Consider the following 144,179-nt stretch of genomic DNA (forward strand, 5'->3'; position numbering starts at 1 on the left):
GACGCGAAATTCGGAGCCCGTCGGTCGGTATCCCACCGGCGGCTCTTCTACTTTCCAGTCAATTATCTCCACGTTTAATTAAACTTTACATTAATAATATATATAAACATCTCCTATGCTTTCCTTTAAGTGAATGGTTGTTGGCTCCCTTACATACATACATACATACATACATACATACATACATACATACATACATACATACACACACACACACACACACACACACACACACACACACACACACACACACACACACACACACACACACACACACACATACATACATACATACATACATACATACATACATACATACATACATACATACATACATAGCTGCAGCTAGCCGACGAAAATGCCGATTCAATGCCTTCTGAAGAATAAGGTCATGGTTGAAGCGCCTCAATGTCAAGTCTTGCCCATAGCTACTACCACTGCATTGCAGGGACAAACCGCTGCGCGACGCTAAACAATGCCCCTTTCGGCATGAACCAGGCGAAGGGACGCTGCAATAATGAAGCATAGAGTTTTTTGGGGGTGCAAGAGGTATGAATTCCTAAAGAATGTTTACAACATTCTTAGCCAGTGCAAAATCACAGTTTTTGTTGACATGTATTTGATGGTTATGTTTTGATGACGCCATATCACAGTCGCATCTACATCGCTTTGCAAGTGATGACTTAATCACGTCGTTTCTAGTTACAGCATACTACACCCCTTTTGAATGTCATGTTGATCACGTGAGTTTGATGACATCATTAATTTCCGTTTACGACATACTACTACACTTTGCAAGTAATCTTATGTTACTTGACGTCATCAGTCTAGTTAACGACGTACTACATACACCACTTTGGAAGTCATACTTTGTCGTACGGCGTAAAATGATGTCATTAATTTCTAGTTGCGACACACTACGAAACTTTGAATATAATCATGATCACGTTACTTGATGACGTGACCCTGAGAAAGAGACGCCATTTCGACCACCTGGGGATCTTTAAAGTGCACTGACATCGCACAGCACACGGGCGCCTGGCGAACACAATCTCTACGGCGGGCAGCTCAGCGATTGGCTAGCCTGACGCTATGCCAGAGCTCTTTAATGTCAGCAATTGCGAAATTTCCCATAGAGCGGACGTATGTAAAGAAACGGCGGTCCAGGTTGGTCAAAATTCTGGTGGCTATGGATAGCGGCGGCGCCTGCGGTACAATAAAGAAAAAATACTTGTTGAATATTAGCGCTCGTTATGATTCCTTTCTACGCCCGTCTACCTTTTTTGCGCTTCTGTCTCTTCACGAAAGAAAGCTTTTCACTTTATTTCATATTTATTTCACAATACGGCAGGCGTTGGGAAACTCCGCTTCGAAAAGTGACCACATCCAACATGCACTTTTCGGGCATTTGTAGGGAATTTGTGGCGCCATCTAGGTGGGCCAATAAAAGCTACTGCCGTTGTCATTGCTCTGAAAAGCGCTTCGTTTCCTCTTCCTTTTACCTTTTAATTATTTCTACGTTGTCACGTCTTAAAGTTATCTAACAATATTTAAGTATGCAATTTGGAGTTTCCTTTAATGACCATGGGCGCCACCACTAAATTTTGACGGACATCTGGTCCTTATGGAAGGTTTCTCAACTGGTGTTAATAAGGGGCTCTTTTATGATGTATTGAGTACAAAAATCGCGCAGGGTTTAAATAAAGTATTCTAGTTCACTATAGTTTAAATAGTAGAGCCGAAAATGCCACCTGCGCAGTTCCGCATTTTGACACACCATCCTGCAGAGATTATCATTATTTATATATAATTTTTATTATTATTATTATTATTATTATTATTATTATTATTATTATTATTATTATTATTATTATTATTTATCTTTATTCATTTATTATTTTATTATTTTTTTTTTCGCAAAGAACACAAACATATGGGGGATCGAAAGAGGCGGCAATTTTCAGAGCCGCAAGGTAGTCAATGCATGGATTCAACCCACCTTCAAACAGCTTAGCACGGGAAAATTAAAAAAGTAGTTTCCAATGTTCGCCCACTTTTTGCCGGCTTTGCGAGTGCGAGTATGGGCGCTGCCATATTTGATCATGTGACCCTTCCGCCATCGCTGGCCTTTTCTAGGGACTCTACTTTCTGGTTTGACGGCTTTCGGCGCGCTAGTACTCGGCTGCACGGTGCGGCGTACCCGCTATCGCTGGGGACAACGAGCTTGTAGACAGCCGAAAAACTTCCTGTGAATGCTCATAGTGTGTGTGTACGTGCTCAAAAATGTTTAATTTAACCACGTATTTCATTTATTGCATCCTCCTAACTATCTGCATTGGCTAGAACGTTTCGACAAACCGGCAGCCGTCGACTCATTTTTTTTTTAATTTTTTTTTTACCAATTCCCCTCTCTTGCGCTCTCAGTGGAAAACAGTTTCTGTAAAACTGAATAGATTACAAACTGATTGTCCCCTCAAACTTTTTTCTTATTCTCTTGCGCAGAGGGCGAACGCATGTTCGGACCGTGCTGAGACGCATTATTAATGTTCACCATTTAACACTGTGCACAATATTTACTGCTCAATATGGACGCGCGTGTAATCCCCGACAATTGATAAGGTATAATTTTACCTCCTGTAAACGTCCTGGCTTCAAAAGACTATTAAGCTGCTTGATGGCCGCATCAGGCGCTCAGCGGCAATCACCTGCGCTCGGGCGAAAGTGACTGGAAACTGCATCGGAATTCAGAACCCACTGTATAGGCAGCCCAAGCAAGTGGGGATATAAAAACTCTTATTATGGTAAATTTTATCATTGGTCCGTGCATTAGTTTCATAAAAACAGCAGTTATTACAATTGCAGCAGTGCTTGTCTAATTAAAGTGGTTTGGTTTGTGGGGTTTAACATCCCAAAGCGACTGAAGCTGTGAGTGGAGGATGCGGAAATTCGAAATTCCCACCCCCTGAGGTTCTTTAACGTGTACTGATATAGCACAGCACACGGGCGCCTGGGTTTTCGGCTCCATCGAAAAGCAGCCGCCGAGACCGGGATTCGATACCGCATATATCTTGGGAACAGTACCTAATTAAAGTAAGCAAATTCACTGACATGCCCACACTGACTTTCCTTCTCTGCACAATCAATTCTTATAAATGCATATACATTAATAGCCACGTAAAGGTACTCCTTAACGCCATGCGAAAATAACGCGGCATCAATGGCGCAATATACAACTCCTCAGAAAACGTCAGGGTCGTTCTCACATTCCCATGGCTACTGCCGGTACTAAAATGAGCTGGTGCGTGAGGTATAGCCTTTCTTCACAATGCCCAAGCGCTTTATTTTTCCACAACGGAACATGAACTCGTGATACACCTCCGAGAAAAACGGCGGCCTAGCTAGGCCATGATGTGCACCTTATGTAGAAAGCATCGTCTGTTCTTCCGCCAATAAACAACAGGTTCATTAGCTCTACTTCCTTGCAGAATACTTCGACAATACAGATGACACCTGCATCCAAGCAGCGGTGTTTAAAAGTCAGCCGGCATTCTTACACAAGATGCACAGCAGCTGTCCGCAGTTCGCGCCGATGCGTTCCGAAGGCCAGCAATGACGGCCGTACTAGTGGTGCCATCTGTTGGGGAGAGTGGAACTACTCTTTGTAAACGGTCTATAGACCAAGACCGACTGAAATACAGACCTGCACAAAAAGCAGGGTCCTATGGGACCTCGTGCGCCAACTTTCGTTACCTTTCTCGTCGTTGAGGGCGCTCGGTTGACCTGTTCGTCTGTCATTTTCATCATCATCAAATCACAAATTAATATAAACAAACTGTACCCAAATTTAAAAAAAAAGATCTTTGCCCAAGTTATACTTCTAAAATTTTGCCTTTTTGTATTTTAGCGGAGAGTGTTTATTTTTATGTTTTTCTCTCGCCAGAAGACATACCGCGATTCCGCTTTGTGCGACGGCACTGCAGTTACTCGCTGCACATGCGCAGAACAGGTGCTTGTGCATTACAGCATGGACAGATAAATAAACTATAACGACGAAGAAAAATGACAGAACTAATAGACCCTTCTTATTAACAGGTTTACAGTAGCGCCAGGTTACCCGTAGTGTTCGTTCCCTAGCGGCGAAGGCTATGAACTAGAAGGTGCGGGCTGGAGCAGTGCTATCTGTGCAGGTCTGTATTTCAGTCGGTCTTGCTATAGACCAACACCGTGTTTACAAACAAAGGGGGCGCTCGCGGCGTCGCAGCCGACTGGGGTTGAAAGATAGGGTTAGCACCCATAGGAATACATGGAACCGAAATATTTCTAAGCAGTTTTCTCATTTCACAGGGCACCTGTGATGTCGTTATTCAGTACAAAGCAACTATGAACATCCTAGAACACATCACGAAAGTATGAAATCTTATTAACGAGGCGAAGTATTTTTAAAATACCGCGAAACGTATGGGGGTGCAAGTTGGGAGGGCGACCCGTAGAAATACATGTAAACACAACTTACCGGAGCATTTTTCTCATTTCACAGAGCATCAGAAGTGGTGGCCGGTCGTTAAATGTTGACCAGCGCTTTGAAGAAGTGTGTGATAAAGTAGGGTGCGTCATTGCGGAGGCAGTCTACTTTTAAAACTACCCGAATAACCTGTGTTATGAATCCAGACACCGCCAAAAGGCAAGCTGGGTGTAGCGAATCGCGCAGTTTTGCTTACAGTCTGATATGCTGCCGCTTAGGGTAAATAAGCTTGATAATACTGTTGCTCCAGTGATACGTGCTAGACAGAATTACATTTAAAAAGCAGTTGTCAAACGCCATACGACAATATGAACCGAACGAGATTCGCGCATTGCAGCAGACGACAGCGTATCTGGCGATACCCACCGCGGCCCCCTCCAGCTCCGGAGCGTCTGCTAGAGACAGCGCCGGTGACGCATTGCCGTCTGCAACTGTGCGCGGTCAGTTTATCGTGCTGCGAACTGTCCCGCAATTCGTCAGACTTGCAGTACTTGCAAGGGAATGTAGTGTGCCATGCAACATGATGTCAGGGCGTGACACAAGACGTTCACCAAAAAATGAGAAGGGTTCAACGCTGCTGAACCGAGTAAATTGTTGCGGTAAGTTGTGTTTACATGTGTTTCTATGGATCGCCCTCCCAACTCGCACCCGCATACGTTTCGCGGTGTTTTAAAAATACTTCGCCTCGTTAATGAGATTTGATACTTTCGTATTCTGTTCTAGGACGTCCATGGTTGCTCTGTACCGAATAACGAGATCGCAGATGACCCGCGAAATTAGAAAACTGCTTTGGAATATTTCGCTTCCATGTATTCCTATGGGCGCTAAGCCTATTTTTCACCCCTAGTCGGACCACGCTGGCGATAGAAGCGCCACCGCATCGTGCTTACGTCACAGATCGGTGTTGGTCTATAGCTGTGCATGCAGCTGCGACTCGCACTCGGTGGTCCCGCGTTGACTGGCGTTGAGTTGGCTGCTCTTTAGTAGCTCCTAGAGTGTCTTGATTCAGCATTTTTGAAGTGGACTTTACAGTCATGCACACTAATGGATCTCCGACCTGAAAGTGACTATGACTCATGACTAAACTGACTCACATGGCATGACATTTATATACCACTTGTCATTGTTAACGTGACGCCATATCACGCGTTACATTTTCTTCCACTTTTGCAGACACGTTTTCGCAAACATAGCCAAGTAAGGATTTCGCCTTAATAATCACGCATGTGTTGTTGTGGCTGTAGGAAGAAGGAAAAGAAAATGCATGGGCCTGCTACTGGCTCTGTAGCTGAGCCACCTCCGCTGCCTCGTGCGGACAGAAGAGAAAATAAAGAAAGAAAAAAGAAGAGAGAGAGAGAGAGGAAGACGCATGCCGCAACAGCCGTCATCCACCACCGAAGCGGTGGCGGGTGCAATGACGGCCTACAACAGATAAAAATTCGGTGGTAGGCTAGCACCCGCCGCAAGCGGCGGTGACCTACCTATCCCAGCCCCATCAGGGCCAGGACCAGCCGCCCTCTTCCTCCCACACAGGTGTTCTACAACGGCCTCCGAGATCGCCTACTAGCTTTTTTTTTTTTTTTTTGCTGTTGTTTTTATACATAGGCCAAGACATGAATATCCGTTAGCTAAAAGCTGACTTCTTCATTTTCCATTGCCGTTTCGTCGTTTCTGCAGTTTTTACGAGCACATGTAGCAGACCCAGTTCATTTGTAGAAAGAAAGATTTTTACCACTTGACCTATTGTGAAACGGCAGCAACGCGCAGGCGCGACTGTTTTCTGCGGTCCTTGCCTTCCCGTGTGAACCTTTCTGCGGTCCTTGCCTTCCCGTGCGATCGCGTGATCTCGTGACCGCGTTTACAGAAAGTTAAATTTTTAAGTTTTTAATCTTTCGGCGCAAAATTGCCAAGTTCTCTCCAGCCGGAGGTTTCCACGAATTCCTGGACATTGCTACATCTGAGCCGCCGATGGAGGTTGACCGTGTGCCCAGCCATCGGACTAGAAAAAGTAGGTATACATGCATAATCTCCACTGATCACAACGGAGGCGAGCCGCGTACAGCCCCGACCATGATGTTAACAGATAAGGCGGCGCGCGCTTCGGCGATCAAACTCTTATCACGCGTTGCCTAGCGAAAGTTAGTATGTTCTTTACATGCCATCCCGCGCAGCTGAAGCGTTTTCTGTTATATTCTCTGTGTTGTTTTCATGTTGTGTTCGAAAAATCCTTGCTGGCTCGCTTTCGCATCTTGAATGCGCGCTGCGTTCAGAGCTTTACCCAGCAAGAAGGCAATATTGGCAGCTATGTGGGGTTTAACGTCCAACTCAGCCTATCAGGGACGCCTCATGGTTCGAACTCGTGTATTCCAGCTCACTAGCCGAGCATTCATTGGGCCACCACGGCGGATCTCAATATCCACACGTAGCGTGCAATAGCCGTTAGAAAACAATTTAGCACATGCCCGGCACAGATTTGCCTCGACCTCCATATAATGTGTAAATAATTATTCGGAGCTCTCTGGAGGCTCCGTAATCTGAATCGCTTCGGAACTTTAAACCTTATAAACCAAACCAACAATAGCACATCCCGATTGCTATAACAGAATGATCAGTCATTTCCAACCTGCACACTATTTGCTGATATAGCATAGAGTGTGCCCACTGAAATAACTCCACCTTGAAGAATGCTAGCAGAGCTCTAAAATACCCTGCAGCGGACGGAAGAGGTGTGACAGTGCATGACATGGGAACAAAAGTCCACCGCATCAGCAATTTGGACAATCATAGGAGCAGTACTGAAAATTTCAAGCCTGAAACAATATTTGAATCAAGACAGGTGCTCAAGGCAAAAAAGCATTTGTTGGTCGCATTCCTTAACTGGATCAAATCGAACAGCATGTAATTTATTTAATAGTTTGGGTACAGTGTAGAATAATGATCAAGTGCATGATTATGTGCATAGTACTGGAACAAGATATTTTTCCTTATGTCACATTTCCCCTTCTTAGACATTTTTTTTTAACTTTTGCTTGTCCAACAACTGACACAACTTTAGACTGGCTATAATCTATGTGGTCATTCCATGTAAGGTGCCTTGAAAATACTACTCTGAATACTTTGACAAAGCAAACAATTTCAACTGCTTCTGTTCCTAAGCGCATGTTCCTAAGCAAGGCTGGTTTCGCCAGGCCACGCCATGCCAGGTGGACGTGAGTCAGTTCTGAATACACCTTCAGCGCTGCACTTCATCTGTTATTCTTGACCAAAAGATGCTGGTGGATTTGACCATGTGATGCACTGCTTTCTTTCATGATTCTGAGTATATTGTTACCATGTTGGAAGAAACCAGGTCAAAAAGAAGGCTTCGTTCAAGTTAGCAATTTGCTGCCAGCAGTGCTGCCGCCAGCATTTCTTGTCAGGTTGCATGTTGCAGAGAATGTTCTCGCATTTATTTTACCCTTCTCAAGGAAGGTGCAAACATTACTGCTACTGTACATTAAGTCTATGTAGTTCAGGATTACATCCAGAATGACCACACTTATTGTGAAGAATCTTTTTTAAAGATTTTGATAATGCTACGGAGATGGTCACAACACTGGATGTAGAGCAAAAGCATAGACTGATGGGTGAGTTGGTACGACATTCTAGGAAAAAAGCAGCGCACCTGCACAAACACGAGGGAGGAAGAGACGTGACACAGTGCTGACTAACAACTAATAATTTTATTCACAGTGCCTTAGTTTAAGTACAATTAGCCACTTGTGAACACCAGAGAGGAAAAAGAATTATGGCCTATTCGCATAGTTAATCAAATGCGAAGTAGGTGCGTAGCACTGCTTATCCCTGCTATACCTTTCCATCACTTTCAGTCGCGCAGCCTGTTGTCCTGGAGTTTCTACCGCACGTTTGTTCCTCTTTGCTTCGGCATCCGTTTCATGACGACGCTCACTGTCTTGAGCAGTTTCCTGAGCATGCTCGGCACGTTTCCTCCTTCTGTGTGCTTCTAGATTCTTTCACCGTATAGTGCAATATCAGAATCAGCAGACTCCTGATCCCACTGCCTTCGTAACCGTTGTACTTCAACACGTCGAGCACGGCGAACCTCCTTCGCAGTGCCAGACGGCTCGGCTTTATCCACTTCGGCGCGAAGAAAACGCACGGCGCAGCCGCGTCTTCAGCTTTCCTCACACCATCTTCAGAAATGAGCGAAAACAGGCACAATGTACCCCTTTACAATGCACTGCTCTGCGGCCGAAAGGTCTGAGGTGGGATCACAGGGGGAGAAAAGAGAGGGAAACACACTTGAAGGCGAGCGCCAGTTAAGGCGCGGAGGTGAGCACAAGCTGCTTCACGACGTGGCGAGCAGCTCGAAGCCGAGATCCAGAAAGCACTGCGCGTGAACGTCTGCTGTTCGGGAAGGCTGAGGAGCGACTGCACTGATGCGAAGGGAGAGATGCCGAAGTTAAGGATGCGCGAGCGACCCACGACTGCTCACTCTGAAGTAACACACAATTATGCAACACTGCCCAGTGACGGCCGGCATGGCCACGCCCGCAACAGACACGCCCCTCTCTCACTGGGTGCATCTATGTGGCTGCTCCGCATCCTCACTGTTAAGTCGCGTGATGCGGGCGTCGCCACTTTCCCTTCCTCCACTTCAAGTTCACTGAGAGATGGATGGACAAAAAGAGAGAGAGCATGGCTTTTGCTGCTGCTGTGCGGCCGCTCCACCTCCTCAATGCTGAGCCGCGCGACGTACGCGCCGCCACCTTCTCTTTCTCTACTTGATGTTCACGAAGAGAGAGAGTGAGTGGCTTTGGACAGACATCGGCGAAATCCGTGTTTGCGGCTAGTAGTGCTACGCACTAAAACACAGGAGAAAACAAGACAATAAAATCTACGATGATACAAGAAACTCTTGTTCTTTTCTTGATATGGCAATGGATAATGTGCTAACGCATGCCAGACCTAGCTTCGCAATTTCTGAAGCCTCAATGAGCTCCTTGTGACCGTATCTTTGTGATTGGCTACAACTTTATACTTTTCGATCTGCGGCTGACAAGCACAATCACGGCAATGAATCCCAATATTGCAATCAGCATTTTTTACATTATTGCAGTGTTCCCTCAGCCTGTCGTTAAGAAGACTAGCTTGGCCAGCATAGTAGTTGCCACAGAACAGACGGACAGAGTGGACAATGTTGCCTTTGCAGGATACAAACTTGTTACGGTGCTTCTTCATGGAGACAGTGACAGTTTTTACATGCTTTTCTGGTCCATTTACACGTGCGCACATGCTACTCAAATGCAACGGAGCCGAAAATGCAATGTCCACTCCCGATGTTTTGTGAGACACGGCGTGAAGGTACGGAATAACTGCCACATTTGTTTTACTCCTAAGAGAGGAAGTACCACATTTCAACTTTTTTAACATCCCCTCAGCTACAGAGGCGAGAAGATTGATGGGATAACCAGAAGCACTGAGCCTGTCAGCTTGGTTTTGAAAAACTATGACCAATCGTATGCAAACTCGATTTCTTGAGGGCATTGTTGAAGCAGGATGCCACAATGCTTCATTTTACAGGTTTAGGGTGGCTGGAACAGTACTGAAGTAATGGCTTTCCTCCCCTAGGTTCGAAATACCAGCACACATGTTAAGCAGTGAAATAAAGAATCAAATCATGTAAATGTAACTTGATGCAATCATTAACAGGTACCTTATGAGTAATGACAAATGGCTAAAGGACTTAAGAGAAAACAGAACTGAATTAACTACTATGTCAAAAACTGTACGGTCACATTCAATTAAGTTTAAGTAATCAACAAAACGAAAAGCTTTTGTGACGTGAGAACTCTGGAAACAATCTTCAAGTTTTCTATCATGCATCACTAAAAACAAGTCATTGAGCAATGGTGCGATGCACGCTCCTATGCAGATGTCTTCTTTTTGTATGAAAATGCGGTCATCCCATTCTGCATAGGTGGATTCAAAATAGGTATGCAGTAAGTTTAAAAATTTATTCACTGAAGGATAATCAAGACAAGCGGTTGCGTGCTTTTTCCATTGATGTAAAATATTTGTATTACTCAATTCCTCATGACAAACTTATGACTTGCATCAGTGACACAATTGACAGTCACGAAGCTGTAGTTTTCCAGAATGCTTCCAGGCCTCTCCGTGAATAACTTTTTAAACTTACTGCATATCTATCTTGAATCCACCTATGCAGAATCGGATAACCGCATTTTCATACAAAAAGAATACATCTGCATAGGAGCGTGCATCGCACCATTGCTCAGTGACTTATTTTTAGCGATGCATGATAGAAAACTTAGATTGTTTCCAGAGTTCCGTCACTAAAGTTTTCCGTTTTGTTGATGATTACTTGATTTTAATTGAATGTGACCTTACAGTTTTTGACACAGAAGTTAATTCAATCTGTTCTGTTTTCTGTGAAGTCCTTCAGACATTTGTTATTACTCATGAGGCACCTGTTAATGATTGCACCAAGTTCCTTGACTTGACTCTTTATTTCACTGCTTACATGTGTGCTGGTCCTTCAAACCTAGGGGAGAAAAGCCATTACTTCCGTACTGTTCCAGCCACTCTAAACTTGTAAAACGAGGCCTTACGGCGTCCTGCTTCAACAATGCCCTCAAGAAATCGTGTTTGCATATGATTGGTCATAGTTTTTCAAACCAGGCTGACAGGCTCAGTGTTTCTGGTTATCCCATCAATCTTCTTGCCTCTGTAGCTGAGAGGATGTTAAAAAAAGTTGAAATGTGGTACTTCCTCTCCTAGGAGTAAAACAAATGTTGCAGTTATTCTGTACCTTCACGCCGTGTCTCACAATTTAATGAAGATTGCAAAACATTAGGAGTGGACGTATTTTCGGCTCCGCTGCGTTTGGGTAGCATGTGCGCACATGTAAACAGGACTGGAAAAGCATGTAAAAACTGTCGCTGTCTGCATGAAGAAGCACCATAACAAGTTCGTACCCTGCAAAGGCAACATTGTCCACTCTATCCCTCTGTCTTGTGGCAACTACAATGTTAGCCAAACTAGTCGTTGTCTTAACGACAGGCTGAGGGGAACACTGCAATAATGTAAAAAATGCTGATTGCAATATTGGGATTCATTGCTGTGATTGTGCTTGTCATCCGCAGGTCGAAAAGTGTAATGTTGTAGCCTATCACAAAGATACGGTCACAAGAGAGCTCATTGAGGCTTCAGAGATTGCGAAGCTAGGACTGGCATGCGTTAGCACACCGTCCATCGCCATATCAAGAAAAGAATAAGAGTTTCTTGTATCATCGTAGATTTTATTGCCTTGTTTTCCCCTGTGTTTTTTCCTTTCTGGTGTTCACAAGTGGCTAGTTGTACTTAAGCTGAGGCACTGTGAATAAAATTATCAGTTGTTAGTCAGCACTGTGTCTCGTCTCTTCCTCCCTCGTGTTTGTGCAGGTGCGCTGCTTTTTTTCCTAGAATGGATGTAGAGGTTACCACCTGATGGACTGCTGCCTGCCAAAATCACCCCAGTAACGTCCCGGCACAAATGACCGAAGAAATGTGTACATAGCCATTACTGGTTTCCCTTTAGAGCAGCAACGGTTTGGAACTCACAAATCACAACTGAAAAATTTCATGCAACCATTCCTGCTACTGCACCACATGCGTATGGTGACTACATGAGTGAAGCAAAAGAGCTTGGTACTCATGTCTAGATGTACTTTTCCTTTGGTAGACTGAGTAGGGTGCAGTGCAGTTGAGTCTCTGCCCCTGCACAGCACCTGATGCCCTCACTCACTGCGACTCAAAATTGCACCCAAACTTACACAAGGTCTTCCTCATGGAACTGCCTATTACCACTTTTGCTGACAAGAGGTCTTCTACATCTACTGGAGATAATAATTATCTAAATTTTACAATGGACAATGACCACTTTGTCGGCTCAGCACTACTTTACACTCACTGAGAGATTACTGTAACAGCTTCAAATGCAATCAATCTTTTTTTTTGCAAAAATGCCGCAGTGAGTAGACTGTGTACTGCAATAAATATTTATCTCATTGTTATATGCAAAATTTCACCTGCAAATATATGACCACCTCAAACAAGAAGCCAGCAGCTTCACATGCATTTCGTAATATGTAAATGTGTATCACACGCAGGTAATGTGCAGAATGTCCTTTTTTTTTTCTTTTGTAACTACTGAGCTCAGTAGCGCACTCTCCTTTCTTCAGACAAATTTTTTAGCTGTAGAAAATACTGGTGGGAAAGTGGGAAACAGCCTGTGCACATCTGTTTCATTGATGCTGGCCAAGATTTTTCATAAAGCTCAATTAATAGAAGCTAATTTTTTTCATGCAGTCCACAGGGCCTTTGGTGGATACGCTACATTATAAATGTAGCATTGGAAGTATTCTTATTGATCGCTTAGTGGATAACCTCCACATAAATGAACACAGAACCCACATGCTGCTTTGGGCTGTTCTTAACAGGAATCCTGGTCTCTGTGAAACTCGTCAAGAGATGGCTGCCCACTTCACAAAAAACTCTTGTCGGACATGTGGTTCATATGAGTTTTTGCATGGTGGAGGCATACTAGCAGAGGCATATATATAGGATTACTGGATGCCTGCTGCACACACGGAGCGGAAGGTACACACCCCACCTGATCACACACCTTAAGTATGCACGCACAGCAGGCACCAAGTAATGGCTGCACTACTGTTGGATACAACTAAAGAATGAAACAGAAAGGCAAATACAGCCAATATTATCTGATGGTCTCATGATGTCTTGGTTAATTGCCTTTAAGACATCAGGCTAACATCTCATGGTACTGGCAGAAGCAAGGGATTAACCACAGGTTAATAGATTAACTGTGATATCACGAAAGTAGTCACACCACTGGCTGAAGGACCTCTTTGAGAAGCACCTGTCACGTCATTCTTCAGCTGTGCTCAACTATAATTATTCCCGTTATGCTAAAATCTCCATCACCAGCATCATGTATGAGCATAATTCGACATATGTTTCATAAAACATTTTTTGACTTCAGCAAAATCCTGGATACTATGAGACTCTTTAAGGGATGATTTTCACTTAGCACGAAAATTGAAGAAAACAAGCTTTGTCGTTTAAAATTCCAAAGCATATTTACCGTACACAGGAGCATGAATTGGAGGTATTCACTGAGGCTGTACTACCAGATGGCGCGAGCATCGTCACACCTCGTTCGCCATGTTGGAGGTCGCCAATGGCATCGGCGAGCGTCGGCTCGCGCAGTATCAGGTTCCCTGTCAGGTGCCTGCCGTACATTGGAAGGGATCCGTAAAGTTTTATCATGTTGTTAATTACTTCCACATCCACTTTTCGTTGTGGAGCCCTTTGTGCGCATGGAGTCTGCAGCTGTATTTCGTGCTCCGGGACATGACACTGTCTGTCCGGTATTGGAGCTAGGCATTCACCCGTGCAACAGCTCGACAGCAAAAGTAGCCAGCTGCATAGGGACTGGGCGCCCGTTGTATGGCGCCACCGTCGCCTCGGTGGAACAGCGCCGCCCGCGGCGGAGTGCCGAAGCAGCGGAGTGCCGAGGCAGCTGAACGGCGCAGTCGCTTCCGTTCTGCGAGGCGTTTTTGAGCATGTCCCTACTCATCGTTTTGCGGTGTGGCTTTGAGAGCTTTGAGCTGCTTTGAGTAATCGCAAGGAGTATTTTTCGACCGGGAAATCTTGAAAAAGGAAAGGGCCGTCCTCGGCAGGGCGTGCGTGTTTTTTTGTTTTGTTTTTTTAAACCGCCCGGCGCATACTCGAAAATGCTGCGCGCGTGATTTCACCATGCGCTAGGAATACCTTCGTTAGGCACTTGTTAAGACGACTTCGAAGACGGGAATTGCGCCTGCACTGCGCGTTCATCTTATATTAGGTCTATTCGAAACCTGTCTGAAGATCAAACACCGCCGAGCCGTGTAGCCGTGGCGCCGTAGTAGTGGTAGTTGTAATGGTAAGCGTTCATGTAAAATGAAAAAGATGCTGCACCTGTCTTTTCTGGTAATATCTAGGCTCAAGCAATTCAGAGTAGAATAATGGCAAATTACATTACAGTTTCAACCTTGCAACGAGAGCTGTAAAAGGCAAAAAATAAACAAGCAAGGCAAAACTAGGATCCTATTTATGGTTGGAAACGCAAACACACATATACTTCGAGGACGTCCTGCACAATTACGCTACAATAGCTCACTGAACCCGGACTTGAGACTATCAGACTTAATCATAATATAAGCCAAATGAGTAATATCACCTCAGCATCATTTTTACATATATGAATGCTCTTGTTGAACACGTTGGAGCTACTACATATAATTGACTTAGAAAATATTATACTCTAAATACCTTTTTATCGACATGCTGCGGAGGTTGTGAAAAGTAAAAGATTAAACTTCCTGCTATCAGTGGCCCTATTTTTTCGAACGCCTGCTATGATAGAGAGATCTTGGTAGTATTTGGCTTTTGCTTATTTAGGCGTTCTCTCAGCGCAGGAAGTTCAGTGCGATTGACCGCAGCTGCCTTGAAAATTTGAAGGCAATTGTCCAATACTGTCAAACTGTTAAATACAATCGAAAAAAAAAAAAACACACACACAATGTGGTGTGTTGTAAAATAAGCCACCGACAACTAAGGGAGCGTTCTATTGTCAAGTGAATTCCTCTGATGGCTCGTTCACTAAGGTGTTCTACTTTCTCAGCGTACCACGAACTTGCGGGGCTGATACCTGACCTCGATACCTAATGAGTTGAGGGGATACGACCATGTAGATAGTTTTCTATTTGCACGTAAAGGAATCCGGATAACTGAAAGCCATTCCTTTGACTATGTCAGCGAAAGCAGCTGCACAAACATTGTCTCTGCCCGTCACTGAAGATCGTAACGCAGCTAGAACGATGATGGTGGAGCTGCCTTTTCTTTTTCCGTGCTGGGGTTTTCTTGTACACAGGCGGGGAAATGCTAGCATTGCAACTTACGCTGTTGGGTTTCTTCGATTTCCAATTGTCAATAAAGTGACTACAGATGGAGTGCGGCTTCGACTCCGAGCCTCTCGTGTCATCACTCCTGGGGAACAGAAGGCACAAATCATCCGGTAGCAAGCGGAATTTTAAAAATTCGGCACTTTCCATGACCACACACAAATACATAGATTCGTGCCTCTGCCTTTCAAAGAACTATGCTTAGGTCACCCACCACTCATGCTTGTGTGGAAACCCGTAGAAATGAATCGACTTAAAGCGTGTCCGACGAGTTTGCGTAGCTGCCAGTGCAGCAAACAACGATCCACGTTTCGCCAGCCTTACTTGGCCGGACTTCGTTTCACTAGACATATTCACACAACAAGCCCAACTTTCTGCTCTCTTGAGGATATATTCATGCACAACATCATCTAAACCTTAGGATTTCCAATTTCTATACAAACCAACGACAAACAGCACGCTCCAATGCGCCGGCTGGGGCCCGCGCATTCCAGCGATTGAGCGATGCGCCGAGAGGTGGCGCCACCCGTTCAGCTGTCCGGTCCCTATACTGCACGCAACACAACTTGCAACTTATCAGAAGAGACAACACATTATTAATTGCCCCAATTTCAAAGCTGTCATGACCACGAAACGCACATTTCTAGTTGCGGTAGTCGGCAAACTGCCGATCAAAACTTTCACGGGCGCTGTTCCAGCAGTAAAACAAAGCAATGAAGTTGCTTGATTTGGGTGACAGAAGGTTGAGCAAATATTGTCACATGCTGGCAGCATAAACAGCACACCCAGCGAGCATTTTTTACAAATTTAGTGTCGAGAACGTAGCTCTGCTTGAAATGCGCATAACCCATGGAACCTAGGTTCAAAACAACACGATGTGCAACGCTAACTATTGATACAGTTGTAGTACGTAACTTGCAAGTCGCAGAGATGGCAGCGCTAGCTAAAAGAACAGACATGTTGCAATTTACTCACCTCGAAAAACGGCACGCGGACCATCGACGCCCTTGTCAAAAAATTAAAACGCTTTCATGAATTTGTTCACTTTAATTTTTTTCACCTGTCGCAAAACTTGAGAACGCACTTTTTCATAAGCAGGCCCCGATTTCGGGGAATTCAACGCGAAGCAGTGGTCTTGTAGTACGCCGCACACCACTACGAAGTTACCGCAGTCGTACGAGCCGATGTTCTCACTGTCAAACATTTTATCGAGACGATCTTGTTCCACGAAGTCCACGGGTGTAAGTACGTATCCTCTCACTCACACGGTTTTCGCTGGCGCACGCAGAAATTCCCACAAGATGCGAAAAGCGCACCACGAGTTGAGTACTGCGGCTGGTTGCGGCGCCCGCACATACAATCACGCATATGGTGAATGCCGTGCAGGCCGCTAGCGCCCATTGCGGATGACGTCACATGCATACCTCCTATAGATTGAATCACACTGCTTTCTAAATGGGGCTATACACTAGCATCAGAGTGTACGCCACCTTGCTGTCCAAGTGGAGTGCATGGCCTCTTGTTGCAAAGATGAGATGAGGCCTACATGTATGGTCTACAGAGTCATCCTGTACCATGCTGTCATTGGTTGTAGTAACAGCTTGAAGATAAAGAACCTGAAGATTGAGAGCAATCTGCCGAGCCACTGCTTCTTTAAAATCCCTCAAGTATGCTTGAATGTGGGCCAGAATACTGTGAGGCACACCCATGGCCAGACAGGCCCTCCACAAAAGTTACTGTGCCTGTGGTACACTATTTCTCTCCCTGGATAACAAATGTGAATGGTGGCTTAATGTGAATAACCCCAATTAGGGACGTAGCCTGGGCAGGGGGAGGAGGGGGGAGTCAGACCCCCCCCCCCTTTCCTTTCTGTAATTTTCTGAGCACTGCATTACCCCCTTTTTCCTCATTTCGGCCTTTTTCTTGCCCACTGTTTTTCTTACTGGCATTGTATAACACCCCCTGAATTTATTTCCTGGCATTCTGGCTACGTCATTTTTCGCAATAATACTGCAGCACAGTATTCTTCGTCTAATAAATATGCTTCTTAATGCTGCTTCATCAACAATAAACCAGAGCACATATGATGTGTTCATGGGGCAAAAAAAAAATACAAAACAGCTTAGTACTAACGGTCTTCATGCCTGTTTGCTGCCTAGCATAACCTAGGGCTACGTTGTAACGTGTGAGGATTGCTCTTGCCAGTGCATTACGTAATACACAAGAAGATTATTCAATAACTGCAATTAATTTTAAACACAAGGGGTGATTTTTCACTCACGTTATCATTAAAAAAACTTTATTTTGAGTCAACCCTACCTTTCAGCTTCCAGCATCTTAATTAAACTGAAGCTTGGCATTTGACTTGTTAATTCACGTGGTTAAAAGACGCATGCTACAGGCTGCTGAGCTTAGCCCCATCGTATCTCACCTTAACTAGCCCACAGATTGTGACGCTTCCCCACGTAATATGCAATACGAGTTTGACCATTTTCATTATTCGGGCGTTCTTTTTTTAACGCTTCATTTTTATTACGCTCTGAAGGAGACGCGTGAAACACAATATTGCATCTTGTTCATGTGACATGTTTACAACGGTAGAGCAAGGCGCAGACCAACCGCGCGCGCGTTTGCAAGTAGATTTCAAACACGTGTAAACGTGCGCACAGACAAGAGAGGAAAGTCTGTTTCCCGGACAACATATTCGGACGCACAACCAAGCTTAGCAAGTCGAGATGCTCGAGACAACACCGCGGTCGCGATGCGCCGTCGGCACGATTACACAACGATTACAAAACGGCACCGGTTTTGGCGTTAAAGGCTATTGGATTGTTCAGGATTCTTTATTGTGACGTCCGCGAGTAGATGGGTCGCGCGATGTTTTTTCACTGCAACGTCATAAGCAGGCTTTATCACGCCTGCAAGATTTGGACCTATCATTAAAAATACTAACTGCACATGCACATGTCAGATGACGCTAGTACGCAATTACTGGTACATCGAAACGGCGAACACAGAGTACACGTTACTTGAAAGAAGGGCTCACCGCCAACAAGTAGGCATGCCTCGTCGGTGTTCCCTCGTCGGTGATCCCTCGTCACAGGAATTCCAATCCAGGCACAACTGTTGTCACTACATGTCACCGGATGTCCACATCACACGCACACTATGAACACTGCAAAGACAAGAAACTTGACAACACAGCCTGTGGTGGCGTGCCGACTCTGGACGCGCAAAGTCTGTCTATGCAGCATCGCTTTCAATTCCATGCCGGCGTTTTCGTGGTAGACGACCTTCTGGTGCGAATGTAGCCAGTGTCGATAATTACATGGCTTTCCAGGCTGTGTCAGGACTAACACCACAGTGCATCAACAACGAGAACCGGGCGCGCGAAAAAACAACTAGGGACGCAGGGCTGCTTGTACGCGCTGAATCCCTAGCACATTGCCTCCCTAGATGAAGCCTCCCTAGTTGTTTCCCTTTAGGTAGATTTCAGCAATACTAGGGGCATTAAAGCATCTGTTAGCGACATTTCTTCGCTATTTTTCCATCCTGCAAAGCGTCCAAGAGTAGTTGCCGATCGCAAGGTAGTACCTGACCTTGTGCAGCATATGCAGCTAGGCCAATGCCAGGAAAAGATAAAGCACTGTATACGCTGCGGAAATAGCAGTATTGACTCCGTAAAGTTGAATACGCATACTCTAAAAGAGCCCATTGCAAGGCTTGTAGCATACTGCGAAAGCGGTGCGAAGGTCAATCGTGCTGCGGCTATAATTAATTGTCCCGCGCGTAGCTACCGTTCATTGTATCGCAAGCCGTCTTGCTCACTCTGCCTCACGTCTCCGTCGCCCTAGTCCATTCTGTGAACAGGTTGCCTCAGGAGCATCTTGGGTGTACAGATGATTTATCCACAGGAACGTGAATAACGGCTTTACAGCGTGGGATTTGTCCATGTCTAGGGAAAACAAAATACTGGTGGCTGGGCTGACGCGAAATTGCCTTGCCACTTTGACCCAGCTATGGCCTGGCTTCCCGCAGACGGCACCCTCACTGATTTCATGCTGGTCTCTTTGTCGCGTTCAATTCTACCGGCAAATCTAAATGTGCTTCGTCCGCCTCGAGGCAGGACTGGCAGGACACGTACCACCTGCCCGTTATGCGCATTTGCATCAAGCACCTTTGAAACATTTGTGCCGTGACCAAAGCAGGCGAAAACATTTATGAAAATTTTTCAAGCGTCGTTCTCAGCGAGTCGGGGGCGCCGCAGTGGACGGCTCCTGACCAATTTCGACTACCTGGAGCTCTACGTTCGGTGACATCGCGCAGCACTCGATCATTTTTGTATTCCGCCTCCGTATAAATACGACCGTATAAATAGATCGCTCCCGCGACCATGGGATGGAAAGGCAGCGGAACTCTATGGCGTACCTGGTACTGATATGCGCTACACTTCATAAGAAAGCCTTATTAGACGGTCAGAATGTCAGATCAATGTGCTATTTATCCACCTGTGTTCTACTCCGTCCTGTCTTGCGTTGTCCCTTTTAACTGTGTGCACCAACTTGCCCGCAACAACTGCCTCATGCTATTTAACTCTGGAGCTGGTGAGGCAGGCTTAGGCGACGTTACCGAACGGAAAATCCCGCGCCAAAAGTTTACTAAGACTAACGTAAGCACTATACCTCCCATGTATTTTAGAAGATATTTGTGACCCTTTTTCTCCCGATCTGCTAAATGTAAAGCTGTCGCTTGCAGTGGACCATTGTAAGCAACTCTCCTTGTTCTACTAAAAAGGACCTAGCTTTCAAGGCAAATGTCCAGTGCGCACCCTGCAAAGTTCGCAGCATCTATTTCAATAATTCTAGTTCAGTAGACTCTCCCTTGCATTTTTAGGTACTGGGTTAAAATAATTCTTGCAATTCTGGTTCCTGAGGAAAAGGGTCATTTGTTGCAAATACTTGTTTTGAGAAAATTGGGTTTGAAGTAAAGAAAAAAAAAACACTTAATTGCAAAGTTGCATTCAACAAATGCACGTTGAAGGTCTTCGTAGACCTCCATAATCATTGTTTAGTTACTTGCTTCCTTGATTTTCGGGCCTATTTTTTGATGATTACCTAATTGTGTAGCCTTTTCCATAAATCAAGATCATCACCGGTCTGCCTCAGGCAACCATTGCGCCCAAAAGCAAATGCCATGAGAATATCCGCGTATCTCCGCCATCCAAAGGCGAACACGCCATTTTCAGCACGCTCTAAAAAAAAAAAAAATTGAATACCAGTTCGCGTGCGTTTTCTCATGGCGATATTTCTTCTATCTCAACGAATTCATAACCACGGTCAGGAAGTCACCTTAGCTTGCATGTTTGCGCTGCTTGTAGTGCGAGTTTTGACGAATAAGTAACTTGTTCAAAACGACAGCTAGCTGCCATATTGAAACGCCAACCTCTGTCGGGCGGCGTTGCCAAAACTGAACAGCATGATCGTCAGCATAGGCCTATTAAAGCAGAATCAGTGCTTCTAGAACCAACTCCTCGGCGTTAGTCATTCCGAGGAGCACTGCAGAGATTGCATTGGAGAAATGCGAAAACCTGATCAGCGTTGCTGCTGCACACGGTACATCGCGCGCCCCTTGTATAGCTTATGCTAGCAAGTGCAAACTTCCTTCCCTTGGCACGCGTTCGTTGCAGTGCTCCTGCGAGTGTGGGATTGGCCGTACGGTGTCGCTCGTCGTCGAGGCCCCTACATTGCCTTGAAGATGGCAGGAACGCTCGACAAGAACACATCTCGCAGAATCTCGCGAACAGATCTCGCGTACGCGAGATTTTCACCATGAGCCAAGAGAGGCTTTCGCCTTAAAACTATCCCACGCCAGAATCAGAGCTGGTGTTGCGCTGCAGTAATGCAACAGTGAGTAAACAGCGTGTTTCAGGCAAATGACATATAATATAAAGTAAAAGCTAGGAAGTGTTTTTGTTACAAGGGGAAGACTGTCAATCCCTTCAAACGTGGAAATGTTCCGCAGTGTTTGCTGTAATAAGAGATGCAACGTTGCACGTGAATGTAAAATGGCGCATGGCTGGTCATCACCTCGTTTTGAAAACGTAATTATTTTTTTTTCGCACGCAAGTGAGACATTGAGTCTTCAGGAAAAGTGAACATTTCATGCCGCGAAAAAAATAAAAAAAAAAATAGTCGATTTTTGTTTCAATTTAGCCTTCAAGGTGTCATTGCATGGGATACGTGCGTGAGGAGAAATGGTCGGCAGGTTGTTGCTGCGGCTTTTGGAGTCTAACCCTTTAAATGAGAGGGGTGTGCAGTCGATGGTGGCTGTTTTGACGAAACTGCGGGATGTATGCCACGTAGCCCTTTTCCAGTAGCGTCCTGCGCATGCTCATTGCCTGCTCGTGTCGTTTTTCCTAGAACATATGGCCTTTAAAGAAGAGCGTGTGCGCATCTTCTTCCACGAAAGGCGATCTCGATTAATGACACGACGGACTGCGAAACAATAGAAGGATATATAGCATCTGCGATCCGCGATACCGTGATCAGCTTCTGCGGGGACCCAGTTATGCCTACGCATTGGCATTCAGGGACACGCCCCTCGGCGGCCATCTGCTCATGGCAGCTGACGCCTGCGGCGTTAGCAGATCGAGCTACCACAATCCACATTGCCCCTCAAAAAAAAAAAAAGAAAAAAAAAAAAGTGCCTCTTAAATTGGTCCTCCAGCCTTCCCCTTCAGTCGGAACGAGTACTTCCGACTGAGCTCCGCATATTTTCCGGCTGTCACCTCACCTGTGACAAAATGGTGGGTTTTTGATGAAGCTAAGCCGAGTAGGACGCGCGAAAGCTTTCACGCGCAGCTGGAAGTTGGGAGACGATCACGTGCAATGAAGAGAGTGTGTCGCAATATGCACGCGGGGCGACCAGCTGCGGCGACAGCCCCTACGACGTTCTGTACTCGAACGTTCTCTGCTCGTACGTTCTCAGCTCGAAATCGCCCCGAACCAACGTTTTAATTTTTTTTTTTCACCCGAACTCGGCCGATGTAAGTCACATCTTTGGTTGGATTTTACAGTGTGAAGTTGTACTTTCACAGTAAAAAAGGGGAAGTCAAAGACCAAGGTCTACTACGTCTACTGCGATGTCACGATCTGGCGCGCCAGTCAGAAGTCAGGCACGAGATCCAAGTTCGTTGCTAGGCTCTGGAGTCCGTGTGAGTGCTGTCGTACTAAAAACGGCCGTGCAACAGTGGGTCTGGCTTAATTGCCCAGTCGAGATGCGAGCGTCCCAAACCAGATCCACCAACACATACGACCACCCACTCGGACCGAACCCAGGATTCCTCCGCCGCACAACACCCACATACCCTCGCAGCGCCGCAATCTCAGGCTCGGCAGCCATCACACTCATGCCCCCCAGAGGTCAATAAACTGGGTGGGGTACATGTAAAGGGTGATCCACTTCTAGCTATAACACGGCCGCAGCTTTTAAAGCATCATTGCGACCGACCCGGCCATTCGATAAAGCTAGGCGGCAGGTGATGCGAAGCATCACCTCGGCGTCCCACTGGGCATATATCGCTTTGCTTCGATAAGCGCCTAGATCCGACGCAATGCTGCTTTGAAAGCAGTGACCGTGTTATGACTAGAAGTGGATCACCCTGTACATCTACCCCCACCCTACCTGCACGAAAAGGATCAGACAAACCACTGGCCATCTCTCCCCTCCTTTAGTATGATGTGTTCACAAATGACGACTGACTACTTGCAGCACTTTATTGATGGCTCGTACACGGTCACGCCCGACATGGTTATCCATATCTTCCGCGACAACGGGACTGACGTCTTTCGCGATTGGGCATGGATGGTACCGCCGAATTTGCTGCCGGAAGTCGCTTTCGAGAAGCAGCTCCTACCCTCAGGATGAAACAAACTGGCCCATATCGTGCTCAGAAGTCTATCTCGTTATCATCTCACAAGCAAACACTGGCTGTGATGCATTACTAACCCGTCTGCCCCTACACCATGAGACACAGCGGTACCAGGACGGACAACACCAAGCCACGGGCCTACACCGCACTGATTCCATAACTCTCAGCTCCTTATCACATGCGTCTTTAACAACCTCCACCCAGGGGTCCAGCGGCACCATGATGAACTCCACCGAGGTACGGGACCCATCAAGAGGCAACAACTCCTCAGGTGAGCAAAACGCACGAGCGGCGTCGAACACCTCCGCCAATCTCTCCTGCTACCTACCAACCTACAGGCCCTTCTCCTTCTTCACTTACCTACCACATCTCTCACCAAGCAATCCAACAATACATACAATCGCAGCTCACTCCCATAATTGCAATTATCGCCACCGAATAGCTCGGCACATCGTCACCCATCATGATCCTCTTCTCCCCTTCCCCAGTGAAGTAGCAGGCCAGATTTTAATCATTCCGGCCAACCTCTCTGCCTTTCCTCCCATCTATCTGTCGGCATATGAAACTTCCCCAAGAACTATCCCAACTTATGGAAACCATTTTGGGCAGGCCATTGTGAACAAAAACGAAAACTACAAAGCCGCATTCACCAGCTATTTGACCTGACTTCCCACGACCTCTTAGGCAAGCGCATGGCCAAATTAAGCCTCTATCTCCACCACAAACACACGCAATGAGGCCTTCAACTCAATCGACCTCACAATATGAACCCGACAACTACACCTCGAAAGCACAGGCGGCGCCGCCAAAGGTCACCCTCTTAACATGGGGTGCAGCGGTGCTGCCGCAATAATTTGGCAGTAGCACGGCCGTACCGTTCGTTGAAAACTAGCACAACTCAACCTCTATTTTGGCCACTCTCCACAACCTCCTCATGTGATTTCTCTACAAGAAAGGGGAACCACCAATATAAAGTAAACACTACAGGTTAACAGCTAGCTTCCGCATCTTGTAGAGCCATCGTCTCTCTCTAAAAACCCTACCGTTACCGACCGTACACATACACAAGCATCGGCGACTAGCACGAGACGCCGTTCCAACACACAGTCCCATGATGTCACGATTCTCAACTTTTAGTCTCCCCAAAAATAGCGGCAAGTTTATTCCGGGTATTCTGCGCAAATTTCGCAGCTTAGAACTCCTCGTCACATGACACTTTAATGCCCAACCTTTAGTGGGAGGCTAGCCTGCCAACACTCCAAAAAGGCAACCCCCTGTCTGCCACAATGGACTGTCCAACCACGGTCTGGCGCTGTTAACCGACCCACCACACCCACCAGAATCGGGACAAATGTTACCAGGAGTAGCAAACGTGGGGAAGCCCACATCGTTTGGTGAAGTCCCGTGCGGTCCTAGCAGATAACCTCGATAGCGACCAGTTTATCATTAACACTAACTCATAACACACGAAACCAAAATATTTGGTCCCGCGCACAACTTCTCATGGACTGGGACAAACTTCGCGTATCGCTGCAGACTCAGCCATAAGCGCGCTCGCAGTGGCTACAGTGGCCGCGCGCGGTAGCAGGCAACGGTGACGTATCGCGGATCGCGTTGCGCCAAAACTCCGCAGCATGCAGACGGGTGCCGTGTGAGATGGGTGGTCCTGCTCTCTCCTCTAGCGTCAGCGGGCTTGCTCGACGCTTGGCGTTGTGGAAATCTCGGTCATCTCTGATGACGTCTCAGCAGTCCGGCCGACGATAAAGCGACGGTGGTAGCCGAAGCCGAACGGAAAAAGAGGTTCGAGGCAAGGCAATCGCGCGTCTGTTATACGTGCCAGAAGCCTGGTCATTTTTCGGCGCAGTGTCCACAGACAAAACCAAAGATCCTGTTTTTGACCCGACTAAAGCAGGCCCTGTTAAAGCATCTTGAAAGTGGAGGGACTCAAGACCCAACAGAAACTGGTCGCTTCCCGACATCTGGCGCTCCCCGACTGCACCCACTAGCGTCGAACTCATGACTATACATGGATGACGGAATGAATCACGCTAGTCTTGATTTTCGCAGGAGCGACTCGCCACTCGTTTTGCTCCTCCGCGATACAAGCCGATCGAGTCTGCTAATAAGGGGAGCAAGGATAGCAAGTTGCCAAAGAGAATCTCTCTCTCTCCCTCCCCCCCCCCCTCATTTTTTTTTTTTTCAAATAGCTTCTGGCCTATAGGTTATGAAAGGGGTACATGACCAAGTGGGTGTCTAATTACCGCTAGTAAGCATTGCCTGCGAAATGAAAGACGTCTGCCACGAAAGGTAGCCACAAGTGCTGCTTTCCCTGCATACTAGACGTCGCTGTACTAATCGTTGTACAGTAGTGCTGAAAATTTATTAACCTTTATGCTGCATCGCCGTGCTTGCAATGTGTGTGGAGCAGGGGGAGGGGGGGGATACTCCTATTTTTGTGCTGGTCGTTCATACATCAGGATCTGATGAGTTTATGTGGCACTCCTGGTTCGTTGATTTGTACTGCTAATACTAATACTTAATTTAGCATTCATGGCGGGCCGGCATGGGTAGCAGAAGGCTGTACTGCCCATACCAAGACGGCTTGCTGACCCGGGACCCAGGGTGTCCTTCAAGATGTGAGATGGGAAAGGGGAAGGGATGAAATTGTGAGATGGGAGTGAATGAGATGAGGGATGAGGAAGAAAGAGGATGAAACTAATAGACCCATTGCGCCGCCTTCGCAATGGTTGAGACATCAGAAGCTTGAGGTGGGAAAGGCCCGGCGATGGTGGCAGGCAACCGTCGCCCGGCAGGCAACGGAGGAGCCAGGATTGTTCGTAGCGTACAGTGCGGACGAGAAGCGGTTGGAGGGTACCAGTGCGGCGGTTAGGGCGTGGGCCATCAATCAGTGTTTGCTGGCCTGGTAAGGCAAGTCGGCCAAAGAGGCGCATCGTAGAAGCTTGTACGCGTGAGGAGAGGGGCTGCCAGGATGCGTGTCGGGAAGAGTCGCAGATGAGATTTTTGCGTAAGGTAGGTGTTGATTTCGTGGAGTAGTCTGACGATAATAGACATATGCTGCGCGTCGCTGGACACTGGGCAAGGCGGATACATCTGACCGATGAACGCAGTGTTTGCGTAGAGTGGGCAAAATGAAATCTGCGCGGAGCATACGTTCCCATAAAATAGGAATCTTTTGCAGCGCGGGAAGCATGAGATCCTACCTTGTTTAGACTCCTCATGTTTCTATTCTGCACAAAACCCTTTGGTGGAAGACCAGCCTTGTCGCACTTAGCAAGCCTTCACTGGCTGCTGTGTGTGTGTGTGTGTGTGTGTGTGTGTGTGTGTGTGTGTGTGTGTGTGTGTGTGTGTGTGTGTGTGTGTGTGTGTGTGTGTGTTGTGTGTGTGTGTGCGTGCGTGCGTGCGTGCGTGCGTGCGTGTGTGCGCGCGCGCGCGTGTGTGTGTGTGTGTGTGTGTGTGTGTGTGTGTGTGTGTGTGTGTGTGTGTGTGTGTGTGTGTGTGTGTGTGTGTGTGTGTGTGTGTGTGTGTGTGTGTGTGCATACAGACGTCATCAACGTCGTTAACCAGTACATCTAGAAGGGATGCGCTACGTATTTTAAAGCACAAATTGATGGAAAGCATTTCAAAATGTCTAAAGTCGCGATAAAAAATTTAGTTGCTAACAGCTCATTTCTAAAACTGGCCTTTTCTGGTATCTGCCACTTTGTATTTCCCCGTAATATTTTCAGCAATACCTGCTGAAGGAAGAGGACAAAACATCTTTATTTATTTAGTCAGCGGGGGGGGGGGGGGGGGGGGGACCCTAAGTCCAAAGTCCCGTGGGCCGTGGCTGCTGGCTGTTGAACGGTCGCTGGCTGTTCTTATACTTATACTTACTTACCAACTTATAATTTGATGTAGTTTCGGATTCCGTGTGGGCTATTCGGCATTGCTGAAATCTAACGTCGCTTTCAAATCGTACGATGATCGCCGCTTTCGGATTCTTTCAAAATAATTTGTACTTGTTAGATGTTTCAGCGAAGGTGAACCAGAATTTTTAAAAATCGGCTGTTTGAGATATGCACACAGCTTCTGTTGCGCGAACGCACCAATGATTGGCAGACATCAGAAAAATTGATAATGTTAATTAGTTACTAGGAAAAGTTTATTCCACGTACGCGAGATATGGAGCAAGATGGTGAAGAGAAGGGGGCAAAAAAAAAAAAAACAATACAGGGGCGCTGAATGCGTTAGCACTAGGTTTCCTCTTTGCATTTACTTGCTTCTTTTATGCTCCTGGTCTTCTTTTCATATTGTCACGACACAAGGAGCCGCAGACGTGCCGCATTTAACTTAGCGCTACCGCTCACCGCTACTTTCTACCGCTATCACCGCTATGGTGGCTACTACCGATACCGTGCGTCGTCAGCCGTGCGTCATCAGCAGGGGGAGCATGAGTGTCATGGCCGGGCACGCACTATTGGCCCCTGCGTCCCTGCGTGCCGAATCTGCCGGCATTTGACGGGAACGTGGCGTCATCTGTCGTCACCCAGGCGATCTGCGCATGCGCAGGGTCTACGTCACTCTTGCGTGTCCTGTTTGATTTAAAAAAAATTCTACTGGAGGTAGTGAGAGGGTGGTTGCAAGATGCGCTTGGCTGTCGGAGTGCGGTTTCAAGCTGGAGGAGGGGGAGCGTCTAGCCGTCGTGCGAGCGAAGCACTCAGTAGCACGCACGCACGCTTTCTTTTTTTCTTTTTTTTTTTCCCCCTATCAGTGCGCGGAAAGGTTGAAAGTAGGAGCGCGCAGGCTATCAACATAGACAGCGTGGTTTCAAACGAGTGACTGCTTGGAGCTGCCCTTTCGGAGGGAGCGCTAAAGATTTGACTGCTTCTGTGCGCGTGTACTTGGCTCAATCGGACACTTTTACACATAAAGTTGAAACAACTATAGTGACGCAAAATTGTCTGTCCATGCGCTAAGCAACATCTTATATAATTTCACAGCTTAATTCCATACATCAACGTTTACGCGCCCTTAGAAGATGCTCTCAAGCAGTCTTCATTTCATTTCATTTTATTTCCTTAAAGGCCCCAGGAAGGGGTGTTACATAAGGGGTGGGAAACATTATAAAAACATAGTTATTGTACATATTTTTTGACATTTTCAAGAAACTTGGATGAGCAGGTGATAACAGCGATGTCACCTGGAAGGCCGTTCCAGTCTGCAGCTGCGCGGGGAAAAAAGGAATTCGAAAAGGTAACGGTGCGTGACAATGGACGGGCGACGTGCAGGCGATGACTGGTGCGGGGTGATATGCGTGCTGGGGGAAGAATATAAGGAGCTGCCCGCATGGGACTGTTGAATATTTTATGGAATAAAGAAAGGCTTGAAGTGCGACGACGGAGAGATAGTGATGATAAACCTGAGGCTGTTTTTAGGGCAGAGACACTAACATCATAAGAATACAGGGCATGGATGAACCTGGCAGCGCGATTTTGAACGGACTCGAGAGAATTAATGAGGTAAGCTTGATGGGGGTTCCAAATGGGTGACGCGAATTCCAGTTTAGACCTGACGAGTGAATTATAGGCTAAGAGTTTAACATCCTCTCAGAGGGGCACCAAGTCTACCCCATACCTTTACTATACCGGACCTGTGCCGTCAGTTGTAAACGTATAAGGGCATGCGTTTTTTTTTTTTTTTTTTTTTTTGCGATACTGCGGCTGAGGACTCGTGATGTTGCATTACAAGAACTGCTCACTTGCCACCTTTACCTGCAGAAAACCGATCGAGGACTCAAGGAACCGTTGTGTCGCGTACTTTTCAATTCTGGGTTCATGGCGAAGCTTATTTTAATTTTAAGTGCGCACTATTCTTTCTATGTTTCAGTTACATCACGTCAAAATAAACGTTTGATAACAAATCTTCATCTTTGCGCTGCGTTTTGGCCGTAGGGACTTTGATGGGAGGAATGGGGGGGAGCTGCGTTGAAACGTCGCTCCCCCTAATGTAGAACCCTGCGCACGCCTATGAGTGGGGGAAGAGGCTGTATTGGAAGAGCCATGGCGGGGACAGAACAAACTGCCGCGATCGCTTGGTCCAGTGGATAATCAGAAATCACACCTCTTACAAAGAAAAAAAAAAGAAAAAAACCTCCTCGAGATACGAGTTCGTAACGTATGGGATACGTCACCTATGTGTCACGTGATTGCACACCGAGGATCTGCAAAAATATTCTCCCGCCGTAGACGGTGGCGGTCAGTGGTAGCGCCAAATTAAAGGTCTCTACTCAGTCACGCGAAAAGTAAGGCTTCAGTCTCCCTAAGTGCACGACTTCGGGCCGCTAGCTGACGCCGATGACCCATGGTGTCACAGTTCCATCAGGAATAACTTCGTAGTTGACGTTGCCAACGCGACGGAGGACTTTGTAAGACCCAAAATACCGGTCCAGCAGCTTTTCACACAGGCCCTTGCGGCGCATGGGGGTCCACACCCAATATACCTGGTTACCCGGTTCATAGTGCACATCCCTGTGGTTATAATATCGAGCATCGGCAGCTTGTACTGTACTGTGCAGTCTGTCCATGTGCCCGTCTCAGTTGCGTTTTATGTCACTTAAAATATTCAATTTTATTTTTAAGTAAAGAACTGTCTTGTTGCTACTATTGTTGATATGTGCATGGATGTGATTGAACACGATTTCGTGCAATGGTGCGGCTACTTCACACGTTACCCCTAGGCCATACCGACACATTTACACGGCTTAGTTGAAGGGGTGCTTTATATATGAAATCTTCTCCCTTCCCTGTTTCAGACTGATATGAAAACCCATGGCTGCATATGTCTTTGTCAAAAAGATGGCAGAAATGCTGAATTTACAGGTGTGCAGTGAAATTTGTAAAGAAGAAAAAAAAACACGAAAAACTCCTTATTTAAAGGCCGGTTTTTTGTAAAGGTTTAAATCAATCAGACACTCAATATTTGCGCTTTGTTCGTGCGCGCAACCTTCTTGAGCAATAACTGAAGTTGTCTGGAAATGCAACTAAACTTATTTTTCATTGATAAGACTCTTTGCGTACGTGTTTTTAGACCGTATCAGCCGCTTGTCATGTTAGCGGTATGTGACCAGCTGGGACGTAAAAATAACCTAAGGCGGAGTCATATGGTGACGACTTCTGGCTGGCGCTATAGATTCGCGGTCCCCCTTTAGGCGGCAGACATATAAATACACAAGTCACGTTAATGAACTGTCAGAACAATTTTGTTTTAATATCTGAAGTCCCCCAGAAAAAAAGAAAAAAAATGAACCGAGAAAGGTAAATATAAAGAAAATATGAGTTTGACGGCCGAGAGGAGGGAGGGAGGGGGTGGGGGTCATCTTGGCAGCAGTTGGCACAGGGCGCCGAATTAGGTGAAGCCAGCCCTGGTGGTGGCAACCTTACGGCTTCTCTGTCTTCTCCGTTACCTGGCCTTGACTTTTCGCTCCGATATGCGAAATCCTATAAATAATCATATTCTAATCCGTTACACCTTTGTTTATATTCGTCAGTTTCGAATTCCATTAGAATTCACATTGAAGTATACAAATGGCGAGGCGTGCAGCCCGTGGAGAAGGGCAATCACTAACGCGACTTTTCACTGATAGAACTGCTTGGCTTAACTGCACGTCCACAATTATGACGCACGTTTTATCCAAGGGCACTTTGACCCCTGCAGTACGCCGAATCCATTTTTCACTTCGAGCTCCTTTTCCTAGCATCATTTGCATGCGTGGCATCCTCAGCATGCAAGACGGTACATCGCCTCTTCCAAGCTTCTCTGACTGATCGCTTCCTTTGCGTAGGTGCGCCGCTCTCCATTTGGAGGGAGCTGATTTTCCCTCTGGGTCTTATAGAGGGAAATATTTCGATGATGGTGGTTGTAGGATGCTTGACGTCTTGCAGGTTCGATGTTGCTCAATCACATTACTCGAGGACACTTCCGGAAAGGTTAACTATTTATTAACAATTAATAAATCAAACAGAAAGATACAAGCAAGGGGAAAGCATATTTGCAATTGACTGACTCGTAGTTCAACCTGACGAAACCAGCCCTTGGTTCCACCAAAACATCTTCTTTTAAGCCCTATGTCCCCGCCCTCGGTGGGAACAACAACCAATAGTTAAAATTCACAGTCACCCAATAAATCCTTAGGGAAAGAAAAACATAACCAATCACGAATTGGGGAAAGTAGAACACTGCCAATGAAGGACAGGGTAAAGAAGGCAATACATCTCAAATAACACTGTACAAGTGTATACCTTTCCACTAGTAGAGGATTCTGCCCTTCTCCCAGAAACTTGGCAACCACTCGCTTCCCCACGGGTGCATCTTTTCCCAGCCTCAGAGTTAATCCGTAAACACCGTTTTGCGCAAAGGCAACGTCCGAGGCCCATCTACTGTCGCTCGCAAACAGACATCTTTACACGGACGAACATGAGGGGCCATTCCTCACGCCCGCTGCCACCCTCTCATTGAGAGCGCTTTCTGAAGCTAGGCTGCAGATACTGGGAAATACCGACGCGACAGGGGTTAAAATGCCCCGTCACCGCTCTCACGGATCAGCTTATCCGGGAAGAAAGGGGTTCTGCGCGTCGTCTACGCTACGTTGACTCCTTGACCCCTCCCGTATTCTCGGTATCCCGCCCGCTCTCAAGCTGCGCGGACGCTTCTCGGTAGAGATTCTGACTCTGTCCCCCTTCTCCGCTACTTATTCGGAGGGCAAGAAAAACACTGAATAGTTATTTTTCTTTATCCGGGAGCACAGGCGCGGCAAACAAGCCCAACGTCGGAACTTCACTGAGGGGTTCCTCGGCAACAGATATTCCTCTTGCTCTTAAAACATTTGTTTGTTTATGTATCCTTTATATCACAAACGCCGCCAAGGGGAGACGGGGGTTGGCAAACATTTGCAGAGCGCTTATTTCAGCTCTAGTAGGAGAATCGGCCGTTTTCTATTAAAACACCCCGTATCTTAATCGTCCCCTTGCTGGTAATTGCTAGCATGTGCAGCTCTCGCCTCCGTCTGTCTTATTTCATCTTGACAGGAAGGAGTGCCACAGCTAGAGGCATTACCTGAAATTCGGCTCTCCCTTTCCTCCTCCCCCGCGCCACCTTACTTCGAATACCCTGTAGCGTTCTTTCTATATATATGTTCAGTCTTTTTTCACATCGCCACCTTCCTGCCACTTGTTACTAAGTGCACTTGTCTTCTGTTCATCCGCAACCTTACGCTGTTTTATAGTTTGCAGATATTACTGGTCAGTCAGCTCGAACACGTGGCGCTCATTTTCCTTTCACGGAGAATGGCCGGGAGACTGTCGTCTGGGAACGAGATGAATTGGTTGATTTTTATTTGTTTTATTGTTCTTATTTTATACTGTTTATAATTAATTACTGTGTCTCTTGTTATTTTTCAATACCCGCGAGGCACGAAATTTTCTCATTGCGGCCCGTATAGTGATACGAGTTTGAGAGCTCTAATCTACATGTTCAGGACATCTCAGTATGAAAGGGAATGAAATTCTAGCATTTGCAAATGATTGCTCTATCATTATAGGGGTTATTCACTGACGCGCTGTGCGTGGTGCATTGTGGGTAATTAAATTGAAAAAAAAAATTTTATTTCCACTAATATACAGGAAATGGGCCTCGGGCGAAAAGCTACAGCGATAGCTTGAGAGATGCCCGAGGCCCAGTAATGGCAGAGCAACAGGACGTGTGACGTTAAGGCAAAGATATACATATATAACATAAATTATGAAGCACAGAAAGGGCACACATATACAAATGAAACAGCAAGTTAAAAAACAGCACAGTAAATTAACGACCCACAATAGTGTAACAGTAGTATGCACGAAATATGGCAAAACGTAATGAAAATGAAGTGACTATTCTTGATATAATGTTTAAGGCAAGGAACGGAAAGTACAGAGAGACAGTGCGGAATTGATAAAATGTAGCTTAAAGTCCTTAATTGACGCGGTAAAGATGTTTGGGTTGTGTATGAGGCGCAGTCGGTCATTTTTGTGTCCACGGAACGAACAGGGCGAATGTGTACGTATCAAGTGCTGTTGTGCGGTTCTATAAGCTGTGGCATCCGCAGCTATATGTTTATTGAGCTATCATAGACTGTAATAGACGCGTGCACAGTGTAAACAACGGAAGCTGAAGAGCTGCGCGAACGACTTCGGCATTTTAAGGTTCCGGAAGCACACACGAACAACTCCACTCGAACGAGACACCTCACCGAGATGCGACGTCACGTATGGCTGGCACGGCTCAACCGCACAAGTATCATGGAATATGAGAAATGTATGTTAAAATGGGCTGGACTAGAATCTTCCGGATGTGCCCTAGCAGCCAGCTCTTGTCACTATCCGTGCCCGACTGTTCTTCACGCACTCGGAAGAAAGACACATTCCCGGTAAAAGAGCAGCGCGGCAATGTATCGCTTCCAGTCATGCACATGCATGCAGCGCGCCGCCAACACCTCCTCGTCGTGTTTGCTGCAATAAAATTCTTCAAAGAGGGCTCGCTAAACTTTGTGTTTGCCTTACTCAGAAGTCGGATTTTCGCATCGTCTGTGCCGGCTGCTAATCAAAGCAGACCGCATGCAGATTAGGCGAAGGAACGTAGGCGAGCAGAGTTGTTTTGCAGAAGCTTTGAAGAATTTTATAAACTTCATCATCATCATCATCATCAGCCTGATTATACCCACTGCAGGGCGAAGGCCTCTCCCATATTTCTCCACTTAACCCGGTTCTGTGCTAGCTGCATCCACTTGACCCCTGCGAACTTCTTAATCTCATCCGCCCACCTAACTTTCTGCCTCCCCCTGCTACGCTTTCCTTCCCTTGGAATCCAGTTTGTTACCCTCAGCGACCATCGGTTATCCTCTCTTCGCACTACATGTCCTGCCCATGTCCATTTCTTCTTCTTAATTTCCACTAGAATGTCATTAACTTGAGTTATTTCTCTGACCCACTCTGCACGCTTTCTATCTCTTAATGTTACCCCTACCATTTTTCGTTCCATAGCCCTCTGGGTTGTCCTCAACTTAAGTAGAACTCTCTTGGTTAGCCTCCACGTTTCAGCCCCATAGGTGAGTACAGGCAAGATGCAACTGTTGTACACTTTCCTCTTGAGCGATACCGGTAAGCTGCTAGTCATAATCTGCGAGTGCTTGCCAAATGCGCTCCATCCCAATCTTATTCTTCTTGATATTTCCTTTTCATGGTCTGGATCTGCGGTTACTACCTGTCCTAAGTAGACATATTCGCCTACTATTTCCAGTATTTCGCTACCTAATGTAAACTGCTGTTCCTTCCCGAGGCTGTTGAACATTACCTTAGTCTTCTGCATATTGATTTTCAAGCCTACCATTCTACTTTTTCTGTCTAGGTCATCAATCATTATTTGCAGTTCATCCCCCGAGTTGCTTAGCAAGGCAATGTCATCAGCAAATCGCAGATTACTGAGGTATTCTCCATCTACCCTTATCCCTAACTGCTCCCATTCCAAGTCTCTAAATACTTCCTCTAAACAAGCTGTGAATAGTACTGGGGAGATTGTGTCTCCTTGCCTAACACCTTTCTTTATGGGAATTTTATTGCTTTCTTTATGTAGAACTATGGTTGCTGTGCAGCCACTATATATATCTTCCAGCACTTTCACGTACGGCTCGTCTACCCCCTGATTTCGCAATGCCTGCATCACCGCCGAGGTTTCAACTGAGTCAAATGCTTTTTCGTAATCAATGAATGCTATGTATAAGGGCTGGTTATATTCCGAGCATTTTTCTATCACCTGATTGATGGTATGGATATGATCGATAGTAGAGTACCGTTTCCGAAACCCTGCTTGATCCTTTGCTTGATTGCAGTCTAAGGTTGTCCTGATTCTATTGGCGATTACCTTAGTAAATACCTTATACGTAACAGACAGTAAGCTGAGTGGTCTGTAATTTTTAAGGTCCTTAGAGTCCCCTTTCTTGTGAATGAGGATAATGTTTGCATTCTTCCATGCTTCCGGTACCGTCGATGACACCAGGCACTGCGTATACAGGGTGGCCAGTTTTTCTAGCACGATATCCCCCCCGTCCTTCAGCAAATCTGTAGTTATCTGATCCTCTCCAGCTGATTTCCCCCTTTTCATAGTTTCTAGTGCTTTCTTGACCTCGTCCTTCGTCACTGGTGGAATGTCTGACTGTTTTTCCCTACCGCCAATCTCACTACGGTCCTGCCTACTTTGGCTACTGTAGAGATCTGTATAGAACTCCTCGGCTACTTTGACTATCTTGTCCATATTAGTGATGACGTTGCCCGCCTTGTCCCTTATCGCATACATCTGGTTTTTGCCTATGCCCAATTTCTTCTTTACCGCTTTAAGGCTTCCCCCGTTCTTTACAGCATGCTCAATTTTCTCCATGTTATACTTCCTTATATCGGCCACCTTGCGCTTATTGATTAGCTTTGATATCTCGGCCAATTCGATCTGGTCTGTTGGATTGGAAGCTTTCATACTCTGCCGTTTCTTAATCAAATCTTTCGTCTCCTTAGACAGCTTACTGGTATCCTCTTTAACTATCCTACCGCCTACTTCTACTGCGCACTCAGTAATGATATCTCTGAAATTATTGTTCATTGCCTCTAGGGTAATGTCGCCATCCTCAGTTAGAGCTGAAAACCTATTCTGTAGCGAGATTCTGAACTCTTCTGCCCTCCCCCTCACCGCTAATTCGTTGATGGGTTTCTTTCTTACTAATCTATTGCGTTCCTTCTTCAGATTTAGGCTAATTCGGGACCTCACCATCCTATGGTCACTACATCGAACTTTCCCGATTACCTCTACATCCTGCACAATGGCGGGGGTTGAACACATTATGAAGTCGATTTCATTTTTAGTCTCTCCGTTAGGACTTTTCCATGTCCATTTCCGGTTCTTCCGTTTGCTGAAGAAGGTATTCATGATTCGTAAGTTATTGCGCTCTGCAAACTCAACTAGTAACTCCCCCCTGCTATTCCTAGAACCAATGCCATAGTCACCTACTGCCTTGTCTCCTGCCTGTTTTTTCCCTACCTTGGCATTGAAGTCGCCCATTAGTACAGTATACTGCGTCTTTGCTTTTCGCATTGCCGATTCTACATCTTCATAGAAGCTTTCAACTGCCTGGTCATCATAACTACATGTAGGTGCATAGGCCTGTACAACCTTCAGTTTATACCGCTTATTAAGCCTAATTACGATGCCTGCAACCCTCTCATTAATGCTATAGAATTCATCTATATTACCCGCTATATACTTATTGAGAAGAAAACCTACCCCTAGTTGTCGCCTATCTGGTAAACCTCGATAACACAGTACATGCCCATCCTTCAATACAGTATATGCCTCATTCGGCCTCCTAACCTCACTAAGCCCTATGACATCCCATTTCATGCCCTCTAGTTCCTCTAACAGCACTGCTAAACTAGCTTCACTAGCAAGGGTTCTAGCATTAAACGTTGCCAGGGTCAGTTTCCAATGGCGGCCTGTCCAGCGGAGCCAGGCTTTCTTAGCACCCCCTGCTGCGTCACAGGTCTGACCGCCGCCGTGGTCAGTTGTTCCGCAGCCGCTGGTGACTGAGGGCCGGGGTTTTATGGAGCTTATCATAGGAGGTTGTGGCCAATTACTGCACCAGGGTGGCCAACTCCTGTTCTGGTGAGGGAGTGCGTTACCGGAGGTGTTCACCGGCATCAGGTCGCACCCCACCCAAACCTGTATATGCAATTCCATCGACACGCGGATTTTTTTTTTTTTTTTGTCATCCGGTGGAGAATTGCGCGGCACCGGGATTTGAACCCCGGTCCTCTTGCATGCGAGGCGGATGTTCTACCGCTACGCCACCGCTGCACCGCTTTATAAACTTATTTATCTCTAATAACAAATTAAGTTTAGCTTGGCCAAGACTGCGCTGTATTTCAAGAGTTTTGTTGCAAAAAGTTATTTCGAGCCCGCAAGGCAACAAGGTTGCGCCACCGGTGTCATCGCGGTGGCCTATGGCAGCGGCTTCTTTTGCTTCCTTACTGCCACAGCCGATGCAAACATCCGACTTCTTCTGATCGATTGAGGCAAGTGCACCAAACGAGTTTCGTATAAAAGATACTGACTACCAAACGCCATTTCTATGCGGAATATCAGCTACAAAAAACTCAGTGGTTTAGTTGGTATAAACGTTGAACGGCACGCACGTAATTGCACAAGGGGTGAGTTCATCTGCTTCAACCGCGGCTCTTAACCCAGCCGCTTGTGACGTAGTTGCGTTCTTCGAGTGGTCAGTAGGCTTGCGATTGGTTTCTTGTCACGAAGCTCGTCCGTATGACAAGGAATTCATGAATGTCGCACATATTTATGCGTGAGCACAGGCCGACGCTTACCGTGCATTTGCGCATATCGACTGCACACGGGTCGGTACCAAAGTTTTGTTTCGTACAGGTCTCTGTCCGCATCGCGCACACTTTGCCAATAAATCGAACTGTCACTTATGCATGATACCGATTGAGTTTTCATAACAGCGGTGCTGGCATGAGGCAGAGTGACAGAGCAAACGGACGCGCACGAACAGCTAAGCTAAACGCCGCCCCGAAGTAGTACTAGTCAGAACAGGACGCAAAGATGGCGTCGGCTGCATACTGACGTCAGCTGTGACGTCACGTGAATACCCTCTATATGTATCAATAATACTTTTTACTGTTTCCTCTCTAGAATTCATCTCAGCATATAATGTCCAAAACGGATCACTATATGCCTCGAGAGCAGCGGAAGCAAGCGCGTGCAGTGAGCGCACCTCGAAGAGGCGCCACTCTTACACGCTTTCTTGAGTTATGCAATATTCCTCGCTTTTCAGTTACAGTATCATTGTTCAGGTTATCAAACCGAAGTTCTGAAACAAAGTGGTACTCAGCGGAGGTTTCGTAGGGGACAGGGAGGTGAAGAGGGAGCGCGAGTCTCTTGTCGCCGGTCGCGTTATCCGCCACAGCGAAAGAGAAAAGAAAAAGTAAAGAAAAACAAAAGCGCAAGGCGCCAATCTATACGAAGTTACTTTGCGCCACTCCCATAAAAAAAAAAAAAAAAAACCAGAAAAAAGAAAAGAAAAAGCAACATCATGAAAAGCGGCCGAAGCAGCCTCGCCACTGCCAGATCGCTTGAACTTAATAGGCACCAACATCTGAGGGCCGATAAATATGCTTCGCAAAAACCAAAACCGGCAGATATTGCTTGAGGCGCCGAACAGAAATCGACCGAAATGGTCGCGTCTTCGGTTGAAAGTAACAGGCACCAACATGTGAGCACCGATAAATGCTTCGCGAAGAGCTCAGCGCAAGAAGCTTTCAAACGCGGCGGTTGCTCGGCAAAGCAAAGCAACGCGAGCGGCGGCTGCTCGCTTCAGCCCTTTCTTTCTTTTTAGTTCCGCTTGTTATCACGCACTTGCACAAAACGTGCATTAATTAGTCAGTTGTCATGCGTTTGTCTCCCACTGTACTTTTTCTTCGCACCGATGTTACGGCACACGATGCGCTCGAAGCGTCGTCTGCTAGACCACCGTACCAAGATAGATGCCTACCGCCGTTCAGATATGGTCCCTGAAAAGACTTGCTAGTCTTCCGTCTCCGCACTCCTTCCTATGGAGAAGGGTGTCGTTCCCGTAATGCATGCGGCAGTGGCGCTGCATGCAGTCGGGATGCGGTCGCCAGGTCGCTTCTTCCCCGCCGCCGGCGTTGCTCCTTCCAGCAATGCTGTGGGCGGTCGTACGCCGTTGCCGGTTTCGTACGTGTTTTATTTTGTTTGTCGCGACGGGAGCGCTTGAAACTATGCTCCCGGTGCGTATATTTCTCAAGCTTATTACCATCTACAATAAGGCGAATATTGAATACATAGTCCTTTCCGCAGGCCGCCCAGCAGAAAAAAAAATCATGTTCAACTGCGGCGCGTCGTCTGCTGTAAACTGCCTTGGAAAATTTAAACCACACCTAACGACATGAACGGTAAGCGCATCCGCTTTAGAGAATGAAAAACTGTCCGCGCGTGTATGTGGTGACGAAAACAGGGAGGTTGAAGAACTGGGAAGGGAGTGGGGTAGAAAACTGTCGCCAGGTAGAAAGGAAACAAATTCAGAGGTCAGGGATGCACATATATGTGGGCCTTTTTCTAAACTTGATAACTATGGCCTTTAGAAAAACTAAGGCCTTTAGAAAAACTGCTATAACTATGGAAAACCAACAGCCCGACAGCTTGTCCTCTTTAGAAAAACTGCCGCAAAGGTGAACAAAAGGTACACAGATAAGAATGAGAAGAAAGGAAAAAGATAAGCAAAAAGGAGGGCCAAAGAAGCGTAATTCAGAAAAGAGGAAATTGAAGAACTAACGCAGAGCTATGAGCACATATACTGTATTAAAAAACAAACAAACGCTGCAGTCAGCTAGGGGGAAGTGGGGTTTCGAAATTCTAGATATTGGGGCTTTGGTGGCGGAGGGGGTCAATTTGCAAATAGCACACCAACATAAGAACTTTCTTTCCTTAGTTTTAAAGCTTGGAGGATATGTTTGGCCAAACGATCTTTGTAATTTTGACTGGGCCAAAAGGCGCCTCTGCCTTCCGCAGTGTTGCAAACAGCTTGTGAGATGAAGCATATAGGTGATTGTTCGGGATAGGGGTGCGGAAGAGGAAATTGAAAAGAGGGGGTTAGTGCCTCTCACCCCTGCGCACTATAATAGATAATTGTGCTCCTACTGTTGGCATCGCCAATTTGGGGACGAAAAGGGGGGTAGAAGCACAATTGCCTATAGTAGTGCGCGTGATCCTGATTTGAATGGGGGGCCTCTGCCTTTCGCAGTGCTGCAAATATCTTGTGCGTGCGGACAAAAGCTATACTTTACTTCTTTCTTCGCCTAGTCCGCTTGATTCTACTTGAGTCTACTCTTCTTTCTTAGGTACATATATATGTTACATATAACTGATGTATAATGTGCTGAATAAAAATGTGCAGACTCCGCCTTTGTACTGCTGTGTAATCATTTCGTTTGGTGCACTGCAGAGGTGTGCTGATTACTAAAAAAAAAGAAGTAAAATATATTGTTAAGGTTTATGTAGTTGCGGCCTGCGGTGTAACTGCCATGTTTATTCCTTGGCTATCTGATGTGCTGCGCAAGTAATAAAATCGATAGGGTAGATAACATAACATGAAAGGTGCATAGTAAATTTAGGAAACGTAACAGCGCAAAATCATGCGACCAGAAGACACAAGAGAACACAACGTGACACAAGCGTTGTGCCAAGTTGTGCTCTCTTGTGCCCTGTGGTTGCATGCCTTTGCGCTGTTACGTTTCTCAAATTCAAGATGCACCAACATCGCGTAATGATGCATAGTAAAAATAGCGAAGAGAAATGTGTTCGCAAATATACGCTGTAATCACGCGTATACTGCATCTACACTATGAAGATAACGTGAAAATAAAACCTGCTCCTGTGCATGCCTTTCAGAGTCTCGTGCAGTATACAAAAGAAAAAAAAAAAAAAGAAACTGAAGTGAATGCTGCATTCACATTTAGAACGTTTGGGTGGTAAATTTAGTAATTAACAGCAATGTCCAAATGCAACCTTTTCAGGTAATCTAACACACTATTCATGTGCACAAATTATTACGAAAAACAGAGGCCGACGAAAGCGCATAGTTGAAAGCGACCATGAGCCGTGCTAGCTGAGCCGTGCGCGGCCGGCAGCTCGCCCGCGCTTTACCCGCGCGCTCACCCGCCGGCCGGCCGCATCCCGACCGATCCCGACTGCGTACAACGCCACCGCTGCATGCATTACGGAAGCGACCCCTCCGCGGGCGCGAGACAGAAGACTAGCTAAAATTTTTCTAAAGTGGCTTCTTTAGAGGCTATCTAGCTCCTGCCGCACGGACTGGCGCGTGCATATGGTGGCTAGAGCGTGCATGTTGATCATGGACCAGTTTTTTTTTTTTTTTTTCTCCATGGTGTCGACCGTGGTGTCGACTTTGGAGACTTTTCTTCTGCATAACCACAGAAAGTAACTCTCCTCGCCGCACCTAGGGATGCTGCACACGCACCATATCCCCTATTCCGATAGTCCGGGCAGAAGTCTTGTGAGCGTACGGGCAGAAACCCAGAAACCTTGTCTACGTTTTTGTCGGTTTTCCCTCGTCTTATAGCGTTAACGCTAATTATATTAAATATATTTATACTTATGATGACGAGCCTGCGATAAAATTTTGTGAGATGCGGCATTGGACTTTGAAAAACACAGATTGGACTCTCCAACGTACCCAGCGAAAAATATGTACTGGGTCCGTCCGATACAACCACGGAAGTTGAATTGATCCGTAAGCTAGGGTCTTGTGCTTTGCCTTGAGTCTGTCACATCATATCATGATTATCATGATCGTCACTCTCGCATTATCCGCAACGGTCGAATTCGTCCGCGCCGTCCGTCCGTCCATCCCTCCGTCTGTCTGTCTGTCAGACGTAGCCGGAAAGACGCACTTTTGGCCACAGCCAATTTTTTTCCTGTCAGATACTTTTTGCTTCTTTGTGAGAGTTCTTTTATTAGAATGTGTTTCAGTACAATGTTCTTTGTTTGATGTACGGTCATTTGGTGCTACTGCAACTATATGCTGGCTACATTGTGTCGCACCGGAAAATCCGGCTTGTTTCTCGATGGTGAACCGTGCGAGTAGGTCTGCTCTTTCTCGTCAGGCCGCTTTTATGAAGAAGGTTATGTGCTAAATTCTCGATGAGCGCTCATAATTTTGGGTTCTAGCAGTGCCCAACCTTGTTTTCGGCATCCAATGCTTTCAATGTGCGCTTGGGCGAAGCGCGACAAGGAAGTATGTGAGGGCGTTCACCTTACCGCTCTGCCAATGCTGCTTATATCTCGGCTATTACTGTCTATAAAACAAAGTTTCTTTGTAATACAGTGCCAGATACGTTAATAACTAATCCTAGAACGTTCTGGAGAGTTGTTAGTGCGGAGGATGCGTCGCGTATTGTGTGAACAAACTAATATGAACCGATTCCGGACAGCAAGTGCTCAACACTGAGCTTCTACAAAATTATTGGTTTTTCGTAGCTTGAATATGTGCGGTCAATTTGGGATTCTGGTACCAACAATCTGATTAACCAAATAGAAATGATTCGATACAATTCAACTTGTTTTATCCTTTCCAATTATCGCCATGCATCCAGTATATCTATGATGAAATCACACTTGAACATGCTCACTTGCATCACGTCGGAGGCTTGCATGATTGTGTTTATTTTATAAGATCATTCACTGCACTGCTCCGAGACGAATTTAGTACACCTTCATCAGTGTCATCATGCTTAGACCACATACACAAACTTGGTTTAATTCCACGTCAAACTAAAGCATTGACTCCTCCTTTCTCCGCACACCTAAAGAATGGAACTGTCTTCCCTCTACAAACAACTGATGGCTAAACTGTCATCATTCCAGTCCGCTGTGTGCGGTGTACACTAACACAATATACCCTTAGAAACCCTAGTATTTTATGCTATTAGATGAACGCTACTTTTTTCATCTGTTCACATTTATGTAATTGAATTTTTTTCACTGTGTACCATGAAGTGTCAGTGCAAAATCGCAAGTTCATTACTACTATTGTTTTTCATAACATTGTATAATGTACACAGATTATTGTATGATACAACTGCTACCGGGATTTTTTACTTGATATGAAAGTTTTACTGCTGCATGAGCAAATGACTGTTCCTAACCCACTTTGCTGTAATGTTCTTTCCTGAGGGCAACAATAAATAAATAGACAAAATATCCTGACAAATGTTATTAAGCTATTGAACTGTCAGCAGCGAGATATTTAGACGGACGTTAAGTAATGGGAAATAAAGCTGCGCCAAAATTTCATGACATTGAAAGATCTAAACAATATATAGATTACTTCTGTAGCAGTGAGAGATATTTCCAGAACCACAAGTGGCTGTGCTTGATAACACAATTGTGAGCCACGCAGTTATTTTACAGTTGCTGCGCAATGCACTAAATACTTGTTTTAATGCCTGTACAATACATGATAGGCTTTTCTTGCATACATGCACAGTTTAGTAAAGGCTGTTTCACAGGTTCTAATATCCTGTCGACTGCACCAGTAATTTTAAGAATTCTGCACAACACCCACAGGCGTCGCACCAAACCCTTAAATTTACTTCAAAGGAATCGGGTTGGAAAGTCGTCAATCGCAAGTTGGCAGCCTATTTGCTCGGCTGACTAAACAGTGGCCACAACTGGCCAACTACCATGTTAGCCTGGCATTAGTTGGCCTCCAATTCGCACAAAAAAAGGGCCAGCAGTGGGCTACGGCTGGCCAGGGGTTAGTTTAAGGGATAGTGTGGGAACGGCAGGGCTGTGGTAGCCCATTCTCTGTGAAACGGGGACAAAAGCCCATCACCTTCCTTCACTGTAGTGGCATAAAAAGTTATCTGCGACTGTGGGTCATAGTTCCTGGTTTAAATGGTATGTTATATTGATCGCATACAGATGGCATGTTTTTTAAAGTGGGCAAATATGACCTTGACATGTGCGTGCCACATGGTCGTGTGCTGAGGAATTCATGTCTTATTGCAGGTGCATTGCTTACGACAAACACGGCAGAGTTTCTTAGTTATCTGCAACATGGTCTGCTCATTTATATTATTTATGTGATCACAGATCTATATCTTCGTGAAACAAATTCCAGGTGTTACTTAATTTGCTTAGGTGCAGTAATGCAAAAGCATTTGCGAGTTCTGTCACGCAGCCTGGTGGATTTTTCCAACACTATGCTAGCAGACCTTGGCTATAATTGACTACACTTGGCCACGTGGCACATGTGCATGGCATATTTACCTAGGTTAAATGAAGGAGTGGCGCAGGTAGAACTTCATATAGACAGCGATGTTTACTGCACATCGCGAGTGTTTTGCAGTTGGAAATTGATGAAGGCAACAACACTGCACAGCATGAGAGTGTGCTGCAGTTTTACATGAGGCACGATTGGCTGCAGCGAAAGTGTAGTGCTCTCATGCCTGGCCAAGGAAGCTGATCTGTTCAGATGGTGGTCCAATTCTTGGCGGAGACACGATTTTCTTGTGTCGATTCGTGCGCATACGCTGTGATGACAAACTCTGTCCACGCCACTCGTGACCCAAGAACTTTTCGCATTAAAATATTGCTTAATGTGCAAGAGCCACTGGTTCCAACAGGAGGATTTTAAGTTTGGAGTATATTAACTTGTTTAAGTGATGAGTAAAGTTTTAAATAGGTGAAGTTTTACCCATAAAATCTCGGCACTGCACCAAGCAACAACTCCCTTTTAACTGGCTTTTTTAAAAAATTCGTCTGGATTACAGAAGCAAATATTTTTTAATCATTACACTGCACAGCTGACGTTCTAATGTAAGGTACCTACTAGGACAAAAGGTAATTTGTCACTGGGTCACATGACCCATGACATGATTTGTCACATGACCAGGCCAGCCCTCGGGCTCTGCCCGGTGTGAACTCTGAATCACTGCCCGAGCTTACACTTACACTATGCATCCCACTGCACTTGAGACTGGAGTGTAGCATTAGCCCACGACAATCAACTGTGTGCCAAATCACTGCCCTACGAACTGCACCAGATGCAGTGAGCCTACTCTTACTGTCAGGCGGTGTAGAATCAGTGGCATTTTTCTTTTAAGCATGCTTCGATAGATACTTGCATATATGTAATACGTACATAATACATATTATCTACTGAAATCTAACACTGACTGGGCTGAAATTCTGAGCTCAGCTGACTTGTGATGCCTGCGAGGAATGAAGTAAACTGTGTGCCAGGTACAACTCCTAGATAACTGCACTGTTTCTGGCAGTGTCTGTGAAACACGCAGTAACAAATGCTTATATATACCATTCCAAGAGATAATTCTATACTGAATTGAATTACAATAAATGGGGATGGTTTCTTTTTGCTGCTGCTAGCTGGCACCTTCTGCTAACCTCTGTAAGGTGGGCACAGCAGCAAATGGCCAGGTTTCAACACAGTGTTTAGCATTTAGTACAAGCTCTGATCACATCCTGGCTGCAAAGGAAGCTAGAATATAACATCCGTGACCATTTGTTATTACTAAACTTTCCCATGAACGAAATAAGCACATAGAGCAAGCTCTGCAAAGGCAAGATATATTTCTTGAAGTCACAATTGCACCACAATAAAGCATATTCAATCCTTAAACAGCCTAGGCAGACATATGGAATTTTTATATCACCCTCAAGTAGACTATAGAGGTCGGTGGGCAAAAACAGATGCGCACACTGAATAAACAAGCATGGCAACAGCTTAGACAAAATAGTCTTTCATTGACTGGCTTCACAAGCAGACATTATTCTCACCAACTTTGTATGTAGGTCCATAACAACTGGGCAGTGAAACTTCATTTGTGCTGCGATACATTGGGAAGACACCATCAGGCAAAAAGAGCTCGCCATGTTTGTACTATGTATAATGTATCACAGGGAAATGACAGACAAGTGAATAACTAGCAGCTAAGGCTTTGGAAAGACCATACAAAACTAGCTTGTAACCATCTCCAAGGAAGAAAAAAATGAAAACAGACAAACAATATGACCAACAGAAAAGTAAACAGACAAACAATATGACCAAAAGTAGTCAATATAAAAAAGTGAATGCAACAAGAATTGTATGCCATGAAGAAAATAACAGGTAAAGCCTTTGGAAGGACCTAACAAAATTAGCTTGTAACCATCTCCAAGGAAGAAAAAGAGAAAGGACAAACTAATACGACCAACAGAATAAGGAGCACATACAGAAAAAAAATGCAAGTGCTACAAAAACTGCACAGTATGGAGAAAATCACAGAGGCAGGTGAAGGCAAAACATGTAGAAATAAACTGACTGGCCTTAAAAGTGAGCAACATAGACAGACAGCACTGAAATGTTCTCAAACAAGTAAATGCAATGTGTAAATACACAAAAAAAATTATGTAGAAAATAAACGAGACAAATGGCAATGCCCTAAGCACCGGAGGCTAACAAATGGCTCACTAACGAATGCTTTATGTACCTGTAAAAAAAAAAAATAATAATAACAAAATGTAAATATTTTATTCTCTTTGCGAAAGGTACAAAAACTTTTAGAAAACTAATTACTAATGACCCCCCCCCCCCCCCCTAAAAAAAAAGTTCTTTTACATAAATGCCCCAGCAACATTAGCAACACACACTTCAGACAGCAACAGAGGAATACTTCACACAAATCTCACCAGTTCTTGCAAAACCTGGCAATGCAAGAAAGCTGCATGTCTCTCACAGAGCTTACTGCAGTAATGAAGTGGAAGGTTCCCTTCACCTGAGCATTCCACCCAATCTGGCTACGTTTCATGCACCTAAGAAACTGCAAAACCCACTGAACACCGGCTTGTCAAAAAAAACAAAAAACAAAAAATCTCAAGAAACACTTTTCAAAGCACAAAAGTCAGAATCTGACTTTGTGTAGCATAACACCGTGCACCAGTTCATCCACGTTTGGCTTGACAGAATTCCTCTGGACGTTCAGGACATCTTGATTCCGTAGTCTACACTGAAGGGCGTGGCTGGCAGCTCTGCGAGATGTCTTCGAGACTAGCTTCACTACCGCTGCTGATGCCCGATGTGTCAGTTGAGTCGCAACCACCGACTGCGCGCCGAGCAGCAGCCTTCTTCTTGTTGGCTGCTTTTTTCTGGTTCCGCCGCCGCCGAACTAACACACTTGAATTGGCCCTGCACGAGAGACAAGGCAGGGGCATAGTGACTTAAGTACATGTTTGCTCAGTTGAAGCAATTTATACTGCTGGATAGTACAAAACCATGCATACCCCTTATGTAACACCCCAAAAAGAGGTCTTCAAGGAAAATAAAATGACGTGATGTGATGTGACCTCATAGGCAACAAACATGCATAGTAAGGACAATTTACAAAGCCTTTCACACTATGGATTTTGTTTCACGGGAGTATGTTTTGAATAGAATTGAAGTTGAATTACAAAAGGTGCACATCAGAAGTCACAGCTGAATCATCGATTGCCAAACATTTCAATGAAACGTGCATCACAACAGTGTTTCCCAATCATGTATAAACTATATACATGGGAGAGGAAGAAAGCAGCTGCAGCTCATGCACACCCCCTGCCCACCCTTCCCCCTTCTACCTGGGGGGAAGGGCACCAAGTGACCTTACCCCTTTTGCTGGCTTGCGCGCTGCACTGGGCTTGGATATCAGTTATTCTTTTCATAATTTAAGTGCATTTTAAAACCACACATCACCAAATCGGCAAGAATACATTCACATATTCAGAGATGTTGAGGAAAAAAAAAGCAATAAGGAAAGGTGCTCCACGCTGTCCAGTGCAGTTTTACTGCTTTGCTTTTGACTTCCATATGTGACACAATGGTGTCATGGCTTGATACAATTGGCCTCGAGATCGAGCAGAGTCGCCACCTTGCGGCTCAGCGGCGAAACCTACTCAGTGTGGATGCGTTTTCGCGTCGCGTGCCAGCCCGCAGTGATTTACGCGCGCGCATGCGGCGTGTACAGGAGTGTTTTTGTTTGTTTCGCAGTTCCTGTGAGCTTTTGCTTACTTATATGCCTCTTGCAAAATAAATATGAACAGTCTATAACCCCACGCTTCATTAAAAAAAATATACTTGTCTGTATCGAGCATGTCATGCTTGGATAAGGACATCATCCATTGCGGTCTTCGGCGCTTGAGATCCTTTGACATGCAATGTCTCAAACGAGGTGGTACTGTCGTTACCGCCGTGTCAAAGCAAAAAAGGTCTTTGCCGTCAATAAAAGTTAATGCAAACGCTCAGAAATCGCATATTCCTGTTTCTGTTTGGAATACCGCAGCTACTAAAACATATGCCACCGCAGACTGCTTTATAGAGCAGAATGCAGTTTGAACAGACCACTCTATGCCTACTATGCCGTCTGTATGCATGATAGAGTCGTGTGAGTACCTTTTTTTTTTTTTTTTTTTGCTTTTAAACCTCTGTCGCGATGTCTCAGTGGTAAGTGCGCTCGACTGCTGATTTCGAGAACGGGGGATTCAATCACAACCGTTTCGAAAGGCGTTCCCGTGCTGTGGGATTTGACTGCACAATAAACAATCCCACGTGGTAAATGTGATGTTAATAATGAAAAAAAAAAAACGACACCAAAACCAGCCTCTGCAATCATCCGTCATAGCCGATGCCGCTTTCATTCGTTAAACCCGGGCCAATATGCATTTCTTTTCTACTCTTTTTTTTTTGTTGTTGAAAATTAATCGCTGATTATTGTAAATTCTGTCAAGTGTGTAAAAGTTCTCCCACACGGTGAAATTTATTTGCATTGCAAAACAAAATAATTACATTACTAATTTACCATTATATATTAACATCACACACATCAGAAATCCCTTATACTTTCCTCGGTTTCAGGAAATCATTTACAGTTAGTGGCGCACACATTAATACACTATCACGTTCTATGACAGTGGCCGCAAAAAGCATCTCGGTAAATTCAATCCACTCAGCGCTGCACATGTGAACAATAAGCTTTCCAGTGAGGCGAGGTTTCCTGTATAGTGTCGGCGTGATCTCATTTTTGGGGAATACTTGTGCCTGCTTGTCTGGGCCAGAGTTGATGTGCACTCAGTCTAAAGCAAATCGCCATGCAGTGTGCTGCCAATGCTACATTTAACCTGCTTAATCCTCGAGTCAAGTACGATGTAATGAACCAGGCTTTCTTGATTCAATCTAAAGTACTGCAGGTATCTGCGTGGGCTTGACACTAAATTCGCCGGTCTCACTCGCATGAGACACGCGCAAACTGTTTAAAAGTTGATAAGAAAAACAAAGCTGTCATTAGGCAGGCCCAAGCATTAGGCGCGTGAGCGCGGTACCGCTCAAGAAACGTGCAAAGTCGATCTAAGAGACTGGTGGTTGCGTGCTTTGTTTTCCTAAAATCCGCTCTTCTTCTGCTGCATTGGCGAAATCCTTGGATTTCTTTCTGCAATATTGCAGAAATATTGCAGAAGACACATTTTCATCACCAACAAACCCGCCGTAAACTCGGAAGCAGACCTATGCAGCGTGCGTTTCTGCGAGCGCCGCCGGCTGCCGATCCACACTACCGGAGTGACGGTGGCGCCACCTCTAGGTCGATCTCGCGGCGAATACCTCTAAATGTTCAAGGTGTCTTGATTCCATAGTTTACTCTGAAGGGCATGAGTAGCAAAAATTTAAAAAAAAAGTGATTAAGAAATTTTCATGCCACCTTTGTAGAGAAATGTATTTTTTATTTTTTTCTGATGAAGCACCAACGTAAGTACAAGCATGTGCACATATCAAATTCAACCTATCGCATATGCTTCAAAGCACAGAACAAATAAAGTGATGTACAAGTATCAATCCTGCAAAGGAGTAGATGTCACTGCTTCTCCAATATGGCGGCGTCAATGAAAAACTGACGTATAGACGCATTTTACATATATGGAACGCAACTATCCATAATGCCATAATTATGGACTGTTGCATAATGTACAGTTGTGCCTGTGTACATCCCTTTCTGATGCAGCATCCACACTTGAAGATGTGATCTGACATTACCAAATCTTGCTTACACAAGGTGTAACTTCCACAAATGCGGATGCAAAATGCGGATGTGACACTTCTTGCTTCCAGCCAGACATGCAAAGTGGACAAGCGAGTTCGTTGCGTTTAATGGATAGCTCCATGTTTTCTGTTATTCTGGCATATGGCTTTGCAGAGTGCGAATTTTCATTTGAATATTTTTGCAAGCACAAATACTTTAAAGTGCCTAAACAGCATTTGTTTTTTTTTTTTTGCATAATGAGAGAAGAGTTGTGTTGGGTTTTACAGCGCATAACCGACCGAGGTTATCAAGCGGTACATGCCAGGTGTACTGCGTTTTTGCGAATAATTAATTTAAATGTTAAACTATTATATAGCTTGTTTATTAGCATTGCTCCATTTCAATAATTGAAAACACATGAAATATCAACAATTGCATTCTCTCCTAGAAGTGATGGATGAAATGGTATCTTCTGTGTAAAAATATGTTTGACCATGACTTTATCACCGCACGCTTCACATATCTTCTTTAGCGAGGATGAAGTTGAGTGTCAGATGTGTGTGCTCAATGCGAAGACAACATAATGGTACCTCGATGAAACGTTTTTGGTGATTGCATGATTTCCATTCCTCAAAAACAGGTTTAATACAGTGTAGTTTGTAGTTTATTTCAGTGCTTCACGAAGCCTGCCATTTTGCCTTTAACTTTTTCTGCACACTTTTTGTAATATCTCCGTGTGGTATACTATTTTAGCCTTGTGGGCGGCTGAGGCACATGCTGATCAGCTGGTTCATTATCTCTGATGCCTACATGGCTAGACACAAGCAAAACTTGATTACATGCCCCTGTGTTTCAGCTACTATTACTATGCTATGTATTATATCTACTACTAATGGTTCAGTTGCATTTCTGGAGTGTATGGCTATGACTGAAATGAGGGAGCCTGTTTAGGTTATACTGTTTCTAATGTTGTTCCTTGCTATTTGTTCCATGGCCAAGGAAATTGCATAGCATTCAGCAGTGAAGACTGATGCACACTGAGGCAACCTGGCTATTTTTTCCTCTTTTTCATCTACTGTGGCGCTACCAACATGAAGTGCTGTTTTAGAACCATCTGTATAAAATGCTCTGTAGTTTCTGTATTTTTCTTCCAGGGCTATAGGAAGTCCTGTAACATATGTTCACGTGGCGTTTGCCTTTTGTGAAACTGCACTAATGAAAACTCGCACACAGATGGGAAGCTGTACCATAGTGGCAAAGGGATGGGTCTTCGGGCTATCTCAGGAAGTGCATCCAGTATGCTTAATTCTTTGCATTTCTCTTCATAACAGAGGAGGAGCAGTCTGACTGCTGGAGGTCTGTTGTTAAACAGTGTTCTGGGTGTGCATTTTGTAACTATAGAATGTATGAGCATGTCAGCACGGTTCTGTTATCAAGGGACGGTTGGTTTGTTTCCACATAAAAACTATTTATAGGTGATGTTCTGTACGCGCCGGTTGAAAGACACAAGCCTGAATTATGTACTGGGTCCAATCGTTTAAGATATGAAGGTATTGCAGATCCAATACCTATGTAGCCATGGTCAAGGCACGAGCGTGTAATGGAGTGGTAAATCTGTATCAAGCAGGACCTATCAGATCCCCAATGTTTTTGTGAAAGCACTTTCAATATGTTCAGGGATTGGGAGGCCTTCATTTTTTAGGCTGTTTATATGAGGAAGAAATGTGAGTTTTCTATCGAAAGTAATACCTAAAAATTTGTGTTTATGTTTTACTGGTATTGCGATGTCACTGAGAAAGACGGTGGGATTGGTATGTATGCCTCGTTTAAGCTAAAAGAGAACCGCCACCGATTTTTGCGTAGGGAATCTGAATCCGTTTGTCTGCTCAGGTTGCTAGTTCATTTATTGTCAGCTGCATTTGTCTCTCACATGTAACTATGGACCCTATTCACTATCAGGTTTAGCTGGTGGCAGTTGTGGCAATCTTGTGCTGCGGAGACGCCGTAACGTTGGGTGGTTTGAAACTAAAAGCAAACGACGCGCCGCCACTGCTCCCTGCTGCGCGCCACTCGCTTGAGACGCCATTTCGAACGCCGTCCAACCAGAACTCAGATTTCACCGATGCCGTGTCATGATTTGCCATGGGCCCTTTCTCTCTCTTTCTTTCCTCCTCTCCGATGTTGCGTTGTGCGCGCCATGATTGCCAGTAATGCTGAAATGACGTCCCATGAATAAGCTCTATACTGGAGGATGTACATGCAGTTTAGAGATAGTCAACATAGACTGAATGCATAATGGACTTCGCGATTACATTTGCTATGGAGTTCATTTTTACTATGAAGAGTGTAGCAGCTGAGATGCATCTCTGAAGTACAAAGTTTTCTTGTATGAAGTTCCTTGAAAGGGTGGCACCAAGACGTACTTGAAATGAACGGAAAGAAAGTTCTATGCATTTCAACATTCTGCCACGAATGCTAAGGTCTCCGAGGTCACGTAAAATTCCGAACCTCAATGTAGTGTCATAGGCTTTCTTGCGATTTAAAAAAAAAAAAGAACACCTTTAAGACAGTGTTGTCTGTGTATAAAGGCCTCTCTCACTGTATTTTCAAACCGGACCAGGTGGTCAGTTGAGCAGGCCTTTTTGAAACCGCATTTATTTATGTCAAGAAGTTTGCAAGGTTCGAGAACAAACGCTAATCTGATATTCAAAACAGCTTTGAAGCATTTAGCCAGACAACTTGTCAGGGCTATGGGCCAGTAGCTGCTAGGTATTGGCGGTTTTCCAGGTTTTAAAAGCGGTATAATTACAGCTTCCTTCCAAGCTTCTGGTATTTAGCCTGATACCCGTATCTTGTTAAAGAATTTCAAGAGAGACCGTTCAGATAAGAGGGCGAGCATTTCATAACGTATTCATTGCAGTCTGTTTGCTGTTGATATTATTTTATTAATTTCCTGAAGTGTGATTAAATTGTTGCAAGGTTCCTTATCGTTACCACTTCTTGGAAGTCTGTTTCTTGGCTGCGGTTTTATGTTTTAAAGTTGACTATGCGTAATGTGAAGAACTAGAAATGGCAATATGCTCACCTTGTATGTTTGTTTGTTTGTATGCCTGGGCTTGTTAAAAGTGGGATTGTGAAGGGAGAGCATCTGTCATTAAATTTATGTACTTGCTCTCACATGTTTTTTTTGATGTGATGGAGGTGTTTATTAATGACATATAATTTTGTCAAGATGCTTTTCAGCATTGCAGCGGATATATCGTGCATGGGTGCTTGCTTTTCTTCAAATTTATAAGGTTCTCATAAGTATGGTACCTGCAAAAAGCTCCCCATGCTTTATTTTGATTCTTTTTAACTTTTCTGCTTTCTTGTGAATACCATATTTTATGATTTTCTCTCACTATACTTGAGGACTAGAGAAAAGCTAAGTGTGCGGCAACAATGATGCATGTCGTAACCATTTCATTCAGTTCATTTACATTGAGGCTGTCTGAGAATATTATTTTCTAGTGTTGCTTTTTCCTCAAATAGCATCGAATTGGCCAGATGCATTTTCTAATGGCGTGGTTTGTGTAAGGTGATGGAAAGTGAAGATGCAAAAGTGATGATGACAGGAAAATGATCACTACCATATGGGTCATCCAGAACATCTCAATCAAAATGTGTGAAAATGGATGGTGATCTGAGAGCCAATCATTTTTCCATTGATAGGTGAACAGTGTGTGTGTTTGCCTGAATTTAGCAAACTGTGACGATTCCTCAAAGCGTCTGTTTTTCATTACCATGAGCACCTTATCTACGGCATCTGAACCGGTCTGTGTGTGGAAGAAGTGGGAAGGGAAAGGAGCGGAATAAATGCTCTCTCCTCATACAGCGAGGAGGGCCAGCCTGTCTCCTGCTAGCGATGTGTGCAGTATGCTTTCCGGGCACCTGTCCCGCACCCTTCTCAGGACACGTTGGTGACCCGCGCATAGGCGTCTTGAAGCTTGCCCCTTACAAACCCTATACAATTCTGGCGACGAGGTGAAAATGTTTTTCCAGCATTGCGCTAAATTCTCTGCAACTATGGTGACATATGGAGTATTGGAGCCATTCCATGGGGAAGGAGCAGCCTGGACCAAGTACCTGAAGCGAGTGAAGCTATTTTTTGATGCTAGCAGCATTACCGGGGAAAAGCAAAGGTCTACTGTGTTCCTGACGTGCTGTGGACCTAACACATACTCCTTGCTGCAGAGCTTAGCGATGCATAAGATGGCCGACCAAGTCTCATTCGACAAGATATTTAGTGTACTCTCCAGCCACTTCATTCTGAAGCCTTACGTGGCAGTGTGCCGCTTCAAGTTCAACAGTGATCATCACCAGCCAAATGAATCTGTCAACAATTACATAGAATCACTGAAAAAGCTGTCGGCGAACGGTGAGTATGTAATCTTTCTTACTGACATGCTGCGGGACAGACTCGTTTGCGGCATTAACAACGCGCCAATGCAGCGGCGCAAGAGCCGAACCTGACGTTAGAGTCAGCAGTCAAAATCCTTTTTGCGATGGAGACAGCCAGAACAGACTCAAGTATGTTGTTGCAGATGCAGGGCATGGGCAAAGCTCAGACGCTTTACTCTGCGAAGCAAATGCAGATGAGACAGACAAGTTGTTATCGCTGTGAAAAGCAGCACTAAGCAACAACATGCCAGCAAGCCAAATCATTGTGCAACGCTTGCAACAAGATAGGGCATTTAGTGAGAGTATGCCGTTCTATGAGAACTAAAGACACAACGCAGAAGAACGTGTCGAATAAGTACAGCAAGCAAAGGCAACAAAAGTAGCCCGTGCATAGCCTTGAAAGCAGTAAGAATGTTTCTGCAACGAAGCCGCAGGTCTACGAGATGTGGCAGATGAACAGTGAGCAAACATTTCCACCTTTTATAGCAGTCTTACAAATTGCAAGCAGATGTCTCCGAATAGAGCTGGACATGTGCACACGGGCCAGCGTCTCTGTAATGGGTGAAACCGCATTCTAATAGCAATCTCTCGAGCCTTCAGATGTAATACTGAAAAGTTACTGCATTAGACTTACACCCATTAGGAACAAGGTCACCGTGCCAGTCCAGATCGGACGAAGAGAGGCTACACTGCCATTACTTATAGCTCCTGACTACTGTCCGGCCCTTCTCAGGAGAAACTGGATCAGTGCGCTGCTACTTGACGTCAGAGCTGTCGGATCCTTTACGAGCATTGATGAGCTCCTCACTTGATACAAAGATGTATTTTCAGAGGGACTTGGAGCAATGAAAGTCGTGAAAGCAAAAATTATCGTTGAAGCAGATACAGTCCCTAAGTTTTTCAAGCTGCCAACAATTCCTTTCGCGCTTCAAGATAAAGTTGCAGAACAGTTGCAAAGAATGCAACGAGAGGGAGTCATTGCGCCCGTCAGGACGTCAGATTGCGCAGCCCCTATTGTTTCTGTACTCAAGCAAGATGGCTACATGTGCATATGTGGCGATTTCAGTCACAATTATTTCTGAAACAGTACTCGAAAAGTACCCCGTGCCGAGAGTCGAAGACCTGTGGGCAAAGCTTTCAGGAGGCCAAAAGTTCACAAGGCTAGATTCGAAAGAAGCTTACCAGCAAGGTAGAGCTTGACATCGATTCACAGAGGCTTGTGACAATCAACACACCTCAAGGCCCTTTTCATGAAGTACACTAGACTTCCTTTTGGAGTAGCTTCGGCGCCAGTCATTTTCGAGAGAGAAATGGAAGATTTGCTACAAGGCATGCGGCACGTCACTGTGTACTTCGACAATATCAATTAGTAAGGAGACTAGACAACGCAGATCACTTCAAGAACATAGCCAGTGTGCTACAGCGCCTCCAAGAAGCAGGTCTCAAGCTCAAGCTAGAGAAATGTTCATTTTTAGCTAAAGAAGTTGAGTATCTTGGCCATGTCATAGATGCAAATGGACTGAGGCCAACACCAAAAAAGGTAGAAGCTGTCGTAAATGCTCCGAGCCCGAAGGACATCAATAACAAGCGTCTTTTGTAAACTAAGGGAACATACTTTATATTCTCAGATTGCCAAATTTTTAATGTCCGTAAATTTCTTTAATCCTAATCAGCACGGTTTCCGCAAAAATCATTCTTGTGACACTCGGCTTGCTCTTTTCCTGCATGACCTGCATTTAAACCTGGACAGCAACATCCCAACTGACGCAGTATTTTTAGAGTTTGAAAAAGCGTTTGATAAGGTTCTCCATTGTCGTCTTTTGTTAAAGTTATCACGTCTTAACATTCATCCGTGCGTTCTGAGCTCGATTCGAGGATTTTTGGCTAACTGTCAATAGTTCGTGTATGCTAACTCACATTCTTCCTCCTTAACACCACTTTCAGGCGTACCGCAAGGTACGGTGCTTGGGCCTCTTCTTTTTTTTATATACATTAATGACCTGACTAATAATATTTCTTTTCATATTCGCCTCTTCGCTGATGACTGCGTCGTTTACCGAGCAATAACAAGTTCCGCTGACTCTCGCACAAAGGGATCTTTCTTGCATACAGGACTGGTGTAACACTTGGCTTATGTCTTTAATGTCTCTAAAACTGTCCACTTGCCCATTCACCGCTGTCGTAACTACATTGCTCCCGATTACAGCATCAATAACATCCGGATTGCAAAAACTGAATCAGTGAAATACCTCAGTGTACATATTTCATGTGACCTAACATGGATACAGCATGCTAACCAAATTATAAATTCTGCTAACCGCACTCTAGGTTATATACTACGTAACCTTTCCATTGCTTCTCCCCCTATTAAACAACTTGCTTTCCAAATGTTTGTGCGTCCTAAACTAGAGTATGCTAATGCTATTTTTGACTCTCTTCTTGGGCTCCAAGATTACCCCGGAAGGAGACTGCAGCCATGAAATTAGGAGACGCCTGCTTCTGGGAAAGAGAGCCATAGCTAGCCTTGACCGCCTAGTAAAGAGCAAAGACATTAGTCTGCCAACCAAGATCCGTATAACTCGTGCTATGGTCTTTCCAGTTGTGATGTATAGATGCGAGAGATGGACTGTGAAGAAGGCTGATTGCCGAAGAATTGACGCGTTTGAATTGTGGTGCTGGCAGAGACTCTTGAGAGTTCCTTGGACTGCCAGAAGATCAAATCGGTCGATATTGTCGACCATAAACCCTGACTGCTCATTGGAGGGTCAAATTCTAAAGTTAAAGCTCAGCTACTTTGGTCATCTGATGAGAAGAGAGGAGTTGCTGGAGAAAGATTTGATGTTGGGAAAGGTTGAGGGTCACCGGAGAAAGGGTAGGCAGTGAACGCTATGGTTAGATGGCATCCTCGTGGCGCTGCAGATGAAGTTATGTGATGTTAGGAAGATAGTGAGAGACCAGAAAGCGTGGCGTGATATGGTCCATAGGGTCACGAAGAATCTGACACGACTGAATGACTGAACTGAACTGAACTGAATGCCCTCGAATCAGTTCAGAACAGAGCAACACGATTCATTTTGTCAAATTATTCCTATTATTCGAGTATCTCAGCACTAAAAGCACAATTAAACTTACCCTCTCTAGCCTCACGGCGTAGAATTGCGCGTCCTAACCTTTTTCATAAATTTTTTCATTCTTTGCCATCTGATAACCCGTACATAAAAAGAGCCCACCGAATCTCTCGCTCCAGCCACATTAACGCAGTGTACCCCCCTCAGGTGCACACTACTACTTTTCAGCAGTCATTTTTCCTGCGCACAGCACAGGACTGGAATGGCCTGCCCATCAAAGTCGCTACAATCATCGACCCCAAATTATTCAAGCGGCTCATCGAAAACATCTCATTATGATTTTTGCTATACTTATTTGCCCTGTAAAGCCCATTCCCTCATGTAATGTCTCATCAGAGAGCTTTGAGGAATGAATGAATGAATGAATGAATGAATGAATAAATAAATAAAAAGCAACTTCAAAACTACCTGGGACTTAATTTTCATAGGCGCTTTTAGTACTTCACCCTTTGAATCTCCTGCTTACAAAAAAAAACGGCATGGAAATGGACGAGCGTTGAGGAACAAGCGTCTAGAAAAAGTAAGGATCTATTAACCTCTGTGCCTGTACTAGAACACTTCAATCTTCCAAACAAATTGTTCTTAGTTGCGACACCTCATCGTACAGAATTGGAGCAGTCCTTGTACATCGAGATGAAACGGAGTTCCTGGCACCTGCATCAGCAATGACAACGCGCTGAGCCGTCTACCACTCCCTACGGAGCCCGGCACAGCACCAAAACCTGCCGATATTTTCATGCTTGAAAGTGCATATCCATAACTTCTTTCACCATCAGCAATTGTCAAAGCCACAGATCGTGATCCGATGTTATTACATCTACGTCATGTGCTACTTAGTGGCGATGAGCTGCCAAAAGGAAGTGATTGGGCGATATTTTAGAAGAACAGCTCAGAGTTTAGCATTAATGAAAACTGCATTCTGTGAGGAACACACGTCGTCGTTCCCAAGCAACCAGAAGAAGTTCTCAACCTACTTCATAAAACTCACCCAGGGGTGGATAAAATGAAAGCAGTTGCAAGAAGCCATGTTTGGTGGGATGAACTCGACAGCAGCATCACAAAGGAAGTGCAGCTCTGCAAAAACTGTCAAGAACATCAGAGAATGGGATGAAAAGCACAGTCGCATCCGTGGCCATTTCCAAAGAAACCATGGTCGAGACTGCATGTGAATTTCGGTGGACCATTTCAAGGCCACTATTTCTTTGTCTTAGTCGATGCTTACTCCAAATGAGTAGAGGTAGTTCCCATTCGTGCGCCTTCAGCGGACGCCATGATCCAATGTCTGAGGAGCATATTTGAGACTCATGGAATTCCACGCATCATTGTCTCTGACAACGGCACCGCATTCACCAGTGGGAAATACGCTGACTTCTTAAGCAAGAATGGTATTCGGCGTAGCCTGATCCCACTACACCACCCAGCGTCCAACAAAGCAGTGGCACGCGTCGTGCAAACAATGAAAAGGAAATTGAAAAAAGCGGTGCCTGGAGACTTCCAGAAAAACAAGACAGGATCCTACTTGCTTACAGAACAACGCCACATGTGTTTACAGGGTCCCCCCCTGCAGAGCTTCTTATGGGCAGCCAGCTGCAAACTCCCATTCAACGAGTGCATCCCGACATGAAAGCTCGCATGGAGTTCAAGCAATTAATGCAAACGGTGCACTTCGACAGCAACGCACGCATAAGCACTTTGCCTTCAGCAGGAAAGCACATCTTTGTTCGAAACTTCCGACCGGGCCCATTCCGGTACCGCCCATTGTCCTACAGTTCTTTGTCTCTTCAGGTAGAGCTTGAAGACGAAACACTATGAAACAGACACGCGGACCGCGACTGCAAGGGACGCCTTCCGTTATCTCCGACGACGAGGAGCCCCTTCCAATACCAGCCGAGACAGCAGACAATGAGCCGCCGCCCCCCTCTTCCTGCTCATCGAGTACCGAGCCGTCGACAAAAGCGTCGGCGCGCTTTGAAAAGACAAGTGGCGCTCTCTCGTACCTTAGCTTTGAATATCATTGCGGGTCCTGAAGCCTGTGAACTACTACGGACTTTAGAAACACAAACAAGACATTGTTGTACCCTTGTGCCGTGCTGCAGGCTTCATAAGAGAGGGAGGAGTGTGACGATTTCTCAAAGCGTGTTTCCCGTTACTATGAGCGCCTTCTCTACGGCACCCGAACCGGTCTGCGTGGGGAAGAAGCGAGAAGGGAAAGAGCGGAATAAACGCTCTCCCCGCGTGCAGTGAGGAGGGCCAGTCTGTCTCCTGCTAGCTATGTGTGCGGTCTGCTTTCTGGGCGCCTCTACCCGCGCCCTTCTCAGGGCACGTTGGTGACCTAAACATAGGTGTCTTGAGGCTCGGCACTTACAAAAGCCTATAACGTAGACATTATTAAAAATGATAAAATCCTCTAAAATCTGCCCTCTGGTGTTAGTTTTTCACTTTCCCAACAATCATAATGTGCAAGGTATCGTTCTGGCAATTGATTTAAGAAGTCTTCCAACCCATGCAAGGTCAGCTTTAGATTTAGATGCGGTTCCAGGTATACTGAGCACAACGTAATTGTCTTGTATGTTAGAAATGGGACTGCTACGGCTTCAAATTTTGTTTTTAATTTTAGCTCACGTGCTGATATACTGCTTTTTACTATGATTGCTATTCCTCCCGAGAGTCTATTTGTTTGCTCTCGGTCGCAGCGGAAAATGTTATACTTTTTTAAAACATTTGTATGTTTAGGTACTAGATTTGTTTCCTGTAATTAGAAAGCTACAGGGGTAAATGTGTGTAAGATGTCTTTTATGTCGCTTAACGTGATTAAAAGTCCCTTGCAGTTCCAACCGCTTGTGAAGGCCATCTTATTTTATGTTAGAAAGAAAAAAAACTAAGTAGATTTTAGACTGGCGACTGGGGCCTTGTCTTTTCTGGGCCGATCCAACGAGCTCCACCATCTCTCCGCCGATGACGGCAGAGAGCTGTCTCGGCTTGTGTCCATCACCTCTTTGCAGGTGATGCATATTTGGAGGTGATGCGTGCCAGAGGCAAGTGTTCTTTTGGACCTCGCCTCGTAGGCACTGGTCCCGTTGACCCTAAGGGACATGTAGCCTGTTTTGGCAGCAATGGAGTAGTGTGAGCCACTTCCACTGAGGGCAGGGATGGCACCATCTCAGGCTCACTTTGTGTGGCCTGGGCAGGTGCTGAAGGTTGGTGTGGTGCCCCGCCCTTTCACACCACATCAGCGAGATTTGGTTTAGCGTGGAACAGTTCTTTTTGCGATTGTATCTGTTCCATGCCTCTTTGTATGTTATGGTGTCTCGTTTTCAGTGAAATGATCTTTCTCCCTCGTCTTTCCATACTTGACAGGATCTAGAGTGTGTGGGATGAGCACCCTCACAGTTGTCGCAGTGTGGCGTTGCGGTGCAGTTGTCAGACTGATGTTCATTCGATGCGCATTCAGCACAGGTTGTGCGGCTGCGACAGCTCTGCAATCTGTGGCCAGACCTCTGGCACTTAAAACACCTTCTTGGGTTTGGGATGTATGGTCGGACATTTATTTTAACATATCCCACTTAAATTTATTCCGGGAGTGTGCTGCTATTGCAGGTCAAAACTAGATGTTTGGCTGTGGTCTCAAATTTGTCGTCCTTTTGGATTTTCATCCTGTAGATACCTATGAGAATTTGGTCCAGACCTTCTGCCATTTCTTCTTCGGTTAGGGCTATGAAGTCAGTTTCCAATATTACACATTTGTTCAGGAACCAGTGAGGAGTGATGGAAACGGGGATATGCCAGAGAGAGACAATGCTTTTCAGGTTGAGGAACTGCTGTTTAGTTTGAACTTCAAGAATTTACTGTTTGCTAGTTTGGTTACTTAATATCCGGGCCTAAATGTTTTGTGAGATACTTTGATACTGTGAATGGTGAGATTTTTATGGCCAGTTTTTTTGGTTCCTCAGGTATTTCGGAAATTTTGGTGTTACATCGGTCTGCCCTCTTTTGTTGGGCGATCACTTGAAGATTGAGAAGCCATGAAGGGTTTTTTTTTTTTTTTGAAAGTTGTGCCAGCCACCCACCACAGAGCCCAACTAAGGGACGAAACAGGAACTTGCGAGAAGTCCTGCCCATGCCAGCTGTACACGTCTGCTATACTAACCGAATACGGGGCAACTCAGGGTAGCTAGAGCACACAAGGTTAACCCTAGCCGCCAGAAAAAAAAGAGAAACCGAGAAGGGAGAAGACGACAGGAAGGTTGTAGGAAAGTGGACAGGAAAGTGAAAGATGGTGGGGAGAACAGAAAAAGGCGACTGCCGATTTCCCCTGGTCGGGTCAGGCTGGAGGTGCCGTCTAAATAAGACAAGAGGAGGATAATTTTCAGTGGGGAAAGTTGGATATTGTTGTATGCAATCATGGCATGCTCTTTACAAAATTTAGTTTAAGAACTTTTCTGTCACTAGATCTAAATTTGCACTGAAGGGAATGTATGAAGTACACACAAGTAAATTAGTCAATTTGGCTTCCATTACAGAAAGCAGGCAAGCGGCCAAACAATAGACAAGCCTTAGAAAAATGCGGTGCCTGTATACCGACAAGTTCGCACTGGAAAGAGCGGCTGCAAAACTAGGAATGAGTAAGGCAATTGTTTCTTAATGTCAAGTATGCAGGCACAAAGTGTGTTCAATTATTAACTCAATCCAATAAAAAGGTTGAAAACCGCAATCTCAAGTGCAAGTCTTGAGGAGTGCTGCCAGTAAAGATGAGAATTTTACCTAGTTGGACACTGCAATTCTGGCACATAAAAATAGACAAAATAAATACTGCTAGGACAGTGTGGTAGCTATGACAGTGAATTCTACAAAGTGCCCCCCGATTTAATGCAAATGATATACCACTGACAGTCATCTGGATGTTGGTCTCCACATGATAAGCAGTACTGATAGAGAGCGCAGTTTAAAATGTGCATAGCTGAACAGCTATTGAATTAACACACTCACAAAATAAAATTAGCAATCTTTTGAGACTTGCAGACCTATTATCAGTAAACAAATGTAGGGAAAATGAAGTGCTCATTATGAGATGCATACGAAGGGAGCCAACCGCCACTGACACCAAGAAAAGCATAGGGATTTATTTTTATGTTTACGAATGTGAAATAATGTAATCACGAGAATGAACGAATAGAAAGTAGAAGAAAAAACAATCACATGAGATACAAGTCCACAACTTCTAAATTTCGTGTCCAGTGCTCTACCGAGTGGGCTATGGCTGTTTGCTCTACTTTCTTGGGTATTTGTAACCTGTTCTTGAAAATCTTTGACAGCACCACCCCGCCCATAGCAAAGAACCTGGAATATCCTGTGTTACTGCAAGTGTCACATATAATGTGACCTAACGGGGATGATGAGAGCTTCTGATAAACCTTTTAAGTTACCTACGGTATCAGGGCTGCAGATTCGAGCTCCTCATTCAGCAAACAAACATGGCGGAAATGAGCTGCTCGTTACAAGGTACACGCAAAGGTATACCTGCTAACCTGACGAGATAAAAAAAAAAGGAAGATATTTTATTCACTATGTGAGACGCTATGTGAGATGAAGCTAGTATGCGACACATTCCAGGACAATGAAGACCTGTTTGTAAGACACTACCTACATCAACTATTGCACTATACATTTGTAGGCCAGAAGCGTGATAAGCTGCTTAAATGTCACGAGTGCCTCCCAAACAGGGTGGATGGCCCTTAGGTTGCTCTGCTGGCTTGCCATGACATCCATAGACTAGCAGGTTTAATCAAGCTGAAAACATTGTTGGACGTTTGTGAGTTCTAGTATTTTTCATGTCTCTGCATCAAGAGAACTTAACCTCAACTCAAGCAGGATTTAGAGTTCAGTCACCAAGGTCTTCCAGGTATAAATGCAAGTGCCCCAAGAAGCCTTCAAAGGTGCTGCTGCCCACAAGCACACGCAATTGCAAGTTCACCCAATGAATAGCAAGGGCAATAATCTCCTCTTTACTCCTCTGGTTGGAAGCTAGGACATAACCTGCATGCAATCTTGGTGAAGCAGTATCCAAACATGCCAACCCTGTCGTCAGCAAAAATATAACAGGAAAACCACTCAACACTGAACTCGAGCTTTGGCTTCAAAAGTTTGGGCTACCACTACTACTGCAAGGCGTTCACTATCTGCTTGTACTCCAGCAGGGCATTGCTCAAATGCACAGGGTGTTAAGCTAACTTGTGCCAAGCTTTAAAGAACAACGATGTGCTCCACAAACATTTGGTCAATTTTAAGTCTATGCACAGTCGTCCTGGCCAGGTAAGCATACCTTTAAATGCTCCTCATCTACTAATTAACAAATTTAGCCAGCTTTTTAACTGCCAGCTTTACCACAAAATTTTAAATGTAAAAGTTGTAGAGCTGGTTTTGATTTGGTTTGTGGGGTTTAACGTCCCAGAGCAACTCAGGCTATGAGAGACGCCGCAGTGGATGGTTTCGGAAATTTCGACCGCCTGGGGTTCTTTAACGTAAGTTGTAGAGCTATTTGAGAAATGTTCATTTTGGCTGTTTTCTTCTCATGAGGACAAACTTCTCATGTGGCTGTGCACCTTCATATCGTCACAATGTCAGCACCTTAAAATGTCCAGATTTCAAAATCTTTTTCTATAAAGCTAGGCCATTGGTCAGCATGATGGCTTTGCGACAAAAGCATAAGTGCCGCACGAATTGTACAGTTATCACCCTGATTGGTGGCCTTTTTATCCATAGTGGTTTTCAACAAACATTTGCCTTTAAAGTGGACCACATAGATCATGTAATAATTTTTAATTCTTAATCCTTGGGGACTAGTGTTAAGAAGCCACGCCTACGTTATATTAAGGAAAACTAAAAAAGGAAGAAAAAAAAAAGTTAATAGCAGTATTTGGCGCAGAACTGAAGATAGCACGGTCCACCATCTGCACTCCATAACCACCTTATCATCACTAGTGGCCAGTTCCTTGCTTTGCAGCAACGCTAGCAAGGCAGGAGTGCCAATAGTTAGTGGAACCACGACACCCTTTCCACTTAGTTTCCGACAGTGACTGCAGAATATCGCCCCACGTGTGTTCCGAAACTATTTTTCATGTGCTCACATGCTCCTGCTCATATTGCTATGACAGTACAACATTGGGCATTTGGCACAATAAAAAAATTTGCTAACCTAAATATCTCATGGGCCTTATGGTGATTCTTGCAGCTACTATGATCAAAGAGTTCTGAAGACATGCAAATGGTTTGCCCAGTCTTTCCATGCAGCTCATCAGGCCTTTGCACATGTTTCAGAGTTCAACAACCTTTTAAGCTTCACACTGCCTGCGTGTGCTTTGCGGCAAATGCACACGTGTAGGCATCCCAAAGGCATGTAGGCATGTAGTTTCTGCCCACTGTAGCGACATGCAAATGCCAGAGAACAACTAAAGCCTTTGTCAAAAGTAAAGAGGCCAAAGCATTTGCTTAGCTATATATAGTGAGGATCTTGCAGCATCCTTTGAAGTCTTAACTTCGGAAAGTGTGAGGATGCGAGTTTCTCTAACCTTCGAGAGGTTTGTAACACTGAGAGTGCACAATGAGCCCCAGAGCATGGTCCAAAGCAAACCTTATGAGCTGTACATATGTGGTGGTTGTCGCACTCAAAAACATGCAGTGCTGTTGTACAGTAATGTTTGCCGTCACCAATAGAAAACCGCAGCTGCTCAGACAGCTTTGAAAAATGGCAAAGCTTGGAAGATCATACATTGAGATGTGCTTGGAGACTGGCGTTGTGCATGCGCAAAGCATCTTGCCTTGCTTACCCTGCTGTGTTATGGCTCAACAAGCGGTGCAGAAAGCTGCCGTGCACGTTGGCTAATATTGGGGGTTGAGCAGGCAAGGATGCAACGAAGCCTGGAATTGTCCTTCAGTGGTTCTATTATGGTAAGGTGCCACATACCAGCATCAGCGAAAAAAAATAAAAACCTGGAGCTTGTTGTGTCTAGTCCTTAAAGAATAAAATGTTAGGAAATTTACCTTAGTTAATTAGCAAGCCAGATCACTTCAAAAATACCTGACCTAAAAAAATAACTGCCCCATAACCCTCTGCTAGCTGAATTTCTGCAGAGTATGTTGCCACTTTGTAGAGCTTGATACAAGCTAGTTCAGGCACCCTGTATACATTATCTTAAGCATTCCACTGTATCTGTGCACCTCACTTGTAAATAACATGTTTCCAGAGTAGTACTATATGTCCTTGATGATAATTTGTATGTATATATGGGAACCAAACTTAGGAGCGGAAGCACGCTCAAGCATTTTGGAGCCGCTCAGGAGCAGTAATAAAGCCTACTTGGTGCAGCTTTGGAGCAATAAAACGAGAATTTGGAGCATTCAAATTATATTTTGGAGCATGCTCCTAAGGTCAAATGCCTTTAATAATTGCAAGTTTTTATTCCTGACATACCAAAATACCCGATTTGGTTCCTTTCTATTCAAAATTCAATGCTTTGCTGACTAAACCCGCATCTCTAACAAGACAAGACAAACAGCCAAAACATGTACGCATATTTAAAAGAACAAAACTGACCTGAGTAAACATTTGGAAAAGACTAGGAGTAAACCGAATGTTTGCTCCTATATTTCATAATTGAACTAAGTCTGACTGTTTTGACATGATAGATTCAAACGTAGAGTCTGCCACTTTGATGTGATCAAGCACCACCACTTGTTTGGAATTGACATCAGTGAAAAGCATATTTCCACCCTCTGTCTTGTGCATGTCTGTTTTGAACATATGCCTGTGCTGAAAAATTCCAGGGCACTGGTCAGTAGTGTCTTCAGGAAGAATAGACGTCACTCAAGGGCATATTTTCCTCCTCCAGATTCTTTTGCTTATAGCCCTTTTCCAGTGGCTTATCATGTTTTCACCTGAGAGAATATGGCGGTTCCTTAATTCAAACACGTTGGCGATAGGCTCGAATGCTTCCGAACACCCTTGAGAACATGTCTAGTGAACGGCACCTTTGTGGCATCATTGCAACACTTGAATTCATGCAACGCCTAACAGATACTGTAACACATGATGTCCATTACCGCGTCACTCCAACTACAATTCTGTCCTGTTCACCCTTTATGCTTTAAGTATGCTTTTATCTGATATAGGCTTGGCACACCTGTTACTAACAAAGAGGCGCAGTGGTGAAGTACCAGCTTGTTTTCACAGCTGAACCCGTAGAACAACTCGAGTTGTCCTGTGTTGTCGGACAACTTTCCTAATGGCTCGAGATCAACCCCGCCACGACTGCTTTGCCCATTCTTTCACCCCTGACAATTCAAAAGGCTTGGAGAAGGTAACTGTGCCATCATTGTTCTGCCTTTGTTTTAACTAGAGTGGCCCCTAGAGTGTGTACACGGAACTCACAGCATGCCACTGCTTCGATACGCTTCTCACTGGCACTTAATCGAATTACATCGAATCACATTTTTGGAGGAACTATCATAAATAGCCTCCTGTGCAGCAAAATCCATGTTCTGCTAAACTTGATGGCAGAACATCGAGGCAGCTGGTTTGGAGCAGTTTTGGAGCAATATCGCATTTTGGAGCAGGATAGAGCAGGAAAAGCAGTTCGGAGCAGAATGGAGCAAATGGAGCAGCACTTCCACCCCTGCACACCATCTGCACTCTCCAACATTTCTCTCCCACTTCACAAGAAGGCAGCAAACAATTGGAGTTAGTTAGTTATACGTGGTTTTATGGCACATAAACAACAGTGGCTATCATGCGCATAACACAAGGTTAGATGATCTATCAGATGTCTAGGGTTATGATACTTATATTTGATTTAAAACATTGGCTTTCTTCAGAAATGCACAAACAATAGAAAAATTGACGAGTGCCTGTTCTCCTAAAAGCTATGCAGGGTGAAATGGAATGTGTTCCTTGTAAAATACAGTAAAATATTTTTTCCTGTGTTCTTAAAGTTGTGAGCATGAGATTAAAATATGACTGTGAGCTCCTGCCCACACATTTCACACACAGGTTTGTCTTTTTTTGTTAGTAGGAAGTTATGGGTGATGTGTGTGACCTATGCCTAGGCGACATAAAATTATCTCGATGAATCGTTTCTGAGGCTGAAAGGATTGCCATTTTCCTAAAATGAACTTTACGGAGTGAAGCTTGTTTTCTGCTTCATTTTCCCAAGCAGCCTGTCATTTACCTCTTAATTTTTTGCGTGCTAACTTCATACAATCTCTGTGTGGCAAGTCTATTCATTCTATTTGCTCATTTTTCACTCGCGCAGCACATATATCTGCTTGTTCATTACCCCTAATCCCAACATGACTAGGTATCCAGTAGAATTGTACAGTATGTTTTCGTGCTGTGATCTTTACTATGTTGTGTATGATGTTTCCTATCAGTGGGTCAACAGCATTTTTGTACTTAATGAATCTGTGTAAATGATACTGTTTTTGATGTTTTTATCCAATATTTTCTCCACGGCAACGCAAACAGCGTAGCATTCGGCCATAAAAATTGATGCACACTGGGGCAGTCGTATTATTTTCTCTGTTTTATCTCGTACTACTGCACTACCAACATAGCCTTTAGTTTTTGAGCCGTCTAATGCCAGGTATTCTTGTAATATACGCTCATGTGGTGTACCATGGTGGGAGTGCTTTATTTCTTGGGGCAATACTTGGCAATTCGCCAAGGTTTGTCTTTTTTTGTTAGTAGGAAGTTATGGGTGATGTGTGTGACCTATGCCTAGGCGACATAAAATTATCTCGATGAATCGTTTCTGAGGCTGAAAGGATTGCCATTTTCCTAAAATGAACTTTACGGAGTGAAGCTTGTTTTCTGCTTCATTTTCCCAAGCAGCCTGTCATTTACCTCTTAATTTTTTGCGTGCTAACTTCATACAATCTCTGTGTGGCAAGTCTATTCATTCTATTTGCTCATTTTTCGCTCGCGCAGCACATATATCTGCTTGTTCATTACCCCTAATCCCAACATGACTAGGTATCCAGTAGAATTGTACAGTATGTTTTCGTGCTGTGATCTTTACTATGTTGTGTATGATGTTTCCTATCAGTGGGTCAACAGCATTTTTGTACTTAATGAATCTGTGTAAATGATACTGTTTTTGATGTTTTTATCCAATATTTTCTCCACGGCAACGCAAACAGCGTAGCATTCGGCCATAAAAATTGATGCACACTGGGGCAGTCGTATTATTTTCTCTGTTTTATCTCGTACTACTGCACTACCAACATAGCCTTTAGTTTTTGAGCCGTCTAATGCCAGGTATTCTTGTAATATACGCTCATGTGGTGTACCATGGTGGGAGTGCTTTATTTCTTGGGGCAATACTTGGCAATTCGCCAATGTCTAAATTCTGGCACATTTGCTCGAAGTGCATGAGAGGCGGCTTAATCAACCGGGGCTTGTTGAAGACTGTCCTAGAGGGACATTTCGTGACTACTGAATGACATAGATGTTTTGGTTGAGAACGAATTTTCAGGATGTACGCACACGTTGGGGCGCATTGTCTATCTTTTAATGTAGGTTTATCTGTTTCTACATAGAGGCTGGTTATCGGGGATGTTCTGTACATGCCAGCTGCTAACCGTAACCCAAGACTTGGAGCGCACCACGGAGTGGTAGATTTGCAGAAGGAATGTTCGGTCGGAACCCCACCATTTCCGTGAGAGTACCTTTAGGACATTAAGTGCTTGGACATCTTTCTTTTTCAGATTGTTTATATGGGAAGAAATGAAAGTTTCTTGTCAAATGTGATGCCCAAAAATTTATGTTCTTGTTTCACTGGTAGTATAGTCTGGTTGAGGTATAGCATGGGATCGGTCTGTAAGCCTCGTCTCAATGAGAACACAATGGCCACTGTTTTTTGAGGAGAAAACTTGAATCTATTGCTATCTTCCTGGTAGCTAGATTATTTTTTACAATTGTAGTTGTCTCTCACAGGCGAATAGGTCGGAGGAAGTGCATGCTATTTGCAGATCATCTACGTAGACTGAGTACATTATGGACTTTGGGATTACTGCAGCTAACGAGTTTATTTTCACTATAAAGAGAGTTGTGCTTAGAATGCACCCCTGCGGCACGCCGTTTTATTGTGTGAAAGTCGTGGAGAATACTGTGCCTAAATGAACTTGAAATGTACGGTTCTTCAGGAAGTCATTCAGGCAGCTCAGCATCCTGCAACAGATACCTAGATCTGCTAGGTCGCAAAGGATACCGAACCTCCACGGGGTGTCGTAGGCCTTCTCCAGGTCGAAGAAGACCCTGACACAGTGCTGCCTGTGGCTGATTGCCTCCCGGATTATGTTTTCGAGGCAGACAAGGTGATCGGTTGTTGATGATGCCTTTTTGAAGCCGCATTAATGTATATCGAGAAATGGCCGGGATTCAAGAAAAAAGGTTAGTCTTATGTTTACGATGCTTTCAAAGGATTTTGAAATGCAACTGGTTAGGGCTGTTGGCCTGTAACTGCTAGGACATGTGGGGGGTTTACCCGATTTCAAAATGGGTACTATTATGGCTTTTTTCCAAGCTTCTGGTATATTGTCAGTCGTCCATACATTATTAAAAAATTTCAGCAATGCTTCTATGGTGGCTTGTGAGAGGTGGGCGAGCATTTGACAGTGTACATTGTCAGGTCCCGGTGCTATTTTTTTTCCAGAAGACTCTGTTTAATTCATGTATTGCTATAAGTTCATTGTAGTCAACATTCATCCCTGTCGAAAGGAGAAGCTTTTGTTTTTCTGCTATTGTTCTATCCTTTTCAAATGTGCGAGTAAAGTTGGATGAGCTTAAAACGTTGGCAAAGTGCTCGCCTAAAATGTTGTTTGTGTTCCGGGTGGTATCAGCATAGGATATGTATAAGGGGTAAAATCTCCAGTGAATTTTCGTACCTGTTCCCACATTTTCTTGGAGGGCAAAGAGCTGTTTATAGAGGACACATATTTCTGCCACAAAGTTTTCTCCGTGTTTCTCCGCACATAACGCGCTCTGGCTCTAGCTTTCTTGAAGTTAATCAGGTTCTGAGATCTTATTGCAGTATGGCAGCAACATATGGCCACTGCAAGTACTAACGTTATGCACCTCTATAATCAGTGATTTGCTGGAGAGCAGCATGAACCAGAGCAACATTTAAGGATGACAGACTCTCTCTCATCAAGCGAAAAATTTTACACTAGACTACCACGCTGACGCTCATTTCTTTTTTCAACCAAAAGAGACCAAAAGAGTTCAAGAAAGACATGGCTCAAATAGCGCCACTAACCCTGCCCCCCTCCCTTTCCCAAGAGTAGCCTATAGTACATCTGCCCTTGTGGTAATTCCCAGCCAAAGTTAAAAGGATGAAGGAAATGAAAATGTAGCCAAGGATGGAAGATGTTGGGAAGTTGTTAGGGAATTTGCTGAGATAGAGTGTGAGAGCGGGCACAGCCAGCAGGTAAAGGACAGGATCAACTGCAAATCAATGGCACAAATTTTTGCCCTACAGTGGACGTAACATGGTTGATGATGACGGCGACATACGGTTGTTACATAGAAAAAAAATGCAGTCACTGTTCTCAGCAAAACGAAAAATAAAAAGCACCATACCTGTAAACAAAGTGACTGACATTGTCATTGAAGCTAACAGTCTTCTTGGGCTGGATGCTTTCAAGAGAACTGGTTGGACATGACAGGTCCGAATCGAGAGACATGGTCGAGAGACAGTCATCACTTGACTCAGATATGGTACGCCTCCAGTAGATACCATATTTTAGAATGCCTCGTCGGGCACACTCTGGTATCTATAAGAAACATAAGAAGGTTCTTATTAGCAATGAGAAATGAATGGCCTGTAATGCAAAGCAGAGCATCCAATAGCTCTGCATGCGACTCGAAAAATGCAGCAGGTTTTAAATTCATCAAAACAATCTGAAGTATGCATATAGTTGGAACTGCATTATAAACAACCCTAGATGCAGCTGATGTAGTTGCAGTGTATTTAGCAGTACAAAGAGCCAAAAGATTAATGGGGCCAATTGCAATATTCTCTTTTGTTTGAAATTGGATGACCACTCAGTGGCACCCTTCCTTGCCCTGCTTATTAAGTTGTCATCATAACTGATGCACTGTCTCATTAATTAAGGACTATCAGGCATGCTGTAATGGAAGGCCAAAAATGATTCAACTGCTTATAGGAACCCTTAACGTGCATAAAAACCTCAGCTCACAGCACCTGTGCATTTTCAAAAGGTGGCCACTGTGGTTGACAATCAAGTCTGCAAACTAGCACTCTGTAGCACAATGCCACAGCCACTTTTAAGAGCTCTGGAGAATTGTGCAGGCATTGAGTATATGTAACATTAGTTTAACGAAATCAAGTACAGTATATGAGGAGCGCACTAGAACCTCATAACGATCCTCAGGAATCTATAGGCACAAAGTAGCTCAGAGTATATGGCATCCACTTTGAACAGCAGATCAGGTACATGGTGTGCAGCATTCCATTTGACCAAATATCCATGGGGGCAAGAGCATATTTACAATCTCTGTACTGTTAGTGTTAAGTATGGATGTTACTTCAGTCTGACATCACTAAAGGGTAACTCTGGGGTCTTTTGAGATCCATATACTGCACTGAAACATTTTTTTTTTTTGCCTGTGTAGCTGACAGTTGAGTAGCTAGCTTACTTAGAATCCACAACATCACTGCAAGTAGCCACGGTTATATGTCCTTGTCATCAGTACATGCCCTGACCATGCACATCTGTGCACTTGTGTAATAAAAGATCTCAAACTCTTTTCAGTAAATTTTGGTGACACTGTTGCGCTTCTAGGACATTTTTTCAATGATCTAGTAACAGCAGATTTATATAGTTGCCACAATTCGGCACTTATAACATAGTTTTTGCAGCTTTACAAAGTTATAAGTATCTATGTTGCCACATAACTTCAACCATCATTTGCGTTAATTCTCTCATGAAATTGCTGGAAATAGCAAATTTATTCTACTTTAAGCAATCATCAACATGCCAACAAGCAGAAAACGGCTTTACTAGCATTGAGAAGGCTCTGGATATTGCATAAGTTAAAATGTAACTAAGTTCAGCAAATACTAAATCTACTTCTGACACCTACTCCTTAAAGGGAAGACATAAGCACTTCTGTAGAATGACAATATGCGTTGTTTTATATTTATTTTTATATCTTTAGTTTACACAGTGCAATACATTTTAATACCCGATGTTTATAAAGTACTTAGGATTGTTTTTAGGAAAATTCCATAAATACCGAAGATGCGGTAGCTTTTTAAATTTGAGTCAAAGATGTATGTTTTTTGACAATTTTGAATTTTGGCCAATTTTAAAATAATATGGAGAAGGAACAAACAATTCTAGAGCTTCCAATTTTTGCAGAAATAGCAAACTAGTCCTGGATAATATGGAGAAAAAGTTTCAGCTGCAACATTTTATTAAGTCATACCAGAATGTAAAGCTGAATATTGACAATTTTCAAAACCAGCCCTCAGTTTTATACTTACTTTTATAATTTTATACAATATAATGCAACACTTTTTCAGGCCGTAACATTTCTGAGGTAATGAGAATTCTTGAGAGGGATTTTCATAAAAATCAATGTTTTTTTATAACTGAAATCAAAGTTGCGCCTTTTTTTACTGTTTTTGAACCTTAGGTGATTTTGATGCGTTGTGGAGAACACACCTAGCAGTCTAGAACTCCTAATTTTGCCTCAAATTAAGGAAATTATCCGAATAATAAACGGAAAAAGAAAATGCTAAAAACAACACATCATGCCCGTATTTAGGGTTGAAAATGAACTTTTTTGTAGTGTGTTGCTCCTGGAGCAATGTTTGCATTTTTTACTAAATCAAACTACACAAACAAAACACGTTTTTAACAACTGCATGCGCACATTATAAACAAGTATTTTTGATGCATTTTTTACAGGTATGTAAAATTATATATAATTGATTTACAGAAAGGGAAAGGCGCAGTATCTGTCACACTTGTTTCTGTGGACACCTGAACCGCGGCGTAAGGGAAGGGAGGAAGGAGAGAAATAGGAGCCGTAGTGGAGGGCTACAGAGTAATTTTGACCACCTGGGGATCTTTAATATGCGCTGACAAAGCACAGCACATGGACGCCTCTTCGTTTCGCCTCCATCGAAACGCAGCCGCCGCGATCGGGATCAAACCCAGGTACTCCAACACAGTAGTCAAGCGTCTTTCCACTGCACCATCGCGGCAGGGCATGTAAAATTGTGTGTTTGACAATTTGTGTGTTCCACAATTTTACATCACAGAATATTTGTACTCAGCAGGATGCAGTGGAGCAGCCATCGCATTAAATTTAAATACACCAGCCAACACATACCTGGTCTGCACAAGACTCCGAGAGAGATCGGTGGTGCCGAGCTGGAAGTAAACACAACAATTGAGGCAGATACATTACTACCAACACGTAGAACTTAGGCCTCTCTTGAGGAAACAAAAAAGCGTAAAATCAAAGTAGCGGTGCGAGTTCGACCTAAGCTCTCTTTAGGAAACCAATAAGTTGAAACTCACCGACATTTGGTGCTTTTAATTTATGGTTAGCTCCTTCAGGATCTTTCTTGTTCCTTTCCATCGATTCAACTGAGTTGAACTTGGAGCACTCAGCCTGCATAAAAAAAAAAAGTATTTCCAACACAGCAATTGAAAAAAAAAAAAAAAAAAAAAAAGTGCAAAGCACCGCATGCTAAAGCCCTCCAGCCAAGAATGATCACCACAATCGTCAGCAATAGCCAAGTTACGCCCATTGCTGGGCAAGAGTCTCTACTTGACACTATCCTCCTGTTCGCCTTATCCTCCTGCAGCCATGGTACCCTATTCCAGGAAACTTCCTAATCTAACCAATCACTGGTCGTCTTGTTTTTTGTATAACGTGTTTGACACAAGTTCATCTCTTCTTGGCTCCCACTAGAGCATCATTTACTTGAGTTGTCTAATCCATTCTGCTCCATTTCTATCTCTTAATGCTGTTTTAGGAAAATAAACAACATCTTAAGCCACAAACTTAGGAAAGGTGCACAGCGAGACAAAGGGATGGGCGCTAACTTTCAACACTGCTTTATTCACTCCTATTATATTATCATCTTTATGCACGTGCAGAGACTCTGATAAATGTACAAACTGACAATTGGCACCTGGCTATCAGAATAAAGCAAGAAAAAGCACCTCACACTCATATAAAACAATTACACATTACTAACGCAGTTTTATCACAATAATTTAGCAACACTTTACCCTCACACAGATGAGGCTGTTAAATTCAGGTTCCTCATTGAGGCAGTGGCTATCTTAGCAGACACATGCTTTGCCCCATACGAGCAAAATCTCATATGCAACACCTGCACATATGGAGCATCTATTGAGCCTCCATCAAAAAAGAGCTTTGGAGAAAGTTAGCACCTGTCTTACTTCCCCCATTTCCCTCTTTTAGTTGCGTTGATCTTAATGCTCTATTAGTTTCCTTTCCATAGCATGCTTTGCAGCCGTCAATTTAATTGAAAGCTTTTTTTCTTTGCCTCCAACCTGTGAATGGTGGGCATGACTAAAGATTTGGATTTTGAAGGTAGGAAGAGTGCACGAGAGAGGGGACAGGAGGACATGTTTTTATTGGTTTTTAGAGTTCCACAACAGACAACGATATGACTGATTGTGCTGCTCTGAGCATTTGCAAAAGGTTGTTGGGTCACATGACATTAGGGATAACTTTCTCCTTTCTCTAAAAAAAATCCCTGTGAGTCAGGGCTCGGCTTTTGACTTTTCTATTTATTGTTCGTTCTTGGTTTTTATTTAGATTAGAATATCAAATATCCTCTCCTAAAGTAAACTTTCATTACTAGTTTATAAAGAAATGTGCTATTATACTATGGAATGTACAGGCAACATGCAGAAGCCTCATTTATTTTTCTTTCACACAAATGCTTTATTTTGATATGAAAGACTATTTCCACATGAGGTCACAGTCCATTGCAATTCACCTCCAATGGTGAGCTACAGTTGACATGTGCCTCTGTTCTGAGAACCATTTATTTTAACAACGTAATAATGAAAGTAGCAGGTATCACATCTCTAAAACAGTATTCGAATAACAATAATCCTGGTGACCGACAAGTCTTAACATATTTTGTCTATTTTGCAACTGCAGTGACAAGAAGCTAATTGCAGGCACCATGAAAAAAACCGTAAACATGACATTTTCTACCAAAAACAACCATTGCGTTTCAGTTGCTGCAATAAAGGACATGAACTAACATGCGTTGACACATTTAAATATCTTGGAGTCACCTCTACATTTAACCTGAAGTGGCACCAACACGTTTAAATATGTGCTAAAGTGCTCAGAAAACTCCAGTACTTAAAATGCGTGCTAAAAAAGTCAACGCAAACATGCAAGTTAACTTCTTACAAAACCCTTGTTCGGCCCATCCTTGAAAATGCTTCGGTTTCCTGGTTCCCGCACTGCACTTGTGATACTGACAAGCTGCAAGCCATTCAAAAGAAAGCAATTAGACTTATTTATCATTGATATGAATGCACGTTTTCACGGTCTTCACATGCTAACAATTTATTGCTCCAATCAATCTGTAATGTGCATGTATGACCATATTCTCATGTTCTACAAGTGTGTCCAGCAGTCAACATCCGCTGCAGCTTTTATCGCATTCATTCATCATACGCTGTGCATATCACCTGATGTACTTAGCACCTGAATATTGTGCCTTTTGTTCTTTTTTAACCTGCTTCAAATTTTAATTTTTTCCAATAATCACCAAATTATGGAATGTCCTTGACGGTTCTTTACGTATTTTGCTTGTTGAGGAGTTTGCCTGCACATCACCTTTTCATGTTACTTGATGAAATGTTGTCCGCCGGTTTATTGCGCTGTCTTACAAGAGTCAGTAGTATTTGTAAACAGTAAGTAATATAGTAACAAACACTGGAGAAAGATTCACTGCTTCCCTTGTAGCCACACAGCTGAGCTTCTTGAAGGCTATGCATCACTAGACAGCAGCACAAGGTTCAAGACAAGAGCAATGCTAGTGCAATTTATTTAAGGTGTTAGTTAATGGCAAAATGCCATTATTTTTTTCTGCAGCCTTGCACTATTGTTCAGCCTCACCAAACAGTGTGCTAATCAGCCCAGATAGCTAATTTTTGGTAAGGCAGCAACCTATATCTGAAAATTGTTCACGGCTCACTTTCCAAAAGCTCCCCTCAGATGGGTGGCAACTGTAACTAAAATATTGAATGTCCCTGTCCAAGAACATGAAAGAAATTATGAGCAAAAATCGGGAACAAATATATGCATACATTCACTTTGCACATATGTTGCAAGCCATGCAGGTGCCTCAATATGATGCACTCTTAACTGCATTTACTATGACAGTTCTATGCAGCCTGAGAGTGGCCACAACAAACCACTTACAATGTTAAAAACATTCACTACACGAACACCAAATACCGACACAAACATGCAAACACAATTAGAATGGCTAAGCTGAACAAGCTGGCAGGCATGGTTTGGCAGTCTTCTGCATGTAGAGTGCTTTTCCTTCACAAACCACCTAACATGCCACTAAAATTGTCCCCACTGCCTTGAGTATACTCAACACTGCCAGCAGAACAGGAGTAATTTGATGAGACTTAGCAGCTAAACAAAGTGCAAAAGACCCGGAAACTTTTGGAAAACACAGCACACCAGCAAGAGGGCATGTAGAAGAGTACTGCCAAAGTTCACGAAAGCTTAAAAGGAGGAACTCCACTTACCCCTCCAAACAAAATATAGCATAATGTAGATATAGAGCAACTATGATGTCTTAATATAAACAACTAGCTATAAAACCACTTTTTACAAACACAGGAGCATGACTGCATGCTCAAAGATGTTTTGAAATTAGCCAGCAGACCAATAGAATTGAACGTTTTTGATTTGGAAATCAGAAAATTGGAAACTTGAATGGCATTTTTTAAAATATTCCCAAAACCCTGGCCTGGTATCAAAGTGTACTCATTAAGAAAATATTGTCTTAATGTTGTCTTAATATTAAAAAATAGCATAGTTATCAATTAAGTGAAATTGCCATGGCACATCTGTAAGCTACAGGTACAAGCAAGCAAAATCTAATACTAAATGTGACACCTAATATATATGCCCTGCAATAACACATTTCTAGCTGACCTCTAATCCCGTGCTTATAACAGAACTCTCTGACAATCAAGAACATACTTGATTAAATAAATGTGAAATCAATATAGAGTGCATAATTTGTCAACACATAATCACATAAAGCAAAATCAAAAGTGAGAGTTATCATCACTCTTATTGAGCTTTAAAGAAAAATGAGATTAAATGAAATAAAAAACACAAATGTTATTAGATAAATTGATTTGACAGAACATTTTCCGTGCACTATGCCCATGCTTTACAATGAAATATCCTAAAATAATCATTAAATTAATCTCAGCACCTATGTTCTACTGCCCCAGTGGCACACAAGGAAGGCATTGCTAAGTTCTTCAGCTAACGCTGCGACCGTTTCAGCTGCGCTTTCTCACACGACTAGCAAAATATGTGGGCAAAATAAGAGATCTAATGAACTGCAACTATCACAGGGATCAATTCTCAGTTATCACTGAAAATTCTCGTGTAGCATCGGATGCTTCAATCATGCTTGAAATCATTGATGCGGATTGAATTCAATTAGGATGAAAAGTGCCAGTGTGACATCAGATAATTTAATAGCGCAGAACTGTCGCCATGTGAAATCTTGCTCGACATCGCAGCGTACGTCACTTGATTCGATCTATTCTGCAGTAAGTAGACTCATTCAAGCATTTTAGTACTAAAAACATATTGCGAAGAGACACCTCTGCAGAAGCTCAGACGCAATCAAGCCTGCTATTTTACTGAGTGAAGCACTCGAACTGTCTCCACCAGAAAACGAAACAAAACGTTTCTCCACCCGAAAACGAAACGAAAAGCGGAAGCGACGAAACAAAAAGCAACAAAAAGCGTGACGCTCACCCTTTCCACGATGCGCGCTTTCGGGGGTTCTAACACCAGTGCTTGCAGATGGTCAAAGTCGGTGCCAACAGAGATAGTCATCCAAGTACCAACAGCAGACTTAGTCTTGTAGAGAAAAAGAAACAAGATCTTCTGAAGACTGACTACTTTGTACGCATCGAGGAGGGAGTTTTTAGCAAAGGGAGTTGCCACAGCAATGCTGTACAATTCATCAGCTGAGTAGCAGTCGGTGAACACCATCTGAAAGGCTGCTTTACATGCGCAGAACGACCCTGATACAGTAGTCGGATCTGCTGAAGCGTGAAGTACTAGCATGATCATGTCATCCGACTGGCGGGCAAGGAACCGGGGCAGGGAGCGCAGGATCCCCATCTCTCTTTTGACAATGCATTGGTGAAGATGCGACGATGTAAAACAATGTTCCCGTGCATCCAGCAGTTGAGGCTCACCGCACCATTTCTGTATCTCGGCTCCAAAAGACAAACTTGCGTGATCCCACGGAAGCGTAACCACAAGCCATCCTTCGAGGCGACCAAGGCTGGGTTTGCGTTCGGTGAAACGGGGAACCAGGGTCGAACAGCTCCTTTGGTTGATGCCAAACGATGCTCCACGGTAAATGGAATACACACCCGTGAGCGTGTTTGCACGTGGAAACCTTTTCTCAGCATTTAAAAAACCACGCGCCTCGTGTAGCTGCATGAGTCGATAAATGGCACCAGAAATCGTCTTCTCCATCAGCTGCGTCTGCAGCGTTCGAATGCAGTCAGACTTTTTTTTCCTGGCCTCTGCGCCAGCCCATTGACCGCAGTTTTTGCCATTAAAAGTGCCACTCACAAATAAACCGTTGCTCTGGAGGAGGATCGCAATGGCGGGCGTCCCGGCAACTATCTCGGGCAACATGGGCCGATCGCTGCAATCCGTAGTAGAATCTGCGCCACGATTCAGCTTGATACTAGAGGTGCCGTAGGTGCCGTAGGCTCCTGGAACAGTCATGTCGACGATGTTTTTCCTCGCAACTGGCCTTTTTCCAGACACGTTCGAATGCACGCAGCACGCAGCGCTCGAGCAGGCTCGTTTACGTATGTTTTCTTTTTCTACCGCGCCGCTATTTCACGTGTTATTTTGCGCTAAGTTTCGATGCACGGCAAGAGAGGCCGCCAGTACCACTTCCACCTCAATGCGAAGAACAGCATAGTTGCAAAATCCTGCAACTTTTTGCATAAAAAGCAAACCAATTGAATGCAAAATTTAGTAATTCGCAGATTGTCGCGCCATCTGGGAATTCAAGATTCTTTCAATTCTTGGCAATAATACTGCTGAAACGATTCACAAGCTCTCGTTTGAGGAAAGTAAGCGGCGCGAACATCTGCTAACGTTAAGACTTTGTGAAAGCCCTTGAAAGCATTTTGAAGACGAGTGCCATAACTAACACCACGTAGAGGCAGTTGTCAGGACAGTTAAGACGCTTCCCTACCTTGTCATGCGATTTGACTGGCTTTTTTCAGGCAATATGAAAAAAGCCGAAGAGCTGCAGCATGTGCCCCAACACGCGAATAGCTGTTCATGCGCCCAGTTTCGAGGCGCGGTCACGTTCCTCGACTGTGCTCTTGCCTCGTATCAGCCAGCCGGCTCATGACGGTGCGCCGCGCTCGCTGCAACCATCGCCAACATACCAGCCTACCGCTGCAACGGGGTCGTCGAGTCACGGCCGTACCTGATCTCGTTCGCTCAAAGCACGGTTGAGAGAAGCACAATCGCGGCGCGCAAATGCGCTGGTTACGTTTTTTCTGTATTTCGCGGGCCTTCTATGGAGCTCGGAAAGAACGATGCACATGAGGCTTTCTTTATTGTAAATAATGGAAGGGGGGCTTCTAAAGGTGCTCACCAACTTTGCAGATCACATTTATAGTCTGAAGTCAGTTTTTGTTCATTTAGAAAAGTTAACTTAATAAAGTAATTAATTGCAAAACAGAAAAATGCCCGTGGTGAGCAAGACTGCTAGCACCTGTATGCAACTGGTATATATATATATATATATATATATATATATATATATATATATATATATATATATATATATATATATATATATATATATATATATATATATATATATATACACACACACTGAGGGGGAAACCGAGGGGCTCGTTATGACACGATATCGGTTCTTTTCTCTCTCTCTCTCTCTCTCTCACACACACACACACACACACACACACACACACACACACACACACACACACACACACACACACACACACACACACACACACACACACACACACACACACACACACACACACACACACACACACACACACACACACACACACACACATATATATATATATATATATATATATATATATATATATATACCGTTCCCACGTCGAACAGTGTGTCAAAATAATTGTCTCACACCTTGGCTATTCCGGGATGACAGAACGACTGTCCTGGGCAAGCGATGGTCAAACCATGGACCAGGACAAATGTTTCTCTAAATCCGAAGTTTTGTGGAAGTTGTATAGCTGTCCTTTGTAGCTGCGCTTGGGTGGATGCAAATGGATAGGGTGCCTTATTAGAAAAGGCACCTTGCTGGCATAAAGAGGTATACACGCTGGTATGTGTAGGACAATCCAGGTGAAGCTCGAATCAGTGAAAGTTTAGAGCGGCTCAATTAACCGTTCGTGGGTTGAAGTCTGAAAAACATTATTGGGAGATAAAGGATTACGCCGTAGCGCCGTCGTCTAGTGCTCCCTCCTCGCAGTCGCACCACACTCCACTCCGTTGGCGGCCGCTGCTAGAATAATGAAAGACGCCGTAGTGGAGGACTCCGGAAATTTGGCCTCCTGAGGTTCTTTAGCGTGCACTGACATCGCACAACACAAGAGCGCCTTGCTTTTCACCTCCAACGGAATGCGGCCGCCGAGGCCGGGATTCTATCCCGCACCCTGGGCAACTGTGATCGAGCGCCGTAACCACTGAGCCACCTCGGCGGGGCGTTGTGAAACGTACTGCACGCGATAGATTGTCCGAACTTAAAAAGCCGAGTTCAAATTTCGGATTAGGGAGTATTGTAATCGTCCTTAGAATTTTTTGTGACGGTCGCAGCACCGTAACATCAAACCATGCCAGCTTCTGTTTCTCTGCTTTCGGTTCTGTGGACTTGATGCGTATAGTAGTACAGAGCACGGCAAGGCTTCTCGTCCTTTGCGTGAAGAAGAGATGATGTTCATTACTTCCTTGACATTTTCTCCTCGTTAGCTGGGCAATGAAAAGTTCAATAAATTGCAGGAATTAAAAAAAAAAACAAATTCATTCGGCTCGAGGAATAAGAGTAGCATCGATCAAGAGCCTCAGCGCTTCGACATATTCGGAAGCATATTTCTGCTCCGTCAAACAGCTCTGCGATTACAGTGTCCAAGGAGGCAAATTTATAGGTAACTGCATCTTTAAACCTAGCTGAAGGACCGGTGGGCACTGCATATTTGTTCCTCCATGTGGCTTCCACAACACGCGCTAGGTGTAGTACATCCTTCTCGATTTTTCATTTTCCTGCTCCTCCGGTTTCGTATACCTTTCTTGACTGGGCCGAAATATTTTTGCCTTCTCACGATGATAGACAATCAGTTATGGCCGATAATAATAGTTTCGCGCCATTAAACTGACATTAAGAACTTTGTCCGGTTCTTGTCCTCAGCGAAAAATGATTTTGTGGCTTTGCTGACGTTTGTACGGCAGCCAAAGACGAATTTGTCGCCGAGAAAATGGGATTTGAAAACCTTTCAATCTTTCGGCCACTATACCCACAGTCCGTATATTCCTATATATTGATAATTGGACATATAAAACAAACCAACAGATGAGAATCTCTGACACACAAGTGCGAGTACGGTGGACCGACGATAGCGGCGCGCTTACTGCAGCGACGTCGGCAGCACATCGCTTTCCGCGGGTGCGACAACCTGCGAGGCGTATGCACGCGGTGCCGAGCATCACCTCCGCGTCGAAAAGGGGAGCACACTGGGAGCGTTGCCGCTCTTTGGGCGAGCGTGTCAGCCATAAGTGCCAGTCATGTCGCAGGGATGAATCGGAGAGTCCTGGAGTTCGCGCTGCTGTGTCTCTCGCCAAGCGGCGATCTCACATCAAAGCTGGTCGAAGTAGGGACGTGATTTGGGAAAACCCATCGCAGGTCATAAGTAATTAATTCTGGTACTGGTACCTGTATGCGCAATAATAACTTGATTAAAATTACGGCGCAGTTGATTTCCACGCGAGAGCCGCTTCAAACCTTTGGTCAGCTAGGCTGGCTTCACAACATGGCAACTAGTGCATTGAACGCAGGCTTCCCCGCATGACAGCAGTGTCGTGATGAAACAAAGCACGCCGTACCGAAGGCCATTTCGAAGCCGACCGGACGTTGTCCTCTGCGGCAACTTCAGCAGACCAGGCAGCATATGGCAACTAGTGCATTGAACGCCGGCTTCCCCGCATGACAGCAGTGTCGAGATGAAACAAAGAACGCCGTACCGAAGGCCATTTCGAAGCCGACCGGACGTTGTCCTCTGCGGCAACTTCAGCAGACCAGGCTGCATATGCGCGGAAAGCGATTGTCGGAGTGGGTTAGAAGAAGCACTCCTTGCAGGGGCACGGCTCGCAGTTCGATATATCGAATACCCGTTTAACGGGAGTTTGACAAACAGAACAAAGCTGCTATACTTTTTGCATAAATTTTTTGGGGGGATATTTTGAAAGTTCTGAATAAGCAATAATTCGATTTATCTGTGTTTGATATATACGGGATCGACAGTATAGCATTAGAGAGATTTAGCGAGGGATTACAGCTTCCGCCTACATGGCTTATTTTCTCTCATGAGGCATGCGCAAAACTATAACCCCAGAGCTGATGGACCCATCAGAAATAAGTTTTTTTTTTTTTTTTTTTTTTTTCAGATGTCGAGCCCCATGTTCTCAACTAAGCTTTGCTTACTAAACGGTATTTTGAATTTATTGATTTTATTTAGCTGAGCCGTTAAGTAGTGCTGAGGTAATCCTAGTGGTGAACTGCCAGGCAAGTGGGTACAGGATGAAATGGATTCTTTTCTCTGCACCACGACACGGGAATGAGAATGTGATAACGCTTCCCAAGTTTGTAGTTAAAGAGTTGCGTTACTTGACACCATTGATTGAAGAAGGAACTGTTTGTACAGAATAGAAAAAGAAATAAGCCAGGAGTAAATGACTTCAGTGACTTAAGCCTTCTATGTGAGGCTGTTTTTGCATAAAAGCTCAGGTTCGTCGATGACATTCTCGCATTAATTTACGGAGAGAAAGGAAGAGACGCCCCTTAACCTGCGTGAGAGGGAATTTCTCGAAAGAACAAAATATAGCCACTGAAAAAAATTTCAGTGAATATAAACTATCCATTCCTATCCTATCCTATGTGCTATCCATTCCTATGTGCTATCCATTCGTTATATAGCACAATGGTGGCTGTCTCTCAACTGCATTGGACGCTAGCTTGCCCACTGTGGATAAGAGCATTTAGGGCTACACCGTTTAGAGAATTCTGACGTCAAGAAAACAGGTCCACAGTCGCCACCACTTCCGGCGTTGTATAGACCAGTTGCAAAACCTACAAGTCAGTTTCCCTGTGAGGCAGGAATTCATGCACATTGGCGACAGAACCTGATTCAGGGATAATAGTTATTGTTACGGTGCGCAATATCGAGATGACGACGACGCGCTGGTGTGGTGTTGTGAAGAAGACGACGCTCAGGCTAAGCTGGGTTCGTTCTGGTGGTGTGTGCTTCTGACAGTTAACTAGCGTTTACCGCTGTGTACGTTTCCCTTAACATTTGGGGGAGGATTGCTGGAAGGGCGTCAGTTAATCTTGGTTGGTCTTCTTCTTCTTTGTTGCTGCTTTGCAACGTCAGGTCCTCAGGGTGGAGGAGTGGTCCGTTTGGCGTGCGACACGTTGCAGAGGAGATGACACAGATGGGCAGACTTCTTGGAACCAATGAGTACTGAAGAATTTATTTACACTATATACATTATTTACACTACGACCGGTGTGGTCGCTACCATGAGAGGCAAACTAGAGCGCCAGGCCACGGTGCGCCCGCAACAACACCCTGTCCTGCCTGGCCGACGACTTAACTTGCGTCGCGCTACAAGTAGCGGTTCCTCGGAGCACGGTCAGCGCATGGCATAATCCGGTCCGCACCTCTCGTTCCTGCTCTCCACCGAGAGCCTCAGATCAAAGTCTCTGAGTTCCAAGTCTCAACTGCCCTTTGGCTTCAAAACACAGCCTTAAATCAACTCGCACAGCATTTCTGTGCCCAATAGGGAATGCGTTCTACATGGACCAATCAATGAATTATTTCCAGTTCAAAATGGCCAATGGCATGCTGCCACACCACTCAAGAGCACAGCATGCGTTTCACTCTCTCAACAACAAAAAAAAAAAAAGAAGAAGAAACAAACAAACACGCTCAAACGCAGCGGCCACCAACGGTGCTCACTAAAAGCTAAGAGCCATCGGCGGAAGGCGACCGAAGAAAAAAAAAAGGAAAGGAGCAATTAAGCGTCCCCTTTAGGCGCGCCGACTCATACGCCTTTAGGCCCGTAGCATTCCCCATGCTACACCCTCCGACCGTCCCAGGCGGCTTCTCCAGAGGGAACAAAACCGGACAATGCACGGGGAGCGCGACACGCAGACCACGTCGCCGAGCGCGCGCCTCCTTCCAAGGCCTTTCCTGCCGGCTTGGTTTCACTTCCGTGCCCGGCGGCCCGCTGCAAGCAGCATTTGCTCCAAAGTTTCGCGACGGCCGAACAATTGAGGTGGGGGCGACTCGAGGAGCCATTAAAAAAAAACAAGATCTAAAGACGCCGACCAAACACCCTCCTGGTGTGCAGATGTACCTGGCCCACCCAGCCCGACGGTCTGCAAACGTTTAGAGAAAAAAAAAAATCTAAACGCCGACCTAAACACTTTCGGGTGTGCAGGTGTACATGGCCCACCTAGCCCAGCGGTCTGTAAACCTGACTGCGTCCGTAGCAAACCTGGATCTTCGTAGTGGCCGCCAGATTGGTACCATCACTATGCCATCCGACGCGACATCATCTTCAGCGGCACCACCAGCTTCCACCGTCGTCATGACGCAGCCGCGTGACCCGGGCACCTTTTGCGGCACCGACCACGTCGACGTAGAAGACTGGTGCGCTGATAGCGCCTGTGCCGCGTCTGAAACGTTCTCTGTCCGTGACGTCACTGGTCACATGAGTGCTTGCTATATAAAGATGCTGTTTGCGTGAAATAAAGGGTTGTTGTTATCGTGCCGGGATCGGGGCCAGTCTGAGTTCCTTCCTGCCCGCTGCCCGGCCGCACTCGGCGTCCGGCAAGGAACCAAACGCTACATGGCCGCGCTCGGCGTCTGACAAGGGACCAAACGCGACAACTGGATCGGTATGTACGAGCGCGTCAGCAAGCACAATCATTGGAACGCGACCCTCATGCTCGCCGACATCATCTTCTATCTGGCGGGTACGGCGCGCATCTGTGCAAGGAGAAGCTTCGCGATCTATTCGGCAAGCCGATCGGACGCAAGCTCGGCGCACAAAAAGACCTCGCATCCCGTGCCCAGTCTTCGACGGAATCATATTTGTCTTATATTCAAGATACTCTAGCCTTATGCCGAAAAGTGGACAGCGCCATGTCCGAGTCAGACAAAGTGGGCCATATATTAAAGGGAATTGCAAACGATGTTTACAATCTGCTGCTTTGCAAAGACTGTCCGACGGTCGACTCAGTCATCCAAGTTTGCCAGCAGTTTGAGCAAGCAAAATACCGTCGCATTACTCCCCGCTTCGACCGCTTGCCAAACACAGCTGCTACGTCTTCGTGCGAAGATAGTCCAACACTGCAGCAGCCATCTCATCCGACCAACTTGACCAGGATTGTTCGCCGAGAGATAGAAGCTATGGCGCCCGTTGCGTTCGCTCCTCAGCCGGTCTGTCGTTCGCCAGGAGTTCGCAAATGTGGGCCTCAACGCGAACGTGGGCTTCAACTCTGGCCAGTCTTCCGCACAGCCATCTGTCCAGCCCACCGTTCCGGTGGTAGCAGCTGCGGCTCCGACTGCACCCATGCCGACGCGATACCGCTACCGCTACCGCAACCCGGACGAATGGCGTACCTCGGATGACCGACCCATCTGCTTCAACTGTTCACGTGTCGGCCACATTTCTCGTCACTGCCGCAGCCGTTGGATTCCGCCACCTCGACCCCGCTACTTTCCTGATCGCAGTGTCGAATATGGTCCACACCCAAACCATTTCCGTGATACGCGCTCTCGTGACTTTAACTCGCTAGCCCCGCGCATGTCCAACCGCTCACCGTCGCCTCAGACCCGGAGGTCCCGCTCGCCCCTACCTCGCCGTGCATTCTCCCCACTTCTCTGGCTCTCTTCCGGAAAACTAACCAATGCAGCTTGCAGAGGTGATGCTGCATTGACGACCCGGCCCGAAAATCCTCTGCTGACCCTCGCTCGTCGCCGCAACCTTCTAGACATCTGTGTGGATGGTGCCCCTGTTACTGCCCTCATTGACACTGGTGCCCAAATTTCAATCCTCAGCTCATCTTTTCGCAGCCATCTCAAAAAGGTTGTCACACCCGCTGCTTCATCCGCCGTTCGTGTCGCCGATGGAAGCGTCGCTGCCGTCGTGGGACTGTGCACTGCGCGCGTGAGTATTTCTGGTCGCACTACCCCTGTCCTTTTCACTGTTATCGACCGCTGCCCTCACAACGTGATCCTCGGCATCGACTTTTTAACGGCCCATTCTGCCTTGATCGATTGCTCAACTGGCCTTCGCTTAGACCTGCCCTACTGCTCCGAAAACACCGATGTCAAGCCCCGCCTCCGATCCGCCGAATTTGTTCGTCTACCTCCCGAAGCTGCTACTTATGTTCCACTGGCCCCGTTCCCCGCAGTTCCTGACGGCACATACGTCACTTGCCCAATTACCGATGTTGTTCTCCGTCGCAACATCATACCGTTGTGACTGTCGCTGCTAACCGCGCCTATCTTCCCGTCCTTAACTTAAGCTACTCGACCCAAGTTTTACCCCATGGCATCGCGCTTGCTGATATGTTTCCTTTTGCGGACTGCGAAGTTGCTGCTTTAACGCCTCAGCATCTGTCGGAGCAGCTTATATCAGCTTCTTCCCATTCGAACGTCTTTTCAAGCATGGTATCTGCGGATCTGCCAGATGACCAAGCCAGAGCTCTCTCCGACCTTTTGCTGTCGTACACTGATATATTTGATTTCGGGGACCGACCATTGGGCCAAACATCCGTTGTGACCTATCGAATAAATACGGGTGACGCCAGCCCCATCCACAGACGGCCTTATCGTGTTTCCCTTACTGAGCGGCATGCTATACAGAAAGAAGTTGACAAGATGCTGGCGCAAAACATTATTGAGCCAATTCCTGCAGTCCCTGGGCGTCCCCTGTTGTATTGGTCAAAAAGAAAGACCAAAGTTGAAGATTTTGTGTCGACTATCGCCACCTTAATCAAATAACAAAAAAAGATGTTTACCCTCTTCCGCGAATTGACGACGCGCTTGACTGCTTGCATGGTGCCAGCTATTTTTCTTCCATCGACATGCGTTCAGGCTACTGGCAAATTGCTGTCGACGAACGGGATCGACAGAAAACCGCATTTGTTACCCCCGACAAACTCTATCAATTCAAGGTAATGCCATTTGGACTCTGTAATGCTCCTGCGACATTCGAGCGCTTGATGGACTCGCTGCTCCGTGGCTTCAAATGGACAACATGTTTATGCTAAAGTTCAATAACACGGAAAGTTGAGCTAGTTGGTACATATTTTTAAGGAATAAAAGCGCGGAGACGAAGGACAAGGAGGTGTTGTCTTCTTCCTTGTCCTTCGTCTCCGCGCTGTTATTCCTTAAAAAAAATGTTTATGCTACTTAGATGACGTCGTCGTTTTCTCTTCCACGTTCGCAACCCACCTTGATCGACTTTCTACAGTCCTGGTCGTTTTTCGCCGCGCCGGTCTTCAACTGAACGCCAAAAAATGCAGCTTCGGTTGGCGCCAAATCAAAGTCCTGGGTCATTTGGTTGATGCAAATGGTGTGCAGCCCGACCCTGACAAAGTTCGAGCCGTGCGCGAGTTGCCTACCCCGCGTAGCTCAAGTGACGTGCGAAGCTTCCTTGGCCTTTGCTCCTACTTCCGCCGCTTCATTCGGAACTTCGCAGACATCGCTCGTCCCCTTACCTCTCTTCTGAAAAAAAAAAAACAACAAAAAAAAACGTACCTTTCACTTGGAGTTGTGACCAAGCCTATGCCTTCACGACGCCCATTTCCGCCCTCACTACACCACCTGTTCTGGCGCACTTCGATCCTGCATCTACCGAACTGCGCACCGACGCTAGCGGCCATGGTATTGGTGCTATCCTTTCCCAGTCCCAGCATGGGTCCTCCCGCGTAATTGCTTATGCCAGCCGCCTGCTTTCGTCCTCTGAGCGCAATTATTCAATTACAGAGCGGGAATGCCTTGCACTTGTTTGGGCGCTGACCAAATTCCGCCCTTATTTGTTTGGGCGCTCCTTCTGTGTAGTGACAGACCATCATGCTTTGTGTTGGCTGTCTTCACTTTAAGGACCCCACTGGCCGTTTAGGTCGCTGGGCCTTGCGAATACAAGAGTACAAATTTACTGTGGTATACAAGTCGGGCCACTCACACCAAGACGCTGACTGCTTGTCCCGCCATCCCGTAGATCCTCCCAATTTGTCCGACCATACTGCTGACGACTACATGTTGTCCATCTCGGACTTTATAAACATCGCCTCCGAACAGCGTCGTGATCCTGCCCTGCAACCAATTATAGATCAGCTGTGCAACAACCCCGATTTTTCCGCCAGCATGTTTGTGCTCCATAACGAGACATTATACAGACGCAATATGCGTCCAGATGGCGCGGACCTTTTACTATGGTTGTTCCGGCTCATCTGAGCTCTACTGTCTTCGCCCAACTTCACGACGCCCCTGCAGCAGGACACTTGGGAGTATCACGCACGTACGACCGTGTGCGACGCCGAGTTTTCTGGCCTGGTCTCTACTTCTCTGCCCGTCGCTACGTCGCCGCTTGTGAGCTATGTCAGCGCCGTAAGACACCCTCGCTTCAACCTAGTGGGCTCCTGCAACCAATCTCAGTGCCGACTGAGCCGTTTTCTCGTGTCGGCCTTGATCTTCTTGGGCCTTTTCCGACGTCGACTTCTGGAAACAAATGGATTGCTGTGGCGACTGATTATACTACCCGATATGCTGTAACCAGGGCCATCCCCACCAGCTGCGCCTCCGACGTTGCCGACTTTCTTTTGCATGACGTAATCTTGATTCATGGCCGCTCCGCGTCAACTGCTCACAGATCATGGCCGCTGTTTTCTTTCTAAAGTATAGTTCATGACCTTCTCCGCTCATGCGCTACTCATCACCAATTCACCACGGCCTACCATCCGCAAACGAACGGTCTTACTGAGCGCCTGAATCGCACACTGACCGACATGCTATCTATGTATGTGTCCGATCATCATCGTGACTGGGACATCTCCTTACCTTTCGTCACGTTCGCCTGTAACTCCTCACGCCATGATACCGCCGGATACTCTCCCTTTTATCTAATTTTCGGCCGCGACCCCTTACTCCCCTTCGACACCTTGCTGCCTCTTGACGACTCCTCCTGTAGTTACGCTTCGGATGCCATCGCCCGCGCTGATGCCGCCCGCCACATTGCTCGAGACCGGCTTGGCGCGTCTCAGTGCTCACAAAAGCGTCGTTATGAGCTTCATCACCGAGACGTCCACTACCCTCCTGGTTCTCTCGTGCTACTTTGGCTTCCGGCCCGCCGTGTGGGGATGTGCGAGAAACTTCTGCCTCGTTACGTGGGTCCTTACCGCGTCCTGCGGCAAGTCACCGATGTGACCTATGAGATCGCCCCTCTACAGCCCAAGTATCCTTCCACAACTACTCATCCAGAAATCGTGCACGTCGCACTTCTGAAACCATACCATTCAAGTTCTCCTGTGTAGGCAGCACCGGGACGGGGGTTCTCCCGCGCGGGTGCGCAGTATCGAGATGACGCGCTGGTGTGGTGCTGTGAAGAAGACGACGCTCAGGATAAGCTGGGTTCGTTCTGGTGATGTGTGCTTCTGACAGTTAACTAGCGTTTACCGCTGTGTACGTTTCCCTTAACAATATCAACAGTACGAGGCATCATTCGGCAATGTCTGAAGAGAACTGAATGATGCCACGGAAGCGGCTGCACGGTCGATTATGATATAGAGTGTATTTTCTGCTACGTCAAATATTACGGCGACGGTTTGTTCGCTATACTTTTGTTTCCCGCATATACAATAAGTGAGTTAAATCCAGTCGTTACGCACACAATCGCGATTACCCAAAAACAAGAAATGAAAGGACGTGTTCTTCAGCCGTCTTATGTGGGTAAGGGCCCCGCTGAGCTTGAAAGCACGATAGCCGTGCCGATCACATTGTAGCAGCTAGACGTTCCTTCTTACCCAGAAATGCTTTCGGAACTGCATAGAAATCACACAATTCACGTCTCAAAGGCACATGTCGTACGTTACAAGCTTGACGTGTTAAAGGCACTGCACACTATGTTAAGCAGGGAATCGGTAAACAGCCGCTCGCTATCGTTGAGACGCCAGATGATCGGCCCGATGAAAATGCTGGTCTACTTTCGGGCATTCGCCTTGCTGTGTGAGGTCGATTGTCATAACGTCTTCGTAACCAGATATGATCATGACAGCACTATATCGATTGCGGCAACCATCAGTACTATTTTTCTGCATCCCGTCAGTCTGCGTGCAGACGCCATGGCAGACGGGAGCACATCGAACGGGGTAAAGCGGCTTCTCTGCAGCGCGCGTCCCGCAGTGCTTGCCGGGATTACACCACTGCGAACCACCGATTTTTTAGGTGCGTGACGGGGCAACGAAAAACTGCCCCGGCAAGGGGCGCTTCCGGTGATCGAGGACAGCGGGTGCGCTCCAGTGCGGTTGATCGAGAATAGATGGTGCGCACCAGGCCGCCCCGGTGCGCACTGGTGCGGGCGATCGAGGATGCTATTAGAATAGGGGATCCTAACCGGATAGAGTAATAGTGGGGCGACAATGCGCACGCGCGGAATGCTGCGACGAATGGGCGAGGGGTGCGGAGATTACCCGCCAGGCGACGTGCCCGCACTGCACCGAACTATCACCCCGAAGTAAGTCTGTGCTGCCATTGTGCAGGAATTTCTGCCGCATAGGCAAGCTGACTTGTAGGTTTTGCAACTGGTCTACTGGGATCACCTTGCAGCAATAAGTTTCCATTTATCACCCCATGTTTTTTTCCTCAATTAAAATGCTGTAATGAAGCGCAGGCACTTCGCGCAGCATTAATTTAGAGGCTTTAGCCACGTGTATATGTAAAGATTTTATGGAATACTGATGTCAACAACTCTATCGCGTTGCGCTTTTTCGTCTTCCTCAGTAAACATTTTCTTTATGCATTAAATAAATTTACCATTGCTAAAAATTTTCTTCCTTATTTTTCGATACAGTTTTATGGAGCCCAAAAATAATTAAAAATAAAGCAGACTCGACTAGCAGTTCACCACTCCATGTGTACAGTTTTATTGGAGAGACGTATATTCTAAAGAATATTATGCATTAAATGAATACGATCGCTTTAGAGACACCTATTACGGTCGTCCGCTTAATTATTTAAACATAGCAACTCAGTTCATGATAGGAATTGAGTTTTGAAATGAGCATATAAAAACTAATGTAGCTATTTACAGGGTGACCTAGTTTCAGCTTTTCCCTTTTTTTTTTTTTTGCCTCAGTACTAGCGTCCGATATTTTGTCGTTCATCTCGCAGCAGCAGTTTTTCAGAAAAATGCCGGTGCTACACCACAACCTCGCTGGAGTCGAACTCTGAGGTGCAGTGATGATGTGCCCTGCAGTAAGCCCGTTGATGTGGGAAGCCTCTCTTGTGATGTCAGTAAAATGAAGTTCGCAAACCTAGAGGAAAGTTAAATTTTGTTTACATAGCAAATGTAACTTGTCAAAGGAGTTCTATAACGCAGCGCTTACGTTTATCGTATTTTAAAAGATAATAATAATAATAATCTGCCGGACTATACCCACTGCAGTGCGAATGCCTCTCCTATATTCCTCCAATTAACCCGGTCCTGTGCTAGCTGCATCTAGAGTTCCAGTGACTTTAGCTGCATCCACTTGACCCCCGATCCGGCCACCTAACTTTCTGCCGCCCCTTGCTACGCTTTCCTTCCCTTGGAATCTAATTTGTTACCCTAAAGCGACCATCGGTTATCCTTTCTTCGCACATGCCCTACCCATGCAAGCCTGCGCACTTCCTCCGTGACGTCACGCACCTTGACCGAGTAGTGAGGGAAAACATCTGCCGACGTCTCAGTGCATGCGGCACGCATGAGCTCTAAACATCGGGTAAATAAAGTTTAGTACCTTCGCGTCACTGTAAGAAAAAAAGAAAAGGAAGGCAAAAAAATCATATTACATTCTAGGTGCCTTTATTTCTGTCGCATCACTACTAATATTTCCCGGTAGCAGTCTATTTGAACGTTTTTAATTTTCTCGTTTGAGTTGCGGCCCTCTTAGCTGTTTGTCACCCGTTAATAATTAGGGGTATTATCAACGATGCGCCCTTAACGGTGCGCACACTCCCAGACACCCTTAGAGTGAGTGGGGGTAGCTGTTCCGGTCGCAAAGGAGATGCCCTCGACCTGCGGGGCAATCTCAGCCGGAATTCAACTAGTGACAGAAGGGGGTGGTCGTTTGGTGCCCAGCGGTCGCCGGTTCAGCCAGAGTAAGGGTCGGAGCCAGAAGTAACAAACCAAACAAACTTTATACACAGCAAGAGACGATACAGAGGAATACACAAACACTAAAATTGCACAGACGAGAGGTTCACAGAATAACAAACGCTAAGCATGCAACTACAGAGGTATTCAATAACCCAGAGGCTTTACAACACAGATGAAACACGAGAGAGTTACATAAACAAACACCAAATTGTTCACCGGGCACTGTTGCAGTCCGACGCCTCAAGAGTCACGATGTGGCCGCCATACAAGACGAGCGCCGCTCCATTGCAGGTCCGTGGGCTTGCCAGCAGCGGGTGATCCCCCGGAGTCCAGTCGAAGCACTGGCGAACACGCCGCAACCACTGACTGACTGACTGACTACACAAGCGGCGCGGTCTCTTTAAATAGGGCGCGCCGCGTCTGTTTGTTAGCACGCGCCAAAGCTAGCGCGCACACACACTTAGCTTTGCTGGTTATAGCGCTCTCTCCTCCTCCCGTTGAGCCGCGCGTTGTCATTGGCTAGGTCCCATAGAAGATTCTCGATTTTTCTGGCGTATTCCAGACTGATGAGTCCGCGTCATCGACGGGTTATGAGAAAGAGGGCGACGCGTACAAGGTCAAGGCTACGCGCTCTCTAGCGCGGGGAAGGAGGTTTTTCTCGAGCTCTCCACGCGACGCCGCGCGGGCCTCGCCCCGTGCCGGCTTAATGTGCGCCGATTTCGTGACACCGTTAGCAGGTCTGTCTTCATCCGGACGGAAAATTTGCCTCTTTTTTTGTTATAACGTAAAAACCATTGATTGCTTTGCTTTGCCGCAAGATAAACGTTGTACTTGTTACACAGTCTGGCGATTGTACATGGATGAGGCAAGATCAATTTTCCAGACCTACGAACAAATTTGTACGCATGCAGGGAAATTGCGAAAAATATGCTTCACAAGATGACAAGCCCCGAAGAATATCTAAATGAAGTCCGTTCTCTGAGGAGCAGATAAAGCTGTTCTTTAAAAAATCCTAGGGCTTCCATGTTTTCGAGTGGCAGAAGGTCAGCGCTTAAAATATCATCCAAAAGAGAAAAAAAAAGTAATTGAAAGCAGGCTTTCAGCTTTTCGACTTTTTCACACTCGGGTGCGTTGAACTGCTGCACACTTTTGAGGACAAATTCCAAGCTGCTCGCGCCTTCAAGTCGGTCGGGAACTGTCACTTCACCACCGCGCCGCTCAATTTTTCTCCAAGAGGCTGACATCTTCAACGAATTATTTACTCCCACGGAGCGTTTGACTTCTCGGCGCGTTGAATTCTCATAGACGTGAAAGAATGGTACCGCAGCGTCAGTGTTTCTCATTAACCAGAAGATTGGGACACAACTAGACTTCTTGGCTTTGTTCTTGCGCTCCTCTTCTTCGTGTGTGGCAAGTGACATCTCGATGGCATGTTGCAAACGAGTTGCTTCGCGTCGTCACCGTTTTGCATCGGGCTCCTCACGAATATCGGTGCAGAGTTAGACAAGTACGATGGGCAGTTAGGCAATATTGTAGCCACCGTGTCAGGAGTGAGTAGGGTGAGGTTCATCGCGACTTCTGCTGTCTTTGCATTAGAATCTGTGTACGATGTTGTAGACCGGAGGTACTCGGGCTTAAAATGGAGCACGCACACTTACATGTACATATAAAAGAGATATGTTCCCTTTAAGTATATATAAGTTTTGCATCTGCTGTTTCTTTTTTTTGCAATGTATCTGCTGCTGTTACTACCACAGATTGGCTAATTACTGCTGTCGCTGCTGCATGTCAGTTAACTGGCATCAACTGTAATACGTCCTGTATCGCACTAGTTGCGTGCCGTATGCTTATCCGAATGTATAATCATTTTACATTAATAGTGATTGACATATAAGATATTTACATTGTCTTTGGATCCCGCAGTGTGTTGATGTCCATATCATCACGCCGGATGTCCTGCTTCCATTTTATCCTCTGGTCGTCTTTTGGGAATGAGAACACGCGGACCTTAGGACCACCGTCATAATTTCCGCGACAGTTCGGCACCAGACGCGGCCCATCCTGGGCTACTGACAATTTCACTTCAGGACGCAGATGTGCAGCACACAACGCACGTTTGCAGAACGAAATAAGACCACGCTACGAGAAGAAACACGTGCTTAGCTTCAGGATAAAGCAGCCGTGACAGGACACTTCACGCAGCACGTGTGCACTGACAAGCCTATCTAGGCAGAGGCACCCGTGTTCAATCAGAAACACGCGCACTACAATATGCAATTGTGCTCTTAGTAGGAACACAGTTCTCTATTATGGTGCGCAGGAGCGAGAGGTACTTATAAGATCACATTGCAAGGGCTCCTCTGCCTTTCGCAGTGCTGCAGATATCTTGTGATACGAAGTATAGGCGGTAGTGGACGAACTTGTTTGACAAGTCACCCCTACTATTTTCTAGTGGGTGTTGGCGGAGGCCTTAAAAAATTCGAGTGAACTTTTGCCCATGCCCATTTCGTTTTCTTGATTTCGACTAGAATGTCGTTAACTCGAGTTATTTCTCTGATCCACTCTGCACGCCTCTTATCTCTTAACGTTACACCTACCCTTTTTCGTTCCATATCCCTCTTCGTTAACCTCCACAGTTCAGCGTTAAGGTGGCGGTCCCACTCCAGCGGGGAAGAGACGACATTTTTGGTGATATTCATACGTCTACTGTGCCTCACTCGTTTAGTTTGTAAATGTGATTTTAATATCTTTGTAAAGCTTATTTCCTCTGCTTTCGAATGGTGCATTTGGTTTATAAATAGCTGCAAAGATGTTTAGGCTGTAAAGAAAAAGGCAAAGGTAAGAAACGGCTTTTCAGCTCTACTTGTCTCAGGAAATGCAAAATTGTGCAAAACCTTTTGCACCTAGAGAAAACCCGTTCCAGATGTTTTGAGATTAGATGTCAATGAACAAAGTTAAGCATTTTTATTAGGGTGTATTGTTTAGTTTATTAGCCAAGCTCCTTTGAAAAGTGTATAAAACAGGGAATTGTATATACTGTCATGTAGTGGTGACGAGGTCGACGACACAAATGAAGGGGTCGATGATTGCACTAAAGAAAATCTTTATTTGGGCAGACTTGCGCCCGCAAAAGAACTAAGCAACTCGGCGGCGGCGATAGAAACAAACGTGCTCGTCGATCGTCGAACAAAGAAGGCTCGTCACACTCGTCAACGCTCAATTTAAAGGCTGCACAGAACAATCTAGATAACGTCGCAAACAGCTACCAGCACGGGCTGGAATATTGTGGAAAGACACGCGAGTGGCCGGAACCTTCGAGACAGATCTCGGTGCATCTTGCGCTACAACAAAACTGATAAAGGTGTGACTCGCGACATCGAGCATTAACAAACAAAGATTGCGGAACTGATACGCGGTCCAGAAATCAGAGTGATAAGCCTGTATGCCGGCGGCTGTTAAAAAACAACAAATACTGTTTTGAAGGTTTCGCGGCATTACTCCCCCCTTAAAAATACATCGCCTCGATGTCAAGGTCAATGTACAACTGGTCGCGCAACTTGGAAGAAAACGCGTGCAGCTGCCTACTGCCAGCGGCATCAACTCGATGATGAGGGCTCCTGCGAACTGTGAGGCAAATTACTAGCGCACAGAAAATAAGATCTGCCAGAACTCCAAAGAACTAGAAAGTAAACATAATATTCTCACTCAGGAATGAATGCAGTTTTTGTTTCTTGTGTAAGAAAAAACGTGTCACATTTTTAATAATATTTTAACTTGTTTTTAACGGCCTCTCTCGGCCACTTATTATCCGCTGCGTAGTTGCCCAAAGCTCAGACATGGCTCTGACCGAAGCTTTTTTCATCCGCGGATGGGTGCGTCATCGGCTCCGGTTCAACGTTCATCGTTGCGTGCTGCGTACAGAGTGGGTTATCTGTACCAAACAGTCAGTATTTCATTCTGCTGGTTGTGGTAGAGCTTTACAGCAAGGCGAAGACTGTGTGTGCTCGATGAGAAACTGATTGCCGCTGCATGTGCGCATTTCCGGACGATGGGACAATGCTGCGTCACAGCTCGGCGGCTCGGTTCGGCCTCCCAGGCACGTCGCAAAAGTGGTGGCTTGTTTTACGGATACACGTCTGCATGAGCGGCGTATCGCTGCATGTTTTAATTGAGCGGTGAAGGTGAGATTTTATTGCCCCCAAGACGCGTGTCGCATTGCTCAAAGCCTTCCGTTCCGCTCCCTTTGCTGCGTGTTTTGCTTACTGCGTCGTATTACCGCACCAACGTTCGCTGAACGTGCTTTAGCTATTATTACAGTGATGTTCCTATTGTCAATGGGATCTTTCTCATGAACATGTTAAATGCTTAAGTTGTAAATTTGTAACCTCACATTGACTCCTTTCAGTGGCAAATGAAGCGCGAGTAAAATATGGGAATCATGAACAGGGAGAGATTTATTGGAGCGAAGCTATATCGTAGATATTTTCACTTCTCAGACGCAATAGCTTCTAAATACTAGCAATCCCAATTTGAATTGCTTACCTAAGCTCTTACAGGTTGGCGTTCTAGCGCTAGCGTTAGTTATGCCGTTCGTTTTTGTTGTTCTTTGACGCTGATATGTACTTTGTTAGCAAGATCTTTTACCCTTTTATAATCTCACCGCGTCTCGTTTGACCTACGCTCAGGTCATTTTGTTATCACGAGGATTTCATGAAGACCGTGACGAATGAGCGGTGGTCGCTCTCCTACACTTATTTTTCATTGTCGTGAAGCGTCATGTAAGTAATCGTGAATTAATAAAGCCTGGCTTTCTATGCAGCACAGCTTCACTCATTTATGCCCTTAGTGAAATGCCTCAAACCATGTGGTTCTATCCATGTGCTTGCCGAATTCACTTGAAGGCCCTTGTTCGCAAACGTGCCCGAAGAAATAAGCCCTAGAATGCGTTTACATGACGCGCGACGAAAGACTAGGCTAACGACGACGGAGACAGAACGATGCTATGATAAGGTGGTTAAAGATGCCGTAACATTTCAGTTAACGTAAAACGACAGTAGAAATCCATGTCAAGTAAAGTTGACTGAACAGTTACGGTGTCCATTTTTTCTGCCTTATCCGAGCATCGTTCTGTCTCCGTCGTTGTTGGCCTTGTTTTTCGTTCATAAGTAAAAAGACAATCAAATTCCCCGCCAAAAGTACGTCACTGTGACGTCACAAGCAACGTCACGTGTTTGTTGTGCCTCACAGTTCGCAGGGGGCGCTGGGAAACTAAAGCCTCGCTCAGAGTCGACACGCAGGCTTCTATGGGAGTTACGCTACCATTTGTTCTTCTACCATGTCGATGTTCCAAAACGAAGAAACTTAAACATAAACACTGCAAAGTTTAAACACCACAGATTCTTTAACGCGCGTAATATGGCTTCAATCGTACAACATGTACCGTCTGTTGCAGAAGTTTGCGGCCCAACGCGCCGGGCAGAGGAGCAGTATCGCTCCCGAGAGGCGGCGCTGCGCCCGCCGGCGCTGCCTGGTGACGTAGCTATAAAGAGTGAGGAGGCTTGTTCTCTTATCCTCATCCCGCGGTTGATATCGCACATCTTTGGTCTCAGCCGTGGGATGAGGGGAAGAGAACAAGCCTCCTCACTCTTTATAACTACGTCACCAGGCAGCGCCGGCGGGCGCAGCGCCGCCTCTCGGGAGCGATACTGCTCCTCTGCCCGGCGCGTTGGGCCGCAAACTTCTGCAACAGACGGTACAATTTCTGGGCGTGCGCGTCGCCGTTGTGATGCTGACGTTCCGTCGGGAATGACTTCATAGTCCAGTGGTCCGACGCGGCGAAGGATTTTGTATGGCCCAAAGTATCGACGCAACAACTTTTCACTTAATCCGCGACGGCGAATTGGTGTCCAAACCCACACTTGGTCTCCTGGATTGTACTCTGCGTGGAGTCGTCGTAAATTGTATTGCCGGCTGTCGGTGCGCTGTTGGTCTTTAATACGCAGCCGTGCGAGTCGTCGAGCTTCCTCTGCACGCTGCAGGTAGGCGGCGACGTCAAGGTTGTCTTCGCTGGTTACGTGCGGCAGCATTGCGTTGAGCGTTGTCGTGGACTCCCTGCCATACACAAGATTAAACGGGGTCGCTCTGGTCGTCTCCTGGACTGCCGTGTTATACGCGAAGATCACGTACGGCAAGATGGCGTCCCAGGTCTTGTGTTCAGCGTCGACGTACATAGCGATCATGTCCGCGATGGTTTTGTTCAGGCGCTCCGTAAGGCCACTGGTCTGGGGATGGTACGCAGTTGTTCGTCGATGGCTTGTGTGACTATTCCAGGATGGCTTGCGTCAACTCTGCCGTAAACGCCGTTCCCCTGTCCGTGATGAGTACTTCTGGGGCGCCGTGTCGCAAGAGAATTTGTTCGACAAAAAATTTGGCGACTTCTGCCGCGGTACCATTTGGTAGTGCTCTTGCTTCGGCGTAACGGGTAAGGTAGTCAGTGGCCACGATGATTCACTTGTTACCCATAGACGAAGATGGAAAGGGGCCGAGGAGATCCATCCCAATTTGTTGAAAGGGCAGGATTGGGGGCGGAATTGGGCTTAGTAGTCCTGCTGGTCTGATCGGCGGCGTCTTGCGTCGTTGGCACTCACGACACGTCTTCACGTAGTGGGCAACTTCGGCAGGCAGTCGCGGCCAGTAATACTTCTTCTGGATTCGACGTAACGTGCGCCAAATCCGAGGTGGCCTGCTGTGGGCTCATCGTGCAACGCCTGCAAAATTTCTTGCCGAAGAGTTTTAGGCACTACGAGAAGCTGCGCGGTCTTGTTGGGTGCGAAGTTCTTCTTCACGAGGAGGCCATTGCTTAACATGAAAGATGATAAATGTCGCCTGAACACACCAGGAGCGGAATCGGTCTTTCCTTCCAAGTAATCGGCTAGCGCTTTCAGCTCAGGGTCTGATCGCTGTTGTTCTGCGAAACTGCTGGCGCTTACCAGTCCCAAAAAGGCGTCGTCCTCATCGCCCTTCGGGGGAGCATCGACGGGAGCGCGTGTCGTGACGCTGGGGCTACGTCGACCCGGCCTTCACTTGGTAGCGTGCAGAGACTCGGGGTTGAAGTAGGATTGAATCTTCGAAGTTGGTGAAATATGTACAAGCAGGTTTAATGGCACTTTGAGGAAACTTATTTACAAGATTATTTACACGAAAAAGAAGGGTACATCAGCAAAATGGCAAGCGTTAAGAGTTCATAGCGAGAAGCGACTGGATGAGCCGTTTACCCAGGGCCCAGAGCGACATTTCGTGCTCTGCACTGTCCTTAAAACCCCCTATGTCCAGCCCCCCTCTGAAGATGCTGACCAACCAAATCCAGGGCACGCCCCTCAGATATCGGCATCCAATCGAACACATCACTGCACTGATGGTCTGAAGCACTGACTGGCCCGGCATTGTTTCGTTGGGCCTGGTCACTTGTTGGCGGGAAAAGCTTGGGAACGGCGAGGAGGTACATTTCTATTCTTCAGCCAAGAATCGATAGGCAGCTGGTTCCGGCAAGTGGATTTACTTCTCAGAAACCCAAGTGCACGTGCGCGCCACATAATGATCCCAGCATTGTCCCTTTCCGACAATTGCAAATCTTTCCTGCATTCCTGGGAAATCACTTAATGGCCGTATGCGTCATGCTCCTTTCTTGTCCTGCAAGTCAGCGGACATGTCACTCTGTCGTCTTCTTTTGGACAGTAGGCATTCCTTACTTGACCATAGCGCTTCTCGACGGGAAGGGTGAACAATTGAACGAAATCACTTCCGGCTATTTCCCGCAGGGGGACATTTCTTTGTGTTTTTCTAGACGTTCTCTTGACAGGGTCAATTTGGCATTTGCAGGGTGTCCACAAAGCAAAACAGGCTTACAAAACAGGATTCCTGGAAACAGGCTCACTTAGAGCCATTGTACCAACACCACATATCCACAGCACTTATCCATGCCCACAGGCGAACAATAGAGCGCGCAAATGCGGATGCACGGTCGTAACAGCCTCCTCCCCCGCCAGAAGAGTCTCGGAGGGCAGCAGTCGCAGCTGCTGCATGAAGAGACGACTTAATGGCCTGCACGTGAACGCTTGAAGCTCGCTGTTGCTTGTCGCGTTGTCTTGATTGTCGTAGGCCAAATTGCTCGAGCTGTCTGAAACTCAACCACATGTCGAAGCAAGCACTCGGCTCCCGTCTGAAGAGACCAGGTCAAAAGAAAACTGCCATTGTTGTTCGAGAAAAGCCCACTCTCAAGACGTTCAGGACCCACGTATTCCTAGAAAACCAAACGTGCTGCTTTACATAGTCACACATATACAAGCGCACGAGAAAAAAAATAAAAACCTGATTATCAATTTGGATACATGGTGAGGAACACCTCGGACCGCTTAGAAACAGCGGCTAAGCGCGTCCGCATTCCCATTTAACTTCCCCTTTTTGTATCTTATTTCAAAATGGTACTGATGTAAAATCAAGCTCCACCTAAGAAGGCGACTGTTCTTCGATGTCGCAGTTTGCAGCCAAGCCAGGGGACAATGGTCCGTCTCTACGGTGAATTTGGCCCCTCCAAGATAGCACTGCAATTTTTGAATGGCCCATACAATGCAAGCGCACTCTTTCTCTGACGCGCAATAAGCCCTCTCTCTAGAACTCAGTTTTCTGCTCAGGTAGAGCACCGGGTGCTCATTACCGTCGTCATCTCTCTGGCAGAGAACAGCACCTAGCCCTCGATCACTGGCATCACACTGGACCGTGAATTCTCGGTCATAGTCTGGAGCTCGCAATACCGGACGGCTAATCAGCACAGCCTTCAGGTTTACGAAGGAGGCTTCCTTTTGTTCGTCCCAGACTACATTTGTCGGTTCTGTCTTGCGGAGAGCGTCGGTCAGAGGGCTAGCCAAAGATGAATAGTTAGGGATGTAGTGGTTGTAGTATCCCGCCAGCCCTAAGAATGCCCGAATTTCCGTCTTCGTGCTCGGCCGCGGGTAGTCTGCTACCGCAGAAATCTTAATCTCGCTGGGTTTCCTGAAACCTTGACCTACATTGTGACCCAAGTAGTCCACGGTCGCCCTTGCCAGGCAACATTTCTCGGCCTTTACGGTTAGTCCAGCTTGACGCAAAAGGCTCAGTACAGCTCTTAGATGTACCATATGGTCGGCCCATGAGTCGGAAAAAAACGCAAGGTCATCTAAATAAGGCACCGCGAATGTTTCACACCCCTTTAAAACCCTATCCATGAGTCGGGAAAAACAAAATGGAGCATTTTTGAGCCCGAAACTCATCATTGTTGGCTGGTAGCTGCCCGTCGGAGTGACGAAAGCCGCGTATCTGCTGGAGCGTTCAGTGAGCGGTACTTGCCAGTATCCTCGAGTAAGGTCCAGCGTAGTCACATATGCCGCTCTACTGACCTGTTCTACTCTCTCCTCAATATTCGGAATAGGATACACTTGATCCCTGGTGAGAGAATTTAGCTTTCGGTAGTCTACCACAGGCCTAGGGTCTTTACCTGGAGCTTCTACTAAGATCATAGGCGAAGCATAATCGCTTTCCGAGGGTTTTATTACTCCCAATTCCAGCATGCGAGTTACTTCCCTATCCAGAATTTCTCTTTGCCTTGGAGAGAATCGGTAGCACCTTGATCGCACTGGCACGTCTGAAGTCAGCTCAATATCGTGCTCAGTCAAATCAGTCCTGCCTGGCCTGTCCACGAAACAGGCCTCAAACTCTGTTATTATTTCGCCCAGATCGGACAGCTCGGATTTCTTTAGTTCTCATCTCTGCTCCGTCTTTCTGAGAAGCTCCTGAGCGTTGCTTCCTTTTCCGCTGAGGCAAATCAAGTTGTCCCCCATCTCCTCGGGAAGGTTTAACGTTAGATTTACCACGGCTGGCTCCATAGCTAAGTCCTCTCGGGTTCCACTTAAAAGTCTCGTGAGATTACTAGACACTGGCGGCAAGAGGTTACTCTCAAGAACGTCCTCATTCCGCGTCTCATCAAGCTCACTTTCAAGTAGACTTATCTGAGATGCCTCGCTCTCAAAGCTTTCTGACCTGCTATCTTCCGCATCTACCACTGTTTTAACTGCCGTTTCCTCCGCTGTGGATTCTTCTGGAATGAGCAGTGTAGCTAGTTCTCGCGCCTTTGAACGTGTTAAGGCTTGTACAACTCTGTCTCCGAAAAGGACGCCCCTCTTTCGCAGTAGCATGTCCGATTTGTTGGAGAACAAATACGGATAGCACTTAGGAAGCTTTCCTGAAACGGCAGCCTCGGTTGTTAATTCGCCGAAAGGGCCCTCGATGACCACGTTCGCGATCGGCAAACACACACTCTGTTCCTCAACTACCTGTCGGATCCATGCACACTGTCCTGTATAGTCGGAAGGCGACACATACGCCGGATGGACAACATCCATCGTTGCGGCCGAATCGCGCAGTACCTTGCAAGGCTTCCCGTTGACTACTAGGTCATGCAGGTAGGGTTCTAAAAGCTGCATATTTTCATCGCAGTCCCTGACATACGAGAAAGCAATCTTTTCTTTCCGGCAGTTGACGGCAATGTGACCCTGCTCATTACACCTAAAGCATGTGAGCGGCTTCCTAGCCTCAAGCTTATTCTTTGTGTTCTGCACGTTGGTCACTTCCCCACTTTTCTCACTGCCGTCCTTTCTAGGGAATTTGCCTGAAGAAACCTTCATTTCTTCGTTTCCAACTCTAGCAAAGTGCCTTTCCTGACGGTTTTTCACACTGAACTTGGGATTGCGGGGCCTATCCACTGCTGGGTTGCTGAATTGTCGGCGCGAAGCATACTCCTCAATAAGTTCGGCAGCTTCAGTTGCCGACTTAATTTCGCCTCGGTCCTGTAACCAATTTCTTTCTTTTTCTGGGAGGCAGTTATAAAACTGCTCCAAAAGAATTCGCTCGACTACAGCGTCCCTATCACTGTAGGAATCAGTGCTCTTTAGCCACTCGCCCAAATTAACTCTTAAATTGTATAGGAATTCAGGGTAGCTCTCGTCCCTGGACTTAGTAGCGTTCCGAAAACGTTGTCTGAACGCCTCGGCGCTAAGCCTATACTTTCTCAGAAGACAAGCTTTGACCTTCTCGTAGTTGTCCGCGTCCTCCTTGCTTAGCCGCGCGACAACCTCCGCTGCCTCGCAGGGCAGAACCGTCAATAATCTCTGAGACCAAGTGTCTCGCTGGAAGGACAATTTTTCACAGGTTCGCTCAAAGTTAGCCAGATACAGACCGATATCCCCTGATATCACATATGGCTGCATGTACTTTGACATCTTGAAATCTGCCTCCTTGTTGAGAAGAGGTACCGCTAGCTGGGGACAATTGCCCGACCTCTTGCTCAACTCTAGTTCTAATTTCCGGAGCTCAATTTCTTGGTCCAGCTTTTTTGCTTCTCTTTCACGCTTCTCACGTTCGTGCTCCCTTTCCTCTTTTTCCCTCTCACGTTCGCGCTCCCTTTCCTCTTTTTCCCTCTCAAGTTCACGCTCACGCCTCTTTTCCTCTTTTTCCCGCTCTTTCTGCTGTCTGAGCTGCTCCTCCTTTTTTTGGGCGATGAGGTTCCATGCTTCACTGAGCTCCTCATCATCGGCTCCCAAATCTGTGATTGCTTTTATAATCAAAGGTTTTCGTGCCAAACCACTTGTATCAATTCCCAATTCCTCACACAATTGCAACAGTTCCGGTTTCTGCAGCTTTTGTAGGTCCATGATCGCTCCGAGTGTCGGCTACTTCCAAAACAACCGTGCAAACTACCAAACCTAAAGGCGTTTCCACACTCTCTTTACCAGTTCTAAAATCTAACCCTGTTCTAGAACCTGGTCCACATCAGAAGAAAAGCCAAGCACTCACCCACACATGCGATCGATGTTCCGAGCTGCTCTCTTGTTGGCCGATTGTTGCGCCTGCTTGTTACTTGAGATGCCACCTCCGATCACCAGATGTTGTGGCTTGTAGATTCTGATCCACCTCGAATCACCAGATGTTGTAGCTTGTAGATCCAGATCCCACCTCCAGTCATCAGATGTTGTGGCTTGTAGATTCAGATCCCAACGCTGGACACCAGTTGTCGTGACGCTGGGGCTACGTCGACCCGGCCTTCACTTGGTAGCGTGCAGAGACTCGGGGTTGAAGTAGGATTGAATCTTCGAAGTTGGTGAAATATGTACAAGCAGGTTTAATGGCACTTTGAGGAAACTTATTTACAAGATTATTTACACGAAAAAGAAGGGTACATCAGCAAAATGGCATGCGTTAAGAGTTCATAGCGAGAAGCGACTGGATGAGCCGTTTACCCAGGGCCCAGAGCGACATTTCGTGCTCTGCACTGTCCTTAAAACCCCCTATGTCCAGCCCCCCTCTGAAGATGCTGACCAACCAAATCCAGGGCACGCCCCTCAGATATCGGCATCCAGTCGAACACATCACTGCACTGATGGTCTGAAGCACTGACTGGCCCGGCATTGTTTCGTTGGGCCTGGTCACTTGTTGGCGGGAAAAGCTTGGGAACGGCGAGGAGGTACATTTCTATTCTTCAGCCAAGAATCGATAGGCAGCTGGTTCCGGCAAGTGGATTTACTTCTCAGAAACCCAAGTGCACGTGCGCGCCACATAATGATCCCAGCATTGTCCCTTTCCGACAATTGCAAATCTTTCCTGCATTCCTGGGAAATCACTTAATGGCCGTATGCGTCATGCTCCTTTCTTGTCCTGCAAGTCAGCGGACATGTCACTCTGTCGTCTTCTTTTGGACAGTAGGCATTCCTTACTTGACCATAGCGCTTCTCGACGGGAAGGGTGAACAATTGAACGAAATCACTTCCGGCTATTTCCCGCAGGGGGACATTTCTTTGTGTTTTTCTAGACGTTCTCTTGACAGGGTCAATTTGGCATTTGCAGGGTGTCCACAAAGCAAAACAGGCTTACAAAACAGGATTCCTGGAAACAGGCTCACTTAGAGCCATTGTACCAACACCACATATCCACAGCACTTATCCATGCCCACAGGCGAACAATAGAGCGCGCAAATGCGGATGCACGGTCGTAACACGCGGGATAAGCAGTCTGCGTCGGAATGCTTCCGGCCCGACTTATAGACTACAGTCATGTCAAATTCTTGAAGTCGTAGGCTCCATCTGGCAAGGCGGCCGGAAGGATCTTTCAAATTAGCTAGCCAGCAGAGCGCGTGATGGTCGCTTACCACCTTGAATGGTCGGCCGTATAGGTATGGACGAAACTTAGAAGTGGCCCAGATGATTGCAAGGCACTCCTTCTCGGTCGTCGAGTAATTGACTTCGGCTTTTGTGAGGGACCTGCTAGCGTAGGCGATTACTTTCTCCTGTCCGGCACTCTTCTGGACAAGAACGGCTCCTAGGCCCACAATGCTCGCGTCGGTGTCAATTTCGGTCTCGGCGTTTTCATCAAAGTGGCCAAGTACAGAAGGGCATTGCAGGCGGCGCTTAAGTTTGTCGAAGGCTTCTCCTTGCGGCGCTTCCCATTTAAAAGGTACGTCAGCCTTTGTAAGCTGCGTCAACAGTTCGGCGATCCGCGAAAAGTTTCTGACAAATCGTCGATAATAAGCGCACAGCCCAAGGAATCGGCGCACAGCTTTCTTGTCGGCAGGCGGTGGGAATTGTGCGATTGCAGCTGTTTTCTCCGGGTCTGGGCGAATACGTCCTTGCTAACGATGTGACCTAGGAACCAGAGTTCTTCGTAGGCGAAGTGACACTTCTCTGCTTTTAGCGTTAGTCTCGATGACTTGATGGCTTCCAGCACTGTCTGTAGTCGTTTTAGGTGGTCTTCAAAGTTTGACGAGAAGACAACAACGTCGTCCAAATATACCAAACAAATTTGCCACTTCAAGCCTGCCAGGACTCTGTCCATTACTCGTTGAAACGTGGCTGGTGCGGAGCAGAGGCCAAATGGCATCACCTTGAACTCATAAAGGCCGTCCGGTGTGATGAATGCGGTCTTCTCGCGATCTCTTTCGTCGACCTCAATTTGCCAATATCCGCTCTTCAGGTCCATCGATGAGAAGTACCTTGCATTGCAGAGCCGGTCGAGAGTGTCATCGATGGGGGGGAGCGGGTAGACATCCTTCTTCGTTATGCTATTCAAGCGGCGGTAATCAACGCAGAAGCGAAGTGTGCTGTCTTTCTTCTTGACCGAAACGACTGGTGCCGCCCAGGGGCTGTTCGATGGCTGGATTACGTCATCACGCAGCATTTCCTCAACTTGATCGCGTATGGCCTGCCGTTCTCGCGGCGATACACGATAAAGGCTTTGGCGCATAGGTCGGTCGTGTTCGTCCGTTATAATGCGGTGCTTGGCCACTGGTGTTTGTCGTACCTTCGATGATGACGAGAAGCACTCCCTGTAGCTTCGAAGATGACTGCGAATCTGGTTTTTCCTGCTGTGAGTCAGTGCTGGGTTGATGTCAAATGTGGGCTGACGGAATTGGTCCGGTGCGTCTTCCAGCGGTTGGTCGGGGAGGGCGAATACGTTTTTGAGGTCCGCTAATTCGTCGAGAAAAGCGATGGTCGTGCCCTTGTTGAGATGCCGGTATTCTTCAGTGAAGTTTGTTACCAGCACCTGAGCTTGTCCTCTCCGGAATTTCGCGATGCCTCTTGCGATGCCGATACCTCGTTCCAAGAGCAATTGGATATTTCCTTCGACGATGCCTTCAGCGGTTTCGATGTCTGTGCTACCTATGCTGACGGCGACGCCTGATCGGGGCGGCACGGTAAATTCTCCGTTGAGGACGTTTAGAGCGACGTGTTGCGTCGAAGTCGTCGTAGCAGGTATGGCTTTATCTGCAGAGAGCTTGATGAGCTTGGATCGGAGGTCGACGATAGCCCTATCTTCATTTAGGAAGTCCATGCCTAAAATCACGTCGCGGGAGCACTGCTGCAAGACCACAAAGCTAGTGGGCTAAGTACGCCCATTTACGGTTATTCTTGCAGTACATCGTCCCGATGGAGTAATCAGGTTGCCACCTGCGGTGTGAATTAGCGGGCCATCCCAAGCGGTCGTAACTTTCCTGAGCTGGGAGGCTAACTATCCACTGATGACTGAATAGTCAGCTCCGGTGTCTACTAGGGCAATGACTCTGCGACCGTCGACATCAACTTCAAGGTCGCTTGTTCGCGTCATCGCATTGCACGTGGGCTTTGGTGTCCGATCTCGGCTGCGTCGTTTCTTCAGGTCATGGCCGGGGCATACCGTTGTTACTTCGCTGGGCGGCGGTGTCGGCTTGCACTCTGGTCGTGTTGTCGTCGATGTCGTCGTGTGGAGGGGCGATGAAATGGTTGCGTCGTCGTTAGGGGTCGTCGGCGGCAGAGGATCTTCGTCTTTTCGATGTTGAGCAACCTCACCTCCAAAGGTTGCTGCCTTTAGTTTCCCCTACGGGGGCTAGGAGACCATCCTTGCACGTAACAGCGGCCCGGCGACGCAAATCGGGCATTGTACGGCGATGGGGAGCGTGATAGACGCCTTGGCGACGAGTGCTCTCCGCTGCGCAGGAAGTCGTTGATTTCCTGTGGTCGCTCGCCAGGACGGGGACGTGGGGCGTCGACAGCGAAACCACGGAGGCCGATCCGCCTGTACGGGCAGTGACGGAGAATGTGTCCTGCCTCACCACAATGGAAGCAGAGCGGTCGGTTGTTTGCTGTCCTCCAGGCGTCGCACTTTCTGGGGCTGGGGGGTCTTTGGTAGGCTTGGCGGGCGGGGACCAAGGGGCGGCTTTCAGGAACAGGACGGTAGCGACGAGGGCTTGGGAGGTCTCGTCGGGGCGCAGGGCGACGTAATGCACCAGCGTAGTTCATCGCTGTTGCCTCTTGTGCTGGAACAGTCGCAGCCGTCGCTTGAGGAACGCCCAGCGCCTGCTGGACTTCTTCACGGACAACGTCCACAAGCGTCGCCACCTGGGGTTGTTGCGAGGATGGCATCACACGGTGGAGCTCCTCTCGCACGCTCTCCCGAATGAGGTCCCGAAGGTTCTCTCCGCTCGCAGATGCGCTGGGGTAGTGGGTTGTGTAGTCCGGCTGAAGTGGTCGCTCGTAGTGGCGCATCCGGGTGGCCAACGTCTTCTCGATAGTAGACGCCTCTGTTTCAAATTACGCCACGGTTTTTGGTGGATTTCGGACAAGACTTGAAAAAATCGATTCTTTAACGCCTCGCATTAACAATTTGACTCTCTCACCTTCGGTCATGTTAGGGTCGGCGCGGCGAAAGAGGCGCTTCATCTCCTCAACGTACGCCAGGACAGGCTCGTTAGTAAATTGAAGTCTTGACTGAAGGAGGGCCTGGGCTCTTTCCTTTTGGACGACGCTTGAAAAGGCACTCAAAAACGCTTCCTTGAAAATGTCCCAATCCTTCATAGCTGCCTCATGATTTTTGAACCAAACTCGGGCATGTCCTTGAAGAACAAAGTAGACCTGCCTGAGTTTTGCAGCGTCGTTCCAGCCGTTGAATTCTGCAACACGGTCGAAAAGGTCGATCCAGTCTCCAGCATCTTAATCCGGTCGTCCATGGAAGCAGGGGGGCTCAGGGGGTTGGACGAAAACAACCGGTGCTGTAGGCTGGGCCATTGTCAGCGTCGATGCCTTCCGAGATCGAATCGGGTCAGGCAGCAGACCGTGTTCGGGTTGTAGGCCTTGAAGTCGGCGGCTGGCTCGGTGACCTGTAGGCTGGTCTTCTAGGGCGACAGTAACACGGCTTGGGTCTTCGCTTGAAGGGTCAAAGGCAGCACCTCCACCAGATGTCACGTAGTGGTGACAAGGCCGTACACGCCAAAAGAAGACAAAGGCGTGATGGTGCTGAAATAACTCTTTATTGGGGCTGACTTGCGCCCGTAAAATAACTAAGCAACTCGGCGGCGGCGATAGCAACAAACGCGCTCGTCGGTCGTCGAACAAAGAATGCTCGTCACACTCGTCAACGCTCAATTTAAAGGCTGCTCAGAACAATCTAGATAACGTCGCAAACAGCTACCAGCTTGTGCTGGTAGCTGTTTGAAGGTCACAAGGCCGGCCAGCCCGTAGACCAGGTGCTCGCGCTTCACGTTCGTGAGGCGCTCGAATTTTTCCATGGCGTCGCGAATGGGGCCGCGCTCCCGCAACAGCCGGCCCAGCTCGTCCTTCAGCTCCTGCGTCATGGTGGGTCGCCTGGATGCCGCGGACGCCGCGGCCACTGCTTTGAGGGAGGCTGGAAGTGAATTTACGCTGGCTGCAGGCCGCCGACCGCCACCGCTGCTGCTGCCCGACCCGAGGTACGCCGCGAGACACACGAGTGACCGGAATCTTCGGGACAGATCTCGGTGCATCTTGCGCTACAACGAAACTGATAAAGGTGTGACTCGCGACATCGAGTATTAACAAACAAAGATTACGGAACTGATACGCGGTCCAGAATCAGAGCGATAAGCCTGTATGCCGGCGGCTGTTAAAAAAACAACAAATACAGTTTTGAAGGTTTCGCGGCAATATGAAGATTTTACGAGCTCACAGCAAATACAAAAGTGGTAAAAGAAATACTAAAATTCTGCTTAGCTCCGCAAACTGATTAGAAAATGCATCGGATGCTAAACTGTAGTTTATTTACTAGTATCAGCCCAAGTACATTGCTGTTTGTTTATTTTCCACCTCTTAGGCAGGACTGGAAAAAAATGTTACCAAAATGTGAAAAAATTTGACTTTGCCGCCGCAGTTCCGTTCAATCATGGTTAACTACACATGCCCTTAGTCCAGCCGAGGGAGGAACAACAACAACAACAAAAAAACAAAAAAACAAAACTGGTTGGCAGGGTCGTAGCAGCTAAATGACCCGACCTCAGTCTTCTGTGCTCAACGTTTCTTCGGCACGTCCCATTTCTTTTGGACGGATTTGTTTATTTTATTTGCGCGATTTTTTCGCTAAACTTGCTCTTTTCATTGTTTCCCTGAGTGACAAAGAGACGTTAGCGGTCGGAAACAGCGGTCCTGTGTACTTCACCATGCCCGTCATATTCTGTGAGGCTGGAAAGAGCGACATCGGTCTCGGGGACTTTTTGCAGCAAGCTTTTGGGAGGGAAATCATCAAAATGGTCGTTTCTAGGCTTTTCATCATCACGAGCGCAGAGGTGGTTTCGTAGCTTTCGTTCCTGCTCCTTTGTGGTTTCTGCTGTTTTTTTTTTTTTTATTTTTCCTTCGAAGCCTGGCTGTAGCGCTTGTGTCCCGTTCCACTGCTTCTGTTTTCTCTACAACAGTACCAGTGGAGGAGGGAATGTGCTGGCCACTCGTGTCTTATGTTCGCCGGCTACATTTTGTTGCTACAGAAACTACGCCTCTCCTTGAGAATTTGTCCTCGCCCTCAAACTATCTTTCCCAGCCTCTCCCTCACCTCACCGCCTCTGCCTTCCTTCATCCTCGCTCTCACTAATTTTTCAGTGCTGATTCTCCATCACCTCACCGAGTCTAATCCTCATAAGGTGAATGTGCGGACCTCCTCATGAGGATGCCCATGTATGTTAGAGTCAAGCGAATGTTATTTGATTGTGAACCTCTAAACGATCGTGACTAAGGGGCGCCGCGGTCCAAGGTTCGTGACAGAGCTAGGAGCGCTCGAAATTCGCATTTGACCTCTCTGAAGGCGTGGTGGAAAACTCTCGTGGCGATATTTGACGAGTTTAGGTAATGGAGAGAAGGCATGACTATTATGATCAGGGTGGATGTTCGGGCGAGTTGGTACATCGTCAAAGAAATACAGCGCTTTTGAGACATGGACAAAAAAAAAAAAGAGAGAGAGTGGGCAGCAAGTGCGCTAACTTTCAACTCAATTTTATTCAATGCATTACAGAATTTTATACACTGTAGGAGCATAGACAAAACATGATACCAGCATGCTATCGCGACGCACGTTACCACATAATCGCACAAATTATTTTCCCAAGAACTCAATCTCCTTCGTCGAGAGTGATATCGAAGGATCGCCTTACACATTCTTTTTTCAGCTCTCATGTTTTTGGCTTATACAATCTCGAGTATCAGTTTTTCTTTATTTCTGCTTATGAGTAGCTTGCATTCTGAAGATGGGGTGGCATCCAGATAGTGAACGGCAATATTACCTCTCTTGTTCTCAACGTTTTTGTTGTGTTCACAAAATCTCTCATTTAGGCACCTCCCGGTCTACCCTACGTACACCTTACCACAAGACAACGGTAAGGAATACACAACGCCCTCCGCACACTGAACAAGGTTTTTATTGGGCTTTTTTTGTGCATCCTTGTTTATTGAGAGCCAACGGATCGGTCATCCTACATAGTTTCGCTAGTTTATCAGTAGCTGAAAACATAACGTGTACATCTGCTCTCTGACAGATTTGTTGTTTCTTTTTTTTTTTTTTTTTTTCAAATTGTGCGATATCCGGGAAGATAGAGTAGTGCGGATGTTTTCGCGTTTTTCTGCTTGGCTTTGAACTGGCAACTCTCTCGTAACGAGCAGTGTTTCTGCCGCTTCAGACTGCAAACTCATAAGCAGAAGTAAAGAACAACTGACGAGTGGGATTGTAGAAGACAGAAAAATAAGAGAACTCAAAGAAGAATGTGTAAGCGATCCTTCGATATCACTCTCGGCAAAGGAGAGTTTTTGGGAAAAGAGAAACATGTTAATTTTTGCTACTAACTAAAACTAAGCAAGGACGACTGTTGACTGAAGTTCAGGTAATTATAGCTATATTATCATATTTGTAATAACGTTTGAATAAGGAAATTTCTGTTATTTGCAAGGGCTGGCAGTTTACACTCCAGACAAGGAGTGTTCCGGTCCCTACTATATCTATGGCATCAACAATAGGAAGCTTTAGAATATGGGGACCCTACCACTCAGTGGCATAGGGTAATAGCGCGGCAACAAAGCGCACGCGCTGAGTGCTGTGATGAACAGGCGAGGGTGTGGTAGTTACACTGAACCTGCGCACTTGCGCCCCGCTATTACTCTATCCCCCTTACAGATAGAGTTGCCGCATTCTAAAGCCCCCTAATGATCACTTGATTGCACAGCGCTAAAGACGAGGATCAAAAGAACACCAGACAGGCGCCGACTTCAACTAAGGTTCATTGAGGAAGCCTGCAGAAATATATGCCATTTGCTTTTCCTTTTCACTGGTACTAAAAGTGCACTGTGTGATCATGTTGACATGCTGTTTTATTTTTATTCAGTCAAGCTAGCCTACTGCAGTCCAGTCCAACCCCCTCACGCCTGGCGGGGAGGAGCAATCGGGTTCGTGGCTCTACAGCGGAAACTAGTTCACTATAGCGGAAACTATACTTCGTCTCACAAGATATCTGCTGTACTGCGAAAATCAGAGGAGCTCTTGCAATTGTGCTCCTAAGCTCCTCTCGCCTATGCGCACTGTAATAGAGAATGGTGCTGTCACCCCCCCCCCCCCCCTCAATTTAAGGGGCGAGAGGCGCGTAGGAGCACAATTGTCTGTTGTAGTGCATGTGATCTTGATTGGACCGGGGTGCCTCTGCCTTAGGCAGTGCTGCAAACATCTTGTGAGACGAAGTAAGGGAAGGCTCTTGTCCCGTCGTCGATGGGAGTATTGTTCGAAGTAGCCATGCATCAACAAAAAAAAAGCCTTCAGGCAGCGCAGGCCAAGAGGGCTGGGTACTCAGTTCCTTAGTCTTGGATTAGTAGCGTAGCCTGGTGGCAGAATATGAACTACTCTCAAGATGGCGACCGTGGAACCGCCACCTTAAAGAGCAACTATTCGAAGAATTTTCGAACACGTTACCCTGCAGTGCGGTGGCACGACGAAGTTCGCTCATGGTATCGTCCTAATCCAGACTTTCTTCATCGCTGGGAAACTGCATTTATAAAGGCATATCCTTGCCGAAGCGTAATTCACATTCCGCTCCAGACACTAGCACATCATATCGATGGACACAAAAGCAAACGAAGCATGAGGCGTAGACTCTGCTTGTACGATGAACGTCCAGAAAAAAAAAAAGTGCGTTCGCAAGGATATTGCACGTGGCATTCCACCACTTTTCTTGCCACCGAATACCACGTGTTTCCGGAACCGATCGCATTGTCGTCGCCTCCGTCCCCAACTGGACTTCTTCAAATAGATGGGGTTAACCACTGCATACCTTCCTGGCCTCGCTTTCAACACCCATCCGCCGTTTCTAGCTTCGAAACGTGCCGCACGGAACTTCTATGTAGGCTTGTTTTGCGTGACGTAGCGAAAACACAGCCAAAAGGCTGGCTACTGGCACTTTTCTAATCGCGCTCTCCCCTTTTGTATACCAGGCAGGAGTGGCTGGAAGCACAAGGAATCTGACGCAGAGGAGCTGCCCACATCGGAGCCTGATATGGAGCAAGACCCTAAATCTGATCCAGTGTTGGTGCCAGATGCGGGGGTGAGCAAAAGCAGCGGCGTGGCTAATGCGGGTTCGACGGCCACAGCCGGCGACAATGCAGAGCCCGTGGCTTTGGTGACGCGTCGCGGGAAGGCGCCGAAGGCAGGTGCGCGGATGAGCGCGGCGGCAGCCGCAGCCAAGAAGCCCAACCAGGAAAAGAATGCTGGAGCTGGAGGGGGGACGGGGAAAAGGAGGCGCAGAGGGACAATCAAGTCAGATAACCCTGGCTCGGATACCTCGGGCATCGACCTCGTGGGCGGCAGCGCATCGCCTGATTCGCTCCAGCTCAAGGTGGAACTGCATGGTGATAGCGAAGAGTCTGGTCCCACCACGGTCAAACGGTGCAGCACGAGCGGGCCCGTGGCCAATGCCAACGCGTGGCGGAAGCCCGTGCCCGTGGTGGGGATGAAGACGGAGGATGGCTCGACAAGTGGTGCGACTGAGATGAAAACGGGAGACTACATCATTGCGGTGGCGGACGTGCGCCGCCCGCGGCCGCCCATCTGGCGCATTGAGGGGCCGTCCCTGCTGCAGCGCTTCAAGGTGTTCGAGACTGGCGAAGGGAACCTGCTCTACCGCAACAGCTCATCATTTTCAGCCTGGAGCCCGTTGGAGCAGTCCAAGTACACTAACATCTCTGTGCGGGTGCGCTCCAACAGCCGGATCGGCACCGTTGTCGAAGCGCTCGAGATCCACGGTAGCCCTAACTCCAGCCTTGTAAAGAATTGCGGCACGGACGCCAGGTCCGCAGCGGGTGGGGGTGCTGTGCTGCAGCTGCAGAACCTGAAGGAGAAGTTTGAGGTGTACCTGCAGACGCTGCTGAGCCACGTGCTGGACCCTAAATTCCTGGCAGAGGTGCACCGCAAAAACGACGAGTACTTCCTGGCCAACCTGGAGATGGTGGACGGGGAGAATGAGCGCCAGTGCGCCCTGCTGCGCCACTGTCTCTGGGGGCTGGACCTATGGAAGGCGCTCACCATCTGCCCCTCCGTGCGCGTCACTGACCTTTCCTCCAAGGGGCCAGAGGCCGACACCAAGTACAAGGAGGCAGCCGTGGTGGTGAAGGAAGAAGTGACGACCCAGCCTTGCGATAGCTGCGATGAGGGTGTGGCTACACGGCTGGTCGAGTTCTCCGGTGAGCCATACAATGAGCTGGACCTCTCATCCAAGCCGAAGAAGCCCGCCGAAGGAGGGGAGAAGAACACCTTCCGCCTATGCTCCACCTGCTCCAAGCACATCCCCACTGTCAGTCAGCTGCACCACTACAAGTACCACACCTTCCACCGATGCAAGGAGAAGATTGACCGCTTGCGGGAGGAGCGGAAGGTGACCGAGTCGCATATTATCGTGGAGAGATGCCTGCAGGACGACACGTGGGTCAACCAGATGTTTGCAGACCTACAGAAGCTGTGGCAGACATGCGCGCCCGAGTCGAGTGTCGAGTGTTCATAAGAGACCAGGCTAGTCCCCGTTATCGTAAAATTATTAGAAGACTGCCCTGTTTTGATGGGCGTTCCTCAAGTTGTCATGGAACAGTGTCACAGTGGTCAAAGACTTCTTCAGAGTAGTCCTTTTTTTATCCGCGTTTTGAATTTGAATGCAAAAATGTACTAGATGGTGTCGTCCTGGGATCTTGTGGGTGCTGTAACGTCAGTTGCACAGCTGACTGAGAGCATGTGATGCAAGAAAAGTCGCATTTTATTATTTTATTTTTGCAGTTGATTCTACTGCGGTTCAGTATTTTTGATGTGTTAATTTGTAGGCTTTTTTTACTTCTCGTTCTCAAGGCTCTTCTCGCCAGGACAGACTTTCAAATATAACTTGTCTAGTGTTCTAAAAATCGAGTAATTTATGTGACGTTACCACTGCTTTGTTAAGTCACATTTTGTTTTGCCACGCAACCTTGAACGATTGACTTGTGATCTGAGCTGTTTTTATTTTTTTTTTTGTCTGCGGATGTCTTCTTTTTTCTTTTTACCTTTTAATACATTTTTTTTTTAGTTTGCTGAGCACATTATTGTTAGTTTGTGCCAGTTAATGAACCATTGTCTATGGAAGGAATGGTCCTTGTACTGTTCCGAAGCAAAACTTCAGTCCGGCAGAATGACATCGTCGGAAAGTATTTCGGTGACCTGTCTCTGAATCGCTGCTCGTTCCGTTGGAGAAACAAGGTATGGGCGTTGGCATACGGGGTGCGTGGTCTCGTCTGTTATTATACGGTGATTGGCGACCGGTGTTCGGCCCACTTTGGAAGACGTTGCGAAGCAGTCTGCAAAATCTGCCAAGACAGCTGAAAGCAGATCCTTCTGAGCCGGCGATAACTTGGTGTTTATTTTGATAGGTGGTAGAACATGGCGAGGTCCAGTGTCGTCTTGAAGGGCTTCTTCCACGGTGCACAAATGTGGACACTCCGCGACATCTTGGAGGAAGGAGATCACCGTGCCTTTGACGAGGTGCTGAAATTCGTTCGAAAAGTTGGTGAACAGAACGGTAGTGCAGCCATCCCGTAGGTGGACGAGACCTCGGGCAACAAGGAGACCCCTCTCAAGCAGCCGCGGGATATGACCCTCCGCCATGCCCTCAAAGTCATGAAATAGGTCATTCTGCACGCGCATTACGACACTGCACCGTGGTGGCACCGTGACATCATCCTCCACAATACGTAGAGCTTGGCTACAGGGATCGCGGGTGTCGAAGCGTGCCACTGCCCGTTTAGTCGAGAATGTGACTCGTGCCTCGTGTAGGTCGATCACAGCACCGTTTGCCTGCAGAAAGTCGATCCCCAGAATCAAAGCTCTCTAACATTCGCGCAAGACAACGAATTCCCCGGCGTAGACGAAACCGCGGATGCCAATTTGGGCTGTGCACCTTCCGGCCGGGCTAATGAGGTGACCTCCAGCCGTGCGAATGCTAGGGCCCAACCATGGCGTCACAACTTTGCTCAATTCCTGGGCGAGGGGACGGCTCATCAGTGAATAGTTTGCACCGGTGTCAAGTAGAGCGATCGTGTCAGTTGCGTAAAGTGTCACGCACAAATCAAAAGTAGCGCGTCGGATGCTGTCGCTACCCTGCCCCTGTGAGAAATCAGTGTATCGGTGTATCGGCGGCGGAGGATCTTCAATTTTTCCGACAGCAGCGGCCCTGCCTCCGGAGACCGCTGGAACGAGTTTTCCCGGTGTGGACTTAGAGAACGCCGCTCAGTATTGGCGTCTCTGCGAGGGCTTGGGGAACGGTACCGCAGCGGAGATGACGATCCTGAGTCAGCGCCTGTATCCCCCAGGCCTCCGACGGGCCGACAGATGAGCTTCAATTTCGAGCGGTCGTTCACCGTTCCGTGGACAGGGCGCGTCGGGTCCGAAGCCGCGAAGTCCCACTCGGCGATACGGACATGCACGGTAAAGGTGACCGGCCTCCCCGCAGTGGTAGCAGATTGGCTTGTGGTCCCGCGTACGCCACACGTCCGACTTGCGAGGGCGTGGAACAGGCACCACAGCTTGAGCCGATGCGCCATACGGACTGATGTGGCTAACCACCGGTGTCGGGTCAATAGGACCACAGGCAGCTGCTTGACGTGTAACGAACGCGTACGTTCGTATGTCGTCGACCCGTGGAGGTATGGTAGCGACAGGATCGTAGGCAGCTGCTTGACGAACAACTGATGTGTGCGTGGGCATTTCATCAACGCGCTGCAGTACGTTGGTGACCGGGAATTCACGAGCAGCCTGGTGTACTTCATCTCTGACGACTTCAGTCAGTGATGTCACTGGCGCACTCTGAGGCAGACGGAAACGTTTGAGTTCCTCTCGAACAACCGACCGAATGAGGTCCCGTAAGGCGTCCACACCACCTCCATTGCACGACGAAAAAACATCTGGGGCCAGGCTGCTGACATCTTGGTTGTACTGCCGGGCCCGTTGTTGGAGCGTCGTTTCCATGGTCGTTGCCTCCGCGAGGAATTCAGCAACGGTACGCGGTGGACTGCGAAGAGGCCCGCAACCAGCTCCTGCTTAACTCCACGCATGAGTTGGCGAAGCTTCTTTTCCTCTTTCATATTGGGGTCTGCGCGCTGGAAAAGACGGGTCATGTCTTCACAGAACATACGCACACTTTCATTTGGCCGCAGGTTTCTGGACTGAAGTTCAGCTTCAGCTTTCTCGCGGCGGTCGGCGTTGGGGCAGGTGGTCAGAAGTTCACGGCAAAATGCTTGCCAGGTGGTAAGGGCGCCCTCGTGGTTTTCGAACCACTTACGCGCAGACTCTTCTAGGCGAAGTAAACATTATTGAGCTTTCGCTCGTCACTCCAGCCGTTGTACCGAGCCAGTCGCTCGAAGGTCGCCAGCCAATCCTCAGCGTCTTCGAAGACGTCGCCGTGAAAAGATGGTGGTGTTCACGGCGGGTGGCAAAGGATCGGATCTGAGAGTCTGGGATCAGTGGCCATGTCGAGGTGGCTCGAGAGTTGCGGCTGCGTGATCCTCGAGGGGTGGAAAGGGGCCCAACCTCAGGCGACTGTCCGCAGAGGCGGCGACTGAGTCGCTGGTGGACCGGAGTAAGATCCGTCGTGAAGCGTGTAAACGTGGGAAGCGCACCCAGCACCTCCACCAGACTGTAACGGGTATTGCGCCAAACGTCCAGGCAACGCCCTGAGCCTAGAAGTCTGCCGAAGTCCGAGAGTGGTCCGAGCAGCGGTCTGAGCGCGGCTCCAGGCAACCAACTTCGTCGTCTGCGCCAACCAGCAACCACTTCATCGTCTACACCAACTAGCCACTGATTGTCTCCACTTCGTCGTCGACTATAGCTTTTATCAATATGATGCAAGGCGTCAGTAATCATGGATCACCGCTTGAAATTTATTATGCTCAGTAAATGCGAAATTGATTTAAAATATTTCTCATGCTTTTTCTGGTTTCAGTAATCAAATGATTACTTATTAATTCATAAAGAGCTCATATAGAGCCCTCTTTCCCTTTGATGCCGTTCACTTGTTGCTGCAAGAATTGCCGATGAAACTGGGGACCAGATGATGTCTTGCTCGGTTCGCTTTTTCTTACCCACACTCCCCTGCTCCCCGTCCCTTTTTGTCCCTACGTATTTGGAAGGCGCTCATTTTCGGCTGTTCTGCTCTAATTTCGTGGCCCTGTTTTAGCTGGATATGTGTGGTTCTATCATTCACCTTGAAAGCGTAAGAACAAAAAGGAAAACAAATTTGGGGAATGTTGGCACTTTGTGCTGCGTATGAGCTTAAATTGGTGTGCAAGAACAAAGGGCATCTGTGTGGTGACTGTGTCATTTGGAGAACGAAACCGGTGCGCTTTTTGAGTTGGCTGTGGGTGACTTTTCACTAGAAAGGTGTGTCTCTTTCTCCCACTGCCACGTAGCATCGTGCAACCCTCTCCCTCTCCCCGACTCGTCTTCTCAGCTACTCTGAGCTCACTGTGCAAGTTTTGTGATATGCTTCGAATAAATTCATTGTTGATTGCAATGTTGAGTGTTCATAAGAGACCAGGCTTGTCTCGGTTATCGTACAATTATTAGAAGGCTGCCCTGTTTTGATGGGCTTTCCTCAAGTTGTCATGGAACAGTGTCACAGTGGTCAAAGACTTCTTCGGAGTAGTCCTTTCTTTATCTGCGTTTTGAATTTGAACGGTGAAATGTACTAGATGGTGTAGTCCTGGGATCTTGTGGGTGCAGTAACTTCAGTTGCACAGCTGACTGAATGTGATGCAGGAAAAGTCGCATTTTATTATTTTATTTTTGCAGTTGATTCTACTGCTTTTCAGTATTTTTGATGTGTTAATTTGTAGGCTTTTTTTTTACTTCTCGTTCTCAAGGCTTTTCTTGCCAGGATAGACTTTCAAATATAACTTGCCTAGTGTTCTAAACATCGAGTAATTTATGTGACGTTACCACTGCTTTGTAAAGTCACATTTTGTTTTGCCACGCAACCTTGAACGATTGACTTGTGATCTGAGCTGTTTTTATGGTGCTTTCTTTTTCTGCGGATGTCTTCTTTTTCTTTTTACCTTTTAATACGTTTTCTTTTTAGTTTGCTGAACACATTCTTCTTAGTTTGTGCCAGTTAACGAACAGGAATGGACAGGAATGGCAGGAATGACCTTGTACTGTTCCGAAGCAAAACTTCAGTCCTTTTTAATTAACGTACATGTACTCTATATAGATGCAGTTGAAGAGAGGCAGACTGTTATGAGACATTTTTTCAGTTCTCAGTATTAAACTATGCATTGTGAAACATTATTTTGATGTGCTGTCTTTAACAGAGTAAGTTGCGCTTATGTACATTGGCACAGCAGAGCGAAGTGATTTTTTTCTACTAGATTTCTTTTTTGTTTTGCCCTAAACGAGTTAAGACACTGAATTTGTCTCTGTGATTTCTTTAGAATTATATTGTAACGGGTATGCGCCAAACGTCCAGGCAACGCCCTGAGCCTAGAAGACTGCCGAAGTCCGAGAGTGGTCCGAGCAGCGGTCTGAGCGCGGTTCCAGGCAACCAACTTCGTCGTCTACGCCAAACGGCAACCACTTCATCGTCTACACCAACTAGCCACTGATTGTCTCCGTTTTGTCGTCGACTATAGCTTGTATCACTGCCCCCCTACTCTGTAGCATCGATTCGATGCGACGCGGTGCTACTAGGAAGAAGTTAGCGAAAGGGTGCACAAAAGTGTCACAAGGGCCCAGCGGCGTTGACGAAAAGTTGTCATGCACGATCATGATAGGGCTTCAGCCGAACCACGTGCACGACTTCAGGACGCTGTGGCCTTCGAGATGGAGCTGAAGCTGCGGGAACAAAGGCGTAGGTGACGCCACTGATACGGCGAACAATTTCGTAAGGGCCGAAGTATCGGCGTAGTAACTTTTCAGATAGGCCGCGATGACGAACAGGTGTCCACACCCAGACGAAGTCGCCCGGCTCGTATGTGACGATTCCTCGGCTGAGGTTATACCGAGCAGCGTCATTGGCCTGTTGTCGGTGGATTCTGAGGCATGCTAGTTGCCGCGCTTCCTCAGCACGCTGAACAAAGATGTCGGCGTCAAGTTCGGCGTCAGAGCCGCAAGACGGACCAACTGGCATCATGGCATCCAACGGCGTGCTCACTTGGCGACCGAAGACAAGTTGGAACGGGGTCAGTCGCGTCGTCTCTTGAGTGGCGGTATTGTACGCGAAAGTTATATAGGGCAAAATCGCATCCCAGGTGCCATGTTCTGCTTCCACATACATTAAAATCGTGTCGATGAGGGTGTGATTGAGGCGCTCCACCAGCCCGTTGGTCTGAGGGTGATACGCCGTCGCACGTCGATGGCTAGTGTGAGTCAGAGTCATGACCAACCGGATTAGGCGAGCCGTAAAAGCTGTTCCACGGTCAGTGATTACCACGGCGGGGGCGCCATGACGTGGGACAATGTTATATGAACGAAAAATTGAGCAACTTCGGCTGCAGTACCTTTACCAAGGGACGCGGTCTTTGCGTACCGTGTTAGGTAGTCTGTCGCGACGACTACCCAACGATTGCCAGACGAGGACTTCGGAAAAGGACCGAGAAGATCCATTCCCACTTGATGGAAAGGGGTCTTCGGCGGAGCAATCGGCTGAAGAAATCCAGCGGGTTTCAGTGGCGGAGACTTACGACGTTGGCAGTCACGACATGAGCGTACATAGGCCTGCACCGATGGGAGTAACCTGGGCCAATAATACTTTTGTCGAATTCGTGCAAGTGTACGGCTCACCCCCAGGTGGCCGGCGGTGGGTCCATCATGACAGGCACTCAATATATCTCGGCGCAACTCGGAGGGCACAACAAGGAGAAACGTCTCTTCACTGTTAGCAAACTTTCGCTTGTAGAGCACGTTACCACGCAGAGTGAACGTTTGAAGCCCACGATGAAAAACACGAGGAATACGGGCATCGACGCCCTGCAGATAGTCGACGAGCGACGCTAACTCTTGGTCCATTCTCTTCAGCTGCGCCATTTGGGTTGTACTAATAGCAGTAAAAACAAGGCCTGGGGCCGATTGTGGCACCGATCATCAGCTTCTTGTTGCCAAAATTAAGCTTCGATTGAGGAAAACGCAGAAACCTAGAAGGCCTTTCAGGTGTGATCTGGATCAAATTCCATTATAATATGCTGTGGAAGTGAGGAATCGATTTCAAGATTTAGATCTAGACGACAGAGAGCCCGAAGAGATGTGGACTGATGTTCGTGATATTGCCGCGAAACCTTCAAAACTGTATTTGTTGTTTTTTTAACAGCCGCGGGCATACAGGCTTATCACTCTGATTCTGGACCGCGTATCAGTTCCATAATCTGTGTTTGTTAATGCCCGATGTCGCGAGTCACACCATTATCAGTTTTGTTGTAGCGCAAGTTGCACCGAGATCTGTCTCGAAGGTTCCGGCCACTCGGGTGTCTTTCCACAATGTCCCAGCCCGCGCTGGTAGCTGTTTGCGACGTTATCTAGATTGTTCTGCGCAGCCTTTAAATTGAGCGTTGACGAGTGTGACGAGCATTCTTTGTTCGACGACCGACGAGCGCGTTTGTTTCTATCGCCGCCGCCGAGTTTCTTAGTTCTTTTGCGGGCGCATGTCAGCCCAAATAAAGTTTCTTTAGTGCAATCATCGACCCTTCCTTTGTGCCGTCGACCTCGTCACCACTACGTGACATCTGGTGGAGGTGCTGCCATTGATCCTTCAAGCAAAGACCCAAGCCGTGTTCCTGTCGCCCTGGAAGACCAGCCTACAGGTCACCGAGCCAGCCGCCGACTTCAAGGCCTACAACCCGAACACGGTCTGCTGCCTGACCCGATTCGATCTCGGAAGGCATCGACGCTGACAATGGCCCAGCCTACAGCACCGGTTGTTTTCGTCCAACCCAGTGAGCACCCCTGCTTCCATGGACGACCAGATGAAGATGCTGGAGACTGGATGGACCTTTTCGACCGTGTGGCAGAATTCAACGGCTGGAACGACGCTGCGAAACTCAGACAGGTCTACTTTGTTCTTCAAGGACATGCCCGAGTTTGGTTCAAAAATCATGAGGCAGCTATGAAGGATTGGGATATTTTCAAGGAAGCGTTTTTGACTGCCTTTTCAAGCGTCGTCCGAAAGGAAAGAGCCCATGCCCTCCTTCAGTAAAGACTTCAACTTCCTAACGAGCCTGTCCTGGCGTACGTTGAGGAGATGAAGCGCCTCTTTCGCCGCGCGGACCCTAACATGACTGAAGGTGAGAGAGTCAAATTTTTAATGCGAGGCGTCAAAGAATGGCTTTTTGCAAATCTTGTCCGAAATCCGCCAAAAACCGTGGCAGAATTTGAAACGGAAGCGTCTGCCATCGAGAAGACGTGGTACACCCGGATGCGCCACTACGAGCGACCACTTCAGCCAGAATACTCAAGCCACTACCCCAGCGCATCTGCATGTGGAGAGAACTTTCGGGACCTAATCCGGGAGATCGTGCGAGAGGAGCTCCGCCGATTGATAACATCATCGCAACAAACCCAGATGGCGACGCTCGCGGACGTCGTCCGTGAAGAAGTTCAGCAGGCGCTGGGCATTCCTAAAGCGACGACTCCGACGGCTCCAGAGCATGAATCAGCAAGGATGGACTATGCAGCTGCATTATGTCGTCCTGCACCCCGACGCGACCTCCCAAGCCGACGCGACCTCCTAAGCCCTCGTCGCTACCATCCTGCTTCCGAAAGCCGCCCCTTGGTACCCGCCCGCCAAGCCTACCAACGACCCCCAAGCCCCAGAAAGTGCGACGCCTGGAGGACAGCAAACAACCGACCGCTATGCTTCCATTGTGGTGAGGCAGGGCACATCCTCCGTCACTGCCCGTACAGGCGGATCGGCCTCCGTGGTTTCGCTGTCGACGCACCACGACCCCGTCCTGGCGAGCGACCACAGGAAATCGACTTCCTGCGCAGCGCAGAGCACTCGTCGCCTAGGCGTTTGTCACGCTCCCCATCACCGTACAATGCCCGATTTGCGTCGCCGGGCCGCGGTTACGTGCAAGGACGGTCTACTAGCCCCGTAGGGGAAACTAAAGGCAGCAACCTTTGGAGGTGAGGTTGCTCAACGGCGAAAAGACGAACACCCTCCGCCTCCGACGACCACTAACGACGACGCAGCCATTTCACCGCCGCTCCACACGACGACATCGACGACAACACGCCTAGAGCGACCCCGTTTAAACTTTTGTACGGCAGGGAACCCACGACGACGCTCGACGCAATGCTGCTGCACGTAACCACCGAAGACAACCTTGACGTCGCCGCCTACCTGCAGCGTGCAGAGGAAGCCCGACGGCTCGCACGGCTGCGTATTAAAGACCAACAGCGCACCGACAGTCGACGATACAATTTACGACGACGCCACGCAGAGTACAATCCAGGAGACCGAGTGTGGGTTTGGACACCAATTCGCCGTCGCGGATTAAGCGAAAAGTTGTTGCGTCAATACTTTGGGCCATACAAAATCCTTCGCCGCGTCGGACCACTGGACTATGAAGTCATTCCCGACGGCACGTCAGCATCACAACGGCGACGCGCACGCCCAGAAATTGTACATGTTGTACGACTGAAGCCATATTACGCGCGTTAAAGAATCTGTGGTGTTTAAACTTTGCAGTGTTTATGTTTAAGTTTCTTCGTTTTGGAACATCGAGGCGATGTTTTTGTAAGGGGGGGAGTAATGCCGCGAAACCTTCAAAACAGTATTTGTTGTTTTTTAACAGCCGCCGGCATACAGGCTTATCACTCTGATTCTGGACCGCGTACGAGTTCCGTAATCTTTGTTTGTTAATGCCCGATGTCGCGAGTCACACCTTTATCAGTTTTGTTGTAGCGCAAGATGCACCGAGATCTGTCTCGAATGTTCCGGCCACTCGGGTGTCTCTCCACAATGTTCCAGCCCGTGCTGGTAGCTGTTTGCGACGTTATCTAGATTGTTCTGTGCAGCCTTTAAATTGAGCGTTGACGAGTGTGACGAGCATTCTTTGTTCGACGACCGACGAACGCGTTTGTTGCTATCGCCGCCGCCGAGTTTCGTAGTTCTTTTGCGGGCGCAAGTCAGCCCAAATAAAGTTTCTTTAGTGCGATCATCGACCCTTCCTTTGTGTCGTCGACCTCGTCACCACTACGTGACAATATAACACAAGAAGTTGCTACTAAGGTAGTTCCAAAGCAAAAGAAATGCAAAAAATGGTTATCTGAAGAGGCTTTGCAAATGGCTGAGGAAAGGAGGATGGCAATAGTTATGGGGGAAAGAGAAAGATACAAGGTTCTCAATGGGGATTTTCAGAAAATAGCAAGGAGAGATAAGAATGCCTTCCTGAACATACAATGCCAAGCAGTTGAGGACAACAGCCAATTAAGGAACACAAGAGCTCTGTATAAGACAATCAAAGATATCAAAGGAAGCTTCTGTGCTAAGCTGGGCGTGATAAAGGACAAACGAGGCAAGGATCTCACTGAAGCCTCAGAGATAAAGAAGGGGTGGCAGGAATACACAGAAGAACTGTACAAGAAGGACCCGAATGTACAAACCCAACATAAGACGGTTGTGATTACTGATCTCGAGCCGGGCATCCTGAAGAGTGAAGTTGAATGGGCCTTAGCCAGCCTTGCTAAGAACAAAGCTAGCGGAATTGATGGCATTCCAGCTGAGTTGCTTTAAAACCTCAACCATGACGCTGTTAACATTCTGCATACATTATGTCAGAAGATTTGGACAACGCTGCAGTGGTCACAGGATTGGAGGAGGTCAGTTTACATATCCATTCCAAAGAAAGGCAGTGCCACAGATTGTTCCAACTACCGCTCGATCGCGCTTATTTCGCATGCTGGCAAGGTGATGTTGAAAATCCTCCAAGGTAGGCTGCAGCAGTATGTAGATCGGGAGCTTCCGGACGTGCAGGCTGGGTTTCGCAAGGGCAGAGGAACTAGAGACCTAATTGCCAACCTTCGCTGGATCATGGAAAAAGCAAGATAGTTCCAGAAACCCATCTACTTCTGCTTTATTGATTATGCGAAAACGTTTGACTGCGTAGATCACAGCAGATTGTGGCAAGCTCTCCAAGAGATGGGAGTTCCAATTCACCTAATCTGTCTCCTCAGGAACCTATATAAGGGCAAGAGGCCAGAGTCAGAACTGGGCATGGTCTTACTGATTAGTTTCCGATCGAGAAAGGAGTGAGGCAAAGCTGCATACTGTCGCCCTGCCTATTTAACCTATATGCACAGTGCATCATGAGGAAGGCCGGTCTGGACGAGTCTTCAGCTGGAGTGAAGATTGCTGGAAAACGTATCAACAACCTTAGATATGCGGATGATACCACTTTAATGGCAGAAAGTGAAGTGGAATTCAAGAGACTTCTGATGCGCGTACAAGAAGAGAGTGAGAAGTTTGGGCTTAAACTGAACATTAAAAAGACAAAAATCATGGCGTCTTGCCCTATCAAGTCCTGGAGCATTAATGGACAAGAAGTGGAAGCTGTGACAGATTTTTTGTTCCTGGGCTCCAAGATTACCTCGGAAGGAGACTGCAGCCATGAAATTAGGAGACGCCTGCTTCTGGGAAAGAGGGCAATGGTTAGCCTTGACCGCCTAGTAAAGAGCAGAGACATTAGTCTGCCAACCAAGATCCGTATAACTCGTGCTATGGTCTTTCCAGTTGTGATGTATGGGTGCGAGAGTTGGGCTGTGAAAAAGGCTGACCGCCGAAGAATTGACGCGTTTGAATTGTGGTGCTGGCGAAGACTCTTGAGAGTTCCTTGGACTGCCAGAAGATCAAATCAGTCAATATTGTCGACCATAAACCCTGACTGCTCATTGGAGGGTCAAATTCTAAATTTAAAGCTCAGCTTCTTTAGTCATCTGATGAGAAGAGAGGAGTCGCTGGAGAAAGATTTGATGTTGGGAAAGGTTGAGGGTCGCCGTAGAAGGGGTAGGCAGCGAACGCGATGGTTAGATGGCATCCTCGAGGCACTGGAGATGAAGTTGTGTGATGTTAGGAAGATAGTGAGAGACCGGAAAGCGTGGCGTGACATGGTCCAAATGGTCACGAAGAGTCGGACTCGACTGAACGACTGAAATGAACTGAATAGCCCCCAGAAAGGAAAAAGCATCGGCCGTTTCTTCTGGGCATATGGCGATGGGCGAGCATGACAGACAGTCAGCATCCTGATGCTTCCGTCCTGATTTGTATACGACTGTTACGTCATACTCTTGTAATCTAAGGATCCATCTAGCCAATCGTCCTGAGGGGACTCTGAGGCTCGCGAGCCAGCATAATGAATGGTGGTCGCTTATAACGCGGAAAGGTCGGCCGTAGAGGTATGGTCGGAACTTGGTGAGGGCCCATATTACCGCCAGACATTCTTTCTCAGTTGCTGAATAATTGGTTTGGGAGCGGGTAAGTGTTCGGCTCGCGTAAGCGATGACCCGTTCTGCACCGTCTTGCCACTGAATTAGTACTGCACCAACCCCAACGTTGCTGGCATCAGTGTGAACGTCAGTTGCGGCGTTTTCGTCAAAATGGCCTAGTATCGGGGGATTCTGTAGGCGGCTGCGAAGCTCAAGGAAAGCGGCCTCTTGTTCACTTCCCCACAGGAACGGCGTTTCATCTCGAGTCAGTGTGGTTAGCGATTCCGCGATGTGCGAAAAGTCTCGTACAAAGCGTCTGTAATATGAGCATAAACCTAAGAACCGTCGAACAGCTTTTTTGTCAGTAGGGTGAGGAAAACCAGAAACGGCAGCTGTCTTTTCAGGGTCCGGGCGAACACCTTTTACGCTGACCACGTGACCAAGGAAGCGAAGTTCCTCAATGCCGAAGTGGCATTTCTCCGGTTTAATTGTCAGGTTGGCATCTCGGAGTGCTTTTAACACAAGGCGTAACCTTTCTAGGTGTTGGTCGAAGGTGGTCGAAAATATGACGATATCGTCCAGGTAAACCAAACACGACTGCCACTTCAAACCGGACAGAACGGTGTCCATCATGCGTTGGAACGTGACCGGTGCCGAACATAGGCCGAACGGTAGCACCTTAAACTCATACAAGCCATCGGGTGCCACGAGAGACGTATTCTCCCGGTCTCTCTCATCCACTTCTATTTGCCAGTACCCACTTTTTAGGTCTAACGACGAGAAGTATCGGGGGTCTCGCAGTCGATCGAGTGCGTCGTCTATGAGGGGAAGTGGGTAAACGTCCTTTTTAGTAACGAGATTAAGTTTTCTGTAATCGACACAGAACCGCAGAGTGTTTTCCTTCTTTCTGACGAGAACAACCGGCGAAGCCCACGGGCTTGTAGACGGCTGAATGACATCGTCGGAAAGCATTTCGGTGACTTGTCTCTGAATCGCTGCTCGTTCCGTTGGAGAAACGCGGTATGGGCGTTGGCATACGGGGCGCGTGGTCTCGTCTGTTATTATACGGTGCTTGGCGACCGGTGTTCGGCCCAATTTGAAAGACGTTGCGAAGCAATCTGCAAAATCTGCCAAGACAGCCGAAAGCAGATCCTTCTGAGCCGGCGATAACTCGGTGTTTATTTTGACAGGTGGCAGAACATGGCGAGGTCCAGTGTTGTCTTGAAGGGCTTCTTCCACGGTGCACAAATGTGGACACTCCGCGACATCTTGAAGGAAGGAGATCACCGTGCCTTTGACAAGGTGCTGAAATTCGTTCGAAAAGTTGGTGAGCAGAACGGTAGTGCAGCCATCCCGTAGGTGGACGAGACCTCGGGCAACAAGAGACCCCTCTCAAGCAGCCGCGGGATATGACCCTCCGCCATGCCCTCAAAGTCATGAAATAGGTCATTCTGCACGCGCATTACGACACTGCACCGTGGTGGCACCGTGACATCATCCTCCACAATACGCAGAGCATGGCTACAGGGATCGCGGGTGTCGAAGCGTGCCACTGCCCGTTTAGTCGAGAATGTGACTCGTGCCTCGTGTAGGTCGATCACAGCACCGTTTGCCTGCAGAAAGTCGATCCCCAGAATCAAATCTCTCGAACATTCGCGCAAGACAATGAATTCCCCGACGTAGACGAAACCGCGGATGCCGATTCGGGCTGTGCACCTTCCGGCCGGGCTAATGAGGTGACCTCCAGCCGTGCGAATGCTAGGGCCCAACCATGGCGTCACAACTTTGCTCAATTCCTGGGCGAGGGCATGGCTCATCACTGAATAGTCGGCAACGGTGTCAAGTAGAGCGATCGTGTCAGTTCCGTCAAGTGTCACGCACAAATCAGAAGTAGCACGTCGGATGTGGTCGCTACCCTGCCCCTGTGAGAAATCAGCGTATCGGTGTATCGGCGGCGGAGGATCTTCAATTTTTCCGACAGCAGCGGCCCTGCCTCTGGAGACCGCTGGAATTAGTTTTCCCGGTGTGGACTTGGAGAACGCCGCTCAGTATTGGCGTCTCTGCGAGGGCTTGGGGAACGGTACCGCCGCGGAGATGACGATCCTGAGTCATAGCGCCTGTATCCCCCAGGCCTCCGACGGGCCGACAGATGAGGTTCAATTTCGAGCGGCCGTTCCCCGTTCCGTGGACAGGGCGCCTCGGGTCCGAAGCCGCGAAGTCCCACTCGGCGATACGGGCATGCACGGTAAAGGTGACCGGCCTCCCCGCAGTAGTAGCAGATTTGGCTGTGGTCCCGCGTACGCCACACGTCCGACTTGCGAGGGCGTGGAACAGGCACTACAACTTGAGCCGATGCGCCATACGGACTGATGTGGCTAACCACCGGTGTCGGGGCAATAGTACTACAGGCAGCTGCTTGACGTGCAACGAGCGCGTACGTTCGTTTGTCGTCGACCCGTGGAGGCATGGTAGCGACAGGATCGTAGGCAGCTGCTTGACGAACAACGGATGTGTGCGTGGGCATTTCATCGACGCGCTGCAGTACGTTGGTAACCGGGAATTCATGAGCAGCCTGGCGTACTTCATCTCTGACGACTTCAGTCAGTGATGACAATGGCGCACTCTGAGGCAGACGGAAACGTTGGAGTTCCTCTCGAACAACCAACCGAATGAGGTCACATAAGGCGTCCACACCGCCTCCATTGCACGACGAAAAAACATCTGGGGCCAGGCTGCTGACATCTCGGTTGTACTGCCGGGCCCGTTGTTGGAGCGTCGTTTCCATGGTCGTTGCCTCCGCGAGGAATTCAGCAACGGTATGCCGTGGACTGCGAACGAGGCCCGCAAACAGCTCCTGCTTAACTCCACGCATGAGGTGGCGAAGCTTCTTCTCCTCTTTCATATTGGGGTCTGCGCGCTGGAAAAAAGACCGGTCATGTCTTCACAGAACATGCGCACACTTTCATTTGGCCGCTTGTTTCTAGACTGAAGTGCAGCTTGAGCTTTCTCGCTGCGGTCGGCGTTGGGGAAGGTGGTCAGAAGTTCACGGCAAAATGCTTTCCAGGTGGTAAGGGCGCCCTCGTGGTTTTCGAACCACGTACGCGCAGACTCTTCTAAGGCGAAGTAAACATTATTGAGCTTTCGCTCGTCACTCCAGCCGTTGTACGGAGCCACTCGCTCGAAGGTCGCCAGCCAATCCTCAGCGTCTTCGAAGACGCCGCCGTGAAAAAGATGGTGGTGTTAGCGGCGGGTGGCAAATTATCGGATCCGAGAGCCTGGGATCAGTGGCCATGTCGAAGTGGCTCGAGAGTTGCGGCTGCGTGATCCTGGTAGGGGTGGAAAGGGGCCCAACCTCAGGCGACTGTCCGCGGAGGCGGCGACTCAGTCGCTGGTGGACCGGAGTCAGATCCGTCGTGGAGCGTGTAAACGTGGGAAGCGTACCCAGCACCTCCACCAGACCATAACGGGTATTGCGCCAAACATCCAGGCAACGCCCTGAGCCTAGAAGACTGCCGAAGTCCGAGAGTGGTCCGAGCAGCGGTCTGAGCGCGGTTCCAGGCAACCAACTTCGTCGTCTACGCCAACCAGCAACCACTTCATCGTCTACACCAACTAGCCACTGATTGTCTCCGCTTCGTCATCGACTATAACTTGTATCAATATGATGCAAGTCGTCAGTAATCATGGATCACCGCTTGAAATTTATTATGCTCAGTAAATGCCAAATTGATTAAAAATATTTGTCATGCTTGTTCTGGTTTCAGTAATCAAATGATTACTTATAATTCATAAAGAGTTCACATAAATTAAAATGTCAAAGCCGAGAATATGCTTCAGCTTCTGTCTGCTTCATGTGATTTTGTACTCGCAATGTCACAACCACCGTTAGGTAACCTGAAACCAAAACTAAAACTACAGAATAAATAAATAAAAAAATAGTTGCTCTTTTCTTGTGCTGGTAGGTTCCCGGCGTGATCCACAGTAATTGTCTTCATCAGTTTAAGCGCCATCTTTTAACAAAAAGGCTCGAACTTTTCTATTTTGCAATCCATGGGTTGAGTTGCATTCCTGCTGCTTGGGGAAATAAGTATCTAAGCCGCTGATAACATTTCAGAAGAATTTTGCAGTGCTCTGTGATGCATTCGAATTGCATCACGGCTCATACCCTTCACAATTGCTTTCTTGATTTAGTCGCGTTTTTCACGTGTCAGGCAAACTGAGTGAGCACTGTGGATGCATAAGTATTGTGCATCATTCATGTCGTGCACATAGACAGCAACATCAGTTGTGTGTTGAGAAGTGTCTTCAGAAAAGCCAATTTTTCGCATACCTGCTCTTTGAATCTACTTGCATTGTATTCAGTTTTTCTGCCTCATTTTTAACCGCCAGGTGTTACTGGCTGCAGCATATTTGTATAGTTATCTCTCTGGTTCAGTTTGTTATTTGTTTTACTATTTCATTCTCGTTTTTCTCTGCACACATGTGTGTTCAAGGCATTTAGCGCTAGAGTTTGTTCTTCAAGGTTAGACATTTTGATTCGCGTCACTAGAACCGGAGGGCGTAGCAGAGTTACGTTTTTTGTATGCTGCTTTTCCTAGTAGATGTTTGTTACAATGACTTCAGTTTTTAGCGTGCATTGTTCCAGCTTACGTCGGAATGCCATTTGAGTGGGTGCAAAGAGAATTGAGGCTCCCACGTTGCCTGGCCTCTGTGCATTGTTCACCGAAGTACAGAGGTTTGTTGGGTCAACAGCAGTGTCCGTTGCGTATGATTCGAGCTACCGGCGGGACTTGCTCGCTGTGGAAAAGTTTGGAGCGGCATAAAAGCGGCTACTATCGGCTCGGAGAGGTTTTGCCTCTCGGCCCATTAGAGAACCTCATTTGGGAAGTCTTCACTGTCAGTCTGTTGACCAAAGGAGGTGTTTTGGTGCAGTCACTGTCACATCGCTTGCCACAAGTACACCACGCCTAGGCAGGCTTCTAATTCTCACCGCAACCTGCTTGCATTCCTCGCATGGCGTGCTCTGTGGCGGTGTGGCGCAGAATTTTCCATGTCATTAAGTAAGTGAGCTAGTGCTGGGCGCAGGAGTGCTGGTACACAGCCTCTCTCCTTTTTAATGTAGGGAGGAAGTTTTCAAACAGCTTCATGTACATAATAGCTCTAGGAGTTGTGACTGTGCATGGTCCGCACTTGCGCGCACTATTGTCGGCCTGTGGGCATGGTATTGATATGTGCTGTTTGTGCAAGGGCTCTAAGTGAGCCTGTTCACAGGAATCTTTTTGTGTGAGCATGCTTTGCTTTGTCGTGACCCTACAACTGCCAAGATGGCCCTGTCAAGAGAACGTCAAGAAAAATACAAAGAAACGTCGCGTTGTGAGAAATAGCCGGAAGTGCTTTTGTTCAACTGTTCACCCTTCCCGCCGAGAGGCGCTCTTGTCAAGTGAGGAATGCCTATTGTCCAAAGGAGACGATCGGAGTGACACGTCCGTTGACGTATAGGAGAAGAAAGGAGCATGAGGATTACGGCCATTAGAGGATTTCCCGTGAATGCAGGAAAGAGTTGCAATTGCCGGAAAGGGACAATGCTGGGAGCAGTATTCGTGGCGCGCACGTACACTTGGGTTTCTGAGAAGGAAATCCACATAGCGAATCTTTGCAGAAGAATCGAAATTTACCTCCTCGCCGTTCCCAAGCTCTACCCGCCAACAAGTGACCATGCCCGACGAAACAATACTGGACCAGTCAGTGCATCAGACCATCAGTGCAGTGATGTGATCGATTGGTTGCCGATATTTGAGGGGTGTGGCCTGGAACTAATTGGTCAGCATCTTCATAGAGGGGCTGGACATAGGGGAATTTAAGGACGTTACAGAGCACGAAATGACGCTCTGAGCCCTGGGTAAACGGCTCATCCAGACGCTTCTCGCTATGAACTCTTAACGCTTGCCATTTTGTTGATATACCCTTTTTTCATGTAAATAAGTTTTCTCAAAGTGCCATGAAACCTGCTTGTATATATTTTACCAACTTCGAAGATTCAATCCTTCATCAACCCGGAGTCTCTGCACGCTACCATGTGAAGGCCGGGCCGACTTAGTCCCAGCGTCACGACAACTGGTGACCAGCGTTGATATCTGAATCTTCAAGCCACATCTGGTGATCGGAAGTGGCATCTGAAGCTACAAGCCACAACATCTGGTGATCGGAGGTGCCATCTGAAGAAGCTACAAGCCACAACATCTGGTGATCGGAGGTGGCATCTCAAGCAACAAGCAGGAGCAACAATCGGCCAACAAGAGAGCAGCTCGGAACATCGATCGCATGTGTGGGTGAGTGCTTGGCTTTTCTTCTGATGTGGACCAGGTTCTAGAACAGGGTTAGATTTTAGAACTGGTAAAGAGTGTTGAAACGCCTTTAGGTTTGGTAGTTTGCACAGTTGTTTTGGAAGTAGCCAACACTCGGAGCGATCATGGACCTACAAAAGCTGCAGAAAGCGGAACTGTTGCTATTGTGTGAGGAATTGGGAATTGATACAAGTGGTTTGGCACGAAAACCCTTGATTTTAAAGGCAATCACTGATTTGGGAACCGATGATGAGGAGCTCAGTGAAGCATGGAACCTCATCGGACAAAAAAAGGAGCAGCAGCTCAGACAGCAGAAAGAGCGGGAAAAAGAGGAAAAGATGCGTGAGCGTGAAATTGAGAGAGAAGCAGAAAGGCTGGAGCAAGAAATTGAGCTCCGGAAATTAGAAGTAGAGTTGAGCAAGAGGTCGGGCAATTGTCCCCAGCTAGTGGTACCTCTTCTCAACGAGGAGGCAGATTTCAAGATGTCAAAGTACATGCAGCCATATGTGATATTAGGGGATATCTGTCTGTATCTGGCTAACTTTGAGCGAACCTGCAAGGAGGACGCGGACAACTACGAGAAGGTCAAGGCAATTGCCTTCTGAGAAAGTATAGGCTTAGCGCCGAGGCGTTCAGACAACGTTTTCGGAACGCTACTAAGTCCAGGGACGAGAGTTACCCTGAATTCCTGTACAATTTAAGAGTCAATTTGGGCGAGCGGCTAAAGAGCACTGATTCCTACAGTGATAGGGACGCTGTAGTCGAGCGAATTCTTTTGGAGCAGTTTTATAACTGCCTCCCAGAAAAAGAAAGAAATTGGTTACAGGACCGAGGCGAAATTAAGTCGGCAACTGAAGCTGCCGAACTTATTGAGGAGTATGCTTCGCGCCGACAATTCAGCAACCCAGCAGTGGATAGGCCCCGCAATCCCAAGTTCAGTGTGAAAAACCGTCAGGAAAGGCACTTTGCTAGAGTTGGAAACGAAGAAAGGAAGGCTTCTTCAGGCAAACTGCCTAGAAAGGACGGCAGTGAGAAAAGTGTGGAAGTGACCAACGCGCAGAACACAAAGAACAAGCTTGAGGCTAGGAAGCTGCTCACATGCTTTAAGTGTAATGAGCAGGGTCACATTGCCGTCAACTGCCGGAAATAAAAGATTGCTTCCTCGTATGTCAGTGACTGCGATGAAAACATGAAGCTTTTGGAACCCTACATGCATGACCTAGTAGTCAACGGGAAGCCTTGCAAGGTACTGCGCGATTCGGCCGCAACGATGGATGTTGTCCATCCGGCGTATGTGTCGCCTTCCGACTATACAGGACAGTGTGCATGGATCCGCCAGGTAGTGTAGGAACAGAGTGTGTGCTTGCCAATCACGAACGTGGTCATCGAGGGCCCTTTCGGCGAGTTAACAACCGAGGCTGCCGTTTCAGGAAAGCTTCCTAAGTGCTATCCGTATTTGTTTTCCAACAAATCGGACATGTTGCTGCGAAAGAGGGGCATCCTTTTCGGAGACAGAGTTGTGCAAGCCTTAACACGTTCAAAGGCGCGAGAACTAGCTACACTGCTCATTCCAGAAAATTCCACAGCGGAGGAAACGGCAGGTAAAACAGCGGTCGATGCGGAAGATAGCGGGTCAGAAAACTTTGAGAGCGAGGCATCTCAGATAAGTCAACTCGAAAGTGAGCTTGATGAGACGCGGAATGAGGACGTTCTTGAGAGTAACCTCTTGCCGCCAGTGTCGAGTAATCTCACGAGACTTCTAAGTGGAACCCGAGAGGACTTAGCTATGGAGGAAGCCAATGATCCCAAGATACTGGAGATAAGGGAGCGCCACCGCGCCACTAAGACAGCAAAGAATATTTCTTTCGAGATGAGAAAGGGAGTGCTGTATCGCTTATTCAAGGATAAGCGCGGAGTAGAGCGGGACCACTTAGTCGTTCCCCCAAAGTACCGCGAAGACTTACTGCGACTTTCCCATGGTAGCTCGTGGTCATGTCACCTTGGAATAAGGACAACAAAGCAGAGGCTGTTGCAAGAATACTATTGGCCTGGATGTTTTAAGGACACGGAAAATTTTGTACGGTCATGCGACACATGCCAGCGGGTTGGAAAGGCGCAAGGAAGTGGAAAGCTCCTATGGTGTTAGTACCAATCATTACCGAGCCGTTTCACCGGTTAGTAATAGATGTAGTTGGGCCACTTCCTGTGACAGAGTCAGGGTACCGTTATATTTTCACTATGTTATGCCCAGCCACAAAGTTTCCAGAGGCCGTTCCGCTGCGCGAGGTGACGTCCGAGAGTGTAGTGGATTCGCTGCTGTCGGTGTTTGCACGAGTTGGATTCCCTTCCGAGGTCCAAAGTGATCAGGGTAGCGTTTTCACAAGTGTCCTCACCACCTCATTTCTCGAGCGATGCGGCATTAAGGTAGTGCAAAGCTCGATCCACCATCCGCAGAGCAACAGCGTAGAAAGATGACATTCTGTTCTCAAACGCGTCCTGAGGGGACTGTGCTATGAAAACAAGCGCGAATGGGGTACCTGCCTGCCTGCAGCACTTTTTGCTTTGCGGTCAGTGCCGCACGAATCCACTTTATTTAGCCCAGCCGAGTTAGAGTACGGAAGGTCACTGCGCTCACACTTTGCGAATGGTGCACGAAGCCTGGGAGGGGCGCGGAGAAGACCCACCAGTAGTAGAATTCATTCTGAACCTCCTGAATCGCTTACATAACACTAAGGAACTCGTTGAGGCCAGCATGAAGTCAGCCCAGGCTCGTTCCAAAGTGTACTATGATAAGTCAGCCCGTCAAAGGACGTTTCGTATCGGGGACCAGGTGATGTTGCTGAGAGGTTCAAGGCAGAATAAGCTCGAAGTACAGTGGGAAGGACCTGCTGAAGTCGTTGCAAAGCTTTCTAACACTAACTACGCAGTGAAAATCCCCGGTAGGCGTAAAGAAGGGCGCATTTATCATTGCAATCTTATGAAGACTTATGTCCAGAGGGATGATGACGGTAATGAGCGCCCCGTGCTCTACCTGAGCAGAAAATTGAGCTGTAGAGAGAGGGCTTATTGTGCGTCAGAGAAAGAGTGCGCTTGCATTGTATGGGCCATTTAAAAATTGCAGCGGTATCTTGGAGGGGCCGAATTCACCGTAGAGACGGACCATTGTCCCCTGGCTTGGCTGTAAACTGCTACATCGAAGAACAGTCGCCTTCTGAGGTGAGCTTGATTTTACAGCAGTACAATTTTGAAATAAGATACAAAAAGGGGAAGTTTCTAAGCGGTCCGAGGTGCTCCTCACCATGTATCCAAATTGATGCTCAGGTTCTTTTTTTTCGTGCGCTTGTATATATGTGACTATGTAAAGCAGCACGTTTGGTTTTCTAGGCATACGTGGGTCCTGAGCGTCTCTAGAGTGGGCTTTTCTAGGACAACGATGGCAGTTTTCTTTTGACCTGGTCTCTTCAGACGGGAGCCGAGTGCTTGCTTAGACATGTGGCTGAGTTTCAGAGACAGCTCAAGCAATTTGGCCTACGACAATCAAGACAACGCGACAAGCGACAGCGAGCTTCAAGCGTTCATGTGCAGGCCATTAAGTCGTCTCTTCATGCAACAGCTGCGACTGCTGCCCTCCGTGACTCTTCTGGCGGGGGAGGAGGCTGTTGTGACCGTGCATGGTCCGAGCTTGCGCGCACTATTGTGTGCCTGTGGGCATGGTATTGATATGTGCTGTTGGTGCAAGGGCTCTAAGTGAGCCTGTTCACATGAATCTTTTTGTGTGAGCATGCTTTGCTTTGTCGTGACCCTACAACTGCCAAGTTGGCCCTGTCAAGGGAACGTCAAGAAAAATACAAAGAAGCGTCGCCCTGTGAGAAATACCCGGAAGTGCTTTTGTTCAACTGTTCACCCTTCCCGTCGAGAGGCGCTATTGTCAAGTGAGGAATGCCTATTGTCCAAAGGAGACGATCGGAGTGACACGTCCGCTGACGTACAGGAGAAGAAAGGAGCATGAGGATTACGGCCATTAGAGGATTTTCCGTGACTGCAGGAAAGAGTTGCAATTGCCGGAAAGGGACAATGCTGGGATCAGTATTCGTGGCGCGCACGTACACTTGGGTTTCTGAGAAGGAAATCCACTTGCCGGAACCAACATAGCGAATCTTTGCAGAAGAATCGAAATTTACCTCCTCGCCGTTCCCAAGCTCTACCCGCCAACAAGTGACCACGCCCGACGAAACAATACTGGGCCAGTCAGTGCATCAGACCATCAATGCAGTGATGTGATCGATTGGTTGCCGATATCTGAGGGGTGTGCCCTGGAACTGATTGGTCAGCATCTTCAGAGAGGGGCTGGACATAGGGGGATTTAAGGACGTTACAGAGCACGAAATGAGCCCTGGGTGAACGGCTCATCCAGACGCTTCTGGCTATGAACTCTTAACGCTTGCCATTTTGTTGATATACCCTTTTTTTCATGTAAATAAGTTTTCTCAAAGTGCCATTAAACCTGCTTGTATATATTTTACCACCTTCGAAGATTCAATCCTTCATCAACCCGGAGTCTCTGCACGCTACCTAGTGAAGGCCGGGTCGACTTAGTCCCAGCGTCACGACAGAGTGTTGTGTGGGTGTCAGTGTTAGTGCATAGTTTAGCTCACCTGAACTTTGACTGTCGTTGACATTGCCCAGACTTGTCACACAGATGACACAGATGTGCGCTTGTGCAGGGAGGCACTAACTCAAGCGCGATCGTGTTCGAATTCAAAAGGTCGCAGCGCCTTCAAAGTTCCCCAATTGGCCATCGTACATTCCTTCTACCGCTTCATTCACGAGTCCCCGGCTTGAAAGAGGGCATATCGGGAAAATGACGCCATCCAGGAAGCCAGTAAGTATTTCTACAGAGCCTAGCGAGGAAGAAAAACGCAAAAATTCACTCTCCTTGTTTCAAGAATTGCAAAGCAAGCTAGTAAATGTTTGCGACACCAAGTCTTCGATAGTCACTGCAAACGAAAAGCACTCTTCAGAAGGCAACTGCAATTAGTTTGGAAAAAATAAAGAATTGGAATATTTTAATGCAAAGCACCGAGAGCGATATAATGTTCATATAGGCTTCATGCTACTGTTTTATACTGCTTCACGACTTTTTATTTATTTCGATCTTTGGCAAGGCATCTGCTTTCGAAATTAAAAAAACAAAAAACGTACGCCTCCTTAAAAGCAGCAAAATGCAATTGATGTCATACGTACGTCCGCTATATGCTGTTTATAGGAAACAATGCCCGAGTTAATATGATCTTCAGTGAACTCAGGATCAGTAGCTATAGCAGTGCAATGGTTTGTTACAAGTTTTATCATGAAACTATAAAAATGAAGCCCTTGGGTGCATTAGGAAGTGAGAAGCGAGGGCTACGAAAAAAGTGCACCATTATAAATTAACACTGAAAATATATTGAGAAATTATGCGCAGGGTTAAAAACATTTATGGCCAATTTATGTTTATTGGCTCATTATACAGCCATTGTACCTCGGATAGGTAAATAATGCGCTGAAAACAGCTGGCGAACCCTCCCAGCCGCGAGCGGAGGCCAGCAGCGGAGGGGCAACTAGCGGACGTCGCGGAGCTAGCGGAGAGTCCTTGAGTCGTCTAGGTGGCTTTGCGAAAACGTGGTCTTTGAACGAGGGGTTTTGACTGATTGCTATTAGCGTGCGTCGATGGCCACCACCGCTCCATGTAGTTTTCTGTCGACCAGCGCTACAGAACGAAAGAGGGGCGTTAGCGCTGCTTTCAAGAGCAGAAACTCCACCCGGCTTCATATTGGGTTCCACGTTCTACTAATCATTTCGGCTTCACTGAGCGCTGTGCGGCTGCGGGCCGTTAGCCACAAAAATTGGGGTTAATAAATGTTATTCATCGATCTTAGCCCTCAACAAGACTGAGTGGTAAGGTAACACTGAGTCCAATAAGTGCTAGGTAATAGATGGGAAGTGTGATGGGATATTAATTAGAGGCAATAAAATAATTTTAAATATTAAACATTATAAAAAAGTAAAGAAAATAGCAAGGTATAAAAATTAAAAATAACACACGGCACTAAAAGTAATGAGTTACTGCGTCGTAGTCCGTCGTAACTAAACAAAAATGGAAGGCATTAGTCATTGCATCGCAGTCCTTCGTTGCTAAAAAAACAGATGAAGCAAACGAATGCATGCCATGGTGTCTACGCTTAACGTTAAGCTCATGGAGTCTTAATTTCTAATAAGTAGGTACCATTTCATAACATGTTTTCCAAGAAACTCGTTGTCTTGTGAACAGTCGTACCCTCGGGTTACGAATGCAGCATAGCCCTCTTCGATGTTCGTTGACCTTGATGCTCGAAATTGCGAATTTGTTTCGAACAATCAGGCTGCAACAAAGCCGCACCCTTATCTCGGTGCACAAGAAAATGGGAAAAATGAGACAAGTGATCGCAGGAACGCAAAAAAGGAGTAACCGCCATATCAATAAAATCATAACTGGTCTTACTGGTTTATGGAACAATTTCCACTTTGTTTCCACCGAGTTTCTACTGAGTTCCCATTGGAGCCAATGGGAACCAATGGGAATTCAATTGGAACTCAATGGGAGCCAACTGGTATCAGCTGGGAATTGTTCCATAAACCAGTAAGACCAGTTAAGGTTTTCACCAGGGCATGCGTGTTGCTGTTGTCTCATATATAGGACGTGGCAAATATCATATGCCCTGTGCGAGATTGAGCAATGATCGCTCTGACCTGTGTGTGGTACCGTACATAAATTATAAATTAAGAATCGGTGCCGGTGAAAAATACTTCGTAAAGCAAAATTTTTGCTGGGATGTCCAAAAGCTGTTCTTTTCTCTCTTTTGCTGACAGCAGCGGTGATGGACGCGCTAATCTGAATTAACAGCGAAGGTTTTTCGACGGAAACTTGATGTTTTTTATTTTCTTGATTTCTCTTCGATAGTCAGACCCTGATAAAGGTGGGGTAATGAGCCCCCTAAGGTTGCTGGATCCATTGAACGAATGCCGCTGTTCTGCTGCCCGAGGAAGGGGGTCCTAGATAGCACATCTTTTTCCCCCTCCACTGCAGTTACCAATTTTTCGGTTCCTACGACGGTGATCTTCGCGACATAAACGCTGCTAGATGCGCCTGCGAGAGAAGTTCTTAGTTGGCGACAGCATGTCTCAGATGTCGATATTGTGTTTGGCTTGTAAACTTTATTGGGGAAAATTGGGGTTAGGGGTAGTGGGTTAGGAAAGAGCAGTAGTCGGCAGTCCTCTGTCCAGGAGTCCGTTGGCCTCAGCAGCGGCTCTGGCCCGCTGCACCAGAATTAGCTGGTGCTGTGCGTCCGAGTCGGCTGGAAGGTCCTCCCACTGCTCAGGACTAGGGCTATCTATTTTAGGCATTATAGGGCTTGTCCTACATCCCCATATTGTGTGGTATAGTGTAGCAGTGTCTCCGCACCAGACACATTCGCTTTTGTATTTTGTTGGCCATATCTTGTGTTACAGGGCTCTGTTTGGATATATGTTTGTTTGTAAGCGCCTAAGTGTAGTGGCTTGTTCTCGGCTTAGTGTGTCATGTGAAAGTGCGTACTTTCTACGCATCTCCCTACAGGCTCGTATTGTTTTCCCGTATGTTTCTTGTGTTGTGAAAGGCTCTACCGATGGCTCCGCCGCCCGGTTAGTGAAACCTCGGACGACGGCATCTACTCTCCCTCCATCCCAGCGTCGGGGACCCAAACAATCGTGTGTTGCTTACTTGGGTCTGTTCGTTCTGGCCGGCGGCTAGGAACTTGTTTGCTATGCGATGAACCCTGTTGTTTTGGAAGACTCGACAGGCGGCTTGCGAGTCCGAGGCTATCCAGTAACTGTGTTGTCTTCGGTTTGCTTCCGAGATTGCTAGGGCTATTTGCCACTTCTGCTGTGCGGATGCATTTGGTTCGTATACTTGTTCCGTATGTGAGCTTGCCTCGTGAGTCAGTGACCGCGGCTGCGGTCGCCTCTCTGCCTTTATACATCACTGCGTCGACGTACATCACAAAATGTTTTGTGTTCAGGTGTTTGTCAAGGACTTTGGCTCTGGCATTCTTTCTGACGTTATGATTGACAGGGTTTATATTTTTGGGCAGTGGTCTGACCGTGAAAGTGTCCCTGATGTCTGGTGCGATATTTGTGGTTTCTGCGCTATTGGCGTCTTTAAGGGTATATCCGAGTTTCGTAAGGAGAGCACGGCCCGTCTTGGTCTGTTTAAGTCTTCTGATCTGGGACTCGAGCATAGCTTCGCTATGTTCTTCGAAGGTATAGTGCATGCCCAGATCGTCAAACTTGCTGTTAGAGGCGTGTGGTGGCAATCCCAGAGCCAGTTTGTGTGCCTTCCTGATTGGCACGTTTATCTTGTTCCTTTCCGCCTTGGTTGTTTTAAGATATGGGAGACGTGTGAGGCGTGGGATGACGAGGGCTGTCACTATCCGTATTGCGTCTTGTTCCTTGATCCCTCTTCTTTTGTTTGTTCTCCTGCTTATCATTCTAGAGATTTGGTTGGTCACAGTGGTAAGAGATTTGATCATGTGATCACACTTGCCTCCTTCTTGTAACCACAGCCATAGTACTCTCATTTTGCCCGTCTGACGAATCGGGTGTCCGTTCATGATTATGTCGATGCCCAGGGCTTTGTACCTGCTAGAGTGTAATCTTATGTATTGTGATTTCTCCGTGGAGCACTGCATTCTGCTAGAACGAGCGAAATCCTCAAGTTCTTGCACAGCGAGTTGTAACCGTTCTTCTTTTTCCCCGGTGGACCCCTTCTGGGTCTATACTGCTACATCGTCTGCGTAGATTGCATGTTCTATGTGTTGTATGTTCCTGAGTCTTCCTATCATGGCGATGTTAAACAGTATTGGAGATATAACTGATCCTTGTGGTGTGTCTTTGTTGGGGGTTTTCTTGTTTCTGACCGTATGTTATTAATCCCAATGGTGGCTGTTCTGTCCGTTATGAACGCGTCGACATGCTCGAAGGTCTTCCACAATTTGTTGCCGAGAGTTCCCTGAATATCGTTTCGTGGCTAATGTTGTTAAATGCGCCCTTCAAATCTATGACCAGAAAGATGGTCTCATTTCTTGCCGTTATTGTGTTTATGACAGTCTCCTTTACCTGCAGTAGGACGTCTTGTGTAGAGAG

The 144,179-nt window shown here is 46.8% G+C and overlaps 3 protein-coding genes across 8 annotated transcripts in view; 1 reads left to right on the plus strand and 2 right to left on the minus strand.

Moving 5' to 3' along the window:
• LOC146206224 (aurora kinase-like) overlaps positions 1-18,985 on the minus strand; it is an 880,154-nt gene extending 861,169 nt beyond the window's left edge. For 4 of the 5 annotated variants that reach the window (XM_084590847.1, XM_084590848.1, XM_084590852.1 and 1 more), the window contains exon 1: positions 18,596-18,985. In XM_084590847.1, the coding sequence (XP_084446973.1) occupies positions 18,596-18,612 (17 nt within the window). In that variant the 5' untranslated portion in view covers positions 18,613-18,985. The remainder of the gene's footprint in view (positions 1-18,595) is intronic. The other variant, XR_014704406.1, reaches the window with a different exon arrangement.
• A 26,750-nt stretch (positions 18,986-45,735) lies between these two features.
• On the minus strand, positions 45,736-80,286 carry LOC146206243 (uncharacterized). Of its 2 annotated transcripts, XM_084590856.1 has the most exons (6): positions 78,892-80,283; positions 76,273-76,347; positions 74,385-74,478; positions 74,194-74,234; positions 71,410-71,603; positions 45,736-47,354 (listed from the first exon to the last, which is right to left on the minus strand). In XM_084590856.1, the coding sequence occupies exons 1-6, from the start codon at positions 79,882-79,884 to the stop codon at positions 47,171-47,173; spliced, it is 1,581 nt and encodes a 526-aa protein (XP_084446982.1). In that variant the 5' UTR covers positions 79,885-80,283; the 3' UTR covers positions 45,736-47,170. The 2 variants fall into 2 exon arrangements, with proteins under 2 accessions (XP_084446982.1, XP_084446983.1); XM_084590857.1 differs by lacking the exon at positions 76,273-76,347 and having other exon boundaries at positions 78,892-80,286.
• A 30,674-nt stretch (positions 80,287-110,960) lies between these two features.
• LOC146206244 (uncharacterized) lies at positions 110,961-116,726 on the plus strand. Its single transcript, XM_084608643.1, has 2 exons — positions 110,961-111,130; positions 115,156-116,726. The coding sequence occupies exons 1-2, from the start codon at positions 110,961-110,963 to the stop codon at positions 116,711-116,713; spliced, it is 1,728 nt and encodes a 575-aa protein (XP_084464769.1). The 3' UTR covers positions 116,714-116,726.
• Positions 116,727-144,179: the final 27,453 nt, after the last annotated feature.

The sequence above is a fragment of the Amblyomma maculatum genome, chromosome 1 (genome assembly GCF_055883805.1).
Source record: "Amblyomma maculatum isolate TAMU_Amacu chromosome 1, ASM5588380v1, whole genome shotgun sequence".
Lineage (NCBI taxonomy): Eukaryota > Metazoa > Arthropoda > Arachnida > Ixodida > Ixodidae > Amblyomma > Amblyomma maculatum.

What these genes read in the sequence shown, in the direction of transcription:
- LOC146206243 (XM_084590856.1), bottom strand. Translation starts at nt 79,884, where the DNA reads ATGACTGTTCCAGGAGCCTACGGCACCTACGGCACCTCTAGTATCAAG. An exon ending in ATGGGCCGAACAAGGGTTTT is followed by an intron (nt 74,479 to 76,272) that starts GTAAGAAGTTAA and finishes TTTTTTATGCAG; the next exon opens with GCTGAGTGCTCCAAGTTCAA. An exon ending in ATTAAAAGCACCAAATGTCG is followed by an intron (nt 74,235 to 74,384) that starts GTGAGTTTCAAC and finishes GTTTACTTCCAG; the next exon opens with CTCGGCACCACCGATCTCTC.
- LOC146206244 (XM_084608643.1), top strand. Translation starts at nt 110,961, where the DNA reads ATGGGGCCGCGCTCCCGCAACAGCCGGCCCAGCTCGTCCTTCAGCTCC. An exon ending in CTGCTGCTGCCCGACCCGAG is followed by an intron (nt 111,131 to 115,155) that starts GTACGCCGCGAG and finishes TATACCAGGCAG; the next exon opens with GAGTGGCTGGAAGCACAAGG.